The 121,896-nt window shown below is 39.6% G+C and overlaps 2 protein-coding genes across 2 annotated transcripts; both read right to left on the bottom strand.

Annotated features, from left to right (window-relative positions):
- Positions 1 to 426: 426 nt before the first annotated feature.
- Positions 427 to 105,482, bottom strand: LOC139726508 (uncharacterized). Its single transcript, XM_071637465.1, has 71 exons — positions 105,177 to 105,482; positions 103,429 to 103,484; positions 101,621 to 101,716; positions 100,872 to 101,061; positions 99,931 to 100,280; positions 99,069 to 99,217; positions 98,113 to 98,290; positions 97,268 to 97,514; positions 96,299 to 96,345; positions 95,204 to 95,517; positions 94,563 to 94,707; positions 93,875 to 94,042; positions 93,043 to 93,210; positions 92,297 to 92,540; positions 91,173 to 91,460; positions 90,094 to 90,140; positions 89,142 to 89,342; positions 88,388 to 88,572; positions 87,744 to 87,851; positions 86,801 to 87,086; positions 86,205 to 86,471; positions 85,349 to 85,584; positions 84,076 to 84,280; positions 82,966 to 83,295; positions 81,497 to 81,670; positions 80,415 to 80,453; positions 72,348 to 72,782; positions 71,222 to 71,650; positions 70,147 to 70,581; positions 67,707 to 68,141; positions 66,590 to 67,024; positions 65,471 to 65,905; positions 64,567 to 65,001; positions 63,663 to 64,097; positions 62,549 to 62,980; positions 59,743 to 60,174; positions 58,648 to 59,079; positions 57,553 to 57,984; positions 56,465 to 56,889; positions 55,363 to 55,789; positions 54,268 to 54,699; positions 53,180 to 53,604; positions 52,058 to 52,504; positions 48,800 to 49,219; positions 45,515 to 45,934; positions 41,735 to 42,161; positions 40,647 to 41,071; positions 39,552 to 39,971; positions 37,355 to 37,781; positions 36,267 to 36,691; positions 32,982 to 33,401; positions 31,880 to 32,306; positions 30,792 to 31,216; positions 27,507 to 27,926; positions 25,310 to 25,736; positions 24,221 to 24,646; positions 22,351 to 22,882; positions 21,161 to 21,261; positions 19,335 to 19,920; positions 17,927 to 18,411; positions 16,317 to 16,848; positions 15,127 to 15,227; positions 13,301 to 13,886; positions 11,893 to 12,377; positions 10,119 to 10,550; positions 8,607 to 9,038; positions 6,900 to 7,265; positions 5,706 to 5,985; positions 3,814 to 3,884; positions 2,237 to 2,397; positions 427 to 1,656 (listed from the first exon to the last, which is right to left on the bottom strand). Exons 1-71 carry the CDS (start codon positions 105,251 to 105,253, stop codon positions 1,474 to 1,476), a joined length of 22,995 nt encoding a protein of 7,664 aa, XP_071493566.1. The 5' UTR covers positions 105,254 to 105,482; the 3' UTR covers positions 427 to 1,473.
- Positions 105,483 to 115,344: 9,862 nt separating this feature from the next.
- Positions 115,345 to 116,424, bottom strand: LOC139726507 (uncharacterized). Its single transcript, XM_071637464.1, has one exon. It carries the CDS (start codon positions 116,422 to 116,424, stop codon positions 115,345 to 115,347), a length of 1,080 nt encoding a protein of 359 aa, XP_071493565.1.
- Between the last annotated feature and the right edge of the window lie 5,472 nt (positions 116,425 to 121,896).

Below are 121,896 nucleotides of genomic sequence, written 5' to 3'. Positions count from 1 at the left end.
ACATTATTACTACCCTACAGCGTTGTATCGTTGGGAGTCGTAACCATTATGTCACAGCGCCCCCACCAGTGGTGAGAGATTGACAGAAAGAACAGATGTCTACCAAGCATGTGGTACTGTATAATAATATACTGACGTCATACCGTTAAAAAAAGCCAAAGTTCCCCCGCAAGAACATCAAAGCTTCCGGCCTTATTTTCCTCCTTCACAAAGTTAAACCGACTTTACTTTCATTACACGTTAGTGGATGTTAGGTTCTTTTTATGACGAATATTCCTGAAAACGTGTTTCGTTTCTATTTGAATTCAACTGCATATGACATAAATCTCCATAGAGCACTGTCGTACAGTTAAGGGCGATATGGTCATGATTTTTTTTTTCTGGAGGTGTGGTATGGTGGGTGTGCCAAATACTAAAAAAAAAAAAATAGTGATTCGTGCTTCAAATTTTATTCAAAACTAGAGATAATCATCATCATCATTACAAGAAGAAAAAGAGGAAGATTGCTTTGCGTCAATTCGTTAGCCACATGTTTGTTATTCGGGTGAACTCATCGTATCATTTCACTGTTTAATTACAGTTGTACTAAAGCACTATAGCAAACAAGCGTTTGGTAGCGTCTACTAGCTTAAAACTAAAAGCGACTACGCGGATTTATTTCTTTCCGTGGTCATAAAACGTATCCCAAGCAACCATCTGCAGACCTCTTGCATTCGTGTTAATCTTAGATTAGAGTAATACTGGTTATCACTGTATATAATACAGAGAACTCCTTAATTCTGTCTATGCGGCAGCCAGAGCAGCTACAGTGTTTGGGGGTAATGTTAGATAAACTTTATTATGTGGAGATTCTTTCACAAAGTAAAAGAATATACAGATCAAAACCAAGTTGAAGAGACACATGTAACGATAGAGAATCAACAAAGAGTTTTCATCTCTCCTATTCATTTTGTTTTTCCCTTGTTTTCCTTCGAAAATGAGGGGTGGGGTCAATGGATGGACATCTCACGTGTTAAACCATATTTCATTAGCCTCCAAAATCTAAACTTTGGAAAGTTTTTATAAATGATTTATCATCTATTCTGCATTAATGAAATATCACTGATCACCAAATGCTCTTGTATGTTTACATCGATAATAACCAAATAATTCAAATACATCTCAAGGGCATGCTAGTATACGGACAGCATGGGAAAGGAAATCTGGATAACTTTTGATAGTGAAAGAAGCGCAAAATAACATCTTTATCTTTATAGTTGCGGTCTAGTATACCCGAAATGATATTGTGCGAGGTGCCACAAAGTTGATGCAAAATCTACTCCGATTTTATTTTCATCATGGTTATACGATGTCAGTGGTATTTCAAAAACAAATCAACAAACAATAATATAATATGGCTTTGAGATTGTTGAACACGGGGCAAGGGCTCACAGTGGTGCTATAAGGGTTCGAGTCCCATACCGAGCAGGCCGATCACTCCCCGTAATGCTGGCCGGCAGTACAGTCCACCGGGTTGCACGAGCACGCAGTGATGATGGGTATACTGATGACAATCTTGGATCCGTCGGGGCACTTGAGATCGACGTCCGTCTCCGAGGTCGATGTCGCTCGACAACAGGAACATTCCTCTTTCATCTTGGCGACGCCATTGATGATCTGAAAAAAAAAAGAGTGGAAAGGAAAATACGAAAAATGTAATCATATCGCAGATTTTTAAACCCGAATACCACCTGTGTGGCTGACTATTATGAATGCGAAAGAATGCATTGACGGACACAAAGCCAAAGGGTAATCTTTACTCCATTATTCAGTTTTAATTTTGTAGATATATGTATAAATTATGAGCATAGTGTGCACACGATTCTATTAGTGTCGAATATTTCCACAACAAAATTGTGATGTAGGTCAAAACTATTTCATGCCAAGCAAAGCAGATTAGGAGATGCTAGTTTGCTTTTTGGGAAATATCAGCGGTATGTGTGCTGGTATACATTAGTCCTGAACAGGGGCTTCTATGTAGGTATCCAATCCCCACATTAATGTTGGTCGTGAACAAAACCATCAAGATCAATCATCTTTAATCAGTCGTTCAATTAAGATTCAATCTACTATCTTCAAGTTCTATACGCTTTCTGTAGTGTTGTGCTCTGTGACGTCATTCATGATGTAATTATAAACAACAACAACAACAACAACAACAAAACACCCCAAACCAACCAGGAAGTGTCATACGTACCTCATCGTATGAGTAGCGCGATAAGCACCGTCCAGCACATTCGTTGGTGTAGATAGGCCTCTTGCTGACGCAACCCCTGTACTCGATGTACGTTGGCTCAGATCGTTTTCTCGGCTTGCAGTCATCATGGGTGGGCGGAGTTTTGGGCGGAGTCGTTGGTACTGTGGGAGGGGCGAAGAAGAAAGAAACGAACACGGGGCTATTACCCATATTTCTTGTAATGTATGGGACAATAACATGCATCTAAAGTACCGTATGTCCCCCCCCCCCCCCCCCCCCCAAAAAAAAAAAATAATAATAATAATAAAATACAACGGGACCCTCCGCAATGATATCTTTAAAAATAGTGGATGAATCTAAATATAAATTCAGGGTATGAAACTATAACTTATTGCCCACATCTTACAGAAAAACCCATTCGATTTGCTTCAGTGGTAAAGGAAATGAGGAATTTTGTAGAGGATGTCGGGAATCTCTTCCCTCCAAGTTCTGCTTATTGTATTCACACAATAGATCATCGAAGTGCTAAACTTGGAAGAATCAGACTCATGACATGCTTTACAACAATCCACATTTCTCTGTGACCGCACAACCAAATCGAATGAGATTTTCTGCCAAATAAAGCTAACATGTCTTAGTTTAAGACCCTGAAGTAGTATTTAGACAATTTAATCATATCTGGTGTTATCAATGCGAAAATCTGATTGTAATTTTTTGGGGGACATATTGTATATAAAGAATTCCTTATCAAAAGGTGATAAATCCATTTTTATAATTTCTAGTAGTCCGTTCATTCATCTCTTCTACGTAATGAAATTCTGTGAGAAAATGGAGAAATCCGCCATTGGAAAATGACTTTTGTTCCATTAAAGGTACTAAATTCAGCAAGATCCAATAAGAATCCCGAGTGCATGCTTGAACGCACTTTGACCCCAGAGTATAATAAGCCAGTTCACAGTTAGCTCATGGGCAAATTGATACAAATGACCTTTCTTTTTCTCAATAGGTTAGGCACTTCACTCGTTTTCTTAAAGCAGCATGATGCATAAGCATGCCCACAATTTATGAAATTCACGTTCCAAGAATGAACTTGCACAGAGCAGGTGACAAGAATGGTCTGTCAATTGACACTTCGGCAGGCATTCATTTCATTGGTTTGTGTTGAATGCATAAACAAACTTTTTCTACCAGCATTGCTAAATACCAGGTGTGCTGTCAGGTGGATATGCTAGTAAGCACCGTTTACAAGGGTTACATGAGTAATCATTACATCAGGGATGCTTATCCCAGTGAATTAAAAAAATAACAAACAACATCCCTGATTGTACAAATGACCTTTTTCTGCTCATGCGCAAAGTGGAACTGTAAACTGGCTTATTGAGGCCAGGTTGGTCAATGCTGGTTAGCCTTCCTGCCTGTGTATAGCTTTCCAACAAGCCTACATAATTATTACTTGATTATTGGCTGTGAAATGTTTAATTTCTATGCATACATGTTCTTTAGAGAGATGGATTAAACAGGAGAATGTGTAGGGATATTAAACTGACCAATAGAATTCGATGTGTAGATTACCATACCTGTGATGGTTGTGACTTCTTCCGGAGTGGTGCAACCGGGGCCAACAGTTACGTTCTTGCAGCACAGGAATCTATGTTGTTAAAACAGTTTAAAGGAGACCTCCGGATGATTTTCAGATTTATCCATTTGAAAAAAACTATGAATTAGTTATTCTGAGGGCTGAGTTTCAGAATTTATGATAACTGAGATGAATAATAAGAATATCTTCAAAATTAAGAACAAATTGCAACGAACAAGGATGAGGACATGGCAGAGTCACCATAAGAATGCAGGAGTTGGGGCTCAAGGAAGCAGAACAAAAGAAGGCATGCATAGATTATACACAGATGAACTCGCACGCAAGCGGTATTGACATGGAATTACACTAACTACATCTCTAAAATATGTGAACCTCTATGTCATCATCCTTGTTCAGTGTAATTTGTTTGAGGTTTTTCAAAGTATTGTTTCTCTGATCAAGAACCAGAATGTATTCCACAAATCTATACATGGAACTGTCGATTTATGGACTACATGATGTGAAATTATGGAAATCGTCTGGATTTTCCCTTTAAGAAAATACCAATATTTAATGCATAAACAACTTTCTAAAAAAAAAACCTTAAGACAAAACCCCCTAAGAAAATGCAGTCTGCCAGTTATATACAAAAGCTCCTACTGAATACTAGAAACTGTGTATTTTATCTAAAGTCACACTTTTAACTTTGTATTAAATGAAGTTGTGTCGAGGTACTGAATTCGTAGTTTACAAGATGATATTACTCCAAATTATGCAAGCTACAAAGAATGTTGGATCTTTCCACTAGTGAGTGCATTGTACTTATTACTCTAAATCTAGGTATAATCAATTAGATTTTCATCTCATCAGCGTTGCTATAGCTCCAATGATTACCACCTCAGATTGTATCACAAAGGTAAACATCTCGAATATGATATGTCAAGACGAAATCATCATTCTCTCTGATGAATAATTTAAAAAAAAAACAGTTTCAAAATATTCAAAATCTTTGAAGTCAGAAGTTTTTTAGGCAGCTACCTTCAAAGATTAGATGAAAATCTATCCTCTTAGAACCTATTTCTAAAATCTAAAATTTCAAATTTATATTCGTTCGTTTAAATGTACTCTTTTTGCTATATTTGCAGTATAAAATACCAATTGATACTGTCGGTGCAAATAACTACCTAAATTTAGTTGGTATAGGAAATCATGAGCTATGTTCATTTTGCTGAAGTGTTTTCAAATCAAATCGCATTTATTTGGGGAATGTTCAGTGACAGAAACATTTTTACTACAATATTAACTCCCCCCCCCCCCCCCAAAAAAAAAAAAAAAAAAAATCCGGTATTCGAGCTCGACTAATTCTCAACATTTCATGTTTTGGTGCATTCGAAGGTGATATCTTCCAGTTTGATTTTGTTACTTTATATGCAAAATACAATATCTTCAGTTGTAAACTTGGAAAACATAGACAGATGTGGTCCACACAGATTCTTAAATTTATCACAGAAATGGCAACCATTTTCCGTGGAACAGGCGAATGAGTCGCTGCACGAAACCGATCGGTTGAAGTTGCTTACAAAAATGAGTAACAATAAGCGCGCTTGTAAAGTATTGTTGAGTGCGCGCGGTAATTGAATGTTTATTGTGACATCAGAGCCGTGCTATGGAAAAAAAAACCCCGAGTCAATCGTGAGTTGAACACGGGAGTCAATGGAAATGGGTGACGTCATTCATGCGCTATCCGAATTTGCTCACACAAATTTGCACGGCTGACATCAACAGCGTCTTGCGGTGGCACTTTTAAATGAAAGTCACGTGATGGACAATTGACCAACTGGATAGCTACATTCTTTTTAGGTGTCGTATAATGGTGGATATCCGGGGGCGTACCTGACGCGGAAATCTAGGCAGTAAGGCTGGCTGTCGGAATGCAAGCAGGCAAGGCCGAGATCCACGTCGCACGTGACTTCCTGCGGAATGACGCTCGAGTCGAGGTGCGGCGACATGGACATCTGGCATTCCACGTCGGAGGGTTTCTCACAGATGTCGACATGCTTGCGGCAGTCATCGATGATCTCGAATTCCCCGACGTCGAACGGCGTCAACTTTGGGCCGAACTTTTCGTCGTCACACCACGGAGTCCATTCGCAGACCTCCTCAACTTGACAAGCTGTGAATGGATGACGTGGAATAATTTAGTTCCTCTAGCTGGTATAATCGTAATTCATCGTTTGGTGACACTTTCACACTCGAATGTAGGCCTCTAGACAACGGCATTAGAAGATTATCAGAATATGGAATGAAAGGGTCAGCTAACCATTGCAAATTATGACGAAAGAAAATTATTGGCAGAATTATGATGTAATTGATACAATCTGAAAAAGTTTCTAAAACATAAAGGCCCGAATTCACGAAGGTGGTACAAATACAACCATGGAGCGCCAAGTGTCGCATGAAATATTTCGTTACTAAATCAGTCATTTCTTCGATGAAATGATCATTTTGTTGAAGGGAAATGACAACATTTTGTAACTAAATGAACATTTCGTCCACGAAATGATAATTCAGTTAACGAAATGGTCATTTTGTCGACGAAATGACCAATTTCGTGACGAACTATTCAGCGCGACACTTGGCGCTTTAAGGTTTTTGTCCATGGTTTAAACCATGGGCATATGAAACCATTTGTACCACCTTCGTGAATTCGGGCCAAAAAGGTGAACGTCGCATACAGGCAAGCCTTTTCAGGTTCCCACTGATTTGGTTTTCTCTCGCATGTCTCTTGGGATGGACACGATTTTGATAAGCGTGTAAAATAAATGAAACATTTTACAAACACAAGAGTTCTGAAATTGCTTTCACAGATAAACTGATAAAACTTAAATGCAAGTACCGTTACTACCATTACGACAACTAACGGAACTAAAAGTATGATTAGTACTGTTACTACAGTACAACAGCAACTACAACTACTATTATTATTACTACTATACTAATACTACAACAAACTGCAAACTACAACAACTGCTAGACCATGACTGCTTGAATAACATATGTTGAAATTGACAGGAACAAGATACGAACCCGGTGTTGTTGATATTGGGGGCGGTGTAGTTGGTTTTGGCCAACATTTAGGAGGACACGTGCTACCACAACAGAGGAACCTTATTTCGTAATCCCTACAAGGGGGACGCAGAGGACCATTTCTACACTGAAGACCAATCTCAGGGTCACACGTTGCAGCGTCGTCGGTCTCGTTGGAGAATATATGCGTGTCGACAGTTCGGCATTCCACGTCTTTGCGGATGATGCAGATGGCTGGGAATCCAGGATAGTGCTGAACATCCGAAAGAAGTTCCTCTTCCACAAGAGCATCGCTTGCCAACCTACCAGGGGCCTCATCGTTGCACCAAGGTGTCCAGACGCAGAATCTCAGACATTTCTCGCACTCTGAAAAATCAAAATAAACGTAATGAGTCAAGTTACTCATAAGAAACAAATCGTCTCACGCTTTCTCATATATTCGTTCACGATCTCTTCTTTCTTTATCCACAGTGAAAGTCAGCTAACTATTTTAACTTCTGCTGCAAGTTATCTGTGTCAATTGAATAAGAAAAAAGAAAGGGCAAATTGACGGAGAATTCAAAATTGAAATAGTAATTGGCGCTAGTTTCCTCTCGTGTCAATGAAAATTGCCAGCACTTTATCTTTCAAAACGATTTTAATTTTTGAGATTGTCCGATGACTTTCTTTCTAATGAATGTTATTTTGCGATTTTCAATACTGAATATACATGAAGAGTTTATTCGAAAAAAATCGATAAGTCCATTTTTTGAAGATTTTAAAGTACAGTCTCTATCATATAGTACAAAATATTACCTTTACAATGATATATTGGTCACTACATATAAAGGTACATTTTTGAAGTTATGGTCAAAAGAAGCAAAAAACTTCTTATTATTCTCTATATTTTTCTTGACCTTTGATTGCAAATATCTCCATTTGACAAATATGGACTTATCGGTTTTTGCAAACAAACTCTTCACATGACCTTTGGTTACAGAGATACGTCACGTTCTCACATTTAACCAAAAATCACATCTGAATTTTGTTTTTCTGTATTATCAGGGTTTGAGTATTGGAAGCAGAATTACAAATGACGTTTTCAAACTTCTCTTACAGCGTAGTCTAATCTAGAAGTAAATATGGTACCTTCAAATATCCGTTTTGTATTATCAAAGCAAACTATATCGGACTTGAAAAAAGGAAAAACATGAAATTCAGAAATAACTACCGCCATAAATTTATCGTGACAATTATCGATGCATGAAACACTAAATATAAAAGTAATTATACAACTTAAATCTTTGATTTCGTAAGCAATATTATATAAAGTCATGCCATTACAGTCTCTGTAAAAATAACTTATATTCGAATGATTCTTTATTTCAAGGTTAAAGATAGATATATCAGTATCAAAAAGGAAATATTCAGTTGAAACCAAAAATAATGATGAGTAAAAACGCCTTATTTTCTTGTAATCGAATTATCAACAGCCAAAAACCTACGGAGATGTTCAGCCATTGGTTTTCAGTCTTTACTATTCACACTTTTCTCCATTTATTACCAAAAGTCTAAACTGCAATTTCTACACATATTTCTTCTTCGTAGATAAAAAGGTTGACTAGCCCATGTTGATTTCAAATAATATACAAGTAATCAAACTGTTATATTTGATCTTGTGTTTCTTCCTGGAATAAATCATAAAAGAAACAGGATGTCATGCATTACCTGGCCTTTCCGGCGTAGTTGTTTCAGGTGTCGTTGTCTCGATAGTTGTGGTAGGCGGTGGTAATGTCGTGGTCGGTGGTGGAGTTCTAGGCGTTGTTGGTTTTGGCCAACATTTAGGAGGACACGTGCTTCCACAACAGAGGAACCTTATTTCGTAATCCCTACAAGGGGGACGCAGAGGACCATTTCTGCACTGCAGACCAATGTCAGGGTCACACGTTGCAGCGTCGTTGGTCTCGTTGGCGTACATATGAGTGTCGACAGTTCGGCATTCCACGTCTCTGCGGATGATGCAGATGGCTGGGAATCCAGGATAGTGCTGAACATCCGAAAGAAGTTCCTCTTCCACAAGAGCATCGCTTGCCAACCTACCAGGGGCCTCATCGTTGCACCAAGGTGTCCAGACGCAGAATCTCAGACATTTCTCGCACTCTGAAAAATCAAAATAAACGTTAATGAGTCAAGTTACCCATAAGAAACAAATCATCTCACGCTTTCTCATATATTCGTTCACGATCTCTTCTTTCTTTATCCACAGTGAAAGTCCGCTAACTATTTTAACCTCTGCTGCAAGTTATCTGTGTCAATTCAATAAAAAAAGGGCAAATTGATGGAGAATTCAAAATTGAAATAGTAATTGGCGCTAGTTTCCTCTCGTGTCAATGAAAATTGCAGCACTTTAATTTTCAGAACGATTTTAAATTTTTAGATCGTCCGATGACTTTCTTTCTCCCGAATGTTTTTTGCGATTTTCAATACTGAATATACATGACCTTTGGTTACAGAAATACGTCACGTTCTCACATTTGACCAAAATTCACATCTGAATTTTGTTTTTGTGTATTATCAGGGTTCGAGTATTGGAAGCAGAATTACAAATGACGTTTTCAAACTTCTCTTACAGCGTAGTCTAATCTAGAAGTAAATATGGTATCTTCAAATATCCGTTTTGCATTATCAAAGCAAACTATATCGGACTTGAAAAAAGGAAAAACATGAAATTCAGAAATAACTACCGCCATAAATTTATCGTGACAATTATCGATGCATGAAACACTAAATATAAAAGTAACTATACAACTTAAATCTTTGATTTCGTAAGCAATATTATATAAAGGCATGCCATTACAGTCTCTGTAAAAATAACTTATATTCGTATGATTCTTTATTTCAAGGTTAAAGATAGATATATCAGTATCAAAAAGGAAATATTCAGTTGAAACAAAAAATAATGATGAGTAAAAACGCCTTATTTTCTTGTAATCGAATTTTCAACAGCCAAAAACCTACGGAGATGTTCAGCCATTGGGTTTCAGTCTTTACTATTCACACTTTTCTCCATTTATTACCAAAAGTCTAAACTGCAATTTCTACACATATTTTTTTTTCGTAGATATCAAGGTTGACTAGCCCATGTTGATTTCAAATAATATACAAGTATCAAACTGTTATATTTGATTTTGTGTTTCTTCTTGGAATAAATCATAAAAGAAACAGGATGTCATGCATTACCTGGCCTTTCCGGCGTAGTTGTTTCAGGTGTCGTTGTCTCGATAGTTGTGGTAGGTGGTGGTAGTGACGTGGTCGGTGGTGGAGTTCTAGGCGTTGTTGGTTTTGGCCAACATTTAGGAGGACACGTGCTACCACAACAGAGGAACCTTATTTCGTAATCCCTACAAGGGGGACGCAGAGGACCATTTCTACACTGAAGACCAATCTCAGGGTCACACGTTGCAGCGTCGTCGGTCTCGTTGGAGAATATATGCGTGTCGACAGTTCGGCATTCCACGTCTTTGCGGATGATGCAGATGGCTGGGAATCCAGGATAGTGCTGAACATCCGAAAGAAGTTCCTCTTCCACAAGAGCATCGCTTGCCAACCTACCAGGGGCCTCATCGTTGCACCAAGGTGTCCAGACGCAGAATCTCAGACATTTCTCGCACTCTGAAAAATCAAAATAAACGTAATGAGTCAAGTTACTCATAAGAAACAAATCGTCTCACGCTTTCTCATATATTCGTTCACGATCTCTTCTTTCTTTATCCACAGTGAAAGTCAGCTAACTATTTTAACCTCTGCTGCAAGTTATCTCGTGTCAATTCAATAAAAAAAAAGAAAGGGCAAATTGATGGAGAATTCAAAATTGAAATAGTAATTGGCGCTAGTTTCCTCTCGTGTCAATGAAAATTGCCAGCACTTTATCTTTCAAAACGATTTTAAATTTTTAGATTGTCCGATGACTTTCTTTCTAACTGAATGTTATTTTGCGATTTTCAATACTGAATATACATGAAGAATTTGTTCACAAAAAATCGATAAGTCCATTTTTTGATGATTTTAAAGTACAGTCTCTATCATATAGTACAAAATAATACCTTTACAATGATATTTTGGTCACTACATATAAAGGTACATTTTTGAAGTTATGGTCAAAAGAAGCAAAAAATTTCTTATTATTCTCTATATTTTTCTTGACCTTTGATTGCAAATATCTCCATTTGACAAATATGGACTTATCGGTTTTTGCAAACAAACTCTTCACATGACCTTTGGTTACAGAGATACGTCACGTTCTCACATTTAACCAAACAATCACATCTGAATTTTGTTTTTGTGTATTATCAGGGTTTGAGTATTGGAAGCAGAATTACAAATGACGTTTTCAAACTTCTCTTACAACGTAGTCTAATCTAGAAGTAAATATGGTACCTTCAAATATCCGTTTTGCATTATTCAAAGCAAAATATATCGGACTTGAAAAAAGGAAAAACATATGAAATTCAGAAATAACTACCGCCATAAATTTATCGTGACAATTATCGATGCATGAAACACTAAATATAAAAGTAACTATACAACTTAAATCTTTCATTTCGTAAGCAATATCATATAAAGTCATGCCATTACAGTCTCTGTAAAAATAACTTACATTCGTATGATTCTTTATTTCAAGGTTAAAGATAGATATATCAGTATCAAAAAGGAAATATTCAGTTGAAACAAAAATAATGAAGAGTAAAAACGCCTTATTCTTGTAATCGAATTTTCAAGAGCCAAACACCTACGGAGAAGTTCAGCCATTGGGTTTCAGTCTTTACGATTCACATTTTTCTCAATTTTTTACCAACGTCTAAACTGCAATTTTTACACAAATTTCTTCTTCGTAGATATGAAGGTTGACTAACCCATGTTGATTTCAAATAATATAATCAAACTAAACTGTTATATTTGATCTTGTGTTTCGTCCTGGAATAAATCATAAAAGAAATAGGATGCCATGCATTACCTGGCCTTTCAGGCGTAGTTGTTTCTGGTGTCGTTGTCTCGATAGTTGTGGTAGGCGGTGGTAATGTCGTGGTCGGTGGTGGAGTTCTAGGCGTTGTTGGTTTTGGCCAACATTTAGGAGGACACGTGCTACCACAACAGAGGAACCTTATTTCGTAATCCCTACAAGGGGGACGCAGAGGACCATTTCTACACTGAAGACCAATCTCAGGGTCACACGTTGCAGCGTCGTCGGTCTCGTTGGAGAATATATGCGTGTCGACAGTTCGGCATTCCACGTCTTTGCGGATGATGCAGATGGCTGGGAATCCAGGATAGTGCTGAACATCCGAAAGAAGTTCCTCTTCCACAAGAGCATCGCTTGCCAACCTACCAGGGGCCTCATCGTTGCACCAAGGTGTCCAGACGCAGAATCTCAGACATTTCTCGCACTCTGAAAAATCAAAATAAACGTAATGAGTCAAGTTACTCATAAGAAACAAATCGTCTCACGCTTTCTCATATATTCGTTCACGATCTCTTCTTTCTTTATCCACAGTGAAAGTCCGCTAACTATTTTAACCTCTGCTGCAAGTTATCTGTGTCAATTCAATAAAAAAAGGGCAAATTGATGGAGAATTCAAAATTGAAATAGTAATTGGCGCTAGTTTCCTCTCGTGTCAATGAAAATTGCAGCACTTTAATTTTCAGAACGATTTTAAATTTTTAGATCGTCCGATGACTTTCTTTCTCCCGAATGTTTTTTGCGATTTTCAATACTGAATATACATGACCTTTGGTTACAGAGATACGTCACGTTCTCACATTTGACCAAAATTCACATCTGAATTTTGTTTTTGTGTATTATCAGGGTTCGAGTATTGGAAGCAGAATTACAAATGACGTTTTCAAACTTCTCTTACAGCGTAGTCTAATCTAGAAGTAAATATGGTATCTTCAAATATCCGTTTTGCATTATCAAAGCAAAATATATCGGACTTGAAAAAAGGAAAAACATATGAAATTCAGAAATAACTACCGCCATAAATTTATCGTGACAATTATCGATGCATGAAACACTAAATATAAAAGTAACTATACAACTTAAATATTTGATTTTGTAAGCAATATTATATAAAGGCATGCCATTACAGTCTGTGTAAAAATAACTTATATTCGTATGATTCTTTATTTCAAGGTTAAAGATAGATATATCAGTATCAAAAAGGAAATATTCAGTTGAAACAAAAAATAATGATGAGTAAAAACGCCTTATTTTCTTGTAATCGAATTTTCAACAGCCAAAAACCTACGGAGATGTTCAGCCATTGGGTTTCAGTCTTTACTATTCACACTTTTCTCCATTTATTACCAAAAGTCTAAACTGCAATTTTTACACACATTTTTTTTTCTTAGATATCAAGGTTGACTAATCCATGTTGTTTTCAAATAATATTATCAAACTGTTATATTTGATTTTATGTTTCTTCTTGGAATAAATCATAAAAGAAACAGGATGCCATGCATTACCTGGCCTTTCCGGCGTAGTTGTTTCTGGTGTCGTTGTCTCGATAGTTGTGGTAGGTGGTGGTAGTGTCGTGGTCGGTGGTGGAGTTCTAGGCGTTGTTGGTTTTGGCCAACATTTAGGAGGACACGTGCTACCACAACAGAGGAACCTTATTTCGTAATCCCTACAAGGGGGACGCAGAGGACCATTTCTACACTGAAGACCAATCTCAGGGTCACACGTTGCAGCGTCGTCGGTCTCGTTGGAGAATATATGCGTGTCGACAGTTCGGCATTCCACGTCTTTGCGGATGATGCAGATGGCTGGGAATCCAGGATAGTGCTGAACATCCGAAAGAAGTTCCTCTTCCACAAGAGCATCGCTTGCCAACCTACCAGGGGCCTCATCGTTGCACCAAGGTGTCCAGACGCAGAATCTCAGACATTTCTCGCACTCTGAAAAATCAAAATAAACGTAATGAGTCAAGTTACTCATAAGAAACAAATCGTCTCACGCTTTCTCATATATTCGTTCACGATCTCTTCTTTCTTTATCCACAGTGAAAGTCCGCTAACTATTTTAACCTCTGCTGCAAGTTATCTGTGTCAATTCAATAAAAAAAGGGCAAATTGATGGAGAATTCAAAATTGAAATAGTAATTGGCGCTAGTTTCCTCTCGTGTCAATGAAAATTGCAGCACTTTATCTTTCAGAACGATTTTAAATCTTTAGATCGTCCGATGACTTTCTTTCTCCCGAATGTTTTTTGCGATTTTCAATACTGAATATACATGACCTTTGGTTACAGAGATACGTCACGTTCTCACATTTGACCAAAATTCACATCTGAATTTTGTTTTTGTGTATTATCAGGGTTCGAGTATTGGAAGCAGAATTACAAATGACGTTTTCAAACTTCTCTTACAGCGTAGTCTAATCTAGAAGTAAATATGGTATCTTCAAATATCCGTTTTGCATTATCAAAGCAAAATATATCGGACTTGAAAAAAGGAAAAACATATGAAATTCAGAAATAACTACCGCCATAAATTTATCGTGACAATTATCGATGCATGAAACACTAAATATAAAAGTAACTATACAACTTAAATCTTTGATTTTGTAAACAATATTATATAAAGGCATGCCATTACAGTCTCTGTAAAAATAACTTATATTCGTATGATTCTTTATTTCAAGGTTAAAGATAGATATATCAGTATCAAAAAGGAAATATTCAGTTGAAACAAAAAATAATGATGAGTAAAAACGCCTTATTTTCTTGTAATCGAATTTTCAACAGCCAAAAACCTACGGAGATGTTCAGCCATTGGGTTTCAGTCTTTACTATTCACACTTTTCTCCATTTATTACCAAAAGTCTAAACTGCAATTTTTACACACATTTTTTTTTCTTAGATATCAAGGTTGACTAATCCATGTTGTTTTCAAATAATATTATCAAACTGTTATATTTGATTTTATGTTTCTTCTTGGAATAAATCATAAAAGAAACAGGATGCCATGCATTACCTGGCCTTTCCGGCGTAGTTGTTTCTGGTGTCGTTGTCTCGATAGTTGTGGTAGGTGGTGGTAGTGTCGTGGTCGGTGGTGGAGTTCTAGGCGTTGTTGGTTTTGGCCAACATTTAGGAGGACACGTGCTACCACAACAGAGGAACCTTATTTCGTAATCCCTACAAGGGGGACGCAGAGGACCATTTCTACACTGAAGACCAATCTCAGGGTCACACGTTGCAGCGTCGTCGGTCTCGTTGGAGAATATATGCGTGTCGACAGTTCGGCATTCCACGTCTTTGCGGATGATGCAGATGGCTGGGAATCCAGGATAGTGCTGAACATCCGAAAGAAGTTCCTCTTCCACAAGAGCATCGCTTGCCAACCTACCAGGGGCCTCATCGTTGCACCAAGGTGTCCAGACGCAGAATCTCAGACATTTCTCGCACTCTGAAAAATCAAAATAAACGTAATGAGTCAAGTTACTCATAAGAAACAAATCGTCTCACGCTTTCTCATATATTCGTTCACGATCTCTTCTTTCTTTATCCACAGTGAAAGTCCGCTAACTATTTTAACCTCTGCTGCAAGTTATCTGTGTCAATTCAATAAAAAAAGGGCAAATTGATGGAGAATTCAAAATTGAAATAGTAATTGGCGCTAGTTTCCTCTCGTGTCAATGAAAATTGCAGCACTTTATCTTTCAGAACGATTTTAAATCTTTAGATCGTCCGATGACTTTCTTTCTCCCGAATGTTTTTTGCGATTTTCAATACTGAATATACATGACCTTTGGTTACAGAGATACGTCACGTTCTCACATTTGACCAAAATTCACATCTGAATTTTGTTTTTGTGTATTATCAGGGTTCGAGTATTGGAAGCAGAATTACAAATGACGTTTTCAAACTTCTCTTACAACGTAGTCTAATCTAGAAGTAAATATGGTATCTTCAAATATCCGTTTTGCATTATCAAAGCAAAATATATCGGACTTGAAAAAAGGAAAAACATATGAAATTCAGAAATAACTACCGCCATAAATTTATCGTGACAATTATCGATGCATGAAACACTAAATATAAAAGTAACTATACAACTTAAATCTTTGATTTTGTAAACAATATTATATAAAGGCATGCCATTACAGTCTCTGTAAAAATAACTTATATTCGTATGATTCTTTATTTCAAGGTTAAAGATAGATATATCAGTATCAAAAAGGAAATATTCAGTTGAAACAAAAAAGAATGATGAGTAAAAACGCCTTATTTTCTTGTAATCGAATTTTCAACAGCCAAAAACCTACGGAGATGTTCAGCCATTGGGTTTCAGTCTTTACTATTCACACTTTTCTCCATTTATTACCAAAAGTCTAAACTGCAATTTTTACACACATTTTTTTTTCTTAGATATCAAGGTTGACTAATCCATGTTGTTTTCAAATAATATTATCAAACTGTTATATTTGATTTTATGTTTCTTCTTGGAATAAATCATAAAAGAAACAGGATGCCATGCATTACCTGGCCTTTCCGGCGTAGTTGTTTCTGGTGTCGTTGTCTCGATAGTTGTGGTAGGTGGTGGTAGTGTCGTGGTCGGTGGTGGAGTTCTAGGCGTTGTTGGTTTTGGCCAACATTTAGGAGGACACGTGCTACCACAACAGAGGAACCTTATTTCGTAATCCCTACAAGGGGGACGCAGAGGACCATTTCTACACTGAAGACCAATCTCAGGGTCACACGTTGCAGCGTCGTCGGTCTCGTTGGAGAATATATGCGTGTCGACAGTTCGGCATTCCACGTCTTTGCGGATGATGCAGATGGCTGGGAATCCAGGATAGTGCTGAACATCCGAAAGAAGTTCCTCTTCCACAAGAGCATCGCTTGCCAACCTACCAGGGGCCTCATCGTTGCACCAAGGTGTCCAGACGCAGAATCTCAGACATTTCTCGCACTCTGAAAAATCAAAATAAACGTAATGAGTCAAGTTACTCATAAGAAACAAATCGTCTCACGCTTTCTCATATATTCGTTCACGATCTCTTCTTTCTTTATCCACAGTGAAAGTCAGCTAACTATTTTAACCTCTGCTGCAAGTTATCTCTGTCAATTCAATAAAAAAAGGGCAAATTGATGGAGAATTCAAAATTGAAATAGTAATTGGCGCTAGTTTCCTCTCGTGTCAATGAAAATTGCAGCACTTTATCTTTCAGAACGATTTTAAATTTTTAGATCGTCCGATGACTTTCTTTCTCCCGAATGTTTTTTGCGATTTTCAATACTGAATATACATGACCTTTGGTTACAGAGATACGTCACGTTCTCACATTTGACCAAAATTCACATCTGAATTTTGTTTTTGTGTATTATCAGGGTTCGAGTATTGGAAGCAGAATTACAAATGACGTTTTCAAACTTCTCTTACAGCGTAGTCTAATCTAGAAGTAAATATGGTATCTTCAAATATCCGTTTTGCATTATCAAAGCAAAATATATCGGACTTGAAAAAAGGAAAAACATATGAAATTCAGAAATAACTACCGCCATAAATTTATCGTGACAATTATCGATGCATGAAACACTAAATATAAAAGTAACTATACAACTTAAATCTTTGATTTCGTAAGCAATATCATATAAAGTCATGCCATTACAGTCTGTGTAAAAATAACTTACATTCGTATGATTCTTTATTTCAAGGTTAAAGATAGATATATCAGTATCAAAAAGGAAATATTCAGTTGAAACAAAAAATAATGAAGAGTAAAAACGCCTTATTCTTGTAATCGAATTTTCAAGAGCCAAACACCTACGGAGAAGTTCAGCCATTGGGTTTCAGTCTTTACGATTCACATTTTTCTCAATTTTTTACCAACGTCTAAACTGCAATTTTTACACAAATTTCTTCTTCGTAGATATGAAGGTTGACTAACCCATGTTGATTTCAAATAATATAATCAAACTAAACTGTTATATTTGATCTTGTGTTTCGTCCTGGAATAAATCATAAAAGAAATAGGATGCCATGCATTACCTGGCCTTTCAGGCGTAGTTGTTTCTGGTGTCGTTGTCTCGATAGTTGTGGTAGGCGGTGGTAATGTCGTGGTCGGTGGTGGAGTTCTAGGCGTTGTTGGTTTTGGCCAACATTTAGGAGGACACGTGCTACCACAACAGAGGAACCTTATTTCGTAATCCCTACAAGGGGGACGCAGAGGACCATTTCTACACTGAAGACCAATCTCAGGGTCACACGTTGCAGCGTCGTCGGTCTCGTTGGAGAATATATGCGTGTCGACAGTTCGGCATTCCACGTCTTTGCGGATGATGCAGATGGCTGGGAATCCAGGATAGTGCTGAACATCCGAAAGAAGTTCCTCTTCCACAAGAGCATCGCTTGCCAACCTACCAGGGGCCTCATCGTTGCACCAAGGTGTCCAGACGCAGAATCTCAGACATTTCTCGCACTCTGAAAAATCAAAATAAACGTAATGAGTCAAGTTACTCATAAGAAACAAATCGTCTCACGCTTTCTCATATATTCGTTCACGATCTCTTCTTTCTTTATCCACAGTGAAAGTCCGCTAACTATTTTAACCTCTGCTGCAAGTTATCTGTGTCAATTCAATAAAAAAAGGGCAAATTGATGGAGAATTCAAAATTGAAATAGTAATTGGCGCTAGTTTCCTCTCGTGTCAATGAAAATTGCAGCACTTTATCTTTCAGAACGATTTTAAATTTTTAGATCGTCCGATGACTTTCTTTCTCCCGAATGTTTTTTGCGATTTTCAATACTGAATATACATGACCTTTGGTTACAGAGATACGTCACGTTCTCACATTTGACCAAAATTCACATCTGAATTTTGTTTTTGTGTATTATCAGGGTTCGAGTATTGGAAGCAGAATTACAAATGACGTTTTCAAACTTCTCTTACAACGTAGTCTAATCTAGAAGTAAATATGGTATCTTCAAATATCCGTTTTGCATTATCAAAGCAAAATATATCGGACTTGAAAAAAGGAAAAACATATGAAATTCAGAAATAACTACCGCCATAAATTTATCGTGACAATTATCGATGCATGAAACACTAAATATAAAAGTAACTATACAACTTAAATCTTTGATTTTGTAAACAATATTATATAAAGGCATGCCATTACAGTCTCTGTAAAAATAACTTATATTCGTATGATTCTTTATTTCAAGGTTAAAGATAGATATATCAGTATCAAAAAGGAAATATTCAGTTGAAACAAAAAATAATGATGAGTAAAAACGCCTTATTTTCTTGTAATCGAATTTTCAACAGCCAAAAACCTACGGAGATGTTCAGCCATTGGGTTTCAGTCTTTACTATTCACACTTTTCTCCATTTATTACCAAAAGTCTAAACTGCAATTTTTACACACATTTTTTTTTCTTAGATATCAAGGTTGACTAATCCATGTTGTTTTCAAATAATATTATCAAACTGTTATATTTGATTTTATGTTTCTTCTTGGAATAAATCATAAAAGAAACAGGATGCCATGCATTACCTGGCCTTTCCGGCGTAGTTGTTTCTGGTGTCGTTGTCTCGATAGTTGTGGTAGGTGGTGGTAGTGTCGTGGTCGGTGGTGGAGTTCTAGGCGTTGTTGGTTTTGGCCAACATTTAGGAGGACACGTGCTACCACAACAGAGGAACCTTATTTCGTAATCCCTACAAGGGGGACGCAGAGGACCATTTCTACACTGAAGACCAATCTCAGGGTCACACGTTGCAGCGTCGTCGGTCTCGTTGGAGAATATATGCGTGTCGACAGTTCGGCATTCCACGTCTTTGCGGATGATGCAGATGGCTGGGAATCCAGGATAGTGCTGAACATCCGAAAGAAGTTCCTCTTCCACAAGAGCATCGCTTGCCAACCTACCAGGGGCCTCATCGTTGCACCAAGGTGTCCAGACGCAGAATCTCAGACATTTCTCGCACTCTGAAAAATCAAAATAAACGTAATGAGTCAAGTTACTCATAAGAAACAAATCGTCTCACGCTTTCTCATATATTCGTTCACGATCTCTTCTTTCTTTATCCACAGTGAAAGTCCGCTAACTATTTTAACCTCTGCTGCAAGTTATCTGTGTCAATTCAATAAAAAAAGGGCAAATTGATGGAGAATTCAAAATTGAAATAGTAATTGGCGCTAGTTTCCTCTCGTGTCAATGAAAATTGCAGCACTTTATCTTTCAGAACGATTTTAAATCTTTAGATCGTCCGATGACTTTCTTTCTCCCGAATGTTTTTTGCGATTTTCAATACTGAATATACATGACCTTTGGTTACAGAGATACGTCACGTTCTCACATTTGACCAAAATTCACATCTGAATTTTGTTTTTGTGTATTATCAGGGTTCGAGTATTGGAAGCAGAATTACAAATGACGTTTTCAAACTTCTCTTACAACGTAGTCTAATCTAGAAGTAAATATGGTATCTTCAAATATCCGTTTTGCATTATCAAAGCAAAATATATCGGACTTGAAAAAAGGAAAAACATATGAAATTCAGAAATAACTACCGCCATAAATTTATCGTGACAATTATCGATGCATGAAACACTAAATATAAAAGTAACTATACAACTTAAATCTTTGATTTTGTAAACAATATTATATAAAGGCATGCCATTACAGTCTCTGTAAAAATAACTTATATTCGTATGATTCTTTATTTCAAGGTTAAAGATAGATATATCAGTATCAAAAAGGAAATATTCAGTTGAAACAAAAAAGAATGATGAGTAAAAACGCCTTATTTTCTTGTAATCGAATTTTCAACAGCCAAAAACCTACGGAGATGTTCAGCCATTGGGTTTCAGTCTTTACTATTCACACTTTTCTCCATTTATTACCAAAAGTCTAAACTGCAATTTTTACACACATTTTTTTTTCTTAGATATCAAGGTTGACTAATCCATGTTGTTTTCAAATAATATTATCAAACTGTTATATTTGATTTTATGTTTCTTCTTGGAATAAATCATAAAAGAAACAGGATGCCATGCATTACCTGGCCTTTCCGGCGTAGTTGTTTCTGGTGTCGTTGTCTCGATAGTTGTGGTAGGTGGTGGTAGTGTCGTGGTCGGTGGTGGAGTTCTAGGCGTTGTTGGTTTTGGCCAACATTTAGGAGGACACGTGCTACCACAACAGAGGAACCTTATTTCGTAATCCCTACAAGGGGGACGCAGAGGACCATTTCTACACTGAAGACCAATCTCAGGGTCACACGTTGCAGCGTCGTCGGTCTCGTTGGAGAATATATGCGTGTCGACAGTTCGGCATTCCACGTCTTTGCGGATGATGCAGATGGCTGGGAATCCAGGATAGTGCTGAACATCCGAAAGAAGTTCCTCTTCCACAAGAGCATCGCTTGCCAACCTACCAGGGGCCTCATCGTTGCACCAAGGTGTCCAGACGCAGAATCTCAGACATTTCTCGCACTCTGAAAAATCAAAATAAACGTAATGAGTCAAGTTACTCATAAGAAACAAATCGTCTCACGCTTTCTCATATATTCGTTCACGATCTCTTCTTTCTTTATCCACAGTGAAAGTCAGCTAACTATTTTAACCTCTGCTGCAAGTTATCTGTGTCAATTCAATAAAAAAAGGGCAAATTGATGGAGAATTCAAAATTGAAATAGTAATTGGCGCTAGTTTCCTCTCGTGTCAATGAAAATTGCAGCACTTTATCTTTCAGAACGATTTTAAATTTTTAGATCGTCCGATGACTTTCTTTCTCCCGAATGTTTTTTGCGATTTTCAATACTGAATATACATGACCTTTGGTTACAGAGATACGTCACGTTCTCACATTTGACCAAAATTCACATCTGAATTTTGTTTTTGTGTATTATCAGGGTTCGAGTATTGGAAGCAGAATTACAAATGACGTTTTCAAACTTCTCTTACAACGTAGTCTAATCTAGAAGTAAATATGGTATCTTCAAATATCCGTTTTGCATTATCAAAGCAAAATATATCGGACTTGAAAAAAGGAAAAACATATGAAATTCAGAAATAACTACCGCCATAAATTTATCGTGACAATTATCGATGCATGAAACACTAAATATAAAAGTAACTATACAACTTAAATCTTTGATTTTGTAAACAATATTATATAAAGGCATGCCATTACAGTCTCTGTAAAAATAACTTATATTCGTATGATTCTTTATTTCAAGGTTAAAGATAGATATATCAGTATCAAAAAGGAAATATTCAGTTGAAACAAAAAAGAATGATGAGTAAAAACGCCTTATTTTCTTGTAATCGAATTTTCAACAGCCAAAAACCTACGGAGATGTTCAGCCATTGGGTTTCAGTCTTTACTATTCACACTTTTCTCCATTTATTACCAAAAGTCTAAACTGCAATTTTTACACACATTTTTTTTTCTTAGATATCAAGGTTGACTAATCCATGTTGTTTTCAAATAATATTATCAAACTGTTATATTTGATTTTATGTTTCTTCTTGGAATAAATCATAAAAGAAACAGGATGCCATGCATTACCTGGCCTTTCCGGCGTAGTTGTTTCTGGTGTCGTTGTCTCGATAGTTGTGGTAGGTGGTGGTAGTGTCGTGGTCGGTGGTGGAGTTCTAGGCGTTGTTGGTTTTGGCCAACATTTAGGAGGACACGTGCTACCACAACAGAGGAACCTTATTTCGTAATCCCTACAAGGGGGACGCAGAGGACCATTTCTACACTGAAGACCAATCTCAGGGTCACACGTTGCAGCGTCGTCGGTCTCGTTGGAGAATATATGCGTGTCGACAGTTCGGCATTCCACGTCTTTGCGGATGATGCAGATGGCTGGGAATCCAGGATAGTGCTGAACATCCGAAAGAAGTTCCTCTTCCACAAGAGCATCGCTTGCCAACCTACCAGGGGCCTCATCGTTGCACCAAGGTGTCCAGACGCAGAATCTCAGACATTTCTCGCACTCTGAAAAATCAAAATAAACGTAATGAGTCAAGTTACTCATAAGAAACAAATCGTCTCACGCTTTCTCATATATTCGTTCACGATCTCTTCTTTCTTTATCCACAGTGAAAGTCAGCTAACTATTTTAACCTCTGCTGCAAGTTATCTCTGTCAATTCAATAAAAAAAGAAAGGGCAAATTGATGGAGAATTCAAAATTGAAATAGTAATTGGCGCTAGTTTCTCCCGTGTCAATGAAAATTGCCAGCACTTTATCTTTCAAAACGATCTTAATTTTTGAGATTGTCCGATGACTTTCTTTCTACTGAATGTTATTTTGCGATTTTCAATACTGAATATACATGAAGAATTTGTTCGCGAAAAATCGATGAGTCCATTTCTTGAAGATTTTAAAGTACAGTTTCTATCATATAGTACAAAAAAATACCTTTACAATGATATATTGGTCACTACATATAAAGGTACATTTTTGAAGTTATGGTCAAAAGAACCAAAACAATTCTTATTATTCTCTATATTTTTCTTGACCTTTGATTACAAATATCTCCATTTGACAAATATGGACTTATCGGTTTTTGCAAACAAACTCTTCACATGACCTTTGGTTACAGAGATACGTCACGTTCTCACATTTAACCAAACAATCACATCTGAATTTTGTTTTTCTGTATTATCAGGGTTTGAGTATTGGAAGCAGAATTACAAATGACGTTTTCAAACTTCTCTTACAACGTAGTCTAATCTAGAAATAAATATGGTACCTTCAAATATCCGTTTTGCATTATCAAAGCAAAATATATCGGACTTGAAAAAAGGAAAAACATATGAAATTCAGAAATAACTACCGGAATAAATTTATTGTGACAATTATCGATGCATGAAACACTAAATATAAAAGTAACTATACAACTTAAATCTTTGATTTCGTAAGCAATATTATATAAAGTCATGCCATTACAGTCTCTGTAAAAATAACTTATATTCGTATGATTCATTATTTCAACGTTAAAGATAGGTATATCAGTACCAAAAAGGAAATGTTCAGTTGAAACAAAAAATAATGATGAGTAAACACGCCTTATTTTCTTGTAATCGAATTTTCAACAGCCAAAAACCTACGGAGATGTTCAGCCATCGGGTTTCAGTCTTTACTATTCGCACTTTTCTTAATTCATTACCAAAAGTCTAAACTGCAATATTTATACACATTTCTTCTTCGTAGATATGAAGGTTGACTATTAACCCATGTTGAATTCAAATAATATAATAAAACTGTCATATTTGATTTTGTGTTTCTTTCTGAAATAAATCATAAAAGAAACAGGATGTCATGCATTACCTGGCCTTTCCGGCGTAGTTGTTTCTGGTGTCGTTGTCTCGATAGTTGTTGTAGGTGGTGGAGAATGTGGTGTTGTAATTTCGGGCGGTGTTGGTTTTGGCCAACATTTAGGAGGACACGTGGTACCACAACAGAGGAACCTTATTTCGTAATCCCTACAAGGGGGACGCAGAGGACCATTTCTGCACTGCAGACCAATGTCAGGGTCACACGTTGCAGCGTCGTTGGTCTCGTTGGCGTACATATGAGTGTCGACAGTTCGGCATTCCACGTCTCTGCGGATGATGCACATGGCTGGGAATCCAGGATAGTGCTGAACATCCGAAAGAAGTTCCTCTTCCACAAGAGCATCGCTTGCCAACCTACCAGGGGCCTCATCGTTGCACCAAGGTGTCCAGACGCAGAAATTCAGACATTTGCGGCAATCTGTCAAATCAAGGTACGTTTTATATATCGGACTGTCAACAAATAACAAAGACTAGAATCCTCGGCTGAGGCCATTGATGACAAAAGGATACTGAAATCTTCCTGAAACTCAAGTTCAACAGCTGATATCACATGATAATCGATAGCTAATTCTACACCTTTTATGTTTCAATTTCAAGCAACATGTTAACCTCGTATCAAAAGTATCTTTTTACCTTCTATTTTGGACATAGCTGAGTCTTTCATATTTGATTACAATCAAGTCTTTAATCAACAAAGAAGTAATCGTTTACCAAGCGATATTCCGTTATTGTCAAATTCATCAACTCATTTAGAATTCCTTTAATACCTGGACATGAAGAAAGGTTTCTTTATTTTTTCTTTGGGATGGGTAACCAAATTGTGTGCAGGTCCGGTTTAAAGTACGATCGCCATTTCAACTGTTATGATTCTTTTCAGTGTTGCTCGAAAGAAAAACAAACAAAGAAACAAAGAAATACAAAATTGATTTTTAGGTTTTAAAACATGCAAATGCTCTCAGTTTATAGTAAACTTTGATCATTCATTTAATATTCGGATGCCATGCAATTACATCATGGTATTCTATGAATATGACATTTTCCTGAGATCAGTCACGATAAAGACAATATGATATTGCATTACCTGGCGGTGGCTTTGTCGTGGTTGTTTCTGGTGTCGTTGTTTCGGGGGGAGGTGTTGTAGATGGTGGAGGTTGTGTTGTTGTAATTTCGGGCGTTGTTGGTTTTGGCCAACATTTAGGAGGACACGTGGTACCACAACAGAGGAACCTTATTTCGTAATCCCTACAAGGGGGACGCAGAGGACCATTTCTGCACTGCAGACCAATGTCAGGGTCACACGTTGCAGCGTCGTTGGTCTCGTTGGCGTACATATGAGTGTCGACAGTTCGGCATTCCACGTCTCTGCGGATGATGCACATGGCTGGGAATCCGGGATAGTGCTGAACATCCGAAAGAAGTTCCTCTTCCACAAGAGCATCGCTTGCCAACCTACCAGGGGCCTCATCGTTGCACCAAGGTGTCCAGACGCAGAAATTCAGACATTTGCGGCAATCTGTCAAATCAAGGTACGTTTTATATATCGGACTGTCAACAAATAACAAAGACTAGAATCCTCGGCTGAGGCCATTGATGACAAAAGGATACTGAAATCTTCCTGAAACTCAAGTTCAACAGCTGATATCACATGATAATCGATAGCTAATTCTACACCTTTTATGTTTCAATTTCAAGCAACATGTTAACCTCGTATCAAAAGTATCTTTTTACCTTCTATTTTGGACATAGCTGAGTCTTTCATATTTGATTACAATCAAGTCTTTAATCAACAAAGAAGTAATCGTTTACCAAGCGATATTCCGTTATTGTCAAATTCATCAACTCATTTAGAATTCCTTTAATACCTGGACATGAAGAAAGGTTTCTTTATTTTTTCTTTGGGATGGGTAACCAAATTGTGTGCAGGTCCGGTTTAAAGTACGATCGCCATTTCAACTGTTATGATTCTTTTCAGTGCTGCTCGAAAGAAAAACAAACAAAGAAACAAAGAAATACAAAATTGATTTTTAGGTTTTAAAACATGCAAATGCTCTCAGTTTATAGTAAACTTTGATCATTCATTTAATATTCGGATGCCATGCAATTACATCATGGTATTCTATGAATATGACATTTTCCTGAGATCAGTCACGATAAAGACAATATGATATTGCATTACCTGGCGGTGGCTTTGTCGTTGTTGTTTCTGGTGTCGTTGTTTCGGGGGGAGGTGTTGTAGATGGTGGAGGTTGTGTTGTTGTAATTTCGGGCGTTGTTGGTTTTGGCCAACATTTAGGAGGACACGTGGTACCACAACAGAGGAACCTTATTTCGTAATCCCTACAAGGGGGACGCAGAGGACCATTTCTGCACTGCAGACCAATGTCAGGGTCACACGTTGCAGCGTCGTTGGTCTCGTTGGCGTACATATGAGTGTCGACAGTTCGGCATTCCACGTCTCTGCGGATGATGCACATGGCTGGGAATCCGGGATAGTGCTGAACATCCGAAAGAAGTTCCTCTTCCACAAGAGCATCGCTTGCCAACCTACCAGGGGCCTCATCGTTGCACCAAGGTGTCCAGACGCAGAAATTCAGACATTTGCGGCAATCTGTCAAATCAAGGTACGTTTTATATATCGGACTGTCAACAAATAACAAAGACTAGAATCCTCGGCTGAGGCCATTGATGACAAAAGGATACTGAAATCTTCCTGAAACTCAAGTTCAACAGCTGATATCACATGATAATCGATAGCTAATTCTACACCTTTTATGTTTCAATTTCAAGCAACATGTTAACCTCGTATCAAAAGTATCTTTTTACCTTCTATTTTGGACATAGCTGAGTCTTTCATATTTGATTACAATCAAGTCTTTAATCAACAAAGAAGTAATCGTTTACCAAGCGATATTCCGTTATTGTCAAATTCATCAACTCATTTAGAATTCCTTTAATACCTGGACATGAAGAAAGGTTTCTTTATTTTTTCTTTGGGATGGGTAACCAAATTGTGTGCAGGTCCGGTTTAAAGTACGATCGCCATTTCAACTGTTATGATTCTTTTCAGTGCTGCTCGAAAGAAAAACAAACAAAGAAACAAAGAAATACAAAATTGATTTTTAGGTTTTAAAACATGCAAATGCTCTCAGTTTATAGTAAACTTTGATCATTCATTTAATATTCGGATGCCATGCAATTACATCATGGTATTCTATGAATATGACATTTTCCTGAGATCAGTCACGATAAAGACAATATGATATTGCATTACCTGGCGGTGGCTTTGTCGTTGTTGTTTCTGGTGTCGTTGTTTCGGGGGGAGGTGTTGTAGATGGTGGAGGTTGTGTTGTTGTAATTTCGGGCGTTGTTGGTTTTGGCCAACATTTAGGAGGACACGTGGTACCACAACAGAGGAACCTTATTTCGTAATCCCTACAAGGGGGACGCAGAGGACCATTTCTGCACTGCAGACCAATGTCAGGGTCACACGTTGCAGCGTCGTTGGTCTCGTTGGCGTACATATGAGTGTCGACAGTTCGGCATTCCACGTCTCTGCGGATGATGCACATGGCTGGGAATCCGGGATAGTGCTGAACATCCGAAAGAAGTTCCTCTTCCACAAGAGCATCGCTTGCCAACCTACCAGGGGCCTCATCGTTGCACCAAGGTGTCCAGACGCAGAAATTCAGACATTTGCGGCAATCTGTCAAATCAAGGTACGTTTTATATATCGGACTGTCAACAAATAACAAAGACTAGAATCCTCGGCTGAGGCCATTGATGACAAAAGGATACTGAAATCTTCCTGAAACTCAAGTTCAACAGCTGATATCACATGATAATCGATAGCTAATTCTACACCTTTTATGTTTCAATTTCAAGCAACATGTTAACCTCGTATCAAAAGTATCTTTTTACCTTCTATTTTGGACATAGCTGAGTCTTTCATATTTGATTACAATCAAGTCTTTAATCAACAAAGAAGTAATCGTTTACCAAGCGATATTCCGTTATTGTCAAATTCATCAACTCATTTAGAATTCCTTTAATACCTGGACATGAAGAAAGGTTTCTTTATTTTTTCTTTGGGATGGGTAACCAAATTGTGTGCAGGTCCGGTTTAAAGTACGATCGCCATTTCAACTGTTATGATTCTTTTCAGTGCTGCTCGAAAGAAAAACAAACAAAGAAACAAAGAAATACAAAATTGATTTTTAGGTTTTAAAACATGCAAATGCTCTCAGTTTATAGTAAACTTTGATCATTCATTTAATATTCGGATGCCATGCAATTACATCATGGTATTCTACGAATATGACATTTTCCTGAGATCAGTCACGATAAAGACAATATGATATTGCATTACCTGGCGGTGGCTTTGTCGTTGTTGTTTCTGGTGTCGTTGTTTCGGGGGGAGGTGTTGTAGGTGGTGGAGGTTGTGTTGTTGTAATTTCGGGCGTTGTTGGTTTTGGCCAACATTTAGGAGGACACGTGGTACCACAACAGAGGAACCTTATTTCGTAATCCCTACAAGGGGGACGCAGAGGACCATTTCTGCACTGCAGACCAATGTCAGGGTCACACGTTGCAGCGTCGTTGGTCTCGTTGGCGTACATATGAGTGTCGACAGTTCGGCATTCCACGTCTCTGCGGATGATGCACATGGCTGGGAATCCGGGATAGTGCTGAACATCCGAAAGAAGTTCCTCTTCCACAAGAGCATCGCTTGCCAACCTACCAGGGGCCTCATCGTTGCACCAAGGTGTCCAGACGCAGAAATTCAGACATTTGCGGCAATCTGTCAAATCAAGGTACGTTTTATATATCGGACTGTCAACAAATAACAAAGACTAGAATCCTCGGCTGAGGCCATTGATGACAAAAGGATACTGAAATCTTCCTGAAACTCAAGTTCAACAGCTGATATCACATGATAATCGATAGCTAATTCTACACCTTTTATGTTTCAATTTCAAGCAACATGTTAACCTCGTATCAAAAGTATCTTTTTACCTTCTATTTTGGACATAGCTGAGTCTTTCATATTTGATTACAATCAAGTCTTTAATCAACAAAGAAGTAATCGTTTACCAAGCGATATTCCGTTATTGTCAAATTCATCAACTCATTTAGAATTCCTTTAATACCTGGACATGAAGAAAGGTTTCTTTATTTTTTCTTTGGGATGGGTAACCAAATTGTGTGCAGGTCCGGTTTAAAGTACGATCGCCATTTCAACTGTTATGATTCTTTTCAGTGCTGCTCGAAAGAAAAACAAACAAAGAAACAAAGAAATACAAAATTGATTTTTAGGTTTTAAAACATGCAAATGCTCTCAGTTTATAGTAAACTTTGATCATTCATTTAATATTCGGATGCCATGCAATTACATCATGGTATTCTATGAATATGACATTTTCCTGAGATCAGTCACGATAAAGACAATATGATATTGCATTACCTGGCGGTGGCTTTGTCGTTGTTGTTTCTGGTGTCGTTGTTTCGGGGGGAGGTGTTGTAGATGGTGGAGGTTGTGTTGTTGTAATTTCGGGCGTTGTTGGTTTTGGCCAACATTTAGGAGGACACGTGGTACCACAACAGAGGAACCTTATTTCGTAATCCCTACAAGGGGGACGCAGAGGACCATTTCTGCACTGCAGACCAATGTCAGGGTCACACGTTGCAGCGTCGTTGGTCTCGTTGGCGTACATATGAGTGTCGACAGTTCGGCATTCCACGTCTCTGCGGATGATGCACATGGCTGGGAATCCGGGATAGTGCTGAACATCCGAAAGAAGTTCCTCTTCCACAAGAGCATCGCTTGCCAACCTACCAGGGGCCTCATCGTTGCACCAAGGTGTCCAGACGCAGAAATTCAGACATTTGCGGCAATCTGTCAAATCAAGGTACGTTTTATATATCGGACTGTCAACAAATAACAAAGACTAGAATCCTCGGCTGAGGCCATTGATGACAAAAGGATACTGAAATCTTCCTGAAACTCAAGTTCAACAGCTGATATCACATGATAATCGATAGCTAATTCTACACCTTTTATGTTTCAATTTCAAGCAACATGTTAACCTCGTATCAAAAGTATCTTTTTACCTTCTATTTTGGACATAGCTGAGTCTTTCATATTTGATTACAATCAAGTCTTTAATCAACAAAGAAGTAATCGTTTACCAAGCGATATTCCGTTATTGTCAAATTCATCAACTCATTTAGAATTCCTTTAATACCTGGACATGAAGAAAGGTTTCTTTATTTTTTCTTTGGGATGGGTAACCAAATTGTGTGCAGGTCCGGTTTAAAGTACGATCGCCATTTCAACTGTTATGATTCTTTTCAGTGTTGCTCGAAAGAAAAACAAACAAAGAAACAAAGAAATACAAAATTGATTTTTAGGTTTTAAAACATGCAAATGCTCTCAGTTTATAGTAAACTTTGATCATTCATTTAATATTCGGATGCCATGCAATTACATCATGGTATTCTATGAATATGACATTTTCCTGAGATCAGTCACGATAAAGACAATATGATATTGCATTACCTGGCGGTGGCTTTGTCGTTGTTGTTTCTGGTGTCGTTGTTTCGGGGGGAGGTGTTGTAGATGGTGGAGGTTGTGTTGTTGTAATTTCGGGCGTTGTTGGTTTTGGCCAACATTTAGGAGGACACGTGGTACCACAACAGAGGAACCTTATTTCGTAATCCCTACAAGGGGGACGCAGAGGACCATTTCTGCACTGCAGACCAATGTCAGGGTCACACGTTGCAGCGTCGTTGGTCTCGTTGGCGTACATATGAGTGTCGACAGTTCGGCATTCCACGTCTCTGCGGATGATGCACATGGCTGGGAATCCGGGATAGTGCTGAACATCCGAAAGAAGTTCCTCTTCCACAAGAGCATCGCTTGCCAACCTACCAGGGGCCTCATCGTTGCACCAAGGTGTCCAGACGCAGAAATTCAGACATTTGCGGCAATCTGTCAAATCAAGGTACGTTTTATATATCGGACTGTCAACAAATAACAAAGACTAGAATCCTCGGCTGAGGCCATTGATGACAAAAGGATACTGAAATCTTCCTGAAACTCACGTTCAACAGCTGATATCACATGATAATCGATAGCTAATTCTACACCTTTTATGTTTCAATTTCAAGCAACATGTTAACCTCGTATCAAAAGTATCTTTTTACCTTCTATTTTGGACATAGCTGAGTCTTTCATATTTGATTACAATCAAGTCTTTAATCAACAAAGAAGTAATCGTTTACCAAGCGATATTCCGTTATTGTCAAATTCATCAACTCATTTAGAATTCCTTTAATACCTGGACATGAAGAAAGGTTTCTTTATTTTTTCTTTGGGATGGGTAACCAAATTGTGTGCAGGTCCGGTTTAAAGTACGATCGCCATTTCAACTGTTATGATTCTTTTCAGTGCTGCTCGAAAGAAAAACAAACAAAGAAACAAAGAAATACAAAATTGATTTTTAGGTTTTAAAACATGCAAATGCTCTCAGTTTATAGTAAACTTTGATCATTCATTTAATATTCGGATGCCATGCAATTACATCATGGTATTCTATGAATATGACATTTTCCTGAGATCAGTCACGATAAAGACAATATGATATTGCATTACCTGGCGGTGGCTTTGTCGGGGTTGTTTCTGGTGTCGTTGTTTCGGGGGGAGGTGTTGTAGATGGTGGAGGTTGTGTTGTTGTAATTTCGGGCGTTGTTGGTTTTGGCCAACATTTAGGAGGACACGTGGTACCACAACAGAGGAACCTTATTTCGTAATCCCTACAAGGGGGACGCAGAGGACCATTTCTGCACTGCAGACCAATGTCAGGGTCACACGTTGCAGCGTCGTTGGTCTCGTTGGCGTACATATGAGTGTCGACAGTTCGGCATTCCACGTCTCTGCGGATGATGCACATGGCTGGGAATCCGGGATAGTGCTGAACATCCGAAAGAAGTTCCTCTTCCACAAGAGCATCGCTTGCCAACCTACCAGGGGCCTCATCGTTGCACCAAGGTGTCCAGACGCAGAAATTCAGACATTTGCGGCAATCTGTCAAATCAAGGTACGTTTTATATATCGGACTGTCAACAAATAACAAAGACTAGAATCCTCGGCTGAGGCCATTGATGACAAAAGGATACTGAAATCTTCCTGAAACTCAAGTTCAACAGCTGATATCACATGATAATCGATAGCTAATTCTACACCTTTTATGTTTCAATTTCAAGCAACATGTTAACCTCGTATCAAAAGTATCTTTTTACCTTCTATTTTGGACATAGCTGAGTCTTTCATATTTGATTACAATCAAGTCTTTAATCAACAAAGAAGTAATCGTTTACCAAGCGATATTCCGTTATTGTCAAATTCATCAACTCATTTAGAATTCCTTTAATACCTGGACATGAAGAAAGGTTTCTTTATTTTTTCTTTGGGATGGGTAACCAAATTGTGTGCAGGTCCGGTTTAAAGTACGATCGCCATTTCAACTGTTATGATTCTTTTCAGTGCTGCTCGAAAGAAAAACAAACAAAGAAACAAAGAAATACAAAATTGATTTTTAGGTTTTAAAACATGCAAATGCTCTCAGTTTATAGTAAACTTTGATCATTCATTTAATATTCGGATGCCATGCAATTACATCATGGTATTCTACGAATATGACATTTTCCTGAGATCAGTCACGATAAAGACAATATGATATTGCATTACCTGGCGGTGGCTTTGTCGTTGTTGTTTCTGGTGTCGTTGTTTCGGGGGGAGGTGTTGTAGATGGTGGAGGTTGTGTTGTTGTAATTTCGGGCGTTGTTGGTTTTGGCCAACATTTAGGAGGACACGTGGTACCACAACAGAGGAACCTTATTTCGTAATCCCTACAAGGGGGACGCAGAGGACCATTTCTGCACTGCAGACCAATGTCAGGGTCACACGTTGCAGCGTCGTTGGTCTCGTTGGCGTACATATGAGTGTCGACAGTTCGGCATTCCACGTCTCTGCGGATGATGCACATGGCTGGGAATCCGGGATAGTGCTGAACATCCGAAAGAAGTTCCTCTTCCACAAGAGCATCGCTTGCCAACCTACCAGGGGCCTCATCGTTGCACCAAGGTGTCCAGACGCAGAAATTCAGACATTTGCGGCAATCTGTCAAATCAAGGTACGTTTTATATATCGGACTGTCAACAAATAACAAAGACTAGAATCCTCGGCTGAGGCCATTGATGACAAAAGGATACTGAAATCTTCCTGAAACTCAAGTTCAACAGCTGATATCACATGATAATCGATAGCTAATTCTACACCTTTTATGTTTCAATTTCAAGCAACATGTTAACCTCGTATCAAAAGTATCTTTTTACCTTCTATTTTGGACATAGCTGAGTCTTTCATATTTGATTACAATCAAGTCTTTAATCAACAAAGAAGTAATCGTTTACCAAGCGATATTCCGTTATTGTCAAATTCATCAACTCATTTAGAATTCCTTTAATACCTGGACATGAAGAAAGGTTTCTTTATTTTTTCTTTGGGATGGGTAACCAAATTGTGTGCAGGTCCGGTTTAAAGTACGATCGCCATTTCAACTGTTATGATTCTTTTCAGTGTTGCTCGAAAGAAAAACAAACAAAGAAACAAAGAAATACAAAATTGATTTTTAGGTTTTAAAACATGCAAATGCTCTCAGTTTATAGTAAACTTTGATCATTCATTTAATATTCGGATGCCATGCAATTACATCATGGTATTCTATGAATATGACATTTTCCTGAGATCAGTCACGATAAAGACAATATGATATTGCATTACCTGGCGGTGGCTTTGTCGTTGTTGTTTCTGGTGTCGTTGTTTCGGGGGGAGGTGTTGTAGATGGTGGAGGTTGTGTTGTTGTAATTTCGGGCGTTGTTGGTTTTGGCCAACATTTAGGAGGACACGTGGTACCACAACAGAGGAACCTTATTTCGTAATCCCTACAAGGGGGACGCAGAGGACCATTTCTGCACTGCAGACCAATGTCAGGGTCACACGTTGCAGCGTCGTTGGTCTCGTTGGCGTACATATGAGTGTCGACAGTTCGGCATTCCACGTCTCTGCGGATGATGCACATGGCTGGGAATCCGGGATAGTGCTGAACATCCGAAAGAAGTTCCTCTTCCACAAGAGCATCGCTTGCCAACCTACCAGGGGCCTCATCGTTGCACCAAGGTGTCCAGACGCAGAAATTCAGACATTTGCGGCAATCTGTCAAATCAAGGTACGTTTTATATATCGGACTGTCAACAAATAACAAAGACTAGAATCCTCGGCTGAGGCCATTGATGACAAAAGGATACTGAAATCTTCCTGAAACTCAAGTTCAACAGCTGATATCACATGATAATCGATAGCTAATTCTACACCTTTTATGTTTCAATTTCAAGCAACATGTTAACCTCGTATCAAAAGTATCTTTTTACCTTCTATTTTGGACATAGCTGAGTCTTTCATATTTGATTACAATCAAGTCTTTAATCAACAAAGAAGTAATCGTTTACCAAGCGATATTCCGTTATTGTCAAATTCATCAACTCATTTAGAATTCCTTTAATACCTGGACATGAAGAAAGGTTTCTTTATTTTTTCTTTGGGATGGGTAACCAAATTGTGTGCAGGTCCGGTTTAAAGTACGATCGCCATTTCAACTGTTATGATTCTTTTCAGTGCTGCTCGAAAGAAAAACAAACAAAGAAACAAAGAAATACAAAATTGATTTTTAGGTTTTAAAACATGCAAATGCTCTCAGTTTATAGTAAACTTTGATCATTCATTTAATATTCGGATGCCATGCAATTACATCATGGTATTCTATGAATATGACATTTTCCTGAGATCAGTCACGATAAAGACAATATGATATTGCATTACCTGGCGGTGGCTTTGTCGTTGTTGTTTCTGGTGTCGTTGTTTCGGGGGGAGGTGTTGTAGATGGTGGAGGTTGTGTTGTTGTAATTTCGGGCGTTGTTGGTTTTGGCCAACATTTAGGAGGACACGTGGTACCACAACAGAGGAACCTTATTTCGTAATCCCTACAAGGGGGACGCAGAGGACCATTTCTGCACTGCAGACCAATGTCAGGGTCACACGTTGCAGCGTCGTTGGTCTCGTTGGCGTACATATGAGTGTCGACAGTTCGGCATTCCACGTCTCTGCGGATGATGCACATGGCTGGGAATCCGGGATAGTGCTGAACATCCGAAAGAAGTTCCTCTTCCACAAGAGCATCGCTTGCCAACCTACCAGGGGCCTCATCGTTGCACCAAGGTGTCCAGACGCAGAAATTCAGACATTTGCGGCAATCTGTCAAATCAAGGTACGTTTTATATATCGGACTGTCAACAAATAACAAAGACTAGAATCCTCGGCTGAGGCCATTGATGACAAAATGATACTGAAATCTTCCTGAAACTCACGTTCAACAGCTGATATCACATGATAATCGATAGCTAATTCTACACCTTTTATGTTTCAATTTCAAGCAACATGTTAACCTCGTATCAAAAGTATCTTTTTACCTTCTATTTTGGACATAGCTGAGTCTTTCATATTTGATTACAATCAAGTCTTTAATCAACAAAGAAGTAATCGTTTACCAAGCGATATTCCGTTATTGTCAAATTCATCAACTCATTTAGAATTCCTTTAATACCTGGACATGAAGAAAGGTTTCTTTATTTTTTCTTTGGGATGGGTAACCAAATTGTGTGCAGGTCCGGTTTAAAGTACGATCGCCATTTCAACTGTTATGATTCTTTTCAGTGCTGCTCGAAAGAAAAACAAACAAAGAAACAAAGAAATACAAAATTGATTTTTAGGTTTTAAAACATGCAAATGCTCTCAGTTTATAGTAAACTTTGATCATTCATTTAATATTCGGATGCCATGCAATTACATCATGGTATTCTATGAATATGACATTTTCCTGAGATCAGTCACGATAAAGACAATATGATATTGCATTACCTGGCGGTGGCTTTGTCGTTGTTGTTTCTGGTGTCGTTGTTTCGGGGGGAGGTGTTGTAGATGGTGGAGGTTGTGTTGTTGTAATTTCGGGCGTTGTTGGTTTTGGCCAACATTTAGGAGGACACGTGGTACCACAACAGAGGAACCTTATTTCGTAATCCCTACAAGGGGGACGCAGAGGACCATTTCTGCACTGCAGACCAATGTCAGGGTCACACGTTGCAGCGTCGTTGGTCTCGTTGGCGTACATATGAGTGTCGACAGTTCGGCATTCCACGTCTCTGCGGATGATGCACATGGCTGGGAATCCGGGATAGTGCTGAACATCCGAAAGAAGTTCCTCTTCCACAAGAGCATCGCTTGCCAACCTACCAGGGGCCTCATCGTTGCACCAAGGTGTCCAGACGCAGAAATTCAGACATTTGCGGCAATCTGTCAAATCAAGGTACGTTTTATATATCGGACTGTCAACAAATAACAAAGACTAGAATCCTCGGCTGAGGCCATTGATGACAAAAGGATACTGAAATCTTCCTGAAACTCAAGTTCAACAGCTGATATCACATGATAATCGATAGCTAATTCTACACCTTTTATGTTTCAATTTCAAGCAACATGTTAACCTCGTATCAAAAGTATCTTTTTACCTTCTATTTTGGACATAGCTGAGTCTTTCATATTTGATTACAATCAAGTCTTTAATCAACAAAGAAGTAATCGTTTACCAAGCGATATTCCGTTATTGTCAAATTCATCAACTCATTTAGAATTCCTTTAATACCTGGACATGAAGAAAGGTTTCTTTATTTTTTCTTTGGGATGGGTAACCAAATTGTGTGCAGGTCCGGTTTAAAGTACGATCGCCATTTCAACTGTTATGATTCTTTTCAGTGTTGCTCGAAAGAAAAACAAACAAAGAAACAAAGAAATACAAAATTGATTTTTAGGTTTTAAAACATGCAAATGCTCTCAGTTTATAGTAAACTTTGATCATTCATTTAATATTCGGATGCCATGCAATTACATCATGGTATTCTATGAATATGACATTTTCCTGAGATCAGTCACGATAAAGACAATATGATATTGCATTACCTGGCGGTGGCTTTGTCGTGGTTGTTTCTGGTGTCGTTGTTTCGGGGGGAGGTGTTGTAGATGGTGGAGGTTGTGTTGTTGTAATTTCGGGCGTTGTTGGTTTTGGCCAACATTTAGGAGGACACGTGGTACCACAACAGAGGAACCTTATTTCGTAATCCCTACAAGGGGGACGCAGAGGACCATTTCTGCACTGCAGACCAATGTCAGGGTCACACGTTGCAGCGTCGTTGGTCTCGTTGGCGTACATATGAGTGTCGACAGTTCGGCATTCCACGTCTCTGCGGATGATGCACATGGCTGGGAATCCGGGATAGTGCTGAACATCCGAAAGAAGTTCCTCTTCCACAAGAGCATCGCTTGCCAACCTACCAGGGGCCTCATCGTTGCACCAAGGTGTCCAGACGCAGAAATTCAGACATTTGCGGCAATCTGTCAAATCAAGGTACGTTTTATATATCGGACTGTCAACAAATAACAAAGACTAGAATCCTCGGCTGAGGCCATTGATGACAAAAGGATACTGAAATCTTCCTGAAACTCAAGTTCAACAGCTGATATCACATGATAATCGATAGCTAATTCTACACCTTTTATGTTTCAATTTCAAGCAACATGTTAACCTCGTATCAAAAGTATCTTTTTACCTTCTATTTTGGACATAGCTGAGTCTTTCATATTTGATTACAATCAAGTCTTTAATCAACAAAGAAGTAATCGTTTACCAAGCGATATTCCGTTATTGTCAAATTCATCAACTCATTTAGAATTCCTTTAATACCTGGACATGAAGAAAGGTTTCTTTATTTTTTCTTTGGGATGGGTAACCAAATTGTGTGCAGGTCCGGTTTAAAGTACGATCGCCATTTCAACTGTTATGATTCTTTTCAGTGCTGCTCGAAAGAAAAACAAACAAAGAAACAAAGAAATACAAAATTGATTTTTAGGTTTTAAAACATGCAAATGCTCTCAGTTTATAGTAAACTTTGATCATTCATTTAATATTCGGATGCCATGCAATTACATCATGGTATTCTATGAATATGACATTTTCCTGAGATCAGTCACGATAAAGACAATATGATATTGCATTACCTGGCGGTGGCTTTGTCGTTGTTGTTTCTGGTGTCGTTGTTTCGGGGGGAGGTGTTGTAGATGGTGGAGGTTGTGTTGTTGTAATTTCGGGCGTTGTTGGTTTTGGCCAACATTTAGGAGGACACGTGGTACCACAACAGAGGAACCTTATTTCGTAATCCCTACAAGGGGGACGCAGAGGACCATTTCTGCACTGCAGACCAATGTCAGGGTCACACGTTGCAGCGTCGTTGGTCTCGTTGGCGTACATATGAGTGTCGACAGTTCGGCATTCCACGTCTCTGCGGATGATGCACATGGCTGGGAATCCGGGATAGTGCTGAACATCCGAAAGAAGTTCCTCTTCCACAAGAGCATCGCTTGCCAACCTACCAGGGGCCTCATCGTTGCACCAAGGTGTCCAGACGCAGAAATTCAGACATTTGCGGCAATCTGTCAAATCAAGGTACGTTTTATATATCGGACTGTCAACAAATAACAAAGACTAGAATCCTCGGCTGAGGCCATTGATGACAAAAGGATACTGAAATCTTCCTGAAACTCAAGTTCAACAGCTGATATCACATGATAATCGATAGCTAATTCTACACCTTTTATGTTTCAATTTCAAGCAACATGTTAACCTCGTATCAAAAGTATCTTTTTACCTTCTATTTTGGACATAGCTGAGTCTTTCATATTTGATTACAATCAAGTCTTTAATCAACAAAGAAGTAATCGTTTACCAAGCGATATTCCGTTATTGTCAAATTCATCAACTCATTTAGAATTCCTTTAATACCTGGACATGAAGAAAGGTTTCTTTATTTTTTCTTTGGGATGGGTAACCAAATTGTGTGCAGGTCCGGTTTAAAGTACGATCGCCATTTCAACTGTTATGATTCTTTTCAGTGCTGCTCGAAAGAAAAACAAACAAAGAAACAAAGAAATACAAAATTGATTTTTAGGTTTTAAAACATGCAAATGCTCTCAGTTTATAGTAAACTTTGATCATTCATTTAATATTCGGATGCCATGCAATTACATCATGGTATTCTATGAATATGACATTTTCCTGAGATCAGTCACGATAAAGACAATATGATATTGCATTACCTGGCGGTGGCTTTGTCGTTGTTGTTTCTGGTGTCGTTGTTTCGGGGGGAGGTGTTGTAGATGGTGGAGGTTGTGTTGTTGTAATTTCGGGCGTTGTTGGTTTTGGCCAACATTTAGGAGGACACGTGGTACCACAACAGAGGAACCTTATTTCGTAATCCCTACAAGGGGGACGCAGAGGACCATTTCTGCACTGCAGACCAATGTCAGGGTCACACGTTGCAGCGTCGTTGGTCTCGTTGGCGTACATATGAGTGTCGACAGTTCGGCATTCCACGTCTCTGCGGATGATGCACATGGCTGGGAATCCGGGATAGTGCTGAACATCCGAAAGAAGTTCCTCTTCCACAAGAGCATCGCTTGCCAACCTACCAGGGGCCTCATCGTTGCACCAAGGTGTCCAGACGCAGAAATTCAGACATTTGCGGCAATCTGTCAAATCAAGGTACGTTTTATATATCGGACTGTCAACAAATAACAAAGACTAGAATCCTCGGCTGAGGCCATTGATGACAAAAGGATACTGAAATCTTCCTGAAACTCAAGTTCAACAGCTGATATCACATGATAATCGATAGCTAATTCTACACCTTTTATGTTTCAATTTCAAGCAACATGTTAACCTCGTATCAAAAGTATCTTTTTACCTTCTATTTTGGACATAGCTGAGTCTTTCATATTTGATTACAATCAAGTCTTTAATCAACAAAGAAGTAATCGTTTACCAAGCGATATTCCGTTATTGTCAAATTCATCAACTCATTTAGAATTCCTTTAATACCTGGACATGAAGAAAGGTTTCTTTATTTTTTCTTTGGGATGGGTAACCAAATTGTGTGCAGGTCCGGTTTAAAGTACGATCGCCATTTCAACTGTTATGATTCTTTTCAGTGCTGCTCGAAAGAAAAACAAACAAAGAAACAAAGAAATACAAAATTGATTTTTAGGTTTTAAAACATGCAAATGCTCTCAGTTTATAGTAAACTTTGATCATTCATTTAATATTCGGATGCCATGCAATTACATCATGGTATTCTATGAATATGACATTTTCCTGAGATCAGTCACGATAAAGACAATATGATATTGCATTACCTGGCGGTGGCTTTGTCGTTGTTGTTTCTGGTGTCGTTGTTTCGGGGGGAGGTGTTGTAGATGGTGGAGGTTGTGTTGTTGTAATTTCGGGCGTTGTTGGTTTTGGCCAACATTTAGGAGGACACGTGGTACCACAACAGAGGAACCTTATTTCGTAATCCCTACAAGGGGGACGCAGAGGACCATTTCTGCACTGCAGACCAATGTCAGGGTCACACGTTGCAGCGTCGTTGGTCTCGTTGGCGTACATATGAGTGTCGACAGTTCGGCATTCCACGTCTCTGCGGATGATGCACATGGCTGGGAATCCGGGATAGTGCTGAACATCCGAAAGAAGTTCCTCTTCCACAAGAGCATCGCTTGCCAACCTACCAGGGGCCTCATCGTTGCACCAAGGTGTCCAGACGCAGAAATTCAGACATTTGCGGCAATCTGTCAAATCAAGGTACGTTTTATATATCGGACTGTCAACAAATAACAAAGACTAGAATCCTCGGCTGAGGCCATTGATGACAAAAGGATACTGAAATCTTCCTGAAACTCAAGTTCAACAGCTGATATCACATGATAATCGATAGCTAATTCTACACCTTTTATGTTTCAATTTCAAGCAACATGTTAACCTCGTATCAAAAGTATCTTTTTACCTTCTATTTTGGACATAGCTGAGTCTTTCATATTTGATTACAATCAAGTCTTTAATCAACAAAGAAGTAATCGTTTACCAAGCGATATTCCGTTATTGTCAAATTCATCAACTCATTTAGAATTCCTTTAATACCTGGACATGAAGAAAGGTTTCTTTATTTTTTCTTTGGGATGGGTAACCAAATTGTGTGCAGGTCCGGTTTAAAGTACGATCGCCATTTCAACTGTTATGATTCTTTTCAGTGCTGCTCGAAAGAAAAACAAACAAAGAAACAAAGAAATACAAAATTGATTTTTAGGTTTTAAAACATGCAAATGCTCTCAGTTTATAGTAAACTTTGATCATTCATTTAATATTCGGATGCCATGCAATTACATCATGGTATTCTATGAATATGACATTTTCCTGAGATCAGTCACGATAAAGACAATATGATATTGCATTACCTGGCGGTGGCTTTGTCGTGGTTGTTTCTGGTGTCGTTGTTTCGGGGGGAGGTGTTGTAGATGGTGGAGGTTGTGTTGTTGTAATTTCGGGCGTTGTTGGTTTTGGCCAACATTTAGGAGGACACGTGGTACCACAACAGAGGAACCTTATTTCGTAATCCCTACAAGGGGGACGCAGAGGACCATTTCTGCACTGCAGACCAATGTCAGGGTCACACGTTGCAGCGTCGTTGGTCTCGTTGGCGTACATATGAGTGTCGACAGTTCGGCATTCCACGTCTCTGCGGATGATGCACATGGCTGGGAATCCGGGATAGTGCTGAACATCCGAAAGAAGTTCCTCTTCCACAAGAGCATCGCTTGCCAACCTACCAGGGGCCTCATCGTTGCACCAAGGTGTCCAGACGCAGAAATTCAGACATTTGCGGCAATCTGTCAAATCAAGGTACGTTTTATATATCGGACTGTCAACAAATAACAAAGACTAGAATCCTCGGCTGAGGCCATTGATGACAAAAGGATACTGAAATCTTCCTGAAACTCAAGTTCAACAGCTGATATCACATGATAATCGATAGCTAATTCTACACCTTTTATGTTTCAATTTCAAGCAACATGTTAACCTCGTATCAAAAGTATCTTTTTACCTTCTATTTTGGACATAGCTGAGTCTTTCATATTTGATATAATAATAAGGTCTTATTTACCCAGGGTAGCCTCTTCAGTGTTGCCACTGCTCTACCAGAGGGCCCTGCTATTATTATTACCCTAGCGTTGCCAGGTACCCATTTATACACCTGGGTCGAGAGGGACATTGTGGGTAAAAACATCTTGTCCAAGGATGTAAGCACTGGGCGGGATTCGAACTCACGGTCCTCCGTTTGGGAGTCGGGAGTCTTATCCACTATGCCACAGCGCCCCCACATGATTACAATCAAGTCTTTAATCAACAAAGAAGTAATCGTTTACCAAGCGATATTCCGTTATTGTCAAATTCATCAACTCATTTAGAATTCCTTTAATACCTGGACATGAAGAAAGGTTTCTTTATTTTTTCTTTGGGATGGGTAACCAAATTGTGTGCAGGTCCGGTTTAAAGTACGATCGCCATTTCAACTGTTATGATTCTTTTCAGTGCTGCTCGAAAGAAAAACAAACAAAGAAACAAAGAAATACAAAATTGATTTTTAGGTTTTAAAACATGCAAATGCTCTCAGTTTATAGTAAACTTTGATCATTCATTTAATATTCGGATGCCATGCAATTACATCATGGTATTCTATGAATATGACATTTTCCTGAGATCAGTCACGATAAAGACAATATGATATTGCATTACCTGGCGGTGGCTTTGTCGTTGTTGTTTCTGGTGTCGTTGTTTCGGGGGGAGGTGTTGTAGATGGTGGAGGTTGTGTTGTTGTAATTTCGGGCGTTGTTGGTTTTGGCCAACATTTAGGAGGACACGTGGTACCACAACAGAGGAACCTTATTTCGTAATCCCTACAAGGGGGACGCAGAGGACCATTTCTGCACTGCAGACCAATGTCAGGGTCACACGTTGCAGCGTCGTTGGTCTCGTTGGCGTACATATGAGTGTCGACAGTTCGGCATTCCACGTCTCTGCGGATGATGCACATGGCTGGGAATCCGGGATAGTGCTGAACATCCGAAAGAAGTTCCTCTTCCACAAGAGCATCGCTTGCCAACCTACCAGGGGCCTCATCGTTGCACCAAGGTGTCCAGACGCAGAAATTCAGACATTTGCGGCAATCTGTCAAATCAAGGTACGTTTTATATATCGGACTGTCAACAAATAACAAAGACTAGAATCCTCGGCTGAGGCCATTGATGACAAAAGGATACTGAAATCTTCCTGAAACTCAAGTTCAACAGCTGATATCACATGATAATCGATAGCTAATTCTACACCTTTTATGTTTCAATTTCAAGCAACATGTTAACCTCGTATCAAAAGTATCTTTTTACCTTCTATTTTGGACATAGCTGAGTCTTTCATATTTGATATAATAATAAGGTCTTATTTACCCAGGGTAGCCTCTTCAGTGTTGCCACTGCTCTACCAGAGGGCCCTGCTATTATTATTACCCTAGCGTTGCCAGGTACCCATTTATACACCTGGGTCGAGAGGGACATTGTGGGTAAAAACATCTTGTCCAAGGATGTAAGCACTGGGCGGGATTCGAACTCACGGTCCTCCGTTTGGGAGTCGGGAGTCTTATCCACTATGCCACAGCGCCCCCACATGATTACAATCAAGTCTTTAATCAACAAAGAAGTAATCGTTTACCAAGCGATATTCCGTTATTGTCAAATTCATCAACTCATTTAGAATTCCTTTAATACCTGGACATGAAGAAAGGTTTCTTTATTTTTTCTTTGGGATGGGTAACCAAATTGTGTGCAGGTCCGGTTTAAAGTACGATCGCCATTTCAACTGTTATGATTCTTTTCAGTGCTGCTCGAAAGAAAAACAAACAAAGAAACAAAGAAATACAAAATTGATTTTTAGGTTTTAAAACATGCAAATGCTCTCAGTTTATAGTAAACTTTGATCATTCATTTAATATTCGGATGCCATGCAATTACATCATGGTATTCTATGAATATGACATTTTCCTGAGATCAGTCACGATAAAGACAATATGATATTGCATTACCTGGCGGTGGCTTTGTCGTTGTTGTTTCTGGTGTCGTTGTTTCGGGGGGAGGTGTTGTAGATGGTGGAGGTTGTGTTGTTGTAATTTCGGGCGTTGTTGGTTTTGGCCAACATTTAGGAGGACACGTGGTACCACAACAGAGGAACCTTATTTCGTAATCCCTACAAGGGGGACGCAGAGGACCATTTCTGCACTGCAGACCAATGTCAGGGTCACACGTTGCAGCGTCGTTGGTCTCGTTGGCGTACATATGAGTGTCGACAGTTCGGCATTCCACGTCTCTGCGGATGATGCACATGGCTGGGAATCCGGGATAGTGCTGAACATCCGAAAGAAGTTCCTCTTCCACAAGAGCATCGCTTGCCAACCTACCAGGGGCCTCATCGTTGCACCAAGGTGTCCAGACGCAGAAATTCAGACATTTGCGGCAATCTGTCAAATCAAGGTACGTTTTATATATCGGACTGTCAACAAATAACAAAGACTAGAATCCTCGGCTGAGGCCATTGATGACAAAAGGATACTGAAATCTTCCTGAAACTCAAGTTCAACAGCTGATATCACATGATAATCGATAGCTAATTCTACACCTTTTATGTTTCAATTTCAAGCAACATGTTAACCTCGTATCAAAAGTATCTTTTTACCTTCTATTTTGGACATAGCTGAGTCTTTCATATTTGATTACAATCAAGTCTTTAATCAACAAAGAAGTAATCGTTTACCAAGCGATATTCCGTTATTGTCAAATTCATCAACTCATTTAGAATTCCTTTAATACCTGGACATGAAGAAAGGTTTCTTTATTTTTTCTTTGGGATGGGTAACCAAATTGTGTGCAGGTCCGGTTTAAAGTACGATCGCCATTTCAACTGTTATGATTCTTTTCAGTGCTGCTCGAAAGAAAAACAAACAAAGAAACAAAGAAATACAAAATTGATTTTTAGGTTTTAAAACATGCAAATGCTCTCAGTTTATAGTAAACTTTGATCATTCATTTAATATTCGGATGCCATGCAATTACATCATGGTATTCTATGAATATGACATTTTCCTGAGATCAGTCACGATAAAGACAATATGATATTGCATTACCTGGCGGTGGCTTTGTCGTTGTTGTTTCTGGTGTCGTTGTTTCGGGGGGAGGTGTTGTAGATGGTGGAGGTTGTGTTGTTGTAATTTCGGGCGTTGTTGGTTTTGGCCAACATTTAGGAGGACACGTGGTACCACAACAGAGGAACCTTATTTCGTAATCCCTACAAGGGGGACGCAGAGGACCATTTCTGCACTGCAGACCAATGTCAGGGTCACACGTTGCAGCGTCGTTGGTCTCGTTGGCGTACATATGAGTGTCGACAGTTCGGCATTCCACGTCTCTGCGGATGATGCACATGGCTGGGAATCCGGGATAGTGCTGAACATCCGAAAGAAGTTCCTCTTCCACAAGAGCATCGCTTGCCAACCTACCAGGGGCCTCATCGTTGCACCAAGGTGTCCAGACGCAGAAATTCAGACATTTGCGGCAATCTGTCAAATCAAGGTACGTTTTATATATCGGACTGTCAACAAATAACAAAGACTAGAATCCTCGGCTGAGGCCATTGATGACAAAAGGATACTGAAATCTTCCTGAAACTCAAGTTCAACAGCTGATATCACATGATAATCGATAGCTAATTCTACACCTTTTATGTTTCAATTTCAAGCAACATGTTAACCTCGTATCAAAAGTATCTTTTTACCTTCTATTTTGGACATAGCTGAGTCTTTCATATTTGATTACAATCAAGTCTTTAATCAACAAAGAAGTAATCGTTTACCAAGCGATATTCCGTTATTGTCAAATTCATCAACTCATTTAGAATTCCTTTAATACCTGGACATGAAGAAAGGTTTCTTTATTTTTTCTTTGGGATGGGTAACCAAATTGTGTGCAGGTCCGGTTTAAAGTACGATCGCCATTTCAACTGTTATGATTCTTTTCAGTGTTGCTCGAAAGAAAAACAAACAAAGAAACAAAGAAATACAAAATTGATTTTTAGGTTTTAAAACATGCAAATGCTCTCAGTTTATAGTAAACTTTGATCATTCATTTAATATTCGGATGCCATGCAATTACATCATGGTATTCTATGAATATGACATTTTCCTGAGATCAGTCACGATAAAGACAATATGATATTGCATTACCTGGCGGTGGCTTTGTCGTTGTTGTTTCTGGTGTCGTTGTTTCGGGGGGAGGTGTTGTAGATGGTGGAGGTTGTGTTGTTGTAATTTCGGGCGTTGTTGGTTTTGGCCAACATTTAGGAGGACACGTGGTACCACAACAGAGGAACCTTATTTCGTAATCCCTACAAGGGGGACGCAGAGGACCATTTCTGCACTGCAGACCAATGTCAGGGTCACACGTTGCAGCGTCGTTGGTCTCGTTGGCGTACATATGAGTGTCGACAGTTCGGCATTCCACGTCTCTGCGGATGATGCACATGGCTGGGAATCCGGGATAGTGCTGAACATCCGAAAGAAGTTCCTCTTCCACAAGAGCATCGCTTGCCAACCTACCAGGGGCCTCATCGTTGCACCAAGGTGTCCAGACGCAGAAATTCAGACATTTGCGGCAATCTGTCAAATCAAGGTACGTTTTATATATCGGACTGTCAACAAATAACAAAGACTAGAATCCTCGGCTGAGGCCATTGATGACAAAAGGATACTGAAATCTTCCTGAAACTCAAGTTCAACAGCTGATATCACATGATAATCGATAGCTAATTCTACACCTTTTATGTTTCAATTTCAAGCAACATGTTAACCTCGTATCAAAAGTATCTTTTTACCTTCTATTTTGGACATAGCTGAGTCTTTCATATTTGATTACAATCAAGTCTTTAATCAACAAAGAAGTAATCGTTTACCAAGCGATATTCCGTTATTGTCAAATTCATCAACTCATTTAGAATTCCTTTAATACCTGGACATGAAGAAAGGTTTCTTTATTTTTTCTTTGGGATGGGTAACCAAATTGTGTGCAGGTCCGGTTTAAAGTACGATCGCCATTTCAACTGTTATGATTCTTTTCAGTGCTGCTCGAAAGAAAAACAAACAAAGAAACAAAGAAATACAAAATTGATTTTTAGGTTTTAAAACATGCAAATGCTCTCAGTTTATAGTAAACTTTGATCATTCATTTAATATTCGGATGCCATGCAATTACATCATGGTATTCTATGAATATGACATTTTCCTGAGATCAGTCACGATAAAGACAATATGATATTGCATTACCTGGCGGTGGCTTTGTCGTTGTTGTTTCTGGTGTCGTTGTTTCGGGGGGAGGTGTTGTAGATGGTGGAGGTTGTGTTGTTGTAATTTCGGGCGTTGTTGGTTTTGGCCAACATTTAGGAGGACACGTGGTACCACAACAGAGGAACCTTATTTCGTAATCCCTACAAGGGGGACGCAGAGGACCATTTCTGCACTGCAGACCAATGTCAGGGTCACACGTTGCAGCGTCGTTGGTCTCGTTGGCGTACATATGAGTGTCGACAGTTCGGCATTCCACGTCTCTGCGGATGATGCACATGGCTGGGAATCCGGGATAGTGCTGAACATCCGAAAGAAGTTCCTCTTCCACAAGAGCATCGCTTGCCAACCTACCAGGGGCCTCATCGTTGCACCAAGGTGTCCAGACGCAGAAATTCAGACATTTGCGGCAATCTGTCAAATCAAGGTACGTTTTATATATCGGACTGTCAACAAATAACAAAGACTAGAATCCTCGGCTGAGGCCATTGATGACAAAAGGATACTGAAATCTTCCTGAAACTCAAGTTCAACAGCTGATATCACATGATAATCGATAGCTAATTCTACACCTTTTATGTTTCAATTTCAAGCAACATGTTAACCTCGTATCAAAAGTATCTTTTTACCTTCTATTTTGGACATAGCTGAGTCTTTCATATTTGATTACAATCAAGTCTTTAATCAACAAAGAAGTAATCGTTTACCAAGCGATATTCCGTTATTGTCAAATTCATCAACTCATTTAGAATTCCTTTAATACCTGGACATGAAGAAAGGTTTCTTTATTTTTTCTTTGGGATGGGTAACCAAATTGTGTGCAGGTCCGGTTTAAAGTACGATCGCCATTTCAACTGTTATGATTCTTTTCAGTGTTGCTCGAAAGAAAAACAAACAAAGAAACAAAGAAATACAAAATTGATTTTTAGGTTTTAAAACATGCAAATGCTCTCAGTTTATAGTAAACTTTGATCATTCATTTAATATTCGGATGCCATGCAATTACATCATGGTATTCTATGAATATGACATTTTCCTGAGATCAGTCACGATAAAGACAATATGATATTGCATTACCTGGCGGTGGCTTTGTCGTTGTTGTTTCTGGTGTCGTTGTTTCGGGGGGAGGTGTTGTAGATGGTGGAGGTTGTGTTGTTGTAATTTCGGGCGTTGTTGGTTTTGGCCAACATTTAGGAGGACACGTGGTACCACAACAGAGGAACCTTATTTCGTAATCCCTACAAGGGGGACGCAGAGGACCATTTCTGCACTGCAGACCAATGTCAGGGTCACACGTTGCAGCGTCGTTGGTCTCGTTGGCGTACATATGAGTGTCGACAGTTCGGCATTCCACGTCTCTGCGGATGATGCACATGGCTGGGAATCCGGGATAGTGCTGAACATCCGAAAGAAGTTCCTCTTCCACAAGAGCATCGCTTGCCAACCTACCAGGGGCCTCATCGTTGCACCAAGGTGTCCAGACGCAGAAATTCAGACATTTGCGGCAATCTGTCAAATCAAGGTACGTTTTATATATCGGACTGTCAACAAATAACAAAGACTAGAATCCTCGGCTGAGGCCATTGATGACAAAAGGATACTGAAATCTTCCTGAAACTCAAGTTCAACAGCTGATATCACATGATAATCGATAGCTAATTCTACACCTTTTATGTTTCAATTTCAAGCAACATGTTAACCTCGTATCAAAAGTATCTTTTTACCTTCTATTTTGGACATAGCTGAGTCTTTCATATTTGATTACAATCAAGTCTTTAATCAACAAAGAAGTAATCGTTTACCAAGCGATATTCCGTTATTGTCAAATTCATCAACTCATTTAGAATTCCTTTAATACCTGGACATGAAGAAAGGTTTCTTTATTTTTTCTTTGGGATGGGTAACCAAATTGTGTGCAGGTCCGGTTTAAAGTACGATCGCCATTTCAACTGTTATGATTCTTTTCAGTGCTGCTCGAAAGAAAAACAAACAAAGAAACAAAGAAATACAAAATTGATTTTTAGGTTTTAAAACATGCAAATGCTCTCAGTTTATAGTAAACTTTGATCATTCATTTAATATTCGGATGCCATGCAATTACATCATGGTATTCTATGAATATGACATTTTCCTGAGATCAGTCACGATAAAGACAATATGATATTGCATTACCTGGCGGTGGCTTTGTCGTTGTTGTTTCTGGTGTCGTTGTTTCGGGGGGAGGTGTTGTAGATGGTGGAGGTTGTGTTGTTGTAATTTCGGGCGTTGTTGGTTTTGGCCAACATTTAGGAGGACACGTGGTACCACAACAGAGGAACCTTATTTCGTAATCCCTACAAGGGGGACGCAGAGGACCATTTCTGCACTGCAGACCAATGTCAGGGTCACACGTTGCAGCGTCGTTGGTCTCGTTGGCGTACATATGAGTGTCGACAGTTCGGCATTCCACGTCTCTGCGGATGATGCACATGGCTGGGAATCCGGGATAGTGCTGAACATCCGAAAGAAGTTCCTCTTCCACAAGAGCATCGCTTGCCAACCTACCAGGGGCCTCATCGTTGCACCAAGGTGTCCAGACGCAGAAATTCAGACATTTGCGGCAATCTGTCAAATCAAGGTACGTTTTATATATCGGACTGTCAACAAATAACAAAGACTAGAATCCTCGGCTGAGGCCATTGATGACAAAAGGATACTGAAATCTTCCTGAAACTCAAGTTCAACAGCTGATATCACATGATAATCGATAGCTAATTCTACACCTTTTATGTTTCAATTTCAAGCAACATGTTAACCTCGTATCAAAAGTATCTTTTTACCTTCTATTTTGGACATAGCTGAGTCTTTCATATTTGATTACAATCAAGTCTTTAATCAACAAAGAAGTAATCGTTTACCAAGCGATATTCCGTTATTGTCAAATTCATCAACTCATTTAGAATTCCTTTAATACCTGGACATGAAGAAAGGTTTCTTTATTTTTTCTTTGGGATGGGTAACCAAATTGTGTGCAGGTCCGGTTTAAAGTACGATCGCCATTTCAACTGTTATGATTCTTTTCAGTGCTGCTCGAAAGAAAAACAAACAAAGAAACAAAGAAATACAAAATTGATTTTTAGGTTTTAAAACATGCAAATGCTCTCAGTTTATAGTAAACTTTGATCATTCATTTAATATTCGGATGCCATGCAATTACATCATGGTATTCTATGAATATGACATTTTCCTGAGATCAGTCACGATAAAGACAATATGATATTGCATTACCTGGCGGTGGCTTTGTCGTGGTTGTTTCTGGTGTCGTTGTTTCGGGGGGAGGTGTTGTAGATGGTGGAGGTTGTGTTGTTGTAATTTCGGGCGTTGTTGGTTTTGGCCAACATTTAGGAGGACACGTGGTACCACAACAGAGGAACCTTATTTCGTAATCCCTACAAGGGGGACGCAGAGGACCATTTCTGCACTGCAGACCAATGTCAGGGTCACACGTTGCAGCGTCGTTGGTCTCGTTGGCGTACATATGAGTGTCGACAGTTCGGCATTCCACGTCTCTGCGGATGATGCACATGGCTGGGAATCCGGGATAGTGCTGAACATCCGAAAGAAGTTCCTCTTCCACAAGAGCATCGCTTGCCAACCTACCAGGGGCCTCATCGTTGCACCAAGGTGTCCAGACGCAGAAATTCAGACATTTGCGGCAATCTGTCAAATCAAGGTACGTTTTATATATCGGACTGTCAACAAATAACAAAGACTAGAATCCTCGGCTGAGGCCATTGATGACAAAAGGATACTGAAATCTTCCTGAAACTCAAGTTCAACAGCTGATATCACATGATAATCGATAGCTAATTCTACACCTTTTATGTTTCAATTTCAAGCAACATGTTAACCTCGTATCAAAAGTATCTTTTTACCTTCTATTTTGGACATAGCTGAGTCTTTCATATTTGATTACAATCAAGTCTTTAATCAACAAAGAAGTAATCGTTTACCAAGCGATATTCCGTTATTGTCAAATTCATCAACTCATTTAGAATTCCTTTAATACCTGGACATGAAGAAAGGTTTCTTTATTTTTTCTTTGGGATGGGTAACCAAATTGTGTGCAGGTCCGGTTTAAAGTACGATCGCCATTTCAACTGTTATGATTCTTTTCAGTGTTGCTCGAAAGAAAAACAAACAAAGAAACAAAGAAATACAAAATTGATTTTTAGGTTTTAAAACATGCAAATGCTCTCAGTTTATAGTAAACTTTGATCATTCATTTAATATTCGGATGCCATGCAATTACATCATGGTATTCTATGAATATGACATTTTCCTGAGATCAGTCACGATAAAGACAATATGATATTGCATTACCTGGCGGTGGCTTTGTCGTTGTTGTTTCTGGTGTCGTTGTTTCGGGGGGAGGTGTTGTAGATGGTGGAGGTTGTGTTGTTGTAATTTCGGGCGTTGTTGGTTTTGGCCAACATTTAGGAGGACACGTGGTACCACAACAGAGGAACCTTATTTCGTAATCCCTACAAGGGGGACGCAGAGGACCATTTCTGCACTGCAGACCAATGTCAGGGTCACACGTTGCAGCGTCGTTGGTCTCGTTGGCGTACATATGAGTGTCGACAGTTCGGCATTCCACGTCTCTGCGGATGATGCACATGGCTGGGAATCCGGGATAGTGCTGAACATCCGAAAGAAGTTCCTCTTCCACAAGAGCATCGCTTGCCAACCTACCAGGGGCCTCATCGTTGCACCAAGGTGTCCAGACGCAGAAATTCAGACATTTGCGGCAATCTGTCAAATCAAGGTACGTTTTATATATCGGACTGTCAACAAATAACAAAGACTAGAATCCTCGGCTGAGGCCATTGATGACAAAAGGATACTGAAATCTTCCTGAAACTCAAGTTCAACAGCTGATATCACATGATAATCGATAGCTAATTCTACACCTTTTATGTTTCAATTTCAAGCAACATGTTAACCTCGTATCAAAAGTATCTTTTTACCTTCTATTTTGGACATAGCTGAGTCTTTCATATTTGATTACAATCAAGTCTTTAATCAACAAAGAAGTAATCGTTTACCAAGCGATATTCCGTTATTGTCAAATTCATCAACTCATTTAGAATTCCTTTAATACCTGGACATGAAGAAAGGTTTCTTTATTTTTTCTTTGGGATGGGTAACCAAATTGTGTGCAGGTCCGGTTTAAAGTACGATCGCCATTTCAACTGTTATGATTCTTTTCAGTGCTGCTCGAAAGAAAAACAAACAAAGAAACAAAGAAATACAAAATTGATTTTTAGGTTTTAAAACATGCAAATGCTCTCAGTTTATAGTAAACTTTGATCATTCATTTAATATTCGGATGCCATGCAATTACATCATGGTATTCTATGAATATGACATTTTCCTGAGATCAGTCACGATAAAGACAATATGATATTGCATTACCTGGCGGTGGCTTTGTCGTTGTTGTTTCTGGTGTCGTTGTTTCGGGGGGAGGTGTTGTAGATGGTGGAGGTTGTGTTGTTGTAATTTCGGGCGTTGTTGGTTTTGGCCAACATTTAGGAGGACACGTGGTACCACAACAGAGGAACCTTATTTCGTAATCCCTACAAGGGGGACGCAGAGGACCATTTCTGCACTGCAGACCAATGTCAGGGTCACACGTTGCAGCGTCGTTGGTCTCGTTGGCGTACATATGAGTGTCGACAGTTCGGCATTCCACGTCTCTGCGGATGATGCACATGGCTGGGAATCCGGGATAGTGCTGAACATCCGAAAGAAGTTCCTCTTCCACAAGAGCATCGCTTGCCAACCTACCAGGGGCCTCATCGTTGCACCAAGGTGTCCAGACGCAGAAATTCAGACATTTGCGGCAATCTGTCAAATCAAGGTACGTTTTATATATCGGACTGTCAACAAATAACAAAGACTAGAATCCTCGGCTGAGGCCATTGATGACAAAAGGATACTGAAATCTTCCTGAAACTCAAGTTCAACAGCTGATATCACATGATAATCGATAGCTAATTCTACACCTTTTATGTTTCAATTTCAAGCAACATGTTAACCTCGTATCAAAAGTATCTTTTTACCTTCTATTTTGGACATAGCTGAGTCTTTCATATTTGATTACAATCAAGTCTTTAATCAACAAAGAAGTAATCGTTTACCAAGCGATATTCCGTTATTGTCAAATTCATCAACTCATTTAGAATTCCTTTAATACCTGGACATGAAGAAAGGTTTCTTTATTTTTTCTTTGGGATGGGTAACCAAATTGTGTGCAGGTCCGGTTTAAAGTACGATCGCCATTTCAACTGTTATGATTCTTTTCAGTGCTGCTCGAAAGAAAAACAAACAAAGAAACAAAGAAATACAAAATTGATTTTTAGGTTTTAAAACATGCAAATGCTCTCAGTTTATAGTAAACTTTGATCATTCATTTAATATTCGGATGCCATGCAATTACATCATGGTATTCTATGAATATGACATTTTCCTGAGATCAGTCACGATAAAGACAATATGATATTGCATTACCTGGCGGTGGCTTTGTCGTGGTTGTTTCTGGTGTCGTTGTTTCGGGGGGAGGTGTTGTAGATGGTGGAGGTTGTGTTGTTGTAATTTCGGGCGTTGTTGGTTTTGGCCAACATTTAGGAGGACACGTGGTACCACAACAGAGGAACCTTATTTCGTAATCCCTACAAGGGGGACGCAGAGGACCATTTCTGCACTGCAGACCAATGTCAGGGTCACACGTTGCAGCGTCGTTGGTCTCGTTGGCGTACATATGAGTGTCGACAGTTCGGCATTCCACGTCTCTGCGGATGATGCACATGGCTGGGAATCCGGGATAGTGCTGAACATCCGAAAGAAGTTCCTCTTCCACAAGAGCATCGCTTGCCAACCTACCAGGGGCCTCATCGTTGCACCAAGGTGTCCAGACGCAGAAATTCAGACATTTGCGGCAATCTGTCAAATCAAGGTACGTTTTATATATCGGACTGTCAACAAATAACAAAGACTAGAATCCTCGGCTGAGGCCATTGATGACAAAAGGATACTGAAATCTTCCTGAAACTCAAGTTCAACAGCTGATATCACATGATAATCGATAGCTAATTCTACACCTTTTATGTTTCAATTTCAAGCAACATGTTAACCTCGTATCAAAAGTATCTTTTTACCTTCTATTTTGGTCATAGCTGAGTCTTTCATATTTGATTACAATCAAGCCTTTAATCAACAAAGAAGTAATCGTTTACCAAGCGATATTCCGTTATTGTCAAATTCATCAACTCATTTAGAATTCCTTTAATACCTGGACATGAAGAAAGGTTTCTTTATTTTTTCTTTGGGATGGGTAACCAAATTGTGTGCAGGTCCGGTTTAAAGTACGATCGCCATTTCAACTGTTATGATTCTTTTCAGTGTTGCTCGAAAGAAAAACAAACAAAGAAACAAAGAAATACAAAATTGATTTTTAGGTTTTAAAACATGCAAATGCTCTCAGTTTATAGTAAACTTTGATCATTCATTTAATATTCGGATGCCATGCAATTACATCATGGTATTCTATGAATATGACATTTTCCTGAGATCAGTCACGATAAAGACAATATGATATTGCATTACCTGGCGGTGGCTTTGTCGGGGTTGTTTCTGGTGTCGTTGTTTCGGGGGGAGGTGTTGTAGATGGTGGAGGTTGTGTTGTTGTAATTTCGGGCGTTGTTGGTTTTGGCCAACATTTAGGAGGACACGTGGTACCACAACAGAGGAACCTTATTTCGTAATCCCTACAAGGGGGACGCAGAGGACCATTTCTGCACTGCAGACCAATGTCAGGGTCACACGTTGCAGCGTCGTTGGTCTCGTTGGCGTACATATGAGTGTCGACAGTTCGGCATTCCACGTCTCTGCGGATGATGCACATGGCTGGGAATCCGGGATAGTGCTGAACATCCGAAAGAAGTTCCTCTTCCACAAGAGCATCGCTTGCCAACCTACCAGGGGCCTCATCGTTGCACCAAGGTGTCCAGACGCAGAAATTCAGACATTTGCGGCAATCTGTCAAATCAAGGTACGTTTTATATATCGGACTGTCAACAAATAACAAAGACTAGAATCCTCGGCTGAGGCCATTGATGACAAAAGGATACTGAAATCTTCCTGAAACTCAAGTTCAACAGCTGATATCACATGATAATCGATAGCTAATTCTACACCTTTTATGTTTCAATTTCAAGCAACATGTTAACCTCGTATCAAAAGTATCTTTTTACCTTCTATTTTGGACATAGCTGAGTCTTTCATATTTGATTACAATCAAGTCTTTAATCAACAAAGAAGTAATCGTTTACCAAGCGATATTCCGTTATTGTCAAATTCATCAACTCATTTAGAATTCCTTTAATACCTGGACATGAAGAAAGGTTTCTTTATTTTTTCTTTGGGATGGGTAACCAAATTGTGTGCAGGTCCGGTTTAAAGTACGATCGCCATTTCAACTGTTATGATTCTTTTCAGTGCTGCTCGAAAGAAAAACAAACAAAGAAACAAAGAAATACAAAATTGATTTTTAGGTTTTAAAACATGCAAATGCTCTCAGTTTATAGTAAACTTTGATCATTCATTTAATATTCGGATGCCATGCAATTACATCATAGTATTCTATGAATATGACATTTTCCTGAGATCAGTCACGATAAAGACAATATGATATTGCATTACCTGGCGGTGGCTTTGTCGTTGTTGTTTCTGGTGTCGTTGTTTCGGGGGGAGGTGTTGTAGATGGTGGAGGTTGTGTTGTTGTAATTTCGGGCGTTGTTGGTTTTGGCCAACATTTAGGAGGACACGTGGTACCACAACAGAGGAACCTTATTTCGTAATCCCTACAAGGGGGACGCAGAGGACCATTTCTGCACTGCAGACCAATGTCAGGGTCACACGTTGCAGCGTCGTTGGTCTCGTTGGCGTACATATGAGTGTCGACAGTTCGGCATTCCACGTCTCTGCGGATGATGCACATGGCTGGGAATCCGGGATAGTGCTGAACATCCGAAAGAAGTTCCTCTTCCACAAGAGCATCGCTTGCCAACCTACCAGGGGCCTCATCGTTGCACCAAGGTGTCCAGACGCAGAAATTCAGACATTTGCGGCAATCTGTCAAATCAAGGTACGTTTTATATATCGGACTGTCAACAAATAACAAAGACTAGAATCCTCGGCTGAGGCCATTGATGACAAAAGGATACTGAAATCTTCCTGAAACTCAAGTTCAACAGCTGATATCACATGATAATCGATAGCTAATTCTACACCTTTTATGTTTCAATTTCAAGCAACATGTTAACCTCGTATCAAAAGTATCTTTTTACCTTCTATTTTGGACATAGCTGAGTCTTTCATATTTGATTACAATCAAGCCTTTAATCAACAAAGACGTAATCGTTTACCAAGCGATATTCCGTTATTGTCAAATTCATCAACTCACTTAGAATTCTTTTAATACCTAGACATGAAGAAAGGTTTCTTGACTTTTTCTTTGGGATGGGTAACCAAATTGTGTGCAGGTCCGGTTTAAAGTACGATCGCCATTTCAACTGTTATGATTCTTTTCAGTGTTGCTCGAAAGAAAAACAAACAAAGAAACAAAGAAATACAAAATTGATTTTTAGGTTTTAAAACATGCAAATGCTCTCAGTTTATAGTAAACTTTGATCATTCATTTAATATTCGGATGCCATGCAATTAAATCATGGTATTCTATGAATATGACATTTTCCTGAGATCAGTCACGATAAAGACAATATGATATTGCATTACCTGGCGGTGGCTTTGTCGGGGTTGTTTCTGGTGTCGTTGTTTCGGGGGGAGGTGTTGTAGATGGTGGAGGTTGTGTTGTTGTAATTTCGGGCGTTGTTGGTTTTGGCCAACATTTAGGAGGACACGTGGTACCACAACAGAGGAACCTTATTTCGTAATCCCTACAAGGGGGACGCAGAGGACCATTTCTGCACTGCAGACCAATGTCAGGGTCACACGTTGCAGCGTCGTTGGTCTCGTTGGCGTACATATGAGTGTCGACAGTTCGGCATTCCACGTCTCTGCGGATGATGCACATGGCTGGGAATCCGGGATAGTGCTGAACATCCGAAAGAAGTTCCTCTTCCACAAGAGCATCGCTTGCCAACCTACCAGGGGCCTCATCGTTGCACCAAGGTGTCCAGACGCAGAAATTCAGACATTTGCGGCAATCTGTCAAATCAAGGTACGTTTTATATATCGGACTGTCAACAAATAACAAAGACTAGAATCCTCGGCTGAGGCCATTGATGACAAAAGGATACTGAAATCTTCCTGAAACTCAAGTTCAACAGCTGATATCACATGATAATCGATAGCTAATTCTACACCTTTTATGTTTCAATTTCAAGCAACATGTTAACCTCGTATCAAAAGTATCTTTTTACCTTCTATTTTGGACATAGCTGAGTCTTTCATATTTGATTACAATCAAGTCTTTAATCAACAAAGAAGTAATCGTTTACCAAGCGATATTCCGTTATTGTCAAATTCATCAACTCATTTAGAATTCCTTTAATACCTGGACATGAAGAAAGGTTTCTTTATTTTTTCTTTGGGATGGGTAACCAAATTGTGTGCAGGTCCGGTTTAAAGTACGATCGCCATTTCAACTGTTATGATTCTTTTCAGTGTTGCTCGAAAGAAAAACAAACAAAGAAACAAAGAAATACAAAATTGATTTTTAGGTTTTAAAACATGCAAATGCTCTCAGTTTATAGTAAACTTTGATCATTCATTTAATATTCGGATGCCATGCAATTACATCATGGTATTCTATGAATATGACATTTTCCTGAGATCAGTCACGATAAAGACAATATGATATTGCATTACCTGGCGGTGGCTTTGTCGGGGTTGTTTCTGGTGTCGTTGTTTCGGGGGGAGGTGTTGTAGATGGTGGAGGTTGTGTTGTTGTAATTTCGGGCGTTGTTGGTTTTGGCCAACATTTAGGAGGACACGTGGTACCACAACAGAGGAACCTTATTTCGTAATCCCTACAAGGGGGACGCAGAGGACCATTTCTGCACTGCAGACCAATGTCAGGGTCACACGTTGCAGCGTCGTTGGTCTCGTTGGCGTACATATGAGTGTCGACAGTTCGGCATTCCACGTCTCTGCGGATGATGCACATGGCTGGGAATCCAGGATAGTGCTGAACATCCGAAAGAAGTTCCTCTTCCACAAGAGCATCGCTTGCCAACCTACCAGGGGCCTCATCGTTGCACCAAGGTGTCCAGACGCAGAAATTCAGACATTTGCGGCAATCTGTCAAATCAAGGTACGTTTTATATATCGGACTGTCAACAAATAACAAAGACTAGAATCCTCGGCTGAGGCCATTGATGACAAAAGGATACTGAAATCTTCCTGAAACTCAAGTTCAACAGCTGATATCACATGATAATCGATAGCTAATTCTACACCTTTTATGTTTCAATTTCAAGCAACATGTTAACCTCGTATCAAAAGTATCTTTTTACCTTCTATTTTGGACATAGCTGAGTCTTTCATATTTGATTACAATCAAGCCTTTAATCAACAAAGAAGTAATCGTTTACCAAGCGATATTCCGTTATTGTCAAATTCATCAACTCATTTAGAATTCCTTTAATACCTGGACATGAAGAAAGGTTTCTTTATTTTTTCTTTGGGATGGGTAACCAAATTGTGTGCAGGTCCGGTTTAAAGTACGATCGCCATTTCAACTGTTATGATTCTTTTCAGTGTTGCTCGAAAGAAAAACAAACAAAGAAACAAAGAAATACAAAATTGATTTTTAGGTTTTAAAACATGCAAATGCTCTCAGTTTATAGTAAACTTTGATCATTCATTTAATATTCGGATGCCATGCAATTACATCATGGTATTCTATGAATATGACATTTTCCTGAGATCAGTCACGATAAAGACAATATGATATTGCATTACCTGGCGGTTGCTTTGTCGGAGGTTTTTCTGTTGTCGTTGTTTCGGGGGTAGTTGTTGTAGGTGGTGGAGAATGTGGTGTTGTAATTTCGGGCGGTGTTGGTTTTGGCCAACATTTAGGAGGACACGTGGTACCACAACAGAGGAACCTTATTTCGTAATCCCTACAAGGGGGACGCAGAGGACCATTTCTGCACTGCAGACCAATGTCAGGGTCACACGTTGCAGCGTCGTCGGTCTCGTTGGCGTACATATGAGTGTCGACAGTTCGGCATTCCACGTCTCTGCGGATGATGCACATGGCTGGGAATCCAGGATAGTGCTGAACATCCGAAAGAAGTTCCTCTTCCACAAGAGCATCGCTTGCCAACCTACCAGGGGCCTCATCGTTGCACCAAGGTGTCCAGACGCAGAAATTCAGACATATGTGGCAATCTGTCAAATCAAAGAAAATATCATAAAATAACTTTGTAATTCATTTATCCTCTGTAAAATTATGTTGCTTCGAGAAATCAATAAATTCTATCATTTGAAAAAAAAAATATCATGAGTCAAGCTACTCGTAGGAAACAAATTTCTCTACGGCCATCTCTGAGTATTCATGCTAGAGACTTTTTTATCAACACTCATAAAATAATTTCTGATTATCAGTTCGGATTTCGGCAAAAGCATTGCACATCTCATGCAATCCTTACTTTCCTTGACAGGGTTTCAAAAGCGATAGATACATTTCATCATACTATTGGAGTCTTCCTGGACCTCTCCAAGGCCTTTGATACCATAGACCACAACATACTGCTTCACAAATTATCACATTATGGTATCAGGGGAAAGGCCTTGGAGTGGTTCACGAGTTACCTTACTAATCGAAAACAATTTGTATTTATCAACGGTCACGCATCGACTACGCAAAATGTTGACTGTGGTGTTCCTCAGGGAAGTTTACTAGGTCCCCTTTTATTTATTCTTTATGTCAATGATATGTCAAATTCTTCAAACATCCTCTCTTTCTTATTATTTGCAGATGATACTAATGTGTTTTTATCTGATTCTGATCCCGATCGATTAATTGATACTTTAAATAGTGAATTAATGAAGTTACTTCATTGGATAAGAGCGAACAAACTGTCAATAAATTTGCAAAAAACTAATTGTATGTTGTTCAGTAATTCGCTGGAAAATTTACCGAGAAATGTTCTTCTGGAAGACACGGTCATAGAAGAAGTCTCTTCCATCAAATTTTTAGGTTCGATCCTGGACAATGAACTTACCTGGGGTTTGCATATTGATTCTGTATGTCGTGTTATTTCAAGGAATATAGGTATTATAAACAAAGTCAAATTTTATCTTCCCAAAAATGTACTTTTTATGTTATATTCTACTTTGATACTACCTTATTTAAACTACGGGATACTCGCATGGGGAAACACTTTTTCTACTTATACAGAAAGAATATTATTATTACAGAAAAAAGCTCTTCGTATCATTTGTCACGAATCGTGGAGAAGTCATACTAATAATTTATTTCACGAAAATAATATTCTGAAAATTTATGATCTTTATCGTTTGCAATTAGGACAATTCATGTACAAACTCACCAACAATTCTCTCCCCCTGGTGTTTGATTCCATGTTTTTAAAGAATGAAACTGTTCATGCATATCCAACCCGTCAATCCCATGAATATCATTTGCCTTTGACTAGGACGGTTTTTGCTAAATCCTTATTCTCCTTTTCTGGACCAAAATTCTGGAATTCTCTTGATAATAACATCAAAGAAGCTTTAAGTTTTCATACATTTTCTTTAAAGTTAAAGAAATATTTAAAAATGTCGTATGCAGCATAATGATTCATTCTTTATATATATATATATATATATATGTATATATATATATATATATTTGTGATTTTCAAAACTGTTGTTGCTCGGTAGTGTCACTATACACACTTTGTTTATCAGTGAGCCCGTACTTCTGTGCCTCTAGTGCCCTGGTTATGACCCATCGTTTCCTTCTCTCTCTCTCTCTGCCCCCCCCCCCCCTCTTGCCCACTTCGGGACTTACTACCTTCCTCACTATATCTCTATCCTCTCATCTATCTTTCCTTACAAGAGAGCCGCCTTGTGTCTGTCAATGTGCATTGGTATGTGTGCATGTATGTGTGTATTTGTCTGTCTTTTTTTTTTCTTTTTTCCGCTTAGGGAAATTGTTGTTTTGTTGTTTTTGTTACTATGTGTGTGTGTGTGTGTGTGTGGTTTTTTTTTTTATACGAGGGGACTGCACTCTACAAGCTCTGCTTTTTAGCAGTCCCCTCCATTTCCAGCAATATTGTGTATGCATTTACCACAGCGACACGAGTTATTTTTTGTATCTATGTTGGAAATTTACCTGTATCTGTGTTACAATGTTATTTCTGTTGATCGCATTGTGGTACTGATTTTCTGACATCTGTTTATACGAATGTTTCATTGTACTTCCAATTATTTTGTTTGTTGGAAATGAAAATAAATGAACTTGAACTTGAACTTGAACACTAAAAAAGAGAGCTAGTCATAAGATTTTCTATTCCAAGTGTATGCATTGTAAATCTGGAAAAATACTGGTAAACCCTTTACACTTTAACATTTCTCCTGTTTCACATCTATAACGACAAATCTTCTCAGTTTAGTATTGAGGTGGATTTTTTCTTCCGGGGTAGATATAACAATGAGTAGAGTTATGTTGATGGTAAATTATATCATCAAATTAAGTAAAAATGTTGTATTTGCTTTTGAAATAAATCACAATAAAGACGCTGTGCCATTCCGTTACCTGGTGGTGTCGGTGGTTTCGGTGTTGGCGGAGGTCGCGTTTTAGGCGTAGTTGTTTCAATGATGATTGGTGTAGTTGTAGGAGGAGGAGGAGGTGGTGGTGTTGGCCGACATTTAGGAGGACACGTGGTACCACAACAGAGGAACCTTATTTCGTAATCCCTACAAGGGGGACGCAGAGGACCATTTCTGCACTGCAGACCAATGTCAGGGTCACACGTTGCAGCGTCGTCGGTCTCGTTGGCGTACATATGAGTGTCGACAGTTCGGCATTCCACGTCTCTGCGGATGATGCAGAAGGCTGGGAATCCGGGATAGTGCTGAACGTCCGAAAGAAGTTCCTCTTCCACAAGAGCATCGCTTGCCAACCTACCAGGGGCCTCATCGTTGCACCAAGGTGTCCAGACGCAGAAATTCAAACATTTTCCGCACTCTGTCAAATCAAAGAAAATATCATAAAATAACTTTGTAATTCATTTATCCTCTGTAAAATTATGTTGCTTCGAGAAATCAATAAATTCTATCATTTGAAAAAAAAAAATATCATGAGTCAAGCTACTCGTAGGAAACAAATTTCTCTACGGCCATCTCTGAGTATTCATGCTAGAGACTTATTTATCAACACTAAAAACGAGAGCTAGTCATAAGACTTTCTATTCCAAGTGTATGCATTGTAAATCTGGATACATACTTCTTTTTTTCAAATGATAGAATTTATTGATTTCTCGAAGCAACATAATTTTATAGAGGATAAATGAATTACAAAGTTATTACTTCAACACAAAAACATTTCTTTGATACAAACAATTTAAACACATATCTGTGTTTTTTATACTTTTTTCAAATATTTAAATATCTTCTTACTAAAAAACATCTTCTTACTAAAAAAAATCTAGATAAATACTGGTAAACCCTTTGCACTTTAACATTTGTCCTGTTTCACATCTATAACGACAAATCTTCTCAGTTTAGTAATGAGGTGGATTTTTTCTTCCGGGGTAGATATAACAATGAGTAGAGTTATGTTGATGGCAAATTATATCATCAAATTAAGTAAAAATGTTGTATTTGTTTGCAAAATAAATCACAATTAAGACGAGCTGCCATTCCGTTACCTGGTGGTGTCGGTGGTTTGGGTGTTGGCGGAGGTCGCGTTTTAGGCGTAGTTGTTTCAATGATGACTGGTGGTGTAGTTGTAGGAGGAGGAGGAGGTGGTGGTGTTGGCCGACATTTAGGAGGACACGTGGTACCACAACAGAGGAACCTTATTTCGTAATCCCTACAAGGGGGACGCAGAGGACCATTTCTGCACTGCAGACCAATGTCAGGGTCACACGTTGCAGCGTCGTCGGTCTCGTTGGCGTACATATGAGTGTCGACAGTTCGGCATTCCACGTCTCTGCGGATGATGCAGAAGGCTGGGAATCCGGGATAGTGCTGAACGTCCGAAAGAAGTTCCTCTTCCACAAGAGCATCGCTTGCCAACCTACCAGGGGCCTCATCGTTGCACCAAGGTGTCCAGACGCAGAAATTCAAACATTTTCCGCACTCTGTCGAATCAAAGAAAATATCATAAAATAACTTTGTAATTCATTTATCCTCTGTAAAATTATGTTGCTTCGAGAAATCAATAAATTCTATCATTTGAAAAAAAAAATATCATGAGTCAAGCTACTCGTAGGAAACAAATTTCTCTACGGCCATCTCTGAGTATTCATGCTAGGGACTTATTGATCAACACTAAAAAAGAGAGCTAGTCATAAGATTTTCTATTCCAAGTGTATGCATTGTAAATCTGGAAAAATACTGGTAAACCCTTTACACTTTAACATTTCTCCTGTTTCACATCTACAACGACAAATCTTCTCAGTTTAGTAATGAGGTGGATTTTTTTCTTCCGGGGTAGATATAACAATGAGTAGAGTTATGTTGATGGCAAATTATATCATCAAATTAAGTAAAAATGTTGTATTTGCTTTTGAAATAAATCACAGTAAAGACGCTGTGCCATTCCGTTACCTGGTGGTGTCGGTGGTTTCGGTGTTGGCGGAGGTCGCGTTTTAGGCGTAGTTGTTTCAATGATGACTGGTGGTGTAGTTGTAGGAGGAGGAGGAGGTGGTGGTGTTGGCCGACATTTAGGAGGACACGTGGTACCACAACAGAGGAACCTTATTTCGTAATCCCTACAAGGGGGACGCAGAGGACCATTTCTGCACTGCAGACCAATGTCAGGGTCACACGTTGCAGCGTCGTCGGTCTCGTTGGCGTACATATGAGTGTCGACAGTTCGGCATTCCACGTCTCTGCGGATGATGCAGAAGGCTGGGAATCCGGGATAGTGCTGAACGTCCGAAAGAAGTTCCTCTTCCACAAGAGCATCGCTTGCCAACCTACCAGGGGCCTCATCGTTGCACCAAGGTGTCCAGACGCAGAAATTCAAACATTTTCCGCACTCTGTCGAATCAAAGAAAATATCATAAAATAACTTTGTAATTCATTTATCCTCTGTAAAATTATGTTGCTTCGAGAAATCAATAAATTCTATCATTTGAAAAAAAAAATATCATGAGTCAAGCTACTCGTAGGAAACAAATTTCTCTACGGCCATCTCTGAGTATTCATGCTAGGGACTTATTGATCAACACTAAAAAAGAGAGCTAGTCATAAGATTTTCTATTCCAAGTGTATGCATTGTAAATCTGGAAAAATACTGGTAAACCCTTTACACTTTAACATTTCTCCTGTTTCACATCTACAACGACAAATCTTCTCAGTTTAGTAATGAGGTGGATTTTTTTCTTCCGGGGTAGATATAACAATGAGTAGAGTTATGTTGATGGCAAATTATATCATCAAATTAAGTAAAAATGTTGTATTTGCTTTTGAAATAAATCACAGTAAAGACGCTGTGCCATTCCGTTACCTGGTGGTGTCGGTGGTTTCGGTGTTGGCGGAGGTCGCGTTTTAGGCGTAGTTGTTTCAATGATGACTGGTGGTGTAGTTGTAGGAGGAGGAGGAGGTGGTGGTGTTGGCCGACATTTAGGAGGACACGTGGTACCACAACAGAGGAACCTTATTTCGTAATCCCTACAAGGGGGACGCAGAGGACCATTTCTGCACTGCAGACCAATGTCAGGGTCACACGTTGCAGCGTCGTCGGTCTCGTTGGCGTACATATGAGTGTCGACAGTTCGGCATTCCACGTCTCTGCGGATGATGCAGAAGGCTGGGAATCCGGGATAGTGCTGAACGTCCGAAAGAAGTTCCTCTTCCACAAGAGCATCGCTTGCCAACCTACCAGGGGCCTCATCGTTGCACCAAGGTGTCCAGACGCAGAAATTCAAACATTTTCCGCACTCTGTTAAATCAAAGAAAATATCATAAAATAACTTTGTAATTCATTTATCCTTTGTAAAATTATGTATCTTCGAGAAATCAATAAATTCTATCATTTGAAAAAAAAAAAATATCATGAGTCAAGCTACTCGTAGGAAACAAATTTCTCTACGGCCATCTCTGAGTATTCATGCTAGAGACTTATTTATCAACACTAAAAACGAGAGCTAGTCAAAAGACTTTCTATTCCAAGTGTATGCATTGTAAATCTGGATAAATACTTTTTTTTTCAAAGGATAGAATTTATTGATTTCTCGAAGCAACATAATATTACAGAGGATAAATGAATTACAAAGTTATTACTTCAACACAAAAACATTTCTTTGATACAAACAATTTGAACACATATCTGTGTTTTTTATACTTTTTTTCAAATATTTAAATATCTTCTTACTAAAAAACATCTTCTTACTAAAAAAAAATCTAGATAAATACTGGTAAACCCTTTGCACTTTAACATTTGTCCTGTTTCACATCTATAACGACAAATCTTCTCAGTTTAGTAATGAGGTGGATTTTTTCTTCCGGGGCAGATATAACAATGAGTAGAGTTATGTTGATTGCAAATTATATCATCAAATTAAGTAAAAATGTTGTATTTGTTTGCAAAATAAATCACAATTAAGACGAGCTGCCATTCCGTTACCTGGTGGTGTCGGTGGTTTGGGTGTTGGCGGAGGTCGCGTTTTAGGCGTAGTTGTTTCAATGATGACTGGTGGTGTAGTTGTAGGAGGAGGAGGAGGTGGTGGTGTTGGCCGACATTTAGGAGGACACGTGGTACCACAACAGAGGAACCTTATTTCGTAATCCCTACAAGGGGGACGCAGAGGACCATTTCTGCACTGCAGACCAATGTCAGGGTCACACGTTGCAGCGTCGTCGGTCTCGTTGGCGTACATATGAGTGTCGACAGTTCGGCATTCCACGTCTCTGCGGATGATGCAGAAGGCTGGGAATCCGGGATAGTGCTGAACGTCCGAAAGAAGTTCCTCTTCCACAAGAGCATCGCTTGCCAACCTACCAGGGGCCTCATCGTTGCACCAAGGTGTCCAGACGCAGAAATTCAAACATTTTCCGCACTCTGTCAAATCAAAGAAAATATCATAAAATAACTTTGTAATTCATTTATCCTTTGTAAAATTATGTATCTTCGAGAAATCAATAAATTCTATCATTTGAAAAAAAAAAATATCATGAGTCAAGCTACTCGTAGGAAACAAATTTCTCTACGGCCATCTCTGAGTATTCATGCTAGAGACTTATTTATCAACACTAAAAACGAGAGCTAGTCAAAAGACTTTCTATTCCAAGTGTATGCATTGTAAATCTGGATAAATACTTTTTTTTTCAAAGGATAGAATTTATTGATTTCTCGAAGCAACATAATATTACAGAGGATAAATGAATTACAAAGTTATTACTTCAACACAAAAACATTTCTTTGATACAAACAATTTGAACACATATCTGTGTTTTTTATACTTTTTTTCAAATATTTAAATATCTTCTTACTAAAAAACATCTTCTTACTAAAAAAAATCTAGATAAATACTGGTAAACCCTTTGCACTTTAACATTTGTCCTGTTTCACATCTATAACGACAAATCTTCTCAGTTTAGTAATGAGGTGGATTTTTTCTTCCGGGGCAGATATAACAATGAGTAGAGTTATGTTGATGGCAAATTATATCATCAAATTAAGTAAAAATGTTGTATTTGTTTGCAAAATAAATCACAATTAAGACGAGCTGCCATTCCGTTACCTGGTGGTGTCGGTGGTTTGGGTGTTGGCGGAGGTCGCGTTTTAGGCGTAGTTGTTTCAATGATGACTGGTGGTGTAGTTGTAGGAGGAGGAGGAGGTGGTGGTGTTGGCCGACATTTAGGAGGACACGTGGTACCACAACAGAGGAACCTTATTTCGTAATCCCTACAAGGGGGACGCAGAGGACCATTTCTGCACTGCAGACCAATGTCAGGGTCACACGTTGCAGCGTCGTCGGTCTCGTTGGCGTACATATGAGTGTCGACAGTTCGGCATTCCACGTCTCTGCGGATGATGCAGAAGGCTGGGAATCCGGGATAGTGCTGAACGTCCGAAAGAAGTTCCTCTTCCACAAGAGCATCGCTTGCCAACCTACCAGGGGCCTCATCGTTGCACCAAGGTGTCCAGACGCAGAAATTCAAACATTTTCCGCACTCTGTTAAATCAAAGAAGTAATAATGAGTCAAGCTCATGGCATACCTCTATCCTATTCATCAAGGGCTTTACGCATGAATAAATCTGCATATATCTTGAAAAGTCTCGGCGAGAGAATACAGCCCAAGCTGACGCCTTGTCGAAGCAAAAACATAATCACTGTTTTCTTTTATCTGTGCGTACATATGAAAGCTGGCCATCATACAAGTTCTTAATTAACTCTGGCATATGAGATGGAACTCCAAGTGCAAGAAGCAAGTTCCGCGAAGCTCCATGCTGGACATAGTCAAATGTTTTGGCATTTTAGCCAAGTTTGTCAATTCTTAAAACAAGCAAAGAAAGTAGACGAATATAAATATCTTAGAAAACCAAAGGTTTTGTATCTAATATTAATTGGAATCGTATCTACATTAATTAACTGTTTCGCAGTTACCTGTCAATTTTCGATCATTTGTCTTTATGTACTGCATGTGACATCATTTTATTTTGTACCTGAATGTTTATATGAATAAATTTTCTTTGTGGAAAAAAAAATGTTTTGGCATAATAAAAAAGAAAGAGGCATGTCTTCCTTTGATGTCCTTTGCACTCTCCTACAATCTACGGAATACTAGCAAGAATAAGATCTCTGGTGCCCCTTCCTCTCCTGAAACCAGTCTATTCGGGGGGGGGGGGGGGGGCTCTCTTTTATAGTACTGTCCGCGACGTTCATTCAGGATAGGCAAGAGGATTTTGGTAGCATTGAATATCAGAGGTATGGTGAGGTTGTTTTTGCACCTGCTTTGTAATGTCCCCCTTCTTTGAAAGTGTGAGGAAGATGGATCGTTTGAGGTCCTCTAGCCAGGATTTTGTGTGCCAGATCCTATTGCATAGTTTTCATATAATTTTGCTACCCTGGTCATCAGTACACTTAAGCAATTCACCTTGAATATCATCTATGGCAGGAGATTTATTCTTCCTTAATTTCTGCATTACTTCTATAATTTCTGCATAACATTTGGTTCATCTTCATCGACATCAATTGTAACAGTTGAGTCAACCTCTTGGGATGTAAAGAGAACCTCACAGTCGTTCTTCCATCTTTCTTAGATATCTTCACTCTCGGTCTACACATTCCCGTTCTCATCATTGATGACTGCCAACCGGGCTGATTTCCAACCAGTAAGTTTTTTAACCCCCCTGAACAGGCTTCTACTGTTGTTAGGAGCACTGTGATCTTCAATGTTTTTACAAAGCTCATTCAAATGGTTATCATTGTCTCTTCTTGACACCAGCTGGATTTCATTACAGTGAGTTTGCGATACAACACACTGTTTTGCAGACCAGCCTCTTGATGTTTTCGACTTTCATCAGCTAGATCAATCATATCTAGAGATAACCAGAGTGTCGTCTTTTTACAACGTTTCACAGGAAGGTGTTTCTTAGCTGAACTAATTATCAAGTGTTTTATCTCAATCCATAGATCTTCCTGTGTCAGCTCTTCCTGAATATCCATAAGAACATCGAATGTGATTATTCATTGCTAAGAATTGTGCCCTTTAAAATTACGTAAATATTCCACCGAAGGTGGGGGACCCAACTTACCCTTAACACAACACCATCTCCCTCGGCCCTTGGCCTCCCCTCCCCCCCCCCCCCCCCCCTCCCCTTCAGATCGGGCGACACTGATCAAAGGCTCAAATTCTTGGCCTTCGCACAGCCCCCGCCCCTTGAAAAAAGGGCCTCCTTTACCTCCAGTAAAAAAGAGCTGGTTATAGGAACTTCTATTCCAAGTTCATGCAATACTTGAGTGTATAAAACCTCCTTCCCTTTTTACACTTTGCCCTTTTCACCGCTACGAATGTATTACGGGAATGTCACTCGGTAGAAGAAAGACAATTTTTTGAGTGTCTAGATATGGCTTTGGATAATATCATTTTGGCGGCAAATTATGTCAGCAAATTACATGAATTTGCGTTTTTGTTCCTCACATAAGTGACGACAGAGACAGGAGACCATTGCATTACCTGGTGGTGGAGGAGGTGGCGGTGGTGTCGGAGGTCTAGACGTAGTTTTGTCCGTGATGAATGTTACAGTTGTCGGAGGTGGTGGTGTTCGTTTAGTTGTAGGTTCTGGCCAACAAGCAGGAGGACACGTGGTACCACAACAGAGGAACCTTATTTCGTAATCCCTACAAGGGGGACGCAGAGGACCATTTCTGCACTGCAGACCAATGTCAGGGTCACACGTTGCAGCGTCGTCGGTCTCGTTGGCGTACATATGAGTGTCGACAGTTCGGCATTCCACGTCTCTGCGGATGATGCAGAAGGCTGGGAATCCGGGATAGTGCTGAACGTCCGAAAGAAGTTCCTCTTCCACAAGAGCATCGCTTGCCAACCTACCAGGGGCCTCATCGTTGCACCAAGGTGTCCAGACGCAGAAATTCAGACATATGTGGCAATCTGTCAAATCAAGGTAGGTTTTATATATCGGACTGTCAACAAATAACAAAGACTTGAATCCTCGGCTGAGGCCATTCATGACAAAAGGATACTCAAATCTTCCTGAAACTCAAGTTCAACAGCTGACATCACATGATAATCGATAGCTAATTCTACACTTTTTATGTTTCAATTTCAAGCAACATGTTAACCTTGTATCAAATGTGTCTTTTTACCTTCTATTTTGGACATAGATGAGTCTTTCATATTTCATTACAATCAAGCCTTCAATCAACAAAGAAGTAATCGTTTACCAAGCGATATTCCGTTTTTGTCAAATTCATCAACTCATTTAGAATTCCTTTAATACCTAGACATGAAGAAAGGTTTCTTGACTTTTTCTTTAGGATGGGTAACCAAATTGTGTGGAGGTCCGGAGGAAAGTACGATCGCCATTTCAAATGTTATGATTGTTTTCAGTGTTGCTCGGAAGAAAAACAAACAAAAAAATACAAAATTGATTTTCCGGTTTTAAAATATGCAAATGCTCTCAGTAAACTTTAATAAGTCATTCAATATTCGGATGCGATACAAAGGTATTCGATGAAAATGACATCTTCCTGAGATCAGTCACGGTGAAGACAATATGATATTGCATTACCTGGTGGTCGCTTTGTCGGAGGTTTTTCTGTTGTCGTTGTTTCGGGGGTAGTTTTAGTTGGTGGAGAATGTTGCGTTGTAGTTTCGGGCGTTGTTAGTTTAGGCCAACAAGCAGGAGGACATGTGGTACCACAACAGAGGAACCTTATTTCGTAATCCCTACAAGGGGGACGCAGAGGACCATTTCTGCACTGCAGACCAATGTCAGGGTCACACGTTGCAGCGTCGTTGGTCTCGTTGGCGTATATATGAGTGTCGACAGTTCGGCATTCCACGTCTCTGCGGATGATGCAAAAGGCTGGGAATCCGGGATGGTGCTGAACGTCCGAAAGAAGTTCCTCTTCCACAAGAGCATCGCTTGCCAACCTACCAGGGGCCTCATCGTTGCACCAAGGTGTCCAGACGCAGAAATTCAAACATTTGTGGCAATCTGTCAAATCAAGGTACGTTTTATATATGGGACTGTCAACAAATAACAAAGACTTGAATTCTCGGCGGAGGCCATTGACGACAAAAGAATTACCTTTTGTCGTCATTCCTCACTCTTTTGTCGTCAGCTGTTAATCTTGAATTCCTTTCTGAATTTCAAGTTCAGCAGCTGATATCACATGATAATCGATAGCTAATTCTACACGTTTTTTGTTTCAATTTCATGCAACATGTTAACGTTGTATCAAAAGTATCGTTTTACCTTCTATTTTAGACATAGATGAGTCCTTCATGTTTGATTACAATCAAGCCTTCAATCTTTAGAGAAGTAATCGGTTACCAAGCAATATGTCGTTTTTGTCAAATTCAACAAATCACTTAGGATTCTTTCAATACCTGGACATAAAGAAAGGCTTCTTTATTTTTTCTTTAGGATAAGTGACCACATTGTGTGAGGGTCTGGTGGAAAGCCTACAATCGCATTTCGACTAGTATGATATCTTTTAGTGTTGCCTCGAAAGAATTAAAAAAAAACCAAAGATTTGAATTTCCGGGTTAAAACTTGCATATGCTCTCAGTATGTCACGCTTAATAATTCATTTCATATTCGGATGCGATGCAATGATGTCAAAGTATTCTATGAATTCTAATTTTTTCCTGATATCAGTCAAGCTGAGGACAATATGATATTGCCTTACCCGGCGGTCGCGTTGTCGTTGGAGGTTTTCCTGTTGTCGTTGTTTCGGGTAACGTAATTGTAGGTGGTGGAGAATGTGGTGTTGTAGTCTCAGGCGTTGTTAGTTTTGGCCAACAAGCAGGAGGACACGTGGTACCACAACAGAGGAACCTTATTTCGTAATCCCTACAAGGGGGACGCAGAGGACCATTTCTACACTGTAGACCAATGTCAGGGTCACACGTTGCTGCGTCGTCGGTCTCGTTGGCGTACATATGTGTGTCGACAGTTCGGCATTCCACGTCTCTGCGGATGATGCAGATGGCTGGGAATCCGGGATAGTGCTGAACGTCCGAAAGAAGTTCCTCTTCCACAAGAGCATCGCTTGCCAACCTACCAGGGGCCTCATCGTTGCACCAAGGTGTCCAGACGCAGAAATTCAGACATTTCTCGCAAGCTGTTGTATAAAATGAATTTGTGAAGAACTAAAGTACACTCTGAACATATGAAATTGCCTCTTATTGAAGCAAGTTACCGAGTGTTTTTTTTTAACTTGCTGCAAGTTTTATAATTGCCATTTCATTAAAGGTTTCAGGGATTGAATTCAAGATACCGACGATGCATAACAAATTAGAAAGCGCATGTTACGATTAATGCAAACGAAGTGAAATCGGAATATATCTTGTGTGAATTTAAAAAAAAATAAACTTACAATGTTGACAATCAAGCTCTCGTAAATTGGTGGTTGAGAAAAGAATCCAAAAGAAAGAATACCCATATTTACAGATGTTGAATACATCATGAGTATGATGTATTCGTGATAGCATATTCTAACATAATTTATAGTTAGGAAACTGGCCGTAAAGACATAATTTGCTTAACTTCATGAAAGTCAACGTTCATGGCTTATCTGTAACAATGGGGTTAGACATGTGAATCCAGTTCCAAAATAGTTTCCTTCATTTAGTATTTTAGGAGTAATCAATTTTGATGGGAATTAGACACTGAAATAAGTGCACGGTTCTATTAATGTTACTGAAGCCGATTCATTTCTATAATGGCCAAACTCGCAATCGAATACAACTACAGTTGAACCTCTCTTATCCGGCCTCCCTTTATCCGGATCTCTCTATTATACGGACGCAATCTCGCCGTGATTTTTTTTTATATTATATTTTTAATAATTACGGGAGGAAAGGGGGTTTCCTAACTCCTTGAGAACTTCTACACAAACACACATGAATTACTTCCAACGTGATTAACATACATTACATCAAATTTCCTTCCAAATTGCTTACCTTCCAAACAAGACATTTTAACATCCCCAAACATCCCCAAATCATCGCAAGAACATGGACAGATTATGCGCTCGAGTCCTCTCATATCGCATTGCCACTTTATAGGTCCATACACAGCCGTCGATAATGACTAGATAGACATGCATTGTTTTGAGTCATTTGCTGAGCAACGAATGATATTGAACACTCGAAATTTTGAAGCGTAGTTTCGTCGACTCGTACTGTTTATTTTCAAGATCTACTTGATACATTTCTTAGTAATTATTTAGGTAAATCATCCCAAGTATTTATAAAAGAAAATGATTTCATTCTTGCAAACACGAACCTCTATTTTGGGGTCTGTTACTGAGTGTAACAATGAAAAGGTTGCAGTATACACATTACTACATGTGGTACTACAATGGGCTACATCAGTACATGTGTATTATGTACATGTATGAAGCATTGAGTCTCCCAAATCCGGCCAAATCCCTTATCCGGATGAGCCCCGGTCCCGACTTGTCCGGATACGAGAGGTTCAACTGTATTCCAAATCAGGAACAAACGGAGGGGCACCATCATTGAATTGATCTGTCATGCCCTAATGATGTAAAATACATCAAATATGGGAACATAGGAAACAACACGCTAGACGTTTACGTTTTCGAGGATACCCATAAAGCATGTATAAAGGTAATTTCCTCCTGATTGCATAGTATGTTTGTGTGTAAGTTGGCAATATAGAGGAGTCCAAAGCTGTATGGACAAAGCGTGTCAGTAGATGAGTAACTATTGATTATCAAATGATATGTAAGTCTAGATACTGGTGGAATCTTCTTGAAGAATTTATAATTCTGTCAAGGGGAAGGCTTTTGAAACAATGATATACGGACTGTGTTCATAAAGTCAGGCGAGTTCTTAAAGATCGTATTCGTGAGAGGTTTATCACCGTCTGCTATATTGTATGCGTGTGTGTCAACATATTTTGGGATTATCACACGTACTGGATTTATTCTCCTATAAGTATGATAAACAGATAAAGAAATATACCATGCACTGTGAGCCTCTAGTAAACTGATTGATTCCAAGGTGATGTTAAGATTAGCACTATTTTTTTTTTTTAGGTGCGTACAATAGTAGAAAATGGATGCTCTTCTTGTCACCGAGGATCCATAATTTTACTATAGGATTGAAATAATGCACGATATATTTGTTTTATATCCTTAAACGAATCTTTAGAAAAATATTACATAATGTTATAACTTACAATAGATATCTCTCATTGGGTTGTTGTGTTTGTTTGTTTTTGTACACACATAACTTCGCAGTAGGAAGGATGATTAGAGTACCGCTGGCAGTGGACGATATTTTACACAATGGTCTCGCTTAATACCTCGTAGATGATACCGATACCAATACGACTTTGCACACGCGATCGATAACTGTGGCATATGACGTCACTTGAATGATTTAATAGCACAGTGTATACATAACTATGCAATGCATTTTGACGTCAGCCACATTTGTCTTTAACAGAGCATTGTTATTCTTAGTCACATGTATGTATAAACCAATCAGTGAACAGGATCATCTTCATTAATGAAAGATATAAATACAATGTATATATAATATATATATATATATATATACATATATATATATATATATATATACGATATATACGATACGACAGGATCATGGCCGCCAGCTGCGAGTAACACGTCACCTTATCACCTCTCCCGAATCTCATTTGGATATCTATCTTTGGATACTGATATTGACACCTCCTGCTATATCAACTTATCATAATGAGTACCCAGACAAGGAAGGTGCTGCCAAGGAAGGCAAAGCAAGATAGGAAGAGTGATTTTGGGGTGGAAAACCGTGGCGCCACTCTTCCTTCTCCAAAGAACTCTACGCCGCTATCAAGAAGACGGGCCTCCACAGCTAAGCCCGCCAGCCCACCGCGGGTAAGCAACCATCCCGAGACCACTGCAGCAGCAGCGGCAGCACCCTTGGCATCCGATACCATTGACGTGCCCGACATATCAAGAAATTTGCATGACAAAGGAGCTGACGTGACTTCACCTGGAGGAATTGCCAGCTACTTCCACGAAGCAACAAAGAACTTCGAGCGGATGATAAAGAAAGCTGTGGAATCCTTAATAGAGAACATCAAACAGGTGGAGACACATCTGGGACAGGCGATCGAGTTTGAGAGCAGGAGAGTGACGGAGGTACAGACCAGGAATCAACAGCTAGAGAAAAGAATGGGCGAGCTGGAAAAGGAGATTGGTGCCCTGCGATTGGAAGTGGAGAAGCACAACTCAGCAGTCAACAAGAGCGAAAGGTTCTCACGGCGCAACAACATCCGCATCGTGGGTATTCCCGAGTCCACCACCGGGGACGAGGATTGCCCAGCTCTCGTCGAGAAAATCGCGAAGGAGAAGTTTGGGATTGACATCAAGGTAGAACGAGCGCACCGTGATGGAAAAGCAACCAAGGATCGGCCCAGGCACATCCTCTTCAAAACCCTGTCGTACCGTGAGAAAGTCGACATCATGAAGAATCAGCGCCTGAAGCTCGCGAAGGAAGCGTACTTCATGACAGATGACCTCACTGCTGACGATCTGACTGAGAAGAGGAAGTGGTCCGCAGCCGTTCAGGAGCTGTACAAGAACGGCGTGAAGCTTCGCTTCTTTGCCGGGAAATGGAGGAACCGGACAGGAGTCCCGCACAACTTCCTTCCCTCCAGTTAGATCACTTCGGTATGAGTTCTGTATTCCTTCTCAATAACTCATTCATTATGTCATAATCATGTTCTTTATGTCTACCTCTATCTTTCCCCGATTATCCACCTCTCTGCCTTCCTTTGTCTTTAAGTCTCTGAAGTCTATACCGCTATTATGTAAATATTATGGGTTTATAATTAAATCTATATCAAATATCACATTGTGTATGATGAATATTGTGTATATAGAATATTTCCAAAGATACAATCTGACTTCTGATGTATATTGTCTGCAGGGAGAGTTGATATAGCAACGATCTATGTTGTGAGATCTCAATTGTCCGATGCGGCTACTACTCACGCATTTGAGAGTAATTTGTAAACAATCTATTCTCTGTATGACTTGCTATATTCTTTCCCTCTCTTCTTGTCTACTTTCATCAATTCTTATGCAAATGTTCACGACCATGTCATGGTCCATGTGTTGTTCTTGTTTTAAATATGGATGAAATTAATCTATATTCACATAAAAATGTCCAATGTCGGTATTATTTACCTGACGAGTTCAATTCAGAATTTGTCAATAATGAGCATTCTTTCAGTTTATTACATGTCAATGCCCGCAACCTGTTAAGAAATTATGAAAACATGCAATTATTATTGTCCACGATAAATATGAAATTTTCCGCTATTGGTATCACAGAAACATGGCTGAACGACAAATCTCCCCCTTTATATAACATTGATGGATATTCTGTTGTCCGTTCTGATAGAAAATGCGGACGAGGAGGCGGAGTCGCCCTGTTCCTTTCACACACGTTATCGTGTAAAGAAAGGCCTGATTTGATGTACAATGGAAATGAATTTGATTGCACATGTGTTGAAATTAATATGTATAATAGAAAAAATGTAATACTTTGTGTAATATACAGGCCCCCTCATACAGATAGTAATTCATTTTTGGATAATTTTGATGTCTTATTAGAGCTAATTAATCAAGAAAACAAAGATGTATATATTATGGGTGACTTTAACATTGATCTCTTGAGAGAAGAGCACATTCTTAGAAATAAATTTTGTAATATTTTGCAAGCAAATTTTTGTAATATTACAATTGATAAGCCCTCGAGAATTACGGTCAACTCATCAACGTTGATCGATAATATTTTTACGAATATTGACACAGATTATTCGAAATCTGGTCTTTTGTATAGTGATATTTCTGACCATTTACCTATATTTTTCATTTGTGGCGACACACAGAATTCTTATGTTCAGCAAAAACAACGTAAGAAAAAGCGGAAATTCACACCAGAAAATATGTCATTACTGAACGATGACTTAATTACGGAAACGTGGGATGATGTATTACTTTCTGCAGACCCAAACATTGCTTATGACACCTTCTGGAGTATATTCCTTTCTTATTTTGACAAACATATCCCCACAATTGAAAAGAAAAACAATAACAAAATCAAAAATCCGTGGATAACAAAGGGAATTTTTCGTTCCATTAAGAAAAGAAATGTTTTATATAAAAGTAGTTTACGGTATCCTGATAATGATAATGTTAATCGATATAAATCATATAGAAATAAACTTACACAGATTATCAGGCTCTCCCGCAGAATGTATTATACGGAAGCTTTTGAAAATGCTACTGGAAATATGTCAGCCACCTGGAAGGTTATTAATGACGTCATTGGTAAGCAAAAAAAGGTGTCAACATCTCAAATTACGAGTAATGGACAAACGTTTTGTAATCCCAAAGATGTAGCATGTTGTTTTAATGAGTATTTTGTTAATGTAGGTCTTAGTCAAGCTTCTAAGATTGATCATACACAGACAGATTTCTCGCAGTACTTGGGCACGTCAAACGATAATTCATTATTTTTCAAACCAACAGATTTTAGTGAGATCCTTGATATTGTGCATTCTTTAAAATCAAGTCATACATGTGGTCATGATGAAATGAGCACGTCTCTTTTAAAACAAATTGTTGGGAGTATATTGACACCTTTAGTATATATTTGTAATTTGTCGTTGTCAACTGGTGTATTTCCGAACGCATGTAAAATTGCAAAAGTCATTCCAATATACAAAAAAGGTGACTCTTCTTTTGTTTCGAATTACCGACCTATCTCTATTCTTCCTAGTCTTTCTAAAGTCATAGAAAGACTCGTTTATAACAGACTGTATGATTTTTTGTTACAAAATGATATACTGAACCAAGACCAATATGGCTTCAGGAAATTTCATTCTACTGATATGGCACTAGCCCAGTTGTATGACAGAGTGTCGACTGCCTTAGCTGAACAAAAACATGTCATTGGTGTGTTCATGGACCTAAGCAAGGCATTCGACACTCTTGATCACACTATCCTTTTACGCAAATTACATTGTTATGGAGTTCGTGGCATTCCACTGGAATGGTTTGATGATTATTTATCGAATAGACAGCAATATGTATACTATGAATCGGTAAATTCTGAAGTTTTACCTATACATTGTGGCGTCCCACAAGGATCCATATTGGGACCACTACTATTTCTAGTGTATATGAATGATATCACAAATTCTTCTAAGTTACTGCAATATATTCTGTTCGCCGATGACACCAATGTATTTTGTTCCAATTCTGATTTTCAGTCGCTTTTAAGAACTCTTAATACTGAATTGCAAAAATTATCTACATGGTTTAAGAGCAATAGATTGTCACTCAACTTAAAAAAGACAAATTTTATTTACTTTCACAATAAGAAGCATAAAAATGAAATGCACCATTTGAATATTATGGTGGATGGTATATTATTGGAACAAAAAGAAAGTGTCAAATTCCTTGGAATATATATCAATGAAAATTTGAAATGGAATGCTCATGTGCAATATATCTCAGATAAAGTGTCTCGTAACGTTGGTATACTCTGTAAGCTTAAATATTATGTCCCAAAGAATATTTTATTTATGCTTTATAATTCCTTGATATTATCGAACATCTCATATTGTAACATTGTTTGGGCAAGTGCAAAAAGTCACATTGACAGTATATTGCTTCTACAAAAGAAAGCTATACGTATATGCACCAATTCAGGTTATCGGGACCATTCAGATCCTTTGTTCGTAGAATTAAAAACACTGAAGGTAAATGATATTAATTTTTTGCAAAATTCACTTTTTATGTTTCGTTTGTATAACGGTCAGTTGCCATCTTCTTTTTTCTCATTATTTCATTTAAACAAGGATATACATTCTTATCCCACAAGGCAATCTGATAAATTCCATCTACAAAATCCTAAAACGGTGATGGCTCTGAAATCCATCAGACACACTGGACCTGATATTTGGAACTCTCTTCCTTCAGAAATTCGAACTTTAAAGTGTATGTATTCTTTCAAGAAAGCTGTAAAGACAATGCTGCTCTCTGGATATCAATGATCTTATATACATGTAATGTCATTGCAATTGTATTGTATATGAAATTCCCTCGTGGAATTATCGTTGTTCTGAATTTATTGCGTAATATTATGTAACCGACCATGACCTGTAACTGTTCACCTGTACCTCGGTGAGAAAATACTTTGCCGTGCTTTACTATTCAGTGATCCAGGTGATCTAACTTTGTGTATTAGTGAAAGCAGACCGACCTCTCTTCTCTCCTTTCTCCTATCCTATCTCTATGCAAGTCATCCCTCCCCCTATTTTCCTATATGTTATGTATTATGTACGAGGGCTGCATGCAAATCAAGCAATGCTTAAGCTGTAGCCCTTCTGCGTTATTCGTTGCATCACTGTTCTGTTGGACATTGTACAGGCAATGAAGAAGTGTATTGCTGTATATTCTAAAGGTAATGAAAAAACTCATTTTGTTAGCAACTAATGTTCATGTATATCCATTTATATGTATGGTACCATTAATGTATATGATATTTGTTTATGTATCTGCATGAGCAATGATATAATGCAGAAACCAATAAAATCAAATCAAATCAAATATTATTTGTTTGACATGCCGTTAAACACAAAATAACATAAAACGAGAAATGAGATGGGATGAGGGAATCATCTAAATGCTTCAACTTACGATCTCTTGGCGGAGTTGTTGTGGGTACAGTTGGTGTCGCTGTGACATTGGAAATAGAGAAAAGTAAAGAAACGCATTAAAGGTCCTGTTTATCATTGGACAAAGTGATTTAAAAAAAATTAAGATATGACATTTAATGCACATGTGTTGGCTTGTTGTGCCACAAAACATTCTATCATATAAAATCTTCGCGACAGAGCCTAAAATGTAAGGGCGATATTTGTATTTTCTCAACAAACCGTAACTGTGACAGTTTAGATTTGAAACATTCTTATCATAAATTGTTCACACTTTGTATGTTTAACCATATTTAACATCGATTTCACCGATTCAAATTTTTACAGTGTTGTTTATATTCCTAACTCAAATTTAAAGACTATGCTAAAGCACTAATGTTGGGTTTTTGTTTCATCTGCAAATGGCAAATTATGCCTTTAACCTCTGGGGTACACCACTGCAAAGTAGCGTACTAGTGTGATGTAATAGCCACTCATCGCCATGGGAACTGGTTCTAATCAACCTCACCTGGCCTGAATGGTTATTCTCGCCCCTGGTTCCTGCAACCCAAGCTATAACCAAACACAGCGACATCATCAATTTGGTACTCTTTGCCACTGACATTGGATATAACGGGGGTAGATAGAGGTGGTCATGACAGGAATGCTAAGGGCAATAACCGATTACTATTTTTGTCTGCAAAAAAAAAAAAGTACAATTTTATTTATCATAACGGTAGAAATATGATCAAATTAAGACAGTTTTTAGAAGAGTTATAAATGGTGATTTTTTGGCAATCTTTGCCAAACAATTCTCGAGCGGTTGATTGTATGAATTTTTTAAAAGGGTGATTTGATAAGTTAATGTCCTCACAATTTTCCTTTGATATCGTCAAAAAAAACCATGAAAATGCACTTTCGCTCTACTCAGAAAAAATCGCAATTAAATGAAAACAAGACGGACTGGAGAAACACAGCAAAAGAATAAAGGACACTATTTGTTCTCATCAAGATGTATACATTAAATTGGTCTTTTATGTGTTAGTACCGTGTGGTTGTTTCATTCAGTAAGAGGGATGGACTTACAGCAAGGTACACATGTGTCACCCACAGGCCTTGTTCCTACGGGACAGAAGCAACCGCTGACTGGCTCCGTCGGGCAGCGCCTTTCGCCGTGTATCGGATCGAGTGGGTCGCAGCCATATGGGAATGCAGGGCACACGCACTGGCGGTACTCAAAGGGTTCCTCGCAGTCCATCGCTGTACAGATTAGGACAAATGACAACGTAGATGAATACTCATTGAAAAATGACTAACCCTGCTTTACTGGTATTATTCCTTGAATGATAAATGATAACAGTAATTAATTTGCTGTTACCATGGCAACACACTTCCCGCCACTATTGAAATGTTTGTCTGCACAACTTTACTTCAAAATCACCAGGTGTGCCAAACTTTTTCATTTTAATCGCTTACAAAGTTAAGAATTTTTTTCTGACTTTGGGACCATAAAGCACTGTTACCATGGCAACACACTTTTTGATCCTCTTACAAATTAATCCTACACAACTTTGCGTCAAGTCCAACAAGTGTGCTTAACTGGATCTAAATTGCTTAGCACATAGAGAAGTTCCATCTTCAAGATTTTTTGTCCTCGTTTTGGGACATGATGCGCTGTTACCATGGCAACACACTTTCCAGTATTCTCTACAAATTTGTGTGCATAATTTTACATGGAGCTCAACACATGTGCCAAATTTCTCTTCAAGCGGTTGAACACTGGAGAAAAAACTTTGATATGCAGCATTTGCATCAGACCGACCGCCCATACGACCTCTCGCGTCTATGTACCCCATATAACTTAGTTCGGCGGGGGTGTGAAATAAAGTGGACGACAAAATATAAATAGGACTAAAATATTTAACTTTTGATTGTCTCCGTCAATCAGCGTCTACTTGAAGCCGTATTTTATTTATTTCTGTGGGTTTTTTCCTTTTCCTCTCATTTTCTTTTACAAATGCAAAAAAAAAAGTGTGAATTCCAAACAGCTTGTTTGACAACATAGAAGCGCATCACAAAGGACAATTCTGGTTCCTGGGTACAAAATATTAGTCTGTGAAACACTGACTTCTCAGTGAAAAAAAAAAAGTAGAGCGAAATGGCACAAATGACCAAAGCCTTAGTATTTATATATATATATATATAACAGTAATGAGGGTCCTTTTCTTTATCTTAACGATATTTAAAATGATAAAAGTAATTTAAAAAAATCTTCTACGATTGAGAGTCGATATAAAATGCAAAGATACTGACACCAAAATGATAGGGTTATCGCGAATAAATCTTATCTATTACGTAACAACTTTGACATAATCACCCACACTGATTTTGTTGAGGCCAACTGAATGATTTTACAGAAACTTTGGAAAATTATGTAGAATTCGCTGGTAGGCCTACATGCTACTTGCGCCCACTACGGTATAGAGGGCATGGATGAGATAAGGTGCTTCAGTTTGTGAGATTATTTTTGTTTATTGTTTTTATTGGTTACTTACGACAAAAGTCATCCTGCCTCCAGTCCAAACACACCCCCTGGTTGGCACACTCCGTAGCGTAGGCCTCGAACGACCAGCAGTTGGGGTTGTCGGCGAAACAGTTGTCGTAGAGACAGTTGATGAAGTACGGGGCTGGGTCGACCACGTCGTGGCATCTCTTGAACCCGGGCCCCGTGTAGATAGCTCGGCACCAGTCCCAGGTTTCCTCGTCGGGCGGGCAGGGAGTGACGGTTTCATCGCAGCCACACTTGTCCCTGTCCTCGGGTGGGTACACGTGGTCGCAACAGTTGTCGTCAGTTTCGCACGTGGTTTCGTTTTTCCCGCAGTTTCCTGTAGTCGATTGGTATCGCACATCGTTCAGACATTCGATCGATATTGTAAATTGTTGAGTGCGTTGAATAACGAAACAAAACACGATAACAAAAACCATCACTTTCTTTACATTTGACTCCATTCCCTCGTTCTTCTAGGTTGGTTTTTTTTTTTTTTTTTTTTTTTGGGGGGGGGGTCATTGCCTTAAAGGTGAAACCAAATTGTTTTGTTTTCAAAATTTACAGAGAGAATGTCACACGGAGTCACCCCAAGTTAAGTTTAACAATTCATCTTTAAAATAAATGTTATTGAAATAACGTTGAAATTGTAGAGAGACTGCAGGTATTAACGTGACAAGAAAACTGAATCTCTTCTGGCCATGATGGAAAACTGTAAAAAACTGAATGTATTCGACAAATGTCGCCTTACTGTTACAAGTCTACAGAGCGATTACTCAGAACCTTTCAGATATAGAAACCTGTATCATCATGTTTATTTCTATGTGTTACATGAACGTGGATGCAAAATCCACCCCCTGGTCAAAACAAAAACAATAGACCAAAACAAAACACAGCAACAAAAAAAAAAACAATTAAGCGTCTTGAGACAACTGAATTCAAACTACGACACACACGAAACTGCATAAAATCAATCTTAAACGATCAGCCCAACATAACAGTTCCCGCCCCTTCTTCTCTCTAAAGACAATGTTAAACATGAACACAAACATACAGTCTGAGAGAAAAACAAGGAAAGGTCCAACCCAGCTTCCACTATCAAAAGATACAATCTGCTTACCGCAAAGCCCAAAGGTGCTGTCGTAGAATCGCGCCTTTGGCACTTCTACGCTGAAATAGTAATTCGTCCAGGGCACAAATCGAACCTCCAGGCCAATTTCAGGAGCCTGGTAGATGATGTCAAGACCCACGCAAATGACTTGGAAAGACGGGAGAAAGTCCACTGGTGCCTTGTACGGAATATCATCCACAACAACTAGAGGAGCCTGTAGTCAGCATTGTGTGTGCGTATATATATATGTGTGCGTGTGTGTGTGTGTGTGTGTGTGTGTGTGTTTGTGAGTGGGCGCGCGCGTATTGTGTTTGAAGTAGCAGGGAAAGCAAGAGAAAACAAAAGCGAGTTTACTCTTGATCAAAGCGTTGTAAACCTGGGTGCTGAAAATGGTATACGTCACGAGTTAGACACCCACGAGTCATACAGCCCACGAGCTATGCACTACTAGTATTACTGTATGTAAACGATTCAGGCGCATGACTACAGTGACGACATCGAGTCAAAATAGGCCCGCGAGCTACGCGGTTCACGGGCTAAATTACCCCAGGCATATTTTGCTTAGTGTTTAGCTCGTGGGCCTGTTTTACTTGGTGTCCATAGTTCGTGTGCGTGACTCGTGCATGAACAACACGACGAAATGAACATTTCTTTCTACTGTCTCTTTTTTATCATGATCTCGATTGGTTAATGTCAACACACATTCTACAATACCAAAGAACTGTCGCCAGTCAAACTCTTATTTTTAGTGTCTTCTCATTGTGAAGACACTAGAAATAAGACATGTCGCCTCATTGTGAAGATTTTTACAAAGGCTATGACCTATTGCTGTCAATCTGCAAATATCATGCATGTTATGGCACTTTTACACTGAACGACTCGAGTTTACATAACGCTAGCTCAATCTATCTCTTCAGCTCCTATATGGCTATCGTTATCGTTATCGTTTCGTTTTATTACCAGGTATAGCTTGCAACCACTAGAATTTTGATCACATTGCCTATTGGAAAGTGATAACCCTTTAAGAAAAAAAAAAACATCTTTGGGAATTTCAAGATGACGAGTTCATTTTACGTTCCATTACAGGGGCGGATCCAGGAATTCTGTAAAAGGGGGGGGGGGGCAACTAATATTTTTGGTGCCACTGCCGGATTTATTTTCATTTTTTTTTTCTTTTGATTTCTTTTGCTTTTAACGAAAAGTAAAGGGGGCGTGCCCCCGGTGCGCCCCCTCTGGATCCGCCTCTGCATTACACCAAACTTTCAGAGCTTCATATCCTTACCCCGTCCGCAGAGAAGCTGGAAAGTAGCTTGACACTGTAGCCATCATAGACAATTTCAATGTCTTTGGTGCAAGACGTTCCCGGGAGTTCAGCGCACTCCACGTTGTGAACATAGACAGAGTAGACGGGTGAATCGGCCGCCTCCTCACTAAGAATGTACGTGCAGATGCCCTGGTGATCGAAGTGGTTACCGTTGAAGTCCACGTAGTGCGGATCGCCGTAGCCGGTGCAAATGCCTAGAGTGACACGTTCATTCATTTTTAGCAGGCATTATAATTGTTTTATCCTCGAAAATTCATCAAATGTATGTTAGTTTTCGAGCATTTAAATTGAGGATAACTAATCTGAATGTATTATGTAAAGAACAACCATAAAAGCTATTGTAACAAGTATTAGTGAAGATTGAATTTTTGCAACCGCTTGGTTATGAAGCGAATGCGTACTGCCGACTAGACACCAGACAAGCTTCATTTCTAGTCCTCTTTAAATACAAAATTTCGTAGCGCAAAAAGTATAACTTCAATAAGTGGGAGCAAAACGTTCTAAGAGTTTATTCCCTGTCCTGCTGTGATTTCACGATTTATTTCATAAATCATAATTTTTGTATGTTTTTTTTTTTCCGTGGGTCATTTCATTGTTCCAATCATTCATCCCTTCATTTCTAAGCAGTGGTATGGACAAGAACTCAATAGTATAACGTTTGAAAAAAAAAAGTCGTTATTGCAGCAACATATCCATTTTGACACATACAAAGACACACCACGCACGCGCACACGCTCACACCATCCATGCAAACTATACTTATACAAACTTAATTACGCTCATAAATACAAATTTTAAACCGTATGACACTCACACATCTCGAACTGTGGAGTCGTGATTGTTTCCGGCGTTGTCGACCAGGGTGGGGTCGTGGAGATGTAAGCCGTGGTCGTCGACGGAGTGGTAGTGATACACTCCTCCACGCACTCCCCATCCTGGTGGAACTGACCGTCGGGGCAGCTGCAACCTTCCACACAGGTGTCTGGGCATTCTCCGTTCTCGTCCCAACGGTCCTCGTGGCCGCACACGTTGCATACGGGAATGCAAGGGTCGTACTCTCGGCATCCGTCGCACTGGATAGCTGCAGAAACATGACAAATTATGAAATATAATGTCTATTCATCTAGCATGATTTTCTTGAGAATTTAGATTGTGACGTAGAGATAAACGGCAACAAGCATGAAAACGGTACAAATTTATGAATTCACATGCGTATGTTATTTTCTCTATCTCTCTTCAGTACAATTTAAAGCACATGACGTAATAAAGAAATTGCATCTTCTGCCGCTCTGATCACAAGCTAGGACAGTTGTAGAATGCAACGATTCTTTACAACTGGGACTCAACCAAAGACGTTTTTCTCAGTATACACTCACTTTACGTGGGAAAGGCTCTTTGGACTCAACTTACGGCAGAGGTCATTGGAGCGCCATTTGATAGGCACGCCGTGCGCGTTACATTCCTGCGCGTACGTCGAGATGGCCGTGCACAGGCATTCGCAGTCCCCGCCGTAGTCACAGCCGCACGTGTCGTAAACGCATCGTGTGTAGTACGGCAGGTAGCTCACCTCGCAGTGGCAGGGCGCGAAGAGCTCCGACTTGAGGACGCTGCACTGCCGCATGGCCCAGGCCCGACGGAACGGGTTTTGGATGCACGGATGGAGGAGGTGCGACGGGCGAGGGCAGTACTCATGGACCTGCAGGAAATGAGACATACCAATTAGGGTTGTTGCAGCATTTTTTGCTGCTTGTTGCAGCACTCTCTACCGAGAGGGCCAGGGACATTAAAAACGATCAAGGAGAGATTCGGTTGACAACTAGCTGGGACAGTAAAGACACATGAAAGTCACGCAATGATATCTCTTATTCCCTCAAGTAATCATCCAGACTACGTGGAATAATTAAGTGCTCATCAACATCACTTGTTCTTTCTAATGGTACCCTCTGTAGCATCATCGTAAATCTGGAACGCGTGGAATGTATTATGTCCCGAGATGAATTCAATGTCTTGTGAAGTTTTATTACGTGTGTTTCAAAACCATGCCCTTAAAACTAGTCTGTGGCATTCAAAGTTTGACACTATGACAACATGCAAGAAGTTTGGGACTCTGCCTGAATACTTCCATGGGAGTATTTGGACAATATGAACCACATTGCAAGCGATGATAATGAAAGTTAAGAACTTTTACGTACTTCTTCATCGTTGTTCTTTAATTCTTGTTTTTGCTTAATTTTCTAACAATAATGTGTTCACCAGACATGAAATATGAAGGAAAACGTCGGTGCTTTCAAATCATTCAGTTAAAAAAGGATAGTTTTTTTTTAATAATGATAATGAATAACAATACCCTTACCTTCCAGCTGTTACCAAAGTCGATGGACGAAGTCTCGGGCAGACCCCCGGCAGGGGACAGAAAGTCGTCACTGACCAGGTCGTTGAAGTTTCCGCAGAGACCGCCAACCTAACGTCGGGATTATACAAAACAAGGCAAGGACAAAATGAACGACATTTCCTGCGGTGATTTCGCGACATTGGGTTTCAAACTAATAATCAACAATCTATAAAGGGAATAAACGCACGATTCTCATCGTGATGTTTCCTTGTCCCATCTCTAATATTGGTCAATCTCATTGGTCAACCTATAAGTATCGTCAGATGGTCATTCAAGATTAAAGAACAGTCTTAACAAGAAAAGTGCCTTTAAATTTCAACGAAAGCTGAACTTCCCGATGATGTTGAACTTCCGGTGACGTAAACATTTTTACTCTGATGGCCAGCAGCAATAACAAAAAAAAAATTACAATGGTTAATGATAAAGACAACGATTAACATCATAGAAATACATTGTAATAACAATGCAATAATCATAATCATAATCATAATCGTAATCATAATCATAATAGTAATGGGATTTAGAAGAAGGAAAAGGATGTCGGGGAGGGATACTGCAGTAATGATACTTATCAAGATGGTTGCACCTCCAAACAACCTTCGTACCTTTCCTTTGTACATGGGATCGATCTTGACCTGAATCCATGTGCCCTGATCCCAGAGCAGAGTCACGCCGATTTTGGTGTGAACGTAGACGTGCGAGCCAACCAGACTGATCTGGAATGAACCGGCTGACTGCGGAACGGGCTTGCCTCGGACCAGCTGCAACTTTTCTTGATTCTCACCGGTTCCTGTAGGAGGACGCACATGCGTAAGGATAAATGGTTTTGATGAAAGAATTAAAGACTGAGAAAAAGAAAATCCGTGTTGTTGAAAATACGAAACTCAGCGACTATTGTGGTGAGTATGACGTGGGGAAAATGTTTCCTGATAAAAGAAATGGTGCTGAAAAAATACAAAGAAGTCGACATTATTTTCTCCTGTTACATAAAAATGGTTGAAATATTACTTTTTCAAAGTTTCTTTCAAAGAGAAAAAATAAATTATGAATTCGTTTAAATTTTCAATCAGTCTACGTTGAAATGACCTAAGAAATGCAAGTTATAATTTGCCATAGAGAAAGCAACTAGACATCACTTCCACATGAAGTACAATTCGAATGAAAAAAAAAACCTGTAGTCGAGTTCCATCGCAGAAACAGCTGGTAAGAAGTGGAAAATTTCATTGACACAGTTTTAAGAGATCTCAAAGATTAATTTTTTGTTTGCTATGAGGTTACATATCCTCATTAACTCCATACGACAGACTCATAAAAGCTTCGTGTGTTCTTGTCTCATACAGTTGCAAAGACCGCCCTCACCGATAGTAAAGGTGATAGACTTGGTGCAAGTGACGCCGCTAGTTCCACACGGGATGTTGCCAATGACGACGTGGAAGAAAGCGATTCCGGACGCCTGACTGACGCTGTCGGTCACCAGCACGTAGTCGCAGTCGCCCTGGAAGTCGAAGAGCTTACCGTCGAATGTCTTGTAGTGAGGGTCGCCCCAAGCCGTGCACACGCCTAATAATCATCACGTTTCAGAAAACAGGCACATGAAAGCATTGACGAATGATATTGTGCAGGTTTTATTGAAAATTTGCACTGCTGAATAATTATTGATATAGTTACATTGCTGAATGGTTGTTGGGCACGTAGGCATAATTTCAAATGTCGTGATAATCAGGCAGGGCGCATGACCATTTCCTCAATGGCTTCGTGTAAAGGGCACATTGACTCTTTTTCTCCTCACCTTTTTCTACATGGAAATATTGTTCTCCGTTCACACCGTCGTAGAGTGTATTATGGCTGCTATTCCTAGTATTATAAATCGACTAACCACTGTATGACACAAAATAAAACAGATAAATACTGGTCAAGATAGTAATAACTCTGAGTTCGTTACACTAAACTGAATAGTTATATTCAGATAAACAAGAAAAGAAAACTGACCAAGGAATACTAGTGAAAACTCAATCAATTCAGCTTTCGCTTCAAGATCACATTTTATATATGTATTTCATCATATCAAAACAAAAACAGAAATGCGTAAAATGTAAACGTTTTTTTTTTCTCAATGAAAGTAAAGTGAGAGAAAAAGTATGTGTACGCTCTTCGGACACACAGCATTTGACGTCTAAGTAATACAATATACACAATCAATATCTACCCAAAAGGATCAATTTACATGAAGGTTGGAATGAACTAAACTAGCCTCCTCTGCAGTGAGGGACCCTATCTAAAAACAAAGATAGCTCGTTATTATTAAACATACCATGACAATGGTTCTCCCTGCATTTCCACTTGCTGTTTTCACAAGTGCTGCAAATAAGAACAAACCCACAAACACGTACCATATACGAACAATTTACATCCATTCAAGACATTATACCTTGCAAAACGAGGAATGTTCGCGTGCATGCTAATTTCGCGAATTTCGCGAGAGCCGAGTTTCACGAAATTAAAATGCATGCTAAAGATCTTGTCTACATTAGATGTTAGACGCAACTAGCGAAAATTTCATGCTGCGAATAAGGCCGTCAGCTCCCATTCGCGAAAATATCATGCAGCGAAAATATCTTGTTTTACAGTATGTATATTGGCTTACATCCTTTGACAGGTGAAGAATCCACTGGCCCGAATTCACGAAGGTGGTACAATTGAAACTATGGTTTAAACCATGGACAATTTGTATGGAGCGCCAAGTGTCGCATGGCCTATTTCGTTAATGAATCATTCATTTCGTCGTAACGAAATACTCCATGCGACACTTAGCGCTCCATACAAATTGTCCATGATTTAAAACATAGCTTCAATTGTACCACCTTCGTAAATTCGGGCCATTGTGTTTCGTAGACATCATGAATATGCAAACGACAACAGCCTCTGAGAACGACGAAATGACGTATCTCTTGTACCGGCCATACCGAATGCTACAGCTGTGAGTACAATAACCATCTTTTTTATTCTGCTACAATCAATAAACATATTAGTGAAAAGATTACACAGACATGGACACATTTTCATTTTCAGTACATAATCTAATGTCACTGAATTATTCCACGACGGAATCCTCAAAGTCTTTGCCATAATATTGAGGAATGTTCTTTGTACAAGGTTAAACATCTTTAAACATTCTTTGGTAAATCACATTCTGGAATATAACCTTTGATGACTGATATAATATGTAAATCTAATTCGCTGTTTGATAACGATATATCACAAAGAAAAATCATCCATTAATGCATTTAAGAATACAGCACTGTTTACAACGTCCACATTTGTATTCACTCAGAACGTACAACCATATTTGGCGTTCCATACACAGACAGGCTAGATGCCTTCCAAACTCACCACGAGTGGCACTCGTCCGTCTGGATGACGTCACCCTCCTCGTAACTGTGTCCGCCGTGGTGGCACGGGCAGCTGGTCGGCAGCACGCAGCTGGTTCCGTTCCACACCGTGAACTCGGTACAGGCGCATCCACCGTAGCAGGTGGCGGCCGAGCAATCCTCGAACTCATGCATATTGGCGCAGGTTTTGACGCAGGGACTGACGCATCGGACGTAATCTTCGTTCATCCCGCATGCGCTCTGCGGACAATCCAGCTCCTCGCACACCCAGGCACCCAATTTGCAGGTACTGTGTTGAAAACACGATCAAAATATCGAGGATCACCAACTTTTCACCGTGATTTACTAACTTTCAATTTTACGAAACAAAGCGCTTCCACTGGCCTAATATTGTGTTCCTTATAGTTATAAGGAAGAGTCAACAGTAAGCAAACAAACTACAAGTCAACCATAAGCAAGTAATCTTCTAAAGAAAAAAATCCGACTAATGTCATAATTATGATAGATAATACATAGAACAGACAATAGTGGCTGAGATGGTAAGCTTCCTATAATGACATTGAGAGCTAATTTGATCTGTACAAACTATCTTTATCCCCGTTTTAATAGAACCGTTCAAACCAGAGTTACCGCAACAATGTCCGGACAATCTCTCTCTCTTCCATAACCCTGCCTGTTGAAACGGTGCCCGTAAAATATTGTTGCTGCGTCGTTGTTGCGGTAATTTTTACCAAATTCTACCCTAGGCAGCTAGGGTAATTACCCCGTATCACCCCAACATTTCTCCGGCAACCCTTCTGTTAAAACGCTCTCGTGGTAACATTCCTTGGATACAAAGGCCCTTCGCCCATGTAGGGGTAGGTTGTTTATGGAAAACTACCCTGATAAAGTCTTTGATGTGTGTCTGTTTATTAACCCGTTCCTTACGGGAACCTCGTGGCCTGTGTATTATGTCTATGGGGATTTCAGAATTCAGTAGGAAACGGGTTAATAATAAGAACGTACCCCTCGCTCTCTTCTGCAGTTTTATTGCCCGAGGTGTAGAATTTTGTTCTCCCGACATTGTCCCAACGTTGTCGGGGTAAGGTCTGTTAAAACAGAGCATTATGTCTGCTGTGAACTCACCAGCCTCCACATCCCTTCTCGATTCTCTCGCCCGGGCCAAATCTCTTTCCCGTGTCCGGATCGACGCAGCCGCAATTCTCCGGTGCCACGCATGCGCCGTTGGGAGTCATGAGGGACCCGTCTGGGCATGCGCAACCTTCAACGCATGCGTCCTCGCAGACGGAGTTGGAGGAGAGAGCGTTGCATGTAGTTGAGCACATGGGGTGGCACGCGCTGTAGACCAGACCCTTTTCACACTTGATTCCTGAAGGGAAGAAAGTGGTCAAAACACGATAACGATAACAATTTCATGCTCAGTTCAAATACGAGTTAACATGGACCAAGTTGCGTGGATTCACGCGTTCACGGATAAAGGACTGTATAACAATGCATGACCATTCTCTTATCACTACAAACATTAGAAAAACCGCCGTAGGAGTTAACACACAATCCTACGTCGACTCTATGGTAAAGGAGCATTAATCATCTTTTTTGTACTTACATCTTACCTGATCTCTTTTATGATTCATCAAAACATCTAATTTATTAAGGTCACGTGTAAGCGTGGAAAACTTCGAGCAATGAATTCATCCTACATAAGACAAACAATAAATCGAAAAGCATTAAGCAGAAAGTGCATTGGAACCCTGCTGAGAACGTTTCCCGAGCTGATGGATTTCCAGTTTACTGAAATCATAATGTCGACAATCAAATCAAATCAAATCAAATCAACCTTCGAGCAAAAAATAGCTGGAGTCGATGCTTACCGCAGCCGGGTACTTCAGAGCGCCAGTTGATGATTACACCTTTCAGTGAGCACTGGGTTGCATACATGGCGAAGATATCGCACTTGCAGGAGTCTCCGTTCTCGCAGTTGCACACGTCACGTCGGCAAGATTCGTAGTAGATTTCAGGGTCAACGAACTGGCGACAAGCTACGAGAGGAAGAAGAATTGTCAAACTGGAGTAAGTATCGATCTTTGCTCTCTTCATTTGATTGCTGGGATTTTTGTTCAACGACTGTAGGAGAAGTTGAAATGAACGTTGCTCACTCTCCACTTTTCACGCACTTGTATCACTTATACTAAAGCCATGTATACGATCGTTGCACCAAACGTGCCTCATGATGAAACTGAACATTTCTCTAGCAAAACATCGTCCTGCCCTTAAAATATACCTGTTTGATAATAACAATTTCGAAATTTTATGCACGCCTTTCTGACAATAGCTCTTGACAGCCCGAATGCTTGCTCATGGTTTGCCCTACGTAGCAACAACTAATGTATGCAAACTGGATTCCAAGTACTGAAAGGTGTTTTGAGGTGCAGTTTAGAGTATAGCTCTTTAATACGTCACGACGTATTGGAAATATCAGTAAACCGACCTATTGCGGGATTACAAGAACTGAGTTTCTACGCAGTTTCCATCAGCTCCTACTATAAGTATAACGTATAACGGTCACCATGCAGTAATATTGTCTTAAAGGAAGTCATTGGGAATATCCGAGAGTATATATCGCGAAGTCCTTTAAATCTATAATCAAGCCGGCACACTGATATCATGGATGTTTAGTGTACGAGACAAAGGTGATGCTCTTACGGGCAAACGCATCGTCGACGTAGAGCCTGTAACACTCTTGTTCGGCCGTCAGCGATTTCTGTGAGTAGAGGTCACAAGGGTCCGTTGCCTGGTCGTCTTCGGCATCAGCACACGAGGAGCCGATTTTCCACTTGTTGGCGAACGAGGACGGGTTGGATTCGGTGTCACCTGTACGTATTGATTTTGGTTACATTGTAAGATTAGGGATCCTTCTCTCCTAAATGGTCAAGATTGAATGACAGGTTCAAAAGCTCAGGCCTAATTTGAATCCATTTTCGATATTTACCAAAAAAAGTGGAAATGCATGAAGCAAATACGGGAAAGAATGAGGCGAGCCGTCTATGCACAAATATCAAATCAACTGAAAGTCGCAGTAAACTTTTTGACGACGTTTTCTTAAAGAATTGTTTTTATTCTATTAACTATTTTCCCACACAGTGTAATTAATTACTATTGGCATACCTCGCTCACTAAACGTCCTCTCCCATCAGACAATTAATTCATTTCACATTTGCCTATATCAACGTATCACGTTACCTCATCATTCTGTTATTGACAAGAGCAGCATAACGTTTATCCTTTGAATCTATGGGATTATTAGTATGAGGATATTGTTCGTATGGTGATTCTAGTGGCGTAAGACTATCAAAATCATTTGACAGACTGCAAAGGAGAATATGAGGCTTACCAGCCTCAGTGTAGAAGTCGTCTCGCTGGTTGTTGTTGTAGGTACCACACAGACCACAGGTGGAGTTGATATGTCTCTCATCCGCCATAACAACAACTCGGTTGTTGCCATCAAATATGATGGTAAGTCCATTTGACATCACGGCCTTTAAATATGCAATTACATCAGAATGGGTATAAGGAAGAGAAATAAAAATGATGTTGTATTCTAAAGCAATGACGTCATGCTACGATTAAGCAATAATTATTTTGTGACAAACGATACCAACGCACGATTGATCGAAGCTTCACTATTAACAAGCTAAATCTTAAACCAAAAAACTTTGGGCACTTTCCTACAACTTCTTGGTGTCAATCTCAAATGAACACATTTTCAACAAGAGAGAACTTTCGAAAGGTAAGGGGGGGGGGTCAATGCAAGTGAAGCACTCAAGAACTGATTTTATTTTCCAATAGGCAAAAAACTCCAGACGCCCTTCATTGCTTAATTCCACAAGGGTCATATGGGTAAGAGTTGCCTGACAAAATGAAAATTCAGAAATGTGGGAGTCTATTTTCTGGTGTTTTGTTAATCCTTTGCTTTTACAAATGTTGTGCCATTCCAGACACGTAGCGTTCTCTTATAGACCCTTATTCACTCACAGCTGTCTGATGTTGCGTCGGCTGATTGACGAAGATGTTGCCGACGGTCACGGGGAATTCCGTCACCTCCTGTCCGTTGGCCAGCACCTGGTGTCCGCGTCTCAGCCTAACCTCATCGGCGCCATCTTGCAGCACGACAGCCTTGACGCACGACGACCCTTCCTTCCCGCACTCGGCGTTTTCGATGTTCACCATGTAGCCTTCCAGACGTCGCCAGCAGTTCTTCACCAGCGTGTAAGTACAGGTACCAGCGAAATCGTAGTCGTAGCTGTCGAACGTGTGGTAGTGGCCGTACCCACTGACCTGGCACATACCTGGACGCGGAAGGACGAACATAATTTATAAACTCCTGTTTAGGTTGTAAAATCTGATTGTTGTCAGAATTTTGAAGGAGAGTAAAGTTCATCCCAAACAAACACGTGGGGATCAATTGCAACTATCCTTTCTCCTACAGGAACTGGGTACGTATCTAGAAGATTGATAATGTAATTACCTCTCTACTACTTACTGTAAACTTCAAAGCGTGAGTTTGAAATGAGAAACGTCCAGTTTTGGTCGATCACGTTTCTGTGGGTTTTGAATTCGTCCATTGGTTCTTTAAATGTCTTATCTGCCTGAAACATTTGACATTCATTTTCCTTTAAATGGTGCTCATCTAGTGATTTGCTTTCTTCCGATTTTTGTGGTAAGTTTTCGAAAGTAAAGTTCGGCAGATCGAAAATTTCTAGAAAGCGTGTCAAGAAATTGATGGCAAAATGAAGAAATTGGTGATCGATAACCTTATTCTACTTTCATTGTGACAAATCAAATACTATCTTTATAGAGAGTGCGTTTGTACCTGATTAAATTGGTATGAAATCCCCCCCCCCCAAAAAAAAAAAAAAAATAAAGAAATGTTTTTGATCTCATTGACAGCGCAAAAAAAAGAATGACATTTGTGTTTTTCTGTCAGGGTGACAGATATAAGACAGTGTTACCGTTCTCGAGCAGAAAAGAGCCATTGAAATGAGCACAAGAAAAGACAAAAATATGGTTTAAACAACAATTAAAAACTAAACAAACGATGGTATCGACATAATTGTCACGTTATCTCACCTCCACAGTCATTCTGCGTACACTGCCATTTCCCGTCAGTGCATTCACTGTGATTAGAAACGAGGGATTATGATTTGTTAGAGCACATCAAGAAGAGGGTAACAGACGGAAGCGTGCTTTGGGTAGCATTATACAGTTTCGACAAATCTTTCACTAAAAAAACGTTCCCGAGCTGAACTAAGAATGATAATTAAAAAAAAACCGACTAAAAGAGAAAGAGCAAGGAAACATGCACGTAATTATATGTCTTGGGGGAAAAAATTACAGTTGTATTGCATGGATTATGTCTTTTACCAGACAGTAACTGTAAAAATATTGAAACTATTTTTTTTTTGAAATATCTACCAGAACTATCATGCCCTGCGAATATCCTGAAGGTGATATGCATGGTGTATCATGTAAAAAAAAAAACAAACAAACAAACAAAAAAACCAAAAAAAAAACAACGGGAAAGAAAAGAAGTCCTATAATGAGAAACACATTAATTTACAAAGTTATGCTAAATCGTTATTCTGATATGCATGCAAACGCGTTGACGAATTGGTCAACAGCCGACTGTTTCATGCTCTATAGGCATGAATTTTTTTTTAATGATTTATCAGAGCTTACGAAGGACATATCCTACCAGCTGGCCAAATGAATAATAATTATTACTCTCGTCTATAACCCGTTTGAAATATCAGTAAGAAAATACTTGATTCTTTCCCATAATGGATGCAATATTGGTATATCCCGTTCGATCCATAGGTAATTAAAGGAATCAGGTGGATTTCGTAACACACACACACACACTCGCGCACACACGCACACACACACACACACACACACACACACACCCTCACGAACGCATGCCGAAGATAGAATAACAACACACAATTCTTACTTCAAGAAAAAACCGACAAAAAACAGGTGATTTCTTTTCAGACAAAGACTATCAGCCTTCTGATCATTTCTCAAACAAAACCTTACCATTCATTGCAACCGTCGGAGATTTTCTCCCCCGGTTCGTACTCGCTCCCTTGCCACGCACAGAAGCACTGGTTCGCATTAACGCATTCCCCGGACGTGGACCGGTAGGTACCGTCCGGACAATGGCAGCCTTCGATACAACCCACCGTTCCGTCGGTCTCGCAGTCCGCTATGGCGGTACTACAGCCCTTCTGGTTGCAGGCGGACCCGCAGCCGTCGTATATCTTGTCCGGAGGACACTGGAACGCTGTTGTGATTCAATGACACATTCTAGAAGATTACACAAATACGATGTAATCCTACTTAGGTGTGAAGTAATCTAAGCTTAGGTGTGAAGGAATCTGAATGGAAGAGAAACCAGACGGGTAATGTTTGATTCGTCCTGTAAAAAAACCAAACAAACAAACAAGCTCCGGGGGCAAGGTCATTATTTGGGAAATGTTTTTAAGTGTATGTACAATTAAAAAGTAATCAACGTGGGGCGCTGTGGCATAGTGGATAAGACTTCCAACTTCAGTTCGGAGGACCCCGGTTCGATCCCTGCCCAGTGCATGCTTACGTCATGGTTTTCACAAGATGTTTTTACCCACTCAGTACTGTATGCCCTTCTTGACCCAGGTGTGTAGATAAACGGGTACCTCGCAACGCTATGGTGATAATAATGGCAGGGCTCTCTGGTAGAGCAGTATCAACACTGAGAGGCTACTCTGGGTAAAGAAGACCTTATTGTTATTAGAGTGAAACTTGTATCAAGGACATGAATTTGTGAGCTAAATTCCATGCATTTAATCCATTTTACAGCATAACTGACGATCGTAAGAATTGACCGAAACCGTAATACTCACGACAGAAATCCGCAGATCTCCACGACACTTGGAAACCCCTGCGGGCGCATTCCTGTGTGTACGCTGTGAAAGCGGCGCACTTGCAGTCATTACCCAGGGAGCCGTCTGACTGTTCTACCATCTCGCACGCGCACACGTCCTGCTCGCAAGCTGTTATATACGGCTCTGGGTCCACGACCTAGATTTGTGAATATCATGAGAAAAATAAATTAAAAAGACCATTATTATGATCACATGTTGCAGGTGGACTCAATAACGTTCTACTTATCCTAATCAGATAGCCTTCTGAAGTTAGCACAGACAATAACATTAGCAGAAGCAATTACTGTTCAAACATCCAGTTAGAAAAAAAAAATAAATCACTATTGACAAACAGTTCCGACACCTGTTGATACACTGAACTTATAGAAAGCGTTGGATACATATAACAGGTACTTGGGCTACGCCTATAGTCATGATAGTACCTGTTGGTTAAAAAAATCTCTTTCATCCTATCACGCTCCAGAAAGTTGCTAATTCGGATTAGCTGTGTCTCAGTTTATTTTTCTCGTAATGTAGATTAACGATTTGATACCAATTAACTTGTAATAATACCACAAGCACACACAACCTTCAGCTGCAAATTCAACAAGTAATTTGGACACAATCATCATAATATATATACACATAATGGGTACAGTGAGAGAGAGAGAGGGAGATAAGAAATATGAAAGCTTTAACATTCCTATATATATATATATATATATATATATATATATATATATCAAAAATTAGTGAACAAAGAGCTACCAAATCGTACCGAGTCGAAGGTGCCGCCTAATGGATGATGGCCAAAGAAAGTAAAAGATTAATGTCTTGCAACAACGGGATTTCGAGTTCTTTGCAATCTACTGGGTATCGTCGCATCTTCTGGGTGATGATTTATTAAAAAAAAAAAGGATTTTGGGATGTTTTACCTGATGGCAGGCCACGAAAGTGCTATGCATCAGCTGCGAACACGCGCTCTTTGTGTACTCAGCCTTCACGCGCTCAGCGGTGGTCTCGAAGTTGGCGTACTGGGTGCAGCGAAGCGGAACCGTCGGAACGTCAGGGCAGAAATCTGGTTCTGATAAATGAACGTGAGAGATAAATGAGAGATAAACAGCTGATAGAAGAACTACTTAATTGTAACTCCATGTTCTAGTGTAATTTCTTTCATAAAGAGAAGAAAACGTCGACAAGTCATGTGATTCGATGGATCAATGGTTATTTTTTTTCTTGTGACCTAATCCAGGGCAGTGAAATAATTTATTTTCAAGGGTATTTTTAATAGTCCGAATAGAAAACCCCTGCCCCAAAGCATAAAGAAGACAACGATAGCTAATCAAGGCAAGTAGAATTTCAACAAGGGGTTTTTGTTTTGTTTTATTTTGTTTTGTTTTGTTTTTTAGGGCCGGTAGTGATTTGCTGTGAGCAGTAACGTGGTATTCAAATAACACACCTTAACCAGAAGCGTCGACATCAATTTCGCGTTCTGTTTAGACTTTACTATTGTACATCCGACGGACTTTCAGTTTCATCTAATTGTAAATGCAATTATTTTTTTTAACAGACGCATACGAAAATTGCTTGAAGCCTACTCAATATCGTTTTCTAATCGCCGTGCAGTACAAGTGACCGACACACACACAAAAAAATAATATAAACAAAGATACCATCGACAAAACAACTGCTTTATTTTTGCCATCGCACTATGTGTTGCGATCGTATAGACTGTAGAGCAAATAAAGGAAAGGAGGCCGTGTTACGCAAAGGGTCATGATTGGAAGTGGTGCCTACCTCGCTGATCCATTCCTTTCCACGAAAGACCGAACGTGTAAGCGTCGTCCGCTGTGGAGCCACTGGGCGTGCGGAAGTCATTGCTCGGGTTGTTATCATGCACTCCGCACAGACCGCACGTGTTGCAGCCCAGCGATTCTGAGGTGATGTATACGGTAATGGCTTCTACCCCGTCAAAGAGAATGGTAAAGCCCAGCCCGCTCGTGGCTAGCACATAGTGGGCAATGCGCTCTAGGACCAGTCCACCTGCCTTCGTGGGGAGTGTCAACTCCTCATTCTCGTAGAAGACACTTCCTCCAGGGCGCAGGTAGATCATGGATGATGGGTTGCCATTGTCAATAAGGACGGATCTGAAATAATAAGTTAGCGATGAACATTGATATTTTCATTAATACATGTCTAGGTCAGATTCCTTTTAAAAAAAATGAAAAGTTACTAATACCCTTTCTGTACGAAGAAAATTGTTTGTTATGGGGTCATGGCACATAGTGATAAACAATCATATGCATTTAGATGGATAATCAACATGAAATAAAGTACTGAATAGTCGGCAAGTTTCTTTTCCTGACAAAATTTATGTGAATAAATATGAATATGATTTTAGGCCATCAGTATTGAAACTCGTTCCTCATATATCTTATATGGCAACATTGCGTTATAGGATGATTACCTTCAAGCCTTGGTATAATGTTGGGATCCGGTTTAAAAAGAATACAACAGAAAATCTATTTCGTGTTATGAGGAACAAGATCAAAGCAACGTCAGCCACTTCTCTCTCAAGGGTTATTTGACGTTACAGTATACGAAAATACAGGTCAATTTTTATAATGGCATTCAACAATAATTATCTCTGGCTGACTGTAGATCTAGTGGTATGAAGGCACGACTTTATGGAAGAATATAACATGTAGAAAGAGTATTTGGTCAGCTTTGCTCTGTACCTTGAACACGTGTTATTGCTCTTCGTCTCCTGACATCTGAGGTCGTTCTCGACGTAGACGTGGAAGGAGAAATCGAGGCAGTCGGTGACCAGGGTGTAGGTGCAGGCCCCGTGGAAGTCGAAGAGCTTTCCATCGAACGAGCGGTAGTGCTGCTGCGACCAGGTCTGACAGTAACCCGACTTGTCGATGGCTGTTCCATAGAAAGAACAAGCCGGGAATGTCAGGTGGATAGATCATTACATATAAAAGTATTCAAATTGTATGCATACCTTTATGACACCCGAGTGTTTCTGACTATTACAAAGCTACCGAGGCTTGATTAAAGCTTGCTTGCCATAGAAAAAAGCTTCTGCATTCAAAGCGTATTCCATATTAATGTCTTTACTATGTGCAGTTGCAAAGTTACTTGCTTGTTACTATCGGTCCTCTGGACTTGCAAGATGAAAATTATACACATATTTTAATTAAGCAGTAAACTGGAATATTGTTCAACTTTTGTTAAAGGCGACTGGATTTCATCTCGTTAACCATAATAGGAAATAAACGACAGATTAACGCAGACTTCAGGGCACGTACTGTAGTGTAGTGATCAGAACTCTGGATATATTTTGGTTCAAGGTTCAAATCCCACCCAAATATCATGTTCCTGGACCAAATATTTTAACCAAGGTGTAAATAAGTTTGTTGGGGCTTAGCTGGGGAATTACGATATTGGCAGGACCCTTCTGATTTGTATTAACTAAACTTACATTGAACTTGGGTAGCAGGCAGAACGGAGCTAGGTTGACCGGAGTTTCCTGGCCGCAGGGCGGGCATGGCTGCACGAGCCACACGACGGTGTCCGGCTGAAAAGGCATGTTTGTCAAAAATGGGACTGGATAAAGTCAAGAAGATACGACCACCAACTGACCACGTGCTTTTGAGCTCCATGACTGAGCCAATAGGTGCCAGCATATCTTGGCATGATAACTTATCCATTCAACAGAACAATCTCTATGTATAGTCTACGATCTACGTAGTGATCTCATTAGTAGTCGTAGATCACAGCATCATTATAGCCACTTCTCCTTCTTCCTACAGTTAATACAACGTTTTATGGTGGCAGATCCTTTCCGGTTGCTGCCCTAAGATAATGAAACTCACTATCAAAGCATAACCGTCAGTCGGCTACATTGATTTCATTCAAATCCTCTTTGAAGACTTAGTTATTTGTAAAGTTTTTTTTTTCTAAGTTAACGTATATTTATTTGTATTTTACGTATTTTGATTCGTATTAAATTGTATTTTCTGCACTTAAAAATAATCACGGGTCGAACAAGGATGAGGTATGCTTATACCATGTTTTGAGTGATCCATGTATTACATCAGGCTTAGCTTTTTAGTGGACCACTCTTTTTCCATACCTACTTAATTTTTTGTCCTTCGAAGCACGCCTAGGTGTTTTCAGTTATACTACTAATATCATATATTATGCGATTCACTTTTCGCTTTCTATTTCTTTTTCCTCGATTGAAATTAATCAAACTGCGTGATTGTTTTACTAATGCTTTCATTATTATACTTTGTTTCGCTTCGAAGTTGCTTGATGGAAAAAAAAAATAAACTGAACTGAATTGAAAAAAAAATAATGCATACAGGTTATATTCTGTGTTGTATGTTTGATACGTTATGTTTTCATTGTTATTTTGAATATAATTTGTTAATACATATGCCTTTGTCTTAATAGTGTGTGTAAAAAGGATAAGAGCTATTGTAAAGCGCGTAGGGAACATTGATTTGTTATTATTATGCTCCATAGAAGCACAACTGTTATTATTATTTGCCGGACACGTCACATCACAGTAAACGGTAATCATAGTATTGCAAGAGTTATGATCTATAAAGACAACATAGGAGGCAATGTTGCAATAGCCAGCGAAGCAAATGTTTAGGTGATAAAAATAAACGACCGACTCAAATACGGACATAAAGAAACAAAGAGGAAAAGGGAGGATTGAGAATGAAGGAAACATCAGACAGACATCATCAACAACAACAGCAACAACAGAATCCTATCTACTGATACTAAAAAGTGCAGCACTTCTGTTTTTAAATCACATTTCGCGCATGCTTTCTCGTTGCTACCGGTTTGATCTTAAAGATTTGATCACGATCGATCAATAGTATTGAGCATCCGCTCTGAAAAGAAAAAAAAAACTGTGTTTGTTCTTAGGATGACTTTTCATGAATAATTATCACCAGAAGTTGGTTCAACTCCCTATTCATTTTTATCATTGGGTAAAACGTAAACAGTTATCTGGGTTGTGTGTAACCGAAATCGGAACAAAGTGATTATTTTATTCGCGCACACGCACATCCAGACAGAAACGTGTTTAGCAAAACTAGTGCAGTCAAAGCGAAATATGTCCCAGACATAATGAGGCAGATAGGAGTGAGGTTTGTGTTACATATCGGCAATCGAGTACAATTCAAACGTGGGATGTGAGAAGATTGAAATGCCTTTCAGAATATGACCGATATGAAATTTGAAGGGGCGGGGAAATGTCATCTCACTTACGTTTGTTGAGAATGGGAACCTTGTCTCCGCTGTTCGTGAAGAAAGAATACTGTGGTCTGTAATATAAACAGAGGCAAACAAAATTATCTCAACTCTCTCTCTCTCTCTCCCGGCCACCTCTCTATCTATCCTTATCTATATCTATCTATCTATCTATCTATTCTATTCTATCGATCTATTTATCTCACACTGTGTGTTCACACTAGGATCAATGGATGGAAAGAGTTGAATGAGTTTTCGTTACGACGTTCTAGTGAACAACATGTACAAGACAAAAGTTAATTTTGTTTATATTCCCTTTTTATCAGCCCTGGTTCTCTCCTTGTCTCTCACTCTTACACAACCACACATAGACACAAAAATACTAGATGTACATGTTTGGACACACACAGACACACAAACACACACACACACACACACGCACGCACACACACACACACACACACACACACACACACACACACACACACTCACACGCTAGACGTATGGAAGTCAGAGGTGTAAAGGGAGAGTACAGACCGCAGTTGGGGAGGGTACCACTCTAACACGTAGTCCTACAAACTATACCCTGCTGTCCAGAGGCAAAATGTTTAGACTGCGCAATCAGCAAGATCTAACAGGATCGGTTGGAAAATATCCGTTCCGGTGAGAAAATTCAATTTCTATAATTATTTTCGAGGATGTACCTATCATTTCTAGGCAAAATGAGGGACAACTTAAATGTTTCAGCAAAATTACATCCCGATTAATGGGGCTCGGGTTGTATTCTCTGATAAAGAGACTGAAAATGACCTCAGTGGTGTTCCACCTACTCATTGAAGCCAGTCGTAATAATCGAGTGAGCAATGTATTTTCATTTTTATGTCTTATCTTTTATCCTATGTGTTAATTAATCAATTCATTTGTTTTAAGCAATCCAATCTAAACATTATACCACCTGGTCATTAAATTTGGCAAAACGCGTAGCGGAATTTTTTGGTGTTGTTGCTTTGGTAGTTAAAAAAAAAAAAAAAAAAAAAAAAATATATATATATATATATATATATATATATATATATATATATAATATTGTCTTCATTTCTAGGTTGTGATGGAAACACTGAACTACAGATTTCAGAATGACATACATTAACTACAACAACAATTTGCCCATGCTATCACTTTACCAAAGAAAATACATAATTAGAGTAAAAAGAAGGCCAATAAAGAAACATAGAAGCAACATTGATTGGTTGTAAAGCAGTCAATCCTAGTTATATAATATTAAACAACTCTTTTGGTCCGAGGTGGTATTGACTTAGATTGATGACCCCAAACACTCTAAGACGAAAACATTACGAGGGACTTAAGGGAATAATGCAATGCTTATGCACTGTAACCAGCTGACAAATAATAGATCATGATACTCGCAACGCCACTAATGTGGCTAAATCAATATCTGAATGTGTGCCATACAGTTTAAGATCATTTTCTATCACTTTTCTTCAGAATACTTGGATAAGCTCACAAAAGTACTTCCAAACCAAGATCGTGCTAATCACATCATTTGTCAATCAGAGCTAAGATATTAATATGATTAACTACAGACATTGGAAGGAAACATGCAAGTTATGCTCAGTCTAGAAAAAAAGGGGCATTCCAATGTTTATCTGTTAATCATAATTATGTTCTACGTGTTGCATATATGTTGTAGAAGTGTGGAGGAACACGAGACGAAACGGCTATAACCAGACGACTGATTTACTTACCGTCTTCTGTACTGGATGTGCGCTATGGAGACATCCAGTAGCGACAGAGCAAGGAGAAGGAAGATTGCGCGCCCCATCGTGAAGAGCCTAAAACCTCGTCCAGCTATGGCGGACGGCTTGGTATCAGCGAAACGAAAAACAGGCGGGAGCGTCGGAGTTTTGAGATATTCAGCTGGAAGAAGAACTTTGCTGCAAAAATTGAAGTCTAGCAACAACGTTTCTGCAGCAGAATAACTGTTTAAGCGAATTCCACCAATCCAGGAGGATTGGTGTGGGTCGAATCAGTCTGACGATAGTTTTCCTTCTACTTTTATACCACCCCGTTCTGTGGCGATTTGATGAATGGTCAACTCGACTTTTTAAAACAAAACAAAACATAAATGCATTGATCACTTCAGAGCGGATGCGTGATGACAATATTCCAATCATATTCCTCAGGGACAGATATTGATATGGGTCGTGCAGTCTGTTAGATATTACTCGCAATTATGATTATTGTAATGAACATCAATCCAGTTCCGTATTATAAACACAGAAATTAAAGTTTAATGGCTCCTTTTGTCCTTTATAGATCAATTAATCGGACAGTTTTGACAGATCCGAAGTTGATTTTAGCTTTGGCATCTTTTGTGAGTAAACACAATAGATCATACATTTCCTAAACAGACCAAAGTAGGCATAGTGTGAGAGAAAAACAAACCAAAAAAGTAATGGATGTAAGCCGTGATGGAAACACTTTCAAAGTTAAACAGAGTCAAAGAAAAATAACAGTTTTGATCAATCAACCCCCCTTTGAACTGTCACAAGCCGAAAGCTGAAATGAAGCCCATGCAAACAAACCGCTATAAACATGTCCAATTTTTTTTCTTTTAAGTCTTGCTGACGTTAAATTGGAGATTATCAATCTTATCATAACTGTGTGATATTTTCAAAACAAGTTCAAATGTACCTTCTAAAAGGAAAACAGCACAATATGGGACTCAATAAAAAAAAAAGGAACAACCCTGATGTCGAAAAAGAGAATTATGATGATAAAGTATATTGCTTAAGGAAACTATGGGTGCTGTGTGCAACAATGGGAAATTCAGAAGTTTGAATACAAATCTAGTAATTACTCGATAAATTTATGGCTAGCATGATCAGAAATTTGACCATAGAAAAAAAAAATAGAAAGAGGTGCATGACTTCCCGCACTCCTAAAACTTTCCTCATGCTTTTACATGGCTCTCTCAGCAACCATGCGAGGTAAAAGTCAACCCTAAGAGGTCCGTCTGAAAAAAAGAAGAATGGCAAGATATAGAGGTACAATTCCGTTCCATATTCAAGCTGACTAAACAAAAAGGATATTTCTATCTCACACCCCAACAATTGAAAAAGGTCAGTAGAGATTAGCATGATTAAGTCAAAGAGTGATATGTAAGATGATAACTTTACCACTTCATTTATTTGTGTGTGTGCGTGCGTGTGTGTGTGTGTGTGTGTGTGTGTGTGTGTGTGTGTAAAAGCATACTGTGAAACCGGAGATTTCATAACCTCTTTAGGTTCATATTTTAATGACACTTTACCACTCTTCTTGTTTAGAGTCTACTAAAGCTACCAAAACCAACATGAAGACCCAGAGCAAGAACTTATCCAAATGTGACATGGTGGTTTATTAATTTACCTTTGACGGGCATTCAATTCGATAGGTTACATTTGAAATTGTCTTTATCAATATTTCTTCTGGCTTTGCAGATTAACGTGTTCACTTGCCTATTTTCCCTCTCATGTGCAAGTCGCATGGGTTCCTCTCATTTACTCTTGTTTTCTGTATTGTAAGGTCGATTTTTTTTTGAGCTGCCCACATTTCTACAAGTTTGTCGTTGACATGGGCCTCTCTTTTCCAAGAACACATTGTACTATTTTGAACAGTTAGTTTCACGCAGTATATGCATATGTATATTGTTGTAATGCATTGTACTTTTTTCTCCTTGCAATTATATCAACAAAATGTGCTATTGTAAATAAAATCTCATTTGAATTGAATTGAATTGAATTGAATTGAATTGAATTGAATTGAATTGAATTGAATCGAATTGAATTGAATTGAATGGAACTGAACTGAATTGAGTTGAATTGAATTGAATTGAATTGAACTGAGTTGAGTTGAGTTGAGTTGAATTGAATTGAATTGAATTGAAATGAATTGAATTGAATTGGATTGAATTGAATTGAATTTATCGTCTTGGAGGATAAAGGCTAATATCATAGACGGACAGACAAACCGACAGACAGAGATAGAGAGAGGGAGAGTGAGCAGTACGCGTTTGTCACACTCTTATATTAAAGGTAGTAGAGTTAGTCCTATAAAGGATATTAAGACATGACACTTGGCTTACCGCATTCTAAAGCTTACTATTATTTGCCAATGTTAGTTCGTCAGAGAATTATACGAAAAACAGAATGGACAGCACGACCCGTACTTGTCCTGCATTTTCATAAGACTTTCCCTACAGAAGTACAAAAAGACGGGTTTAATTTCTATTTTAAGGTAAAATTCGCATCATCGTGATGAAATTCTATGAAACATTGATGGCTGCTTTTAATGACAGTAATTATGTAAAGCGGTCTTTTAGGAGCCATGCAATGTAAATGCATGTTGACCTGTATCGATTCATACAACTCTGATCATCACTTATGTTGCCACACCAATATCTAAATACCACCAAATATTGCATGATAATTTTCGACTGTTTTTTTTTCAGATTTCTGAGATACGCCTACAAATAACATTCCAAACCAATACTGACGAAGATTCTGTCATTTACATTATCTGACCATTATTTGTAAGCCACTTATATGATTAACAAAAGACAGTGACATGCACCTTCCTCTAAACTTCACAAACATAAGTTGCATGTTTCCCAGCAATATCTTTAATCTGAAGAAAGTAATTTGAAGAGATGTAGAAGTAATGTAGCAGAAAAATTATTGTAAAATATATGGCACGTATTTCGACATTCATTCGGCCACATTCGTGTTTGGAGTATTGCGAATCAATACAAGTCAACATTTATTTGCATTGCGTAGGTCTTTTAAGCCCCTCCTCTTTCATTATTCGCTCACTGTGACGTGCAGATTCCATCCAAGGGTAATGAGTAATGTTATTATTGTATATCAATGATCTATCAATTTGTCTATGAGGAGGGTAATTTCTATCTGGCGAGTCGTTTTTGCTCTTCTGTCTTTAGTTGATTTTTCGGTCCCTCGTAAATCATTAATCAATTCAACTATTTCTATTATATATCACTGTTTTTCACCCTTGTGTAACCTGTAATTAAGGTCTGCTATGTGTTGCATTGTTAGATATCAGACTATAATATTGAACTGAAGTCCTCCTCTTTTCAGACAATATATTACACCACGGTTTAGATGTGGTTCAGATATTTGGAAGTCATGATTCAGGTCTATAGACTTAGTTTAAATAAACATAAACGGGTTAAGTTATCAAACGATGTGTTGAAAATTTCATAGACTAAATTCATCTACTTTTGAGACAATATGAATACTACGATATTCCATAACGAACAAACATTATTACAGTTCAATACAGTATTACACATTGCACTCATTTTAGTTTAGGGGTGCTTCTGCATCCATCCCTCCCCCCCCCCCCCAATTTTATCTTTACAGGTGTGTTATGCCCCCCCCCTTTTTTTTATCAATATAATTGTGACCCGTGAAATGTGTACACAGGTATTTGCAAATGATGAAAAGAGAAAAAACGAAAACCAAAATGGGTAAAGCAGCAAGACTGAATTCGGGACTAAAGAGGCCTAGGTTCAACACTTGAAGATCAGGTGGAAAGAAAAGACACATAGGAGCAAGCCAGTTCAAATTATAAAGTGTGATATCAATTTATTAGGGAAGTTATTGTGAATGTGAGATTCGATTGTGAAGAATCTCTGTCTTATCCTTGATATAATAAAATACTAAACAAAATGAGTTGCTTTAAAACTAAGAACAACCCCTGACCAATATCCAACAAAGAAAAGAGAGAAAAAGGACCAAAATTAACTAACTAAACCAACACAGCACCGTCCGGTGCACGCCGTTAGGTGTACATGTGCTGTGGGCAATGAACAAAAGAAAACATGAATCAATATACATTACGTACAAAGGGCTCATACCAACTACAAATTAGTGTAATCTAATGCAACTAAAATCGTACGCGCGCTTTCTTACAATCTAACCATAGACAAACAATCTTCTAACAAAATATTACTTTACTCCATAAAATGTCAAAGAGTGCAACAATATGAGTTGAATCTACATATGGCATTATTTGCTTAACATTCCACCTCGTTCCAACGTGTTGATTGAATATTCATGACACTCTTATTTCATGAACTACTCCTACATATTGTGTTTGATTACTCCTGGGGTGATAACATAATTCCTTTTGTTGCTATCCCTGTTAATAATAACCAAAGAAATGAAACTGGGATTATAATAATGAATACCAAGAGCCTTAATACTACGCTCGCCCTTGACATTACAGCAATATTTAAGGAAATCATTTCTCTTCGTCAACATTCTTCTTAGTAAAATGTTTTAACTCAAAACCACACGTATCACATTAACTATATGTATTCTTCTAATCATTTCTCAGTAAACTTTAAGGGTCCGACCAAGCCGGGTACACAATGAAAAACATGTATTTGGTTATCCTTAGAGATCACAGTGACTTATACCATGCATAAGCTATTTGAGATTAACATGAACATTGAAATATTATATACAAAAAAAAAAGGCAAGAAATGATGTAGACCAACTACAGGCAAGATTTACCTCCTTATTTGGACAGTACCCAGCAGTACCTCGCCTTTGAACTCAGACTACTCGATATGAGTAGAAATTCAGCTATAGAGAGAACAAATCAAATTGTATAATGATTATGGTAAACCAAATGAGTGTAACAGGTTCATAAACACATATCTATGTACAAAATCCCCCAATGAATTATGGGCTCCAGTTGTCATGGCAACAGCAACATAAAAAACCCCAAATTAATGTGAACAAGGTTAAGGGAGTTAACAGACAACTAGTGATGAGGATCCCCCCTTTTGTCCAAAGCAACTGACCGTCACTGATGCAGCCTGCCTACACACAGGCTCATTGTTTACGTTAACCCTTCAGCCACCAGTGGCGACTGACCACACCGAGTGCACATTACATCTTGGCATCCCAGTTTTCTTCATACTAGTCTAAAATCTAGACCCTAAGCATATCTTTGGTACCAAACACATAATATGAGCCATGTACAAGACTTGTCCGTAAACAATATGAATGAACAAAGGAAACAAAGTTTACCATACCCAAGATCAACTCACTAATATCAACAGCAAAATAAATGAAGCAACAGCACACATGTGCGAATGTTTAATACATATAAGAATAAGAACCAGCCTTGGTTCACAACATGCCTAACCGACCAACACTTTCAGATGAACTGAAGTTGCTATCCACATCCAAACTTCGTGTATTTAAATAAAGAGTGATCTAAAAATCTGGGTGATCCTTATCCTTATGTAAATCGAAAATACAACATGATATTAAAATCCGATTAATGCATGTACACCAACATATGTATAATGTATAGCATGGTTAAACTTACAATTAGTCGGCGACCAGCAGCATGATTCCACAAAATAAGTATGATAACCAGCTCTATGCAGGCTGAGACACCTCCTCCTCTTGTGAATGCAGAATGTGGAATGAATCCTACCTCTTCGATGGGGAAGAAGTGGTCCATCGTTTGTCATAATGTCTCGAGCAAAGCCTTACCACATTGTTTATGTTATAGGGAAAGTCGGGGAGTGGAGTTCCGGAGACCACCTATGATTTTGGTCAAGCTGACCTTGCTTCTTCATCCCCTCGATGGGTGCTAAGATGTATTATGTCTGTGGGAGTGCTACATGTACTCCTGGTCATTAATTCAACACACATGGCACATAACATATAAATGGTACATATTTACAAAAGGAGCAAGAGAGGGGAGAGAGAGAGAGAGAGAGAGAGAGAGAAGGAGAACGAGGTGCATAGCGAAAGCATGGCATCTGAATAGACATACAATGTATTACAAAAAAATACAACAAAAATGTGTGGCTACAACACCGTTCATTTCCTAGCCTCACACTCACCCCCCGCTAAACCTGTTGCCGCCCTCGGCAATGGGATCGGTATACCGTCCAGGTATTAGTGCTAACCCGGAACTACGAGGATTGGGCAGGGACATCAGTACCTCCGCTGCACACAGAGCTAGATTCGTCATCGGCATCCACATGTGGATCATTCGGTTCCGCGATGTCTTCACTCTCGCTGGACGGGAAAGTGCATAACATTAGTAGATCTTGATGTAGGGTGCGCTCCCTCCCTGAAGTGCATCCCTTTACAACATACACTGGCGAACCCTCAACCTTGCGTACCACTGTGTATGGATCTGTCTCCCACCGGTCAGCTATCTTCTGCCTGCCACGGAGGCCCTTGTTGGCGACAAGCACTCGATCACCGACAGTAAATTTTGCCGGGCGTGTCTTCTTGTCATGCTGAGATTTCTGTTTCTTTCGTGCTTCCTCAGCGTTGGCCTCAGCTTGCTTGTGGGCCTCTTCCAGCAAGTAGCGCAACCGTACCACGTAGTCTGCCTCATCACCACTTCGGTCATCCTCCTCCCTCGGATGGGCTATGTCAAGTGGGATACGGGGTTCTCTCATAAACATCAAGTGGAATGGGGAGAACCCGGTGGATGAATGTTTGGTGCAGTTGTACGCATGTGTTAACGTCTCTACATGCTCTTTCCAATCCAGCTTCTGTGAGGGTTGAAGGGTCCCAAGCATATTCAACAGTGTGCTGTTGAACCTCTCCGTCATGCCATTCCCTTGGGGATGGTAGGGCGTTGTTCTGCTCTTCTCCATACCCAAGAGAGTGCACAATTCTTGGATAACTGCTGCTTGGAAACATTTTCCCTGGTCGGAGTGTATCCTCTCCGGGATACCATAGTGAAGGATATACTTCTTCCACAGAGTGCGAGCTACTGTTACCGCCGTCTGGTCCCGCGTGGGGAAAGCCTGGGCATGACGGGTGAAGTGGTCAGTCACCACTAGAATGTTCTCAATTCCTCCGGCTGAAGTCTCCAAACTCAAAAAGTCCATGCAGACCAGCTCCAATGGACGGGATGTGCGAATATTGGTTAGTGGAGTCTTGCCTTGGGGGTCGGCCGACTTTCTTAATGTACACCTTTTGCACCGGTGGATGTGCCGTTTGACATCTGATGCCATCCCTACCCAGTAGTATCGACGCCTTGCCAGATCAAGGGTACGCTCATACCCCAAATGGCCCATCCTGTCGTGAGTACCATCAAGGACATTCTTCCGGAAGTTCCGTGGGACAACTGGCACCTGACCTGCATTGTCTCTGCCTAGGTTGTAGTACAGCACACCCTGTACTAAAGACAGACGGTCCCACCTCCTCAGGATCTTGCGCACAAGATTAGCTTCCTTGCTGGCCTGTCGTCTGGTCGGCTTATGTCCCTTCTCTATCAGCTCTATAACCCTCATGATTGCCTTGTCCCTCGATTGGGCTTGGGCCAGGTCTTTGGAGGAGAGGGGGGTTGACCCGAGTGCAAGATCACATCGGTTATTGTCGTGAGTCTGGCCATCCTCCGCCTGGGTCCTGACATCATTCTGTGTAGCTGAAGTCTGAAGGCTGCTCACATTTGCCCGGGATTCCTCTCCTGCTGCTCGATCAAAGATTCTATGTACTTCCTCAACTGGTATCCTGGATAGGCCATCAGCGTTGTCGTTTGCCTTTCCAGGTCGGTAGGTTATCTCAAGGTTACACTTGGAGAGATCATTAACCCAACGCTGACCATGGGCATCCAGTTTAGCTGTCTTCAGGACATAAGTCAGCGGGTTGTTGTCAGTAACTGCTACTACCCGCTGTCCATACACATAATCTCTGAACTTTACGGTCACTGCCCAGTGTAACGCCTTAAACTCCAGCTTATGGGCAGGGTATTTCCGTTCCCCCTGTTGTAGGCTCCTGCTAGCAAAAGCCACCACCCTCTCCTGGCCATCTTGCTCCTGGGCTAGGACAGCCCCAAGGCCATCCAGAGATGCGTCTGTTTGAAGGATGAATGGCTTGGAGAAGTCGGGGTAGGCTAGTACTGGGGCAGAAGTGAGGGCACCTTTTAGATTCTCAAAGGCCTGCTGGCAATCGCCTGTCCACTGGAATGGGCCTGCTGGTACATGTTTCCCTGTAGTACGTTTCCCACCAAGTAGCTGAAACAAGGGTCTGGCTACGGCTGCATACTTTGGGATGAACCGACGATAATAGCCGGCAAACCCCAAGAAGCTCCGAACGTCCTTCACTGTCTTGGGTACTGGCCATGCTTCCACCGCGACAATCTTCTCCGGATCCGTTGCGATTCCCTCTTTGGAGACAATATGGCCTAGATAACGAACCTCCTCCACAAGCAGATGGCATTTGCTTGGCTTGAGTTTCAAGCCGTGCTGACGTAGGCGACTGAATACACGTTCCAAACGGACTATGTGCTCCTCGATGGTGTCACTGAAGACAATTATGTCATCGAGGTAAATGAGTACCTCTGACAGGTTCAAGTCTCCGAGCACTGTGTTCATGAGACGCTGGAATGTTGCTGGGGCGTTCATGAGCCCAAAGGGCATCCGGGTGTATTCAAAAAGGCCCAATGGAGTAGTGAATGCTGTTTTAGCCTGGTCAGCCTCTTTCATCTCCACCTGCAAATACCCTGACATGAGATCCAGGCTAGAAAAGTATTTTGCTCCACCAAGCGCATCTAGGGACTCTTCAATGCGTGGGATTGGGTAGGCGTCCCGCGTTGTTTTTGAATTCAACTTGCGGTAGTCCACACACATCCTGATTTGCCCGTCCTTCTTCCGGACTATGACGATGGGGGACGCGAAGGGACTTTTGCTCGGCCTGATGACCCCTGCCTCTTGGAGTTCCTTGAGGTGGTCCCGTACTTCTTTGAAGTCGTTAGGATGGATCCTCCTGTACGGCATGCGAAAAGGCGTTGGGTCGACTAACGGTATTTCGTGAGAAATGGTCCTTGTATGACCAAAGTCCTGTGGACCAGTCGAGAAGACATCGCTGTTCATAGAAAGCAATTGCTCCAGGGCATTCCTCTGGTCAGTGGAAAGTTCCACAGTGGGAATCTCTAATCCAGGGATGACAGGTTGAGGGCCCACCTCCTCATCAGTAGGATCATTAAGAGGGTCATGTCCTGCTTCTTCCAAGGGTGGTGTGTCCAGCAGCGTGGCTATCTGCAGCTTTGCTAATGGGCAGTTTCTCCTTAGACGGATCATCTCTCCTGTGTGGTTAGTGACCATAACCATGGCCTTCTGCTCGCTAACCAAAGCAAAACATGTTTCTACATTGAGAGAATTGTGTGGGGAGAACTCCTCTACCAACCCTACAAATGTTCGATCGCCTACCACCTTGGGAGCCTGGAGGGGCACCATCCGTTGGTGTCCCGGTGGGATCACAATGGGTCTGCCACCCACATACCGAAGTGTCCCTACGGTCCCACTCTTATCTGCCAGGTCAAGTCCATCACTGTTCATGGCCTTGCAAGCGAGGAACCATGTTGTCGAGTAGGATTTTACCTTGGTCATGAATTGCCGTCCATATTCCTGGTGTAGTCTGTCTCTTGTCGCACGTAGGACATTGGTCCCCAGAAGACACGGCATCCTTCCATCGTCTGCTGTCCTTGGTACCACAAGTGCGGGCACAGAGATCAGCGATATTCCAAGTTCACGCACCTCCAGGTCAATCAATACAAAACCTAGGTGTGGCACAGCTTGCCCACCAGCACCTTGAATCGTAACATTAGCATCGTGGATACGCTGTGCTCTCAAGGTAGGATGGGATTTAACAAATTCCGAAGAAATTGTTGTCACCTGTGATCCAGTGTCGAGAAGTGCAGAACACTCCATTCCGCAGACTGATATTTGGGCGCTGTTGACAGGGCCGATCAGTCCCTCCATTACGTTTGGCATATTAGATCCAGGGCTACTATTGACGTGATGTGGTTGAATATGTGGGCCGCGTTGATGTGACTCTCCCACAGAGTGCCCTTCCTCTGTGGGTCCTACTGGTTTAAATCCCTTTGGGGGGCCTGGGGAGTGGAACGGAGGGGGCATCCTCTAGCCATGTGACCTATTTGTCCACAGTTGTAGCATCTTGGCGGGCCTTGTCCCCGTGGAGGACCCCCTCTCATTGGCACAATATTGCTCTCGACACTAACCAACCTATTCCCCAGCTGGGCTTGCCCATCCATCAGATGCTGGATGGTGTCCAGTTGTTGCTGTTGGGCTAGCTGTATTTGGGCCATCTGCAGGCGCAGGGATTCTAGAAGGTCATTGGTCTTGTCCTCTTTTCTGCCGACCTTTGCCTCGGACTGCTCGTAAACCGTCACTGGTCCGTCGCATTCCCTCAGCTTGCGGTTCTCCTCCTGGATGATGTGGAGCTCCCGACGCAACTCCTTGAAGGTCATGTCCCGCGGTCGCATTGGTGCCAGCCTGCTCTTAACTGTCCGGTCTCGTAGACCGCACATGAACTGTGTCGTCAGCATCTGGTCCCTAGAGGTTACCTCCACCTTTTCCCCACAGTTCACCGCTTTCCGCAAGAGCGCTTCCAAGGCAATGGCATACTCGGTGGGGGACTCGTTGGGTACCTGCGTCCGAGCATAAAATGCCGCCATTGGAGAGATCGTCAAGGGTGACTCTCCGTATTCTTCCAGCAGTTCGGTGAAAACAGTCTCCGGAGCTGGGACTTCGCCCTGACGGCTCTCCAGGTTAAGGACCAGGTCCCTCGCCCTTCCACTGGTATGCCTCACAATGTCGTTGAAGGCAATTGCAGGTGTGGTATGGCCCTTCAACTGGAGGAGATGTCGCATGTCCCTCACCCAATCCTCGACCCTAGGACCCTGCTTATTTGTACCAGAAAACATAGAAACATTTCTAAATTGGTAAGATGTTACACACTGGACATTGGCATTGGCATTGGCTGAGTGTTCTGGCATTGGATCTAAGCCAGCCATCTGGAGGGGGGTCACCGCCTGCCGAACTGGACTATATCCACGTCTAGGAGTTTCTGCAAGCATCGAGTTGGCGCCCTCTGGAGTCAGGAGGTCACGTGGTACTGGGGTGCCCATACCGGAAACATCCATCGTTGGGTGCTGTGTTGGTTTGGTCCTTAAAAAGTTGAACTTTATACAAGTGTACACACTTAATATTAAATCTAATTATCTCCTAGATGTAATCTTATATTAAAAATCTTAGATCAGGCCTCTGTGTCTTCCTTTGCCTGATCTTCCCGGGTTTCGGCACCAAAATTATGTGACCCGTGAAATGTGTACACAGGTATTTGCAAATGATGAAAAGAGAAAAAACGAAAACCAAAATGGGTAAAGCAGCAAGACTGAATTCGGGACTAAAGAGGCCTAGGTTCAACACTTGAAGATCAGGTGGAAAGAAAAGACACATAGGAGCAAGCCAGTTCAAATTATAAAGTGTGATATCAATTTATTAGGGAAGTTATTGTGAATGTGAGATTCGATTGTGAAGAATCTCTGTCTTATCCTTGATATAATAAAATACTAAACAAAATGAGTTGCTTTAAAACTAAGAACAACCCCTGACCAATATCCAACAAAGAAAAGAGAGAAAAAGGACCAAAATTAACTAACTAAACCAACACAGCACCGTCCGGTGCACGCCGTTAGGTGTACATGTGCTGTGGGCAATGAACAAAAGAAAACATGAATCAATATACATTACGTACAAAGGGCTCATACCAACTACAAATTAGTGTAATCTAATGCAACTAAAATCGTACGCGCGCTTTCTTACAATCTAACCATAGACAAACAATCTTCTAACAAAATATTACTTTACTCCATAAAATGTCAAAGAGTGCAACAATATGAGTTGAATCTACATATGGCATTATTTGCTTAACATTCCACCTCGTTCCAACGTGTTGATTGAATATTCATGACACTCTTATTTCATGAACTACTCCTACATATTGTGTTTGATTACTCCTGGGGTGATAACATAATTCCTTTTGTTGCTATCCCTGTTAATAATAACCAAAGAAATGAAACTGGGATTATAATAATGAATACCAAGAGCCTTAATACTACGCTCGCCCTTGACATTACAGCAATATTTAAGGAAATCATTTCTCTTCGTCAACATTCTTCTTAGTAAAATGTTTTAACTCAAAACCACACGTATCACATTAACTATATGTATTCTTCTAATCATTTCTCAGTAAACTTTAAGGGTCCGACCAAGCCGGGTACACAATGAAAAACATGTATTTGGTTATCCTTAGAGATCACAGTGACTTATACCATGCATAAGCTATTTGAGATTAACATGAACATTGAAATATTATATACAAAAAAAAAAGGCAAGAAATGATGTAGACCAACTACAGGCAAGATTTACCTCCTTATTTGGACAGTACCCAGCAGTACCTCGCCTTTGAACTCAGACTACTCGATATGAGTAGAAATTCAGCTATAGAGAGAACAAATCAAATTGTATAATGATTATGGTAAACCAAATGAGTGTAACAGGTTCATAAACACATATCTATGTACAAAATCCCCCAATGAATTATGGGCTCCAGTTGTCATGGCAACAGCAACATAAAAAACCCCAAATTAATGTGAACAAGGTTAAGGGAGTTAACAGACAACTAGTGATGAGGATCCCCCCTTTTGTCCAAAGCAACTGACCGTCACTGATGCAGCCTGCCTACACACAGGCTCATTGTTTACGTTAACCCTTCAGCCACCAGTGGCGACTGACCACACCGAGTGCACATTACATCTTGGCATCCCAGTTTTCTTCATACTAGTCTAAAATCTAGACCCTAAGCATATCTTTGGTACCAAACACATAATATGAGCCATGTACAAGACTTGTCCGTAAACAATATGAATGAACAAAGGAAACAAAGTTTACCATACCCAAGATCAACTCACTAATATCAACAGCAAAATAAATGAAGCAACAGCACACATGTGCGAATGTTTAATACATATAAGAATAAGAACCAGCCTTGGTTCACAACATGCCTAACCGACCAACACTTTCAGATGAACTGAAGTTGCTATCCACATCCAAACTTCGTGTATTTAAATAAAGAGTGATCTAAAAATCTGGGTGATCCTTATCCTTATGTAAATCGAAAATACAACATGATATTAAAATCCGATTAATGCATGTACACCAACATATGTATAATGTATAGCATGGTTAAACTTACAATTAGTCGGCGACCAGCAGCATGATTCCACAAAATAAGTATGATAACCAGCTCTATGCAGGCTGAGACACCTCCTCCTCTTGTGAATGCAGAATGTGGAATGAATCCTACCTCTTCGATGGGGAAGAAGTGGTCCATCGTTTGTCATAATGTCTCGAGCAAAGCCTTACCACATTGTTTATGTTATAGGGAAAGTCGGGGAGTGGAGTTCCGGAGACCACCTATGATTTTGGTCAAGCTGACCTTGCTTCTTCATCCCCTCGATGGGTGCTAAGATGTATTATGTCTGTGGGAGTGCTACATGTACTCCTGGTCATTAATTCAACACACATGGCACATAACATATAAATGGTACATATTTACAAAAGGAGCAAGAGAGGGGAGAGAGAGAGAGAGAGAGAGAGAGAGAAGGAGAACGAGGTGCATAGCGAAAGCATGGCATCTGAATAGACATACAATGTATTACAAAAAAATACAACAAAAATGTGTGGCTACAACACCGTTCATTTCCTAGCCTCACATAATCAATACTCCCAAAAGTCTGGAGTGCTGTATAGCACCACCAGGGGCACCAGCATCCCAGCTCCCAGGGGCCAGGCATACACAACCCAAGTGGGACTGAATAAAAGGCACTGTTTACCATTTGCAGATGAAACAAAATCCTCAGCTTTAGTGTTTTAAAGCAGTTCTGAAATTTGAGTTCGAATAGAAACAACCAGTGTTATAGAAAGTTAATCAGTATGATAAATGTTAAGTATTGTTAAATATACAAACTGTGAACAATGGTTAGAATAACATTGTTTTTAGACTATAAACCGTCTACAGTTATGGTTTTAGTGGGAAAAACAGTGGCATCTCGACATCTTAGGCTGTACTGCAACATGTTTATATGGTAGGATGTTTTGTGATACAACTGACCTACACATATGAATCAAATGTGATAATTCGAACATTTTCCATCTCACTGCTGCCATTGGTAACAGTACCTTTAACTCGAAGTGTTATCCATCTTGTTTTTGTCCCAAACTTTTTGTTATTGCTTTGACATGTTTGATGCCGGTTTTTATTAATGTTTTCATTCATATTTTTTTTCCACGAGAGACCCACACTCTACAAGCATTGTCTTTTCAGTGGGTCTCTCCGTTTTTCGCACAATGCATAATATATTGATATTTCACTTTCATTACATTAGTGCCATTACAATATATCGTTACTTTAAGTTTACAATGATTGTTGTATACTCTGATCAATCCACACTGTTTGGTTACATGATTTCTGTCACTAAGGAAAGTGAGATGTATGATTAATTATTATGTTATGTTATGTTATATTACGTTACGTTACGTTACGTTACGTTACGTTACGTTATGTCATGTTATGTTATGTTATGTTATTATGTTAAAAACGGATATAGATTTGAATTGAATTGAATTCAATCTTGGATCTTGGATCTTCGCCAGCTGTCGATCCACATAGATATCCAAATGAAAAGAAAAAAAAAAAAAAAAACTTGACTGGATGCGATGGAGGTCTGTTTTAGTTTAGTAGTTTTTTTTTTATTTATTAATTTCATCTAAATTTCATTTGGAAAGAGGACATTTATTGAACGGATTTGTGCAAATTAATTGGAGAGTAAGGTTGTGAGGTAATGCATAGTGAGGGGATGACGTCATTACCTTCAGTTCATTTGCATATAATTAGAGTGGCAACTGATATCACTACTTCGCAAAATCACGTGAAATTTTAAGATTCAGCTCAGCGACTTTCTTAATGTCCGACTTTAATGACATTCTACCATTCTATCTGTTTGATTCATCTATATACCAAAACCAACTTGAACATGAAGGGGGATGGCACTTTAAAGAGATGGTATAGTTTTGGTGGATATGGGGATTTGGGTTCTAAATTTTTGTCAAATATATGAAATATCAGTTATCATACAATTCTAAGAGGAATTAAACTTTTATCTGATGAAAATCGGTTTTGAAATGGCTGAGATATCCAATAACAAAGTAAAGCAAAGCAGACCTAAGAAAAGGTGCGTCCCACCTTCTATGAGGATCTCCTTACTGCTAGATATCTCAGCCCTTTCAAAAACCAATTTTCATCAATAAACTTTTCATTCCTCCTAGAATCATATGTATATGATCGTATAATATTTCATGTGTGATTTCTATTTCTCTCGCAAAAAGTTAACATCTGAAACCACATCTCAACCAAATCTATACCACCCCTTCAACGCAGGTTGTAAAAGTCAAAGAACTGGAAAAAAGGCAAAAGCACAGATGCAATCACTCACACTCCATTGAAGTCACCGGTGGATTCACCCCTCACTATTTGCAAAACGTGTAGGTGCAGCAATTTACGTCATGGCTGTATACACACACACATACATGATCCATCATGCATTTCAAAATATTTAATGTAATTCCTAAAGATTTTCCAGATTGCTTCGCACGCAAGTTATTATTCAAGTTATGACCTTGTCTGTAGTCGAAAATCTTAACAAACTTCTTGAAACCGTCTCGAGTGGCAACAATTCTTTGTTTTTGTTGAATATTCAGTATTCATAATAAAATATAATAGTAACATACACAAAAAAAATACACCCACACACCGACACAGGCAACAAATGAACGAAAGAACAAACACGCACACACTTACACACAGAAACATTTGTGAACATTAATGGATCAGAATACATCGTATGTATAGACCCTTACTGATGCTGAACTGTGATTATAGCTATTGTAAAACATCGCAAAATTTATGCATTTGTCACATTTGCGCTTTGTATGTCTTTATGCATTCGAAAAGTTAGGACCACTGTCTTGTACATCTAAAAACAAAAACACATTTTCATCTTAACTCATCTTAACGTGTGTGTGCGTGTGTGTGTGTGTGTGTACATGTGTGTGTGCGTGTGGTTGCGTGTGTGTGTGTGTGTCCACGAGTGCATGCAATTTAAATGGTCCACATTTATATTGTTCACGAACCATTTAAAGCTTTTTTCGTGTCAGTGCAATAGTTTTCATTTTAAAGAACTGACTAATGCGGCTCGATTATAACTGCTGGAACAGTCCAAAGTTGGAGAATTCGACAAAGAAACACTCAGTAAGAAGAATTTCTGCACACAGGAATAATGCATTTGCGAAGCAGACTACAGTCAGATTTACTTTCTTTTCCATAATGATCGTAACAGAAGATTTGACATATTTCGCGGAAGAAATACATGATTTTCTCTACTTCAGATAAACCTTTATACTCATATATTATATTTCATATTTGGCAAGTATACTGAAGAGATAAATAGTAAACAGCCTTATAAGTTATGCAGATGGTATTATGAAGAAAAAAA

The sequence above is a fragment of the Diadema antillarum genome, unplaced genomic scaffold (assembly GCF_040938485.1).
Source record: "Diadema antillarum isolate AM-2024a unplaced genomic scaffold, OU_Dant_1.0 seq00000086_RagTag, whole genome shotgun sequence".
Taxonomy (NCBI): Eukaryota; Metazoa; Echinodermata; class Echinoidea; order Diadematoida; family Diadematidae; genus Diadema; species Diadema antillarum.
This window is presented reverse-complemented; position numbering and strand designations above follow the sequence as displayed.

Bases quoted from the DNA above. Each gene is read 5' to 3' on its own strand.
- LOC139726508 (XM_071637465.1), bottom strand. From the start codon at position 105,253: ATGGGGCGCGCAATCTTCCTTCTCCTTGCTCTGTCGCTACTGGATGTC. The intron at 45,935-48,799 runs CCGCCAGGTAAT...TTGACAGATTGC, and splicing joins AAACAACAACGACAAAGCCA to CGCAAATGTCTGAATTTCTG. The intron at 1,657-2,236 runs GTACGTATGACA...TTTTTTTTTCAG, and splicing joins CGCGCTACTCATACGATGAG to ATCATCAATGGCGTCGCCAA.
- LOC139726507 (XM_071637464.1), bottom strand. From the start codon at position 116,424: ATGGATGTTTCCGGTATGGGCACCCCAGTACCACGTGACCTCCTGACT.